The 144,179-nt window shown below is 44.8% G+C and overlaps 2 protein-coding genes and 2 long non-coding RNA genes across 17 annotated transcripts in view; 2 read left to right on the forward strand and 2 right to left on the reverse strand.

Moving 5' to 3' along the window:
- Positions 1-18,224: 18,224 nt before the first annotated feature.
- frem1b (Fras1 related extracellular matrix 1b) lies at positions 18,225-62,960 on the reverse strand. Of its 8 annotated transcripts, none has more exons than XM_040040293.1 (37): positions 62,853-62,960; positions 54,081-54,202; positions 50,868-51,212; positions 50,696-50,790; positions 49,785-50,044; positions 49,284-49,480; positions 48,594-48,917; positions 47,808-47,916; positions 47,588-47,719; positions 42,561-42,905; positions 41,981-42,123; positions 41,690-41,886; positions 41,506-41,596; positions 41,213-41,380; positions 40,928-41,136; positions 39,507-39,600; positions 38,574-38,826; positions 38,162-38,356; positions 34,800-34,988; positions 34,530-34,726; positions 34,061-34,268; positions 31,652-31,796; positions 29,251-29,392; positions 28,538-28,742; positions 27,822-28,086; positions 24,329-24,749; positions 22,297-22,498; positions 22,029-22,173; positions 21,785-21,914; positions 21,423-21,495; positions 21,176-21,325; positions 20,615-20,943; positions 20,333-20,386; positions 20,074-20,235; positions 19,879-19,997; positions 19,342-19,427; positions 18,225-18,536 (listed from the first exon to the last, which is right to left on the reverse strand). In XM_040040293.1, exons 3-37 carry the CDS (start codon positions 51,084-51,086, stop codon positions 18,328-18,330), a joined length of 6,462 nt encoding a protein of 2,153 aa, XP_039896227.1. In that variant the 5' UTR covers positions 51,087-51,212; positions 54,081-54,202; positions 62,853-62,960; the 3' UTR covers positions 18,225-18,327. The 8 variants fall into 8 exon arrangements, with proteins under 8 accessions (XP_039896227.1, XP_039896226.1, XP_039896228.1 ...); XM_040040292.1 differs by lacking the exon at positions 62,853-62,960 and adding an exon at positions 56,978-57,273; XM_040040294.1 differs by lacking the exon at positions 62,853-62,960 and adding an exon at positions 53,732-53,966 and having other exon boundaries at positions 54,081-54,640.
- LOC120738811 lies at positions 61,968-72,206 on the forward strand. Of its 2 annotated transcripts, none has more exons than XR_005697059.1 (2): positions 61,968-62,373; positions 71,297-72,206. It is a non-coding gene; the product is annotated as an uncharacterized LOC120738811 (long non-coding RNA). The 2 variants fall into 2 exon arrangements; XR_005697058.1 differs by lacking the exon at positions 61,968-62,373 and adding an exon at positions 62,803-62,931.
- A 34,961-nt stretch (positions 72,207-107,167) lies between these two features.
- On the reverse strand, positions 107,168-113,117 carry LOC120738936. Its single transcript, XR_005697082.1, has 2 exons — positions 113,000-113,117; positions 107,168-112,109 (listed from the first exon to the last, which is right to left on the reverse strand). It is a non-coding gene; the product is annotated as an uncharacterized LOC120738936 (long non-coding RNA).
- A 566-nt stretch (positions 113,118-113,683) lies between these two features.
- The window catches only part of nfia (nuclear factor I/A), a 148,710-nt gene continuing 118,214 nt past the window's right edge, over positions 113,684-144,179 (forward strand). For all 6 annotated transcript variants that reach the window (XM_040040515.1, XM_040040516.1, XM_040040517.1 and 3 more), the window contains exon 1: positions 113,684-113,804. In XM_040040515.1, coding sequence (XP_039896449.1) covers positions 113,709-113,804 — 96 coding nt within the window. In that variant the 5' untranslated portion in view covers positions 113,684-113,708. The remainder of the gene's footprint in view (positions 113,805-144,179) is intronic.

Here is a 144,179-nt window from a genome sequence, read left to right on the forward strand (position 1 = left end):
TCTTTTGAGAAAACCTGAAAACGGGTCTCACAGACCCGAACACCATACAAGGGTTAAGAAAACTGTGCTGCAGGCGTATGAACTTGTCCTTGAAGCATATCGGCAGAAATTTAGGAATCTTAATAAAACTGCTAACCAGACTTTTGTTGAGTTTGCGCGAGAAAAGAATGTGTTGTTTGAGAAATGGTGTTGTTCATGTAAAGTTAAAACCGTGGAAGAGTTAAACTCTTATTTTGCTGGAGGAGTTTAAAAAGTGTTTGCCAGGAACGCATCGTGACTTATTTAAAGGAACAAAAGGTGTCGTCTCTCACTAACGCGGCACTCCTGGCTGACGAGTTTGTTTTAACGCACAAAAGTGTGTTCTGTGCACAGAATTCGTTTCAGGAAAATTTCTCTGAACGAAAAAAGTCACCACGAGCAGTGCGTAAAAATGTATCAGCGTTCATTGCTAGATCAAACGGTCGAGAATGTTTTTATTGTCACGACTCAGGACATTTGATTGCTGCGTGTCCAGTATTAAAAAGAAAAGAAGCGAGGGGCACTAAATTCCCCGCAGGCGTGGGTTTGATTAAAACCGCTTGCTCGCCAAAGGTGCACGCGGAGGCTGAACAAAACCCGAAAACTGACATTGATCCGCAGTTGTGTCATGCGGCTTTGTTTCGTTGACGGGTGAAGAAAATGATAAAGTGCCAGTCACGATTCTTAGAGATACGGGTGCGTACCACTCATTCTTACTAGAATCTGTGCTGCCTTTGTCTGAAAAAACATCCTGTGGTTCCGACATAGTAGTGTGGGGAATAAAAATGAGTGTCACCAAAGCCCCTCTGCATATGGGTGCATTCGCCGTTAGTGTCGGGCTACGTTAAAGTCGCCGTGCGCCAGCGATTACCAATCGAAGGAGTTTCCTTCATTCTTGGTAATGATCTAGCTGGTGGGCATGTTTTTCCCCCGCCAGAAGTTGTTGATGTTCCTGCCCTTGCTGCTGACTCAGGCTCCACTGCTTCAGAGGTGTTTCCTGCGTGCGCAATTACTCGTGCTCAGGCTCGTAAAATGGGTGACATTGTGGATTTGTCGGGGTCGTTTATGGCTACGCTTGATGAAGACGACTCTTTCGTGTCACCCATTGATTCTGTAAAAATCTCCACATGTGACGTCCCTGAAATGATTCCTGAGGACATTAATCAGAGCTTGAATATGACCAGAGAAATGTTGATCAAAGCACAGCAGGGTGATCCTTCACTGGTGCCTTGTTTTTCCTCTGTTGTGGACAGAGAGGGATCTAAAGCTCCAGTGAAATATTTCATTTGTTCTAATTTGCTATGACCTCAGAGTAGGGCTGTGAGATGTGACCAAAATCACATATCCCAATATAAGCATCTATAGCCCCGATAACGATAGAAATCACAAAAATGTAACATTTTCTGTAAATTCTGTGAATCTCGGGCAGCTCGACTCAGCTGGGCATCGTGTACCTGGAGTTGAGTGTTTTAACCGATGCATGAAACGATACATAAGTTGTAACGGCCGCCGTTTTCTTCGTGAGTATTTATTCAACGGCGTGCTGCGGGGAAAGGCCTGTTCTAACGTTTGAGTCTAAGGTTTATTTTTAGCACCTGGCGGCTCTTTTTTGCTTCTCATCTATGGGCTCAAATTGTGGTCATAAATATTTTGCTATTTATTTGTGGGGCGGTCGTGGTTCAAGAGTTGGGAGTTCGCCTTGTAAGCGGAAGGTTGCCGCTTCGAGTTTCACATGCACTTTTTGGCTAAGTCCACACACAAATCTTTTTTACACATACAAATCTTTTTTACAAGTACAACATATTTATGACCACAATTTGAGCCCATACTCATCCGTAAACACTCTTTCACGTCATTCAGTTTATTTTGAAAAGTCAGCAGCAACAGGATCTTGAGCTTTATTTTGAAAAGGAAATAAACAAGCGTACACGATGGTTTTACCGTCCTTGTTGCTAACGACAACACATAAAAACAGTCGCTGCTGTGACATCACACTCCAGAGCTGACGTCGGTGTCACGTGATACATTTTCAGCTTTGATCTGGTCCTACCAGCTCATAAATAGGGGCGGAGGCAAGGCAAGTTTATTTGTATCGCACAATTCGACACCGATGGTTTGCTTTGCAGAGACGTTAGAAACAAAAGTTATTACAGACACTAGCAACGGGATCAGAGAACAGCACAGAAAAAAACTCAAATGGATTCCTTTAAAGGAGACAGTCCACAGGAAACCAGGCCCATAGAAATATCTGAAGAGGAGATGCAGACACTTCTCTTCAGATCCGTCTTTATGACCCGTACACGGGCAGAGAGACAAGAAATGGATGAAAAAAACTTTATCGTTCAGTTTGTTGTAAAGCTTTCAAACACCATTACAACAAAAACGAAATTAGTCATAAAACCCATCGACATGTTTTCACTCATCAAAACAGTCACAGAAAAAACTGCAGGAAAATTACCTGCAAAACTGCCAACATCTACAAACAGGGTGGTTAAGTCTGTTTTCCGTGGACTGCAGAAGATGTACAACTCCAAGGACTTGCTACGATTTTTCATTGTATTTCGTCAGTCAACATTTGAAGAAAATGTCTCAACAATTTTAATATCAGAGCTCAATAAGGTAAAGGAGAAAAGGATAAAGGGTTCTGTTGTTTGGGAAAATCAGACCAGTCCTGCTGAAACGTCTGAAGAACAGATCCCCAGTCCAGGGCAAAGGACACAAGAAACTAAAGAAAGAAACTTTATAATTCAGTTTCTTGTTAGGCTGAACAACATGGTCGCCCTAAAGACAGGCACAACAACAAAGCAGGTCAACATTTTTGCCATTATAGAAAACGTCATTGAAATGGCTGTGGGTAAACTACCCGCACAACTTCCAAAATCTTTAGGCAAACTTGTTAGAGCCGTTTATAAGAGTCTAAAGAAGACATATAAGTCTAAACTGATGGTACAGACTGCCATGGAATTCAGGCAGTTAAACTTTGAAGATAATGTAGCAAGAATGTTGATATCTGAAGTGAACAGGATGAAGGAGAAGAGGATTAAGATTTTTGTTGTTAAGGAGAAGAATAACAACAATTCATCTGAACAATCCTCTTCAAAGACCACTAGGAACTGTTGTTCTTTTGGGAAATTTTTGAAAACATTGTTTCCCTACAAAATCATAGTCGAAATCAGGCTATGATTTCGACTATGATATATACAATTCACAAGATTTCAACAATTTTAAAATCCTACAGTGTTGGTTCTGTCTCGCATCAGCCCCATCCAAACAGGTCGCGGCAGATGGCTGACCCTCTCTGAGCCTGGTTCTGCTGGAGGTTTCTTCCTGTTGAAAGGGAGTTTTTCCTCCCCACTGTTGCCAAGTGCTTGCTCGTGGGGGATTGTTTGGGTTGGAGCTTTAATTTTGTAAGGTTTTTACCTTACAATTTAAAACACCTCGATTAAGAACCTCTCACTGTTGTTGAAATTGTTTGGCCCTTTCTGTGAGGGCACTGCATGTTCTCAATCTCATTGGGAAATGCTAAATTTTGCACATGAATGCAGATTTATTCTAAATTGCAAAATGCATTTGCTAAAAATAAACAAACTAAACTAATGATGCATGGCTATGGTGTATTTTTATGAATCTCGTACTCAGGTAATAAATACTTTTGTCTTATTACTGAGCAATAATAAAGTTTAAAAAAAACCCTCATGTCTTTTAATGAACCGCTTGTGTTTTAGTTTAGTTATAGTTATAGGTAGTGGCCGAAAGAGTTTTGGTCCCTCTTACTCCAATGTAAGCTTGTGGAAAAAGCCCAAGAAGTGTGTTCAAGCCTGTCTATTGAGCAGAGTTTAGATTATGAAACTCTTAACCCTTGTGTGGTGTTCATATTTTTGTTACTCAGCCAGTGTTCATGGGTCTGGTGGACCCGCTAGAGTTTTGGCTTTCCAAATGAACACTATCAAACAATTTTATGTTAAATTACTCAACAGATGTTTACTTCATCCCAATTACAAGCCATATGAACAGCAAACATGGTTAATTTTTTCCCTTTACCTTTGTTAGATCACATTTATGAATTAATGTGCTTCTCGTTTTTTGTTTTTGTTTTTATAAAATGTTATAAAAAAATTAATCAGTTATAATCAAGTGGAGTGAGTGGAAAGACACAACACATTTACACATGAAGCAATATGTTTCACAACTAAATGGGATCAGCTGCTCATCAATGGTGACATTAGGCCCAGGGTTGTAAGACAGGGGGAGGTGGTGCACACACTTATCCCACACTGTCCTGATGGCAGCTAGCTTGTCTCTCTGCCGTCGAGCTGGTCTGTCGTCTCGGTTATCAAAACGGATAATCCTGGAAATTTTGTGGAAGTTTTCCAGACACACTGATGCACGGAAAGGTTCTTGCCGGTTTCTGCATCCCACAGGGATTCTGTCGATTCCCCTTTGGACCTGAAAACTCCTGCAAGGATAAAAACCCCAAAGTAGGCCTTTGGGGTTCTTAGATAAATTTGGTCCATCTCCTTCCACCTCTCTCCAAAAACACACCTTCCTTCTAGATTACTGCAATCCAGAATAACTTTCTGGATGGAATCTGGGATGAAAAGCTCAAATGAAGACTTGATGTCCTGCACATGAGTAACTGTCAGCCGTGTTGGCCCTGGCTTATCACAGTAACAGCTCTGCAGGGTGGCTCATTTCTTGGGCAAGAAGACCATTCAATTTCACCAGTTATTGACATCCATATTTCTTCACTTGCTGTCTGGTGGGCTTGTTCTGGTCCTAGAGCTGGCTGCAGATGGGGTACTCATCTTCGTTTTGTTACTAAATGGTGCTCAACCTCATCCTCTTCTTCAAAGTCACTGTCAGACTCTGAATTTTCAGAAATGTGAAATATTCTGAAACCTCTTTGTCAACATCATCATCCGAAGCCCCTCTCTCTTCCAAAATCAATTGGATGGCCCTCGCAGCAGATAATCTTTTGCCATCTTGATCAGTTGTGATAAAGAACCACACTGACAAAGTCTTATTTATAGTATTATGCCCCTAATTTGCAGGTGGGACAGGGTATGAGAAAATAAAATTTGGATCCCTCAAGAAAGAGGGTAAAATGTGCAGGAATGTAAGAGCAGATGGTGTTGATAGTTGAATTTTCAACAATGTTGCAACTTTGTGCAGGAGGGGAAGAAAACACTATCAGCAGCACCAGAAAGGAGGAGGACAGAGTGTGGGAACACAGGACCTACACTTTCAACACTTTTATTAGACCTGGGTCCAGTGGACCCGAACACCTTGTATGTAATGTAAATGCGTGGGGGGAGGTACAGTATGAGGTCATTGAAAATTAGTTCGGATTTATGTTCTTCACAGAAAATAAGCCAAAGCCAATGAATTTCAGTTTGAAAAAATAATTAATTGTTTAATTTTTCTTTTGAGAAAACCTGAAAACGGGTCTCACAGACCCGAACACCATACAAGGGTTAAGAAAACTGTGCTGCAGGCGTATGAACTTGTCCTTGAAGCATATCGGCAGAAATTTAGGAATCTTAATAAAACTGCTAACCAGACTTTTGTTGAGTTTGCGCGAGAAAAGAATGTGTTGTTTGAGAAATGGTGTTGTTCATGTAAAGTTAAAACCGTGGAAGAGTTAAACTCTTATTTTGCTGGAGGAGTTTAAAAAGTGTTTGCCGGAACGCATCGTGACTTATTTAAAGGAACAAAAGGTGTCGTCTCTCACTAACGCGGCACTCCTGGCTGACGAGTTTGTTTTAACGCACAAAAGTGTGTTCTGTGCACAGAATTCGTTTCAGGAAAATTTCTCTGAACGAAAAAAGTCACCACGAGCAGTGCGTAAAAATGTATCAGCGTTCATTGCTAGATCAAACGGTCGAGAATGTTTTTATTGTCACGACTCAGGACATTTGATTGCTGCGTGTCCAGTATTAAAAAGAAAAGAAGCGAGGGGCACTAAATTCCCCGCAGGCGTGGGTTTGATTAAAACCGCTTGCTCGCCAAAGGTGCACGCGGAGGCTGAACAAAACCCGAAAACTGACATTGATCCGCAGTTGTGTCATGCGGCTTTGTTTCGTTGACGGGTGAAGAAAATGATAAAGTGCCAGTCACGATTCTTAGAGATACGGGTGCGTACCACTCATTCTTACTAGAATCTGTGCTGCCTTTGTCTGAAAAAACATCCTGTGGTTCCGACATAGTAGTGTGGGGAATAAAAATGAGTGTCACCAAAGCCCCTCTGCATATGGGTGCATTCGCCGTTAGTGTCGGGCTACGTTAAAGTCGCCGTGCGCCAGCGATTACCAATCGAAGGAGTTTCCTTCATTCTTGGTAATGATCTAGCTGGTGGGCATGTTTTTCCCCCGCCAGAAGTTGTTGATGTTCCTGCCCTTGCTGCTGACTCAGGCTCCACTGCTTCAGAGGTGTTTCCTGCGTGCGCAATTACTCGTGCTCAGGCTCGTAAAATGGGTGAGATTGTGGATTTGTCGGGGTCGTTTATGGCTACGCTTGATGAAGACGACTCTTTCGTGTCACCCATTGATTCTGTAAAAATCTCCACATGTGACGTCCCTGAAATGATTCCTGAGGACATTAATCAGAGCTTGAATATGACCAGAGAAATGTTGATCAAAGCACAGCAGGGTGATCCTTCACTGGTGCCTTGTTTTTCCTCTGTTGTGGACAGAGAGGGATATAAAGCTCCAGTGAAATATTTCATTTGTTCTAATTTGCTATGACCTCAGAGTAGGGCTGTGCGATGTGACCAAAATCACATATCCCAATATAAGCATCTATAGCCCCGATAACGATAGAAATCACAAAAATGTAACATTTTCTGTAAATTCTGTGAATCTCGGGCAGCTCGACTCAGCTGGGCATCGTGTACCTGGAGTTGAGTGTTTTAACCGATGCATGAAACGATACATAAGTTGTAACGGCCGCCGTTTTCTTCGTGAGTATTTATTCAACGGCGTGCTGCGGGGAAAGGCCTGTTCTAACGTTTGAGTCTAAGGTTTATTTTTAGCACCTGGCGGCTCTTTTTTGCTTCTCATCTATGGGCTCAAATTGTGGTCATAAATATTTTGCTATTTATTTGTGGGGCGGTCGTGGTTCAAGAGTTGGGAGTTCGCCTTGTAATCGGAAGGTTGCCGCTTCGAGTTTCACATGTTTCGAGTTTCACGAGTTTCACATCATCACCATCAACGGCGCTGCTGTGGAGAGAGTGAGCAGCTTCCGGTTTCCTTGGAGTACATCTGGCTGAGGATGTTACGTGGTCAGTACACACAAACAAAACAGTGGAAGGCGCAGCAGCGCCTCTTCTTTCTCAGGAGACTGAAAAGATTCGGCATGAGCCCCCGCATCCTCAGGACCTTCTATCACTGTGCCATTGAGAGCATCCTCACTGGATGCATCACCACCTGGTATGGCAACAGCACCGCCTACAACTGCAAAGCTCTCCAGCGAGTAGTGCGGTGCTCTGAACGGATAATTGGAGGTGAGCTTCCCTCCCTCCAAGACATCTACAGGAAGCGCTGCCTGAGGAAAGCGGAGAGGATCATCAAGGACTCCAGTCACCCCAGCCATAAACTGTTCAGACTACTTCTATCAGGAAGGAGGTTCTGCAGCATCCGGTCCCGTACCAGCAGACTGAGAGACAGCTTTTTCCATCAGGCCATCAGACTGCTGAACACGTCATAGACACCTCAGCTTCACTACTGGAACTTCAACATTATGCACTCCACACTGTATATAAATGCCACTTGTTTTGCACATATTCAACTCTGTATATTTTATATATTTTATTATTATTATTATTATTATTTATTTATTTATTTTTTTTACTATTTAATTTGTAAAAATGTGTATACACACACACACACACACACACACACACACACACACACACACACACACACACGTAGGAAAATATTTAGTATACACATCCAGAAATGCATACACTATTATATGGCATCTTTTGGCTAAGTCCACACACAAATCTTTTTTACACATACAAATCTTTTTTACAAGTTACAACATATTTATGACCACAATTTGAGCCCATACTCATCCGTAAACACTCTTTCACGTCATTCAGTTTATTTTGAAAAGTCAGCAGCAACAGGATCTTGAGCTTTATTTTGAAAAGGAAATAAACAAGCGTACACGATGGTTTTTACCGTCCTTGTTGCTAACGACAACACATAAAAACAGTCGCTGCTGTGACATCACACTCCAGAGCTGACGTCGGTGTCACGTGATACATTTTCAGCTTTGATCTGGTCCTACCAGCTCATAAATAGGGGCGGAGGCAAGGCAAGTTTATTTGTATCGCACAATTCGACACCGATGGTTTGCTTTGCAGAGACGTTAGAAACAAAAGTTATTACAGACACTAGCAACGGGATCAGAGAACAGCACAGAAAAAAACTCAAATGGATTCCTTTAAAGGAGACAGTCCACAGGAAACCAGGCCCATAGAAATATCTGAAGAGGAGATGCAGACACTTCTCTTCAGATCCGTCTTTATGACCCGTACACGGGCAGAGAGACGAGAAATGGATGAAAAAAACTTTATCGTTCAGTTTGTTGTAAAGCTTTCAAACACCATTACAACAAAAACGAAATTAGTCATAAAACCCATCGACATGTTTTCACTCATCAAAACAGTCACAGAAAAAACTGCAGGAAAATTACCTGCAGAACTGCCAACATCTACAAACAGGGTGGTTAAGTCTGTTTTCCGTGGACTGCAGAAGATGTACAACTCCAAGGACTTGCTACGATTTTTCATTGTATTTCGTCAGTCAACATTTGAAGAAAATGTCTCAACAATTTTAATATCAGAGCTCAATAAGGTAAAGGAGAAAAGGATAAAGGGTTCTGTTGTTTGGGAAAATCAGACCAGTCCTGCTGAAACGTCTGAAGAACAGATCCCCAGTCCAGGGCAAAGGACACAAGAAACTAAAGAAAGAAACTTTATAATTCAGTTTCTTGTTAGGCTGAACAACATGGTCGCCCTAAAGACAGGCACAACAACAAAGCAGGTCAACATTTTTGCCATTATAGAAAACGTCATTGAAATGGCTGTGGGTAAACTACCCGCACAACTTCCAAAATCTTTAGGCAAACTTGTTAGAGCCGTTTATAAGAGTCTAAAGAAGACATATAAGTCTAAACTGATGGTACAGACTGCCATGGAATTCAGGCAGTTAAACTTTGAAGATAATGTAGCAAGAATGTTGATATCTGAAGTGAACAGGATGAAGGAGAAGAGGATTAAGATTTTTGTTGTTAAGGAGAAGAATAACAACAATTCATCTGAACAATCCTCTTCAAAGACCACTAGGAACTGTTGTTCTTTTGGGAAATTTTTGAAAACATTGTTTCCCTACAAAATCATAGTCGAAATCAGGCTATGATTTCGACTATGATATATACAATTCACAAGATTTCAACAATTTTAAAATCCTACAGTGTTGGTTCTGTCTCGCATCAGCCCCATCCAAACAGGTCGCGGCAGATGGCTGACCCTCTCTGAGCCTGGTTCTGCTGGAGGTTTCTTCCTGTTGAAAGGGAGTTTTTCCTCCCCACTGTTGCCAAGTGCTTGCTCGTGGGGGATTGTTTGGGTTGGAGCTTTAATTTTGTAAGGTTTTTACCTTACAATTTAAAACACCTCGATTCAGAACCTCTCACTGTTGTTGAAATTGTTTGGCCCTTTCTGTGAGGGCACTGCATGTTCTCAATCTCATTGGGAAATGCTAAATTTTGCACATGAATGCAGATTTATTCTAAATTGCAAAATGCATTTGCTAAAAATAAACAAACTAAACTAATGATGCATGGCTATGGTGTATTTTTATGAATCTCGTACTCAGGTAATAAATACTTTTGTCTTATTACTGAGCAATAATAAAGTTTAAAAAAAACCCTCATGTCTTTTAATGAACCGCTTGTGTTTTAGTTTAGTTATAGTTATAGGTAGTGGCCGAAAGAGTTTTGGTCCCTCTTACTCCAATGTAAGCTTGTGGAAAAAGCCCAAGAAGTGTGTTCAAGCCTGTCTATTGAGCAGAGTTTAGATTATGAAACTCTTAACCCTTGTGTGGTGTTCATATTTTTGTTACTCAGCCAGTGTTCATGGGTCTGGTGGACCCGCTAGAGTTTTGGCTTTCCAAATGAACACTATCAAACAATTTTATGTTAAATTACTCAACAGATGTTTACTTCATCCCAATTACAAGCCATATGAACAGCAAACATGGTTAATTTTTTCCCTTTACCTTTGTTAGATCACATTTATGAATTAATGTGCTTCTCGTTTTTTGTTTTTGTTTTTATAAAATGTTATAAAAAAATTAATCAGTTATAATCAAGTGGAGTGAGTGGAAAGACACAACACATTTACACATGAAGCAATATGTTTCACAACTAAATGGGATCAGCTGCTCATCAATGGTGACATTAGGCCCAGGGTTGTAAGACAGGGGGAGGTGGTGCACACACTTATCCCACACTGTCCTGATGGCAGCTAGCTTGTCTCTCTGCCGTCGAGCTGGTCTGTCGTCTCGGTTATCAAAACGGATAATCCTGGAAATTTTGTGGAAGTTTTCCAGACACACTGATGCACGGAAAGGTTCTTGCCGGTTTCTGCATCCCACAGGGATTCTGTCGATTCCCCTTTGGACCTGAAAACTCCTGCAAGGATAAAAACCCCAAAGTAGGCCTTTGGGGTTCTTAGATAAATTTGGTCCATCTCCTTCCACCTCTCTCCAAAAACACACCTTCCTTCTAGATTACTGCAATCCAGAATAACTTTCTGGATGGAATCTGGGATGAAAAGCTCAAATGAAGACTTGATGTCCTGCACATGAGTAACTGTCAGCCGTGTTGGCCCTGGCTTATCACAGTAACAGCTCTGCAGGGTGGCTCATTTCTTGGGCAAGAAGACCATTCAATTTCACCAGTTATTGACATCCATATTTCTTCACTTGCTGTCTGGTGGGCTTGTTCTGGTCCTAGAGCTGGCTGCAGATGGGGTACTCATCTTCGTTTTGTTACTAAATGGTGCTCAACCTCATCCTCTTCTTCAAAGTCACTGTCAGACTCTGAATTTTCAGAAATGTGAAATATTCTGAAACCTCTTTGTCAACATCATCATCCGAAGCCCCTCTCTCTTCCAAAATCAATTGGATGGCCCTCGCAGCAGATAATCTTTTGCCATCTTGATCAGTTGTGATAAAGAACCACACTGACAAAGTCTTATTTATAGTATTATGCCCCTAATTTGCAGGTGGGACAGGGTATGAGAAAATAAAATTTGGATCCCTCAAGAAAGAGGGTAAAATGTGCAGGAATGTAAGAGCAGATGGTGTTGATAGTTGAATTTTCAACAATGTTGCAACTTTGTGCAGGAGGGGAAGAAAACACTATCAGCAGCACCAGAAAGGAGGAGGACAGAGTGTGGGAACACAGGACCTACACTTTCAACACTTTTATTAGACCTGGGTCCAGTGGACCCGAACACCTTGTATGTAATGTAAATGCGTGGGGGGAGGTACAGTATGAGGTCATTGAAAATTAGTTCGGATTTATGTTCTTCACAGAAAATAAGCCAAAGCCAATGAATTTCAGTTTGAAAAAATAATTAATTGTTTAATTTTTCTTTTGAGAAAACCTGAAAACGGGTCTCACAGACCCGAACACCATACAAGGGTTAAGAAAACTGTGCTGCAGGCGTATGAACTTGTCCTTGAAGCATATCGGCAGAAATTTAGGAATCTTAATAAAACTGCTAACCAGACTTTTGTTGAGTTTGCGCGAGAAAAGAATGTGTTGTTTGAGAAATGGTGTTGTTCATGTAAAGTTAAAACCGTGGAAGAGTTAAACTCTTATTTTGCTGGAGGAGTTTAAAAAGTGTTTGCCGGAACGCATCGTGACTTATTTAAAGGAACAAAAGGTGTCGTCTCTCACTAACGCGGCACTCCTGGCTGACGAGTTTGTTTTAACGCACAAAAGTGTGTTCTGTGCACAGAATTCGTTTCAGGAAAATTTCTCTGAACGAAAAAAGTCACCACGAGCAGTGCGTAAAAATGTATCAGCGTTCATTGCTAGATCAAACGGTCGAGAATGTTTTTATTGTCACGACTCAGGACATTTGATTGCTGCGTGTCCAGTATTAAAAAGAAAAGAAGCGAGGGGCACTAAATTCCCCGCAGGCGTGGGTTTGATTAAAACCGCTTGCTCGCCAAAGGTGCACGCGGAGGCTGAACAAAACCCGAAAACTGACATTGATCCGCAGTTGTGTCATGCGGCTTTGTTTCGTTGACGGGTGAAGAAAATGATAAAGTGCCAGTCACGATTCTTAGAGATACGGGTGCGTACCACTCATTCTTACTAGAATCTGTGCTGCCTTTGTCTGAAAAAACATCCTGTGGTTCCGACATAGTAGTGTGGGGAATAAAAATGAGTGTCACCAAAGCCCCTCTGCATATGGGTGCATTCGCCGTTAGTGTCGGGCTACGTTAAAGTCGCCGTGCGCCAGCGATTACCAATCGAAGGAGTTTCCTTCATTCTTGGTAATGATCTAGCTGGTGGGCATGTTTTTCCCCCGCCAGAAGTTGTTGATGTTCCTGCCCTTGCTGCTGACTCAGGCTCCACTGCTTCAGAGGTGTTTCCTGCGTGCGCAATTACTCGTGCTCAGGCTCGTAAAATGGGTGAGATTGTGGATTTGTCGGGGTCGTTTATGGCTACGCTTGATGAAGACGACTCTTTCGTGTCACCCATTGATTCTGTAAAAATCTCCACATGTGACGTCCCTGAAATGATTCCTGAGGACATTAATCAGAGCTTGAATATGACCAGAGAAATGTTGATCAAAGCACAGCAGGGTGATCCTTCACTGGTGCCTTGTTTTTCCTCTGTTGTGGACAGAGAGGGATCTAAAGCTCCAGTGAAATATTTCATTTGTTCTAATTTGCTATGACCTCAGAGTAGGGCTGTGCGATGTGACCAAAATCACATATCCCAATATAAGCATCTATAGCCCCGATAACGATAGAAATCACAAAAATGTAACATTTTCTGTAAATTCTGTGAATCTCGGGCAGCTCGACTCAGCTGGGCATCGTGTACCTGGAGTTGAGTGTTTTAACCGATGCATGAAACGATACATAAGTTGTAACGGCCGCCGTTTTCTTCGTGAGTATTTATTCAACGGCGTGCTGCGGGGAAAGGCCTGTTCTAACGTTTGAGTCTAAGGTTTATTTTTTAGCACCTGGCGGCTCTTTTTTGCTTCTCATCTATGGGCTCAAATTGTGGTCATAAATATTTTGCTATTTATTTGTGGGGCGGTTGTGGTTCAAGAGTTGGGAGTTCGCCTTGTAATCGGAAGGTTGCCGCTTTGAGTTTCACATGTACTTTTTGGCTAAGTCCACACACAAATCTTTTTTACACATACAAATCTTTTTTACAAGTACAACATATTTATGACCACAATTTGAGCCCATACTCATCCGTAAACACTCTTTCACGTCATTCAGTTTATTTTGAAAAGTCTCAACAGGATCTTGAGCTTTATTGTGAAAGGGAAATAAACAAGCGTACACGATGGTTTTACCGTCCTTGTTGCTAACGACAACACATAAAAACAGTCGCTGCTGTGACATCACACTCCAGAGCTGACGTCGGTGTCACGTGATACATTTTCAGCTTTGATCTGGTCCTACCAGCTCATAAATAGGGGCGGAGGCAAGGCAAGTTTATTTGTATCGCACAATTCGACACCGATGGTTTGCTTTGCAGAGACGTTAGAAACAAAAGTTATTACAGACACTAGCAACGGGATCAGAGAACAGCACAGAAAAAAACTCAAATGGATTCCTTTAAAGGAGACAGTCCACAGGAAACCAGGCCCATAGAAATATCTGAAGAGGAGATGCAGACACTTCTCTTCAGATCCGTCTTTATGACCCGTACACGGGCAGAGAGACGAGAAATGGATGAAAAAAACTTTATCGTTCAGTTTGTTGTAAAGCTTTCAAACACCATTACAACAAAAACGAAATTAGTCATAAAACCCATCGACATGTTTTCACTCATCAAAACAGTCACAGAAAAAACTGCAGGAAAATTACCTGCAGAACTGCCAACATCTACAAACAGGGTGGTTAAGTCTGTTTTCCGTGGACTGCAGAAGATGTACAACTCCAAGGACTTGCTACGATTTTTCATTGTATTTCGTCAGTCAACATTTGAAGAAAATGTCTCAACAATTTTAATATCAGAGCTCAATAAGGTAAAGGAGAAAAGGATAAAGGGTTCTGTTGTTTGGGAAAATCAGACCAGTCCTGCTGAAACGTCTGAAGAACAGATCCCCAGTCCAGGGCAAAGGACACAAGAAACTAAAGAAAGAAACTTTATAATTCAGTTTCTTGTTAGGCTGAACAACATGGTCGCCCTAAAGACAGGCACAACAACAAATCAGGTCAACATTTTTGCCATTATAGAAAACGTCATTGAAATGGCTGTGGGTAAACTACCCGCACAACTTCCAAAATCTTTAGGCAAACTTGTTAGAGCCGTTTATAAGAGTCTAAAGAAGACATATAAGTCTAAACTGATGGTACAGACTGCCATGGAATTCAGGCAGTTAAACTTTGAAGATAATGTAGCAAGAATGTTGATATCTGAAGTGAACAGGATGAAGGAGAAGAGGATTAAGATTTTTGTTGTTAAGGAGAAGAATAACAACAATTCATCTGAACAATCCTCTTCAAAGACCACTAGGAACTGTTGTTCTTTTGGGAAATTTTTGAAAACATTGTTTCCCTACAAAATCATAGTCGAAATCAGGCTATGATTTCGACTATGATATATACAATTCACAAGATTTCAACAATTTTAAAATCCTACAGTGTTGGTTCTGTCTCGCATCAGCCCCATCCAAACAGGTCGCGGCAGATGGCTGACCCTCTCTGAGCCTGGTTCTGCTGGAGGTTTCTTCCTGTTGAAAGGGAGTTTTTCCTCCCCACTGTTGCCAAGTGCTTGCTCGTGGGGGATTGTTTGGGTTGGAGCTTTAATTTTGTAAGGTTTTTACCTTACAATTTAAAACACCTCGATTCAGAACCTCTCACTGTTGTTGAAATTGTTTGGCCCTTTCTGTGAGGGCACTGCATGTTCTCAATCTCATTGGGAAATGCTAAATTTTGCACATGAATGCAGATTTATTCTAAATTGCAAAATGCATTTGCTAAAAATAAACAAACTAAACTAATGATGCATGGCTATGGTGTATTTTTATGAATCTCGTACTCAGGTAATAAATACTTTTGTCTTATTACTGAGCAATAATAAAGTTAAAAAAAAAAACCTCATGTCTTTTAATGAACCGCTTGTGTTTTAGTTTAGTTATAGTTATACTTAGCTACATTAACTAACTATAGTTAATGTAGCTACCCTAACCCTTTAGTTGTAGTTAGCTAATGTAGCTTGAACTGAAACCTCCATGCTTCATAAGTCTGGTTAAAATAAACTAGTGCTTGATGATGTCACTGTTTGCTTCATGATGGATTGCAGCTCTGTTTTGATTTCAAAAACGTATTTTATTAAATGCAGGGGGGGGGGACTGCTGCAACTATACTAAATAAGGTTACATTAAATACACTTTAAATAGGGATGTTGGTGGCACTGAAGTATAAATAGGAATACGGTTTGTAAATAAGGTGTAATGTCCATGAGTGCTGGCAGTGCAGTTATCCTCCAATCAGGGTAGAGCACAGCAAGAATTTGCTGAAATTATTTTCTCAGCAAGTAATTTTTGTAACTTTCTATGTTAATATTAGTAAATATGGTAAAAATCAAGAGTAACATGTGGAAATCACAAATATCAAAACTAATTTTGTTCAGAGAGGAACTGTAATACTGCACGAGTGCGTCCGTACACCACCAACCCGTTGATGTGTCTAATCATTCCTCCCCACTCTGCGACACGACCGCCGGGGATCAAACTGCAATTTTGTTCTGGGATATGTGAAGCTAGAGACACCATCAACCAGGGACGAGAGCAGGAGACACTGAGGCAGGCACGGAGGACGGTACGAAACGTGAACCCAAGCGCAGAGACAGACACGGAGAGCAGCACTCAAGGTTAACAAGTCTTTATTCCCACGTACCGGAAGAATCTCTGGATGGAAATCTGAGCAGGACTGAGATCTAAATTAATAATAAGTCAAAGTAGCAACATACAACCTTCAGAAATTTTCACTGCTCTAAATTTAACTGCCATCAAGTATCTGTTATTTCTGTGATTTGATTGACAAGGCCGCATGTTAGAATATAGAATACACACTGAAAAACCACCAGTTTGCCGAGACGATTCAGAATTCTGACCGCTTTACTTTTAATTAGTATTTAAATTCCTTAAGTTATCATGTTTTTAGTCTGCACTAAAAGAAATTCAGAGTGAAAATTAGTTTTGAGAGTTTCTTGAATTTTGTAAAAATGATTAAAAATCCAAAACTGAAATATTTCTTTTTTAAAACTATTCAAGTAACCATTGAAGGTTTATTAGAATGTTTGCTTTAAGGAAGGGTGTAGAATGTCCTGAGTCCGATTGGTCCTCATTCCCAATACAAATTCCAGCAACTATATCCTGAAATTGTGTTTGTACACCTTGTCAGAGAGCTGGTCAATATTTAGCCGTGTCTTGATAACAATTTCTGTGGAAACGTGGGTTTATTATCTAAAGGTGAGGTAAAACATTATTCCAGTGCAAGGTATTTGTATCAGTGCGGATTAAATGTGATTTCAAATTCAGAAATTAATTTCCAAAAAACATTAAATATGGTGTAACAGAAAAGTGTAATTTGTGCAGAGAACAGAAAAGCTAACGTAAAACCGAATCTCTCCAAGCACCTGCAAAGAAGGTGCTCAGGATCTCTTGTTCCAATAAACAAGTGAAGCAGAGCAAGCTCAAACATGCACGAGGAAGGCAATGATTGCTCTTTAGAATATAACCATATCGTGGTGATAAATATATGGATGCCGAAAAGAAGGTGCGGAAAGCTGCATCTGGTCAGATGGAAAAACACACAAATGTGGAAGAGTTGGACGGATTTGTACAAAATCAAATGGCTGCTAATCAACGGATGCAAGGTTATCGATGGTTACACCCTTCATGCAGTAAAGAAGATGCTAGTTGTTTCACATATAAGAGCTGATCACTTTGTTTCAGCTACTTATCTAAACAAGACATTTTGTAGACAGTACAGCAAATGTGGCAGTCTGTCTTGAAACAACAACGGTAATATCCACAATTCAACTTTGATCTCAATTTTTTTTTCTTAATGTGGCTCTAATACGTCATCATGATACTCAGAAAGTGATTTAAATACTGGCCTCCCTTATTACCACCATTATTCACTTTTCCCTTAGCGCTGGAGTTGTTACTTCATTATTGAAAACTGCATCCGTTATTCCAATTCTTAATAATTTCCCATAATTTCAATAACTTTCTACAGATATCTAACCTCCCTTTAATTTCTAAAATTATTGAGAATGTTGTCGCCTCTTAGCTTCACACACGTCAATAACAATAATCTCTATGAACAATTCTAGTCTGGTTTTCGCCCACTTCACAGCACAGAAAATATTAAAAACAACCAATCACCTCCTGATGGCAGGTCACTCCAGTGTCCTCACCATCCTCAACCCTTCTCTGATTGCAGCCTTTGATTTACCACACTATCCTTCTGAAAAGACTTTGGCATTAGTCATATCCTCCTAGCCTGGTTCACCTCATATCTCTCAGATTGCACTCATTTCATTCAACTTAAATTTCACTTTTTAGGTTCATTTTCTGTTTCTGCTGGTGTGCCACAGGGTTCAGTATTAGGGCCTTTTCTATTAATTTTTTACATGCTTCCACTTGGTTACATACTCAGAAATTTAATATTAAGTTTCACTGTCATGCTGATGACACTCAGCTGTATATTTCTTCCTTCTAGCCGCTCTGCACCGCGGCACTGGAATTCCCTTCCTCCTGATATCAGGAAAACTGGCTCTCTCTTCTCATTCAAGTCAAAACTCATCTGTTCAAACTGGCTAACTCTCTTTAAACATCGATTCCAATCAATGACACCGTTTATACTGTAATACAAACCTATCTGAAAATGTGAGGAAAGAAGTCACCAAACTGCTGACTCATATTTGTGTTTGTGCAGCAGCTTTATTAAGACAAAGTATGAAACTAATGTACAGAGCAGCATCACCTCATCACGTTAAATATGAAGGCCACTGGCTATGAATGTCTCAGTGAGTTTGAGCTGGCGATGAACAGATGAATGAGTGCTGAGTTTCTGCAGAGCAGCTCGTGGAGATCCAGCTTCTCGGGTTTTGAACCAGCACGCAGTTGGAGTCGTTCTCGGGCTCACCGGGGCTCACCGGCGCCCCCCTCAGTCTGGAGGAAGACAGCGAGCGACTGTCAGCCCACGATGAGCGTCCTGGACCTCCAGACAGACCTGAGGAGCAGACAGAGGAGCCGTCAGTCTGGAAGCAAAGCCTGACACGCACCAGGCCTCAGGATACAACATTTCATCCACTGGAGCTCCAAATCAGAGTCACTGAAACAAAAACCTTTCATCATCATCAGAATCAGCCCGAAAACTCATGAATAAAGAAAATCTGCTCAGGTTTGCGAGCTTAAAAGTTTCCAAAGAGTTCAAAGAATCAAAAGATGGCAGATTCAAGAGTGATCCAGAGGGCCACACCGACACCACAAAGCTTCCTTTGTGTTCAGGTGTGTGAGAACAAACTCAGCACCTGTGTGACAATGATCCTGCAGTTTACCTGCAGCACAGCCTCCTGCCAGGTAACAATGACAGCTTGATCGCTCTGAGAACAGAGTTTAAAAAAAGACAATGGCTTTGCTTTCTTTGCCACATATTCAAAGTGATGCCCCAAACTCTAAATTTCTGAAAACAGAACTTTGCTCGTTTATTCCTCCTACGTCAGCATCACCTTTGATTCTCTCTGAGCCTGCAGGTCCAGTGAGGTGTTACTAAGAGCCCAAAGTGAACATCTGTGAGGGACCAGATTCAGCCTGCGTACAGTTTCACATATCTGTGCTACATCCTAAAAACACAGTGAAATAAAATCTGTTTCCCAGTCAAACTGCAGAGGCCTGCTGGGGTTTGTTCAGACTTTCAGTTCTTTAAATGTGGATAAAAGTCAACATGACCCAAAAGCCAAGAAACATCAGGAAACAGCTAAATTAACTATTAATTAACTTGATTGACTGGTTATCATTATTGAGGAAACACCCACCGATCCAAAATGGCTTCTTCCCTGCAAACCTCCACAGCCAGCTCACATCTCTCCTGGAGTGCACGTCGGTCAGGCTGCTGTTAAACCTGCCAGAGGAGAGGAGAGCAAAGGTCACATCAGAGAGCAGGTTCTTCACTGATTAATATTTCCGTCCTGCTCATACGTGCAGCACAGAGGTGCATGACCTCAGGCTGGCTCAGCATCGTTGCCTTAATTAAATGAAGCACAGTTTTCAAATGCTCATGAAGTTAAAATAAAAATCAAACAGTCACTGCGATGGTTCAAAATCTTTTTCTTGCTTTGCAGCTGCAGGCTGTTCGCCACGCACAGCTGGAAGAAACTCTGTGAGGACCTCCTTTAAACCGTCAGATGTGTTACAGCGAGACTCATGGTCATGTTTTAAACATGTCATGGACATCAGTGATGATTCTGACTTGTGTCACATCTCAGCTGAGTGACCAAATCTGAAACCAAAGATCAATCAGCAAACCAGAAACAGAACGGAAACAGAGTCAGAGGAGAAAGCGGCTTCTTTACAGCAGCGAGCAGGTTCTGTCGGCGCTGGCCCAGCTCGCCACGGACGGGCTGAGGATGTAACATCGTCTCCTGTGGTGCGTCCAGCCATCAGGACATGAGCTGCTCACAGACTTCCCCACCTGAACACACACAGATAGCCAGAGGTCAAAGGTTACTCCAGTGTGTGTGTGTGTATGCAGGTGTGTGTGTGTGTACCTTGTGCTGGCGGAGCTCGGGCTGGTGTTTCTGAGCTTGATGAGCCATCTGAGGAGAATCTCCAACTTGGAGTTCCTGCAGGGGGCGACCGTGAGCTGACCAGCTCCACTCGACATCGCCCGGTTGCAGCTCCTCCAGCCGGAGAGGAGTCAGACTGTGGAACTGGAGGAAGAAGGAGGGGAGGAGGAGGAGGAGGAGGAAGAGACATTAACACAGTGAGCTTCAGTCGGTCATTGGATAAACTGGCTGAGTGTCTTACCGTCCAAACCTTCTCCTGCTCGTCCTCAGGCCTCCTCTGTGCAGATAGACGGACCTGAACAACAACACAAAGTTCAGAATTTACAGAAAGACACACTCACACAAACACACACAGACGAGAAAATGGATCACAAATCTGTGAACAGATATTGTTTGAGAGCGCAGGCGGTGCCCGTCTGAGCCCAACTTCCTGTTCGCTGATTTGTTACGATCGTGTGACAATCGTTCACTCTGACTGTTTAAAGTTTAAAGAACTCAGATTCATGTTCTGTCTGTGTCTCACCGTGCTCCCAGTGTTCCCAGTACTGCTTCCAGTGTGCTGCTGAATGTTTAGGTGGCTGCTGTGGGGGGTGTAGCCATTGCTGTGGGGCTCTGGGTCTCGTGGCTCCACCTCTTTGTAGTCCAGGTGATGTCGATTCGGGACGTCTCCTCGGGGCGGGTGAGGCTGGTTCTCCCACAGCAGCTCCGTCTCTATATTGATGACCGGAACCTCCTCTTCCTCCTCTTGCTGCAGAGGATCAGGGAGCTGAGGAGGGAGAGGGGGAGGAGTAGGAGGAGGAGGAAGGGGGCGCTGATCATCTTCTACCCACAGGTCGTCTGGGTCACAGCTTCCTGAGACACAGAAGCAATCCTTTAACGTTCAGTCGAATCTAAGACTGACCAGCGGCTTAAAGTCCTAACTGTGATGGTGTGAGGATGGTTTGATGGAGCAGCAGTTTTCATTTTAAATCGACTGGAATCATTTTTAAATCCCACTCACAGACAATTTATTGTATTTATTTCTCAGTTTGTAGAGTTAAACTCATTCATTCATTGGACTCATTGATCAGACCGATCATGTCACCTCGGCGGGGGTCGATGATCTCCACGGTGGCCGAGCTCCTTGGTCCCAGGACGGCGTTCTGGGGGTTTCTCAGTGTGACCGTGAAGCTCTCATGGTTTTCTTCCAGGCCGTCGTCAATCAGGTAAATGTTCCAGGTTTTCACCTTCACACCTGAAGCACAACAAAAAACAGCTGTTAGACCAGGACTGCACGCTGCGCCACAACAGGTCACATGATGAGGCGGTGAAAGCCCAAGCGGCGGGCAGACCTGGATCGAACTGGATGAGACTCGCAGTGCTGTGAGTGAAATCTCTGCCAGCTTTGGCTGATCCTTCGTCCACCTGAAGAAGAAGACGTCAGGATTTTAGTCCAAAACAAACCGAGCTACAGCTTCCTGCTTGTTACACGTCGGCTTCACTCTATTCTCAGCTGCTTTTAATCTAACTCAGAGTTCGTAAAAGCTGGAGTCTTTCGCAGGTTTACCACAGCGGCTTGAAAACTGAGAAACGCTCAGGAAGACATCTGAGAGTCTGCGACTGCGCTCAGACTTAAAACAGAATCTGAGCAGACAAAGCGGTTAGGAACTTCCAGTTTTATATATTATAAACCAGGAGGCGGGCGAGGCGTGACCTGGATGGCGACGTAGGCAGGGTCAGCGCTCCTCCCGCTGCGCTGCACGCGGATCTGAAGTATCCCGGCCGTCTCACAGGTTCTGTAGCAGGTCGCCGACAGCTCCACTCGAGACCAGGACAGCTCCAGCCTGTAGGAAAAAGAAGAGGCTGTTAGAGTCAGACAGCACCCCCACCTGACCGAAGGTTTCATTTATGTTCACAGAGTAACCACGAGCAGACAGACAGGATGTGATGTAACGTACGTCTGAGGCAACGCGCTGTTTCCTGCCGGATCTCTGAGGACAAACAGGAAGCTGTCAGACGTCACTTCCACGTCAGCGGGGAGGACGAACATCACGGCTCGCCGATCCACGTCACGCTGCGTGAAACGACCTTTGATGTACGACCCTGATGGAGCGAGAGAAGGAAGAGGAAGAGAAGGAAGGCTTTTAATCTGACTGCACAGTAGGAGAAGCACGTGAGCCCTGCACAGGTGAGCCTGTGTAAGCAACCATCAGTTTCCTCGCACACCTGTGGCGGCGTTCTCCAGGTATCCTAAGAGTGGAGGTCTGCTGATGGAGAACTCGAGCTCCTCTGTGGGGCTGTCAGGGTCTGAGGCCTGCAGCTCTCTGCTGGTGATGAAGATTCCGTAACGGCCGCCGCCCAGATCCACCACGGTGCTGGGACTCCCCCTGGTGGTCAGAGTGGGAGGCGTCCGGTCGACCCAATCCACCTGAACACAGCAGGAAGTTAAATCAGTAACACAGAAACAGCGAGCACTTCAGGGGGACGAAGATCAGAGGAAACTGAGCAGCAGGAATCGAAAAGAAACCAAACGAGTCAAACACACGCAAAAAACTTTTTTATTATCTTTAGGGAAACACTTCGTTTGTGCATCCGTCATCAACTCATCATCTCACTTCAGGACCTGAATGAACAGTTTAACAAACAGTGTTTTCTGGAACGTGTCTTCAGACGAAGTTCAGAGGAGAGGATGAGGATGATTTGTCGGTCATGCAGAGATAACAGTCGGGCTTCAGTCAGGCTTACGGCTTCCCAAGAAAGCGTCGCTCTGTCAGCACTTTACAGAAACTCAAATCTGTGGAAGCGACAGATTCAAAGGTGATGGAGGAAGTGACATCAGAAACAGCAGCATGTGACATCACGTGTTGGCGGAGCTTCAGGTCATCCTTTGTCATCCTGATTTAAGATCTGAGCAGAGGCGGTCGGTGGAAGGAGCTTTTACGCTGCTGTTGTCATCAAACTGAGCACAAATCATCTCCCCCTCGTTCTCTCAGTGGCCCCTTTTCCTGAAAAGGCCTGCTGCACTTCATCTCAGGATTTTTATCTTCTGGATATTTCAGAGAACTTTGTGAAGCAGCAGAAACTGATCAGTGTGTGTTATTTTACCCGTCTCTCTCTCTCTCTGCCTGCAGTTCAGTTGCCTGACCACCAGGTGTCACCGATGTCCTATGTATGAGTCTGTTCATGGATGATTCTGCTGACACTGATGAAGCTTATGCCATCCTCTGACTTCAGCTCTTTTTTGGTGTGTGTAATTCATTTTCAGAGCAGGAACAGAACATCTGAATAAGACAAGGTCCTTTAATATCTCAGTGATCTGCAGCTTTTTCGGTTTCTAATATTTTAAAGAACAGAGGAAGGAGCCCAGTTTCATTCATCCGGGTCGCATCTGTTATGTCCAAACACAAACAGACATAAAATCTACGTCATCATCAGGTCAGAGATTTGTGCTGCAGGCATGAGCAGCTCCTCCGTGAGGGGATCCTCTGCTGCTTTTCATGGATGCTCCCTGCTCTAATGGCTTCTCTCACACACACACACACACACACACACACACACACACACACACACACACACACACACACACACACACACACACACACACACACACACACACACTTTTCACTGATATCCTTCTCACACACAAACTATTCGATGTTTGGTCTAATCACAGGTGGCCTCCAGAGTCTCAGAGGCTCGAGGCGATGGTGTTAGCCACCTGGCTAACCTGTGGGGAGGAATCCAACTCTGGGTCAAAATCAGGCTTTTAGTGGAAACCTGGAACTGGTTCCAGATCAGGACCAGCACCTCCTGTGTTTGGTCCATTTTCACTGCTGGAAGTTGCTGGTTTGAAGCCGTGTGCAGAGGTCCAGATCGTTGTTTGTTGGGCTCCGTCTGACCTGCTTTAGTTATTATTAAAATTTCGCGTTTCTGCTGTGAGATGAATAGAGTAATTCTACCTGTGGATTGAGCCACACTGACCTCTGACCCTGCAGTCAGTGTTTGGTTCTGCTGGAGTTTTCTGCCTGATTAAATTGAGTTTTTCCTTCCCACTGTCCCCCCGTCACAGGGGTCACGTGGTTGTTGAGGTTTACTTTGTATTATTGTAGAATCTTTACCTTATCAAAAAACCGCCTTGAGGTGACTGTTGATGTGATTTTTGGTTATATAAGTAAAATTGAACTGAAATGTTCAGACTTCCTGTGTTGTGTTACTTCCCGTTACTTCCTCTGAGTTGTGTTGTGCGTTCGTGGCTCACCTGTATGTCAAACACAGCAGGCTCCTCCCTCAGCTGCCCAAACTCCAGGTGGCCCCTGTTGTGTCCGTCGCTCGGCATAAAGTAGAACCCGTCGATCTTCGCAGGGCTGCTCGGGTCGTGTTGGTAAGTCAGGTGGAGGTCGTCCACGTCCATCTGGGAGAACCGGGGCGGCGAGGGTAGCGGCGTGCCTCTCAGCAGCAGCTTCCCGTGCTGCGGCAGCTGCGTGATGACGTATCCCAGGTTGGCGGTGGTAGTGTCGGGGTCGGTGAGCTGCAGCTGGTCCGAAGTAATGGTCACTGTGGAGCCATCCTGCAGCCGGAGGCCAACGTTGCGGCTGAGGGTGGGCGGGATGCGGTCACCATGCTCGATGGTGAAGTGGAGGGTGGAGCTGCGAGACGAGTCACCGTTTGTAACAACAAAACTGAGGAGAGAAGAGTGGAAGCAGTTATAAACTGATCTGATATTTAGCTTCAACTCAGTTCTGCAGCGCCTCCCGATGGGAGAACATGTTATACAGGGCATTGTCCTCAGGTTGAGGCAGTGTCCCTCCAAACCAGTGTGTGTCTGTGTGTATGTGTGTGTGTGTGTGTTTTGTCCTCTCTGCTCTGTGCCAACACAATCTGCCTCTCAGCCCTGCAGCTGACAAACTGCCCCAGGCCTACACACACACACACACAGTCCTGGTGTAACATCTGGCTGCAGTAGCGTCCACGTTTGCCCAGGGACGGCCGTGCTCTGGTTGTCGGTCGCTGTCGTGCCAACGTTGTTGTTATTTTTCTAATAATACACATTTATCATCTGCTGTCACCACACACACGCACACACACACACGTGTGCACCTGAGTCCTAACACACATCATCAGTTAAAAGGTAAATCCAGCCACAGCTCAAGCTCAGACTCTAAAAGAGGGTGTCAAACATGTGGCCCGGGGGCCAAATCCGGCCTTTCAGAGGGTCCTTTAAAAGCAGCCAGCGTTAATGTTGAAGAATAAAAGATTTTCACATCATTACTAGTTTTTGATTGAGGCTAAATATTTGTGTTGTTCCATGACAGAGACACACTAACTGTAGGAAACTGAGACACGATGTTCAAACTGGTTTTTCTTCATCTTCTGACTCGTCGGGCTGTTCGTGATCTTATCTTCATGACCTTATTTTGATGTTTTCCGAAGTTAAAAAGGGGACATTTCCTCCTCCTTGAATATATAACTGTAGTGGTCTGAACTACATGAGACTGAGTTTGTCTGTGCCTTCTAAAGCTGACAGGCTTACGCTGATGAAAGCTGTTTCACCCCGATTCTGATTCCAGATCTGATTCCGATACTAGGAACGTGATCAGAATTAAAGGAAATCCAGTGTAGTTGAAGCCTAAACTCTAACTGTAAACCTCGCAAGATAAGAAATACTTCCTCTCAAAAGTCTGGAAATTACTGCCCCCCAGCAGCCAATCAAAAAGAAAATACACAAAATGAAAATATCAATAAATTAAAGTCATTCGTATAGCTCTAACATGAATGCAGGTACTGAGGTGTGAGGTAGTAAAGAAAGTGTTCAATTATCAGTTATCCACATTCATGCACCACAGCTACAACCACTGGAGTCAGCTGATGGAGGAATCTAATCGGCGAAAGCAGTTATTAATTCCCGCAGCTTATCACAGGTTTTATTCCGTTCAATTGATGTTTGATGATAAATGATGACCTCACTCGCTATCGGTTCTACACAGCCACAACTTAAACAGACATAATCAGCTGGAGCTCCACAGGAAACACAGCACACTCTTACACTATGCAGATGACACCCAACTTTCTGTGTGAAGCCAGATAACACACACCAACTACTTAAACTGCAGGGATGTCTTAAAGACAAAGACCTGGATGACCTCTAATTTTCTGCTTCCAAATTCACATAAAACCGAGGTTATTGTACTCAAACCTAAAATCTTACAAATATGGTATCTAACCAGATACTTACTCCAGTAACACCAGACCAGCATGTCATTCAGTTAAACAAACTATATTAAACAAATATGTAGGACAAATGGAAGAACATTTGTGCAGGATCTCTAAAATTAGAAACACCCTGTCTCAGAGTGATGCAGAAGAACTAGTTCATGTATTTATTATTTCCAGGCTGGACTACTGTAAATCATTATAATTCAGCTGCTCTGGAAGCCGTCAGAGTGTGGCTCTCTCTCTCAGTCTTGGCTGTGATCTGATGGGTGTTCTGGAGCCAGATAGCCAGCCGGCTGGGGCAGCAGAGGTCTGGGTGACAAACCCGGGGTCTGCACACACCAGCATGCTCCCCTCCTCCTCCTCAAAACCCTAACCGCTGCCAAATTGGCTGGAAAAGCAGATAAACATACTGCAGCAGAGAAAGCCTCTCGTCTCCTGATGCTGAGCCTTTTTTCCTCTCGTCTCCGTGCCCAGTTTTCTTTTGTTGGCCAAATGTTGTGTGTGATAGTTTTGTGTGTGTGTGTGTGGTTTTTTTTTTTGGGGGGGGGGGGGGGGGGGGGGCAGAGAATTCCTCCTCTCACAGTATGCAGATTTTCACAGGATCCTCAGCCTTTTATTCATCATCACAAACATCCATTTTATTCTGTCATTGTAACTTGTATCTGGACACAAAGTGATTTAAGGACTAAAATATTCTTCTTGACAATTAGATTTCTTATTTAACAACAACAGGGTTTTAAAACTTCATAAGACCTTAACCACTCTGAAAGCATCACTTTTATTTTGAAAATTCACTGTGTTTAATAGTTGCCATCTGACATATGCAGGTTGGTCAGGTTCCTGTTGGTCCTCAATATCACTCAACCTCCTCTTCGTTCTGTTTTGGAAGCTTCTTCTAACCAGAACCTGCAGCAGGAGGACCGTTTGTGAGCAGAACCAGAGCTACCACCTGCAGAACTCAATTCAATTTTATTTATATAACGCCAAATCACAACAGCAGTCACCTCAAGGCACTTTATATTGTAAGGTAGACTCTACCCACCCTGCATTCAAAGACAAAAACCCAACAATCATATGACCCCCTATGAGCAAGCACTTTGACGACAGTGGGAAGGAAAAACTCCCTTTTAACAGGAAGAAACCTCCGGCAGAGCCAGGCTCAGGGAGGAGCGGCCATCTCAAGTTGAGATTCAGTGTTTCGACACAGTGACGGAGTTCCAGCAAGCATCTTAAATCTTTAATGCACGGTCAGAAAAGAACCTCCAGGAAGTGTCCTTAAATCAAGGAATTGGTCCGGAGAACACTAGCAGATGACCTCGGAGGGCAGGTGGGGTAAACTTAAATATACTAAAGAACACACCGTGTGTAACACACAAACACACAGCAACGGTTTGAAAGCTGACAGATTGCACTGTAACGGTTCTTGGAAAAAGAGCAGAGAGAAAACCCGGAGTGTTTGTTTTTTTAAAAATCAGGCTCCGCCTTCACCTGCACAGCGGCTGTCATTAAAAGAAGCTGCTCTGAGCTCCAACTCTCACCTGAAGGAGTCAGCCTCGGCATCATGGCTGTTGTCGTGGGTGTAGCAGACTCGGTGCGCGGCCACGTCCAGCTGGGTGAAGCTGAGTAGTGGGACTCCAGGCCGGTGGACGGCGTGGACGAGGCCGTGACGCGGCGGGTCAGACACCGTGTAGACCAGCTCCTCGGGCCGGCCAGTCGAGTCTGATGCCAGCAGGATGTCAGTGTTCAGGACGACACGCTGCCCCTCCCTCAGGTGCACCGGCCTGCTCAGCACCACGACGTCCCCTGGAGGCAGTCAGAGGAAGCGTTCAGGTGTCAGAGGGGACCGAGCGATTGCCTACATAATACATGTGACAGTCAGGGCCCAAGTTCAACTTTTCAACTAAAAAGCACCCAGAGGAGGTGAGGCGGCGCTCTCCACAGCTGCTCCACCTCCCCGCCATTAATTATTCAGCAGCCGAGGAGGTCGGCCATTTCTCACCTCTCTGTTCCTCCAGGATCACAGGGCGCCAAGCCAGAAGGGCCGCAGACCCAGGGCAGCGTGTTCATCCGACTGGTAAAACCGGCAGGAAGGGGGCGCGCTCAATAATGAATGAAACAGGGCCACACAGGGCCCTGTGTGTGTGTGTTTGAGTGAGTGTGTGTGTGAGTGCGAGAAAACATGAAATAAAATCATGACCTGGATAAAAGTGTTACTGCTGAATTCTCTGCATTAAAACTCTCTGTGACCTCTGACCTTTCTGCACCACGTGCACAGAGATGAAGAAGCTCTGAGCCGGAGACTCGTTGTCCAGGTCGCTGAGGGTGAAGCGGAAGCTGTCGTGACCTTTAAAGCCGGCTGCGTTGGTGGCAGCGGTGTGTTGGTACCACAGTCGGTTCATCTCCACGTCGCCCTGTGTGAAGTTCTGACCCGCCGTCAGCTCGTTCCACCCCGACGTCGTCTGCGGGCGAGACGCTCGGATCAGGAAGAGACGCGGCAGGAAGACGAGTCACCTTCAACGTCTCACACCAGCCTCAGGTCACAATTTAATCAGGAGGATTTAACACCTGCACAAACACACACCTGACTTCCTGTTTCTGCCACTTCCCCTCCCATCCTTCATTCCTCTCGTTCCTTTCTCTTTCCGCTCTTATTCCCTTACTTTATTCTACCATTTGTTGTCTTCATCCTCCCTTCACTCCTCCTTTCCTTCATTTTCTCCTTTTCTAATTATTTTCCTCCTCTTGATTCCATCCTTAGTCTTTCAATCCTTCCTTCCTTCCTCTACTCCTCTCATCCTCCCTTGTTCCTTTCTTTTTCCTTCCCTTTCCTCCTTTAATTCTTCCTTCTTTTCTTCCCCCCTCCTCTTTAAACTTTTAACCTGGAAACAACTCAAACTGAAATCTTTGCTTATTATAGAAGTAAAACTCAGTAAACACACACACGCATGCACAAACACACACACACACCTTCAGCTGCAGTTTTCCAAACCGCGGAGCAACATTAAGGAAGTAGTACACCTGTTCTGGGGGCGTGTCCAGGTCCTCAGCCTCCAGAACCACACTGGAGATCACCCTGAGCTCACCTGAGTCCACCTGCAGTCCAGCATTCCTGAAACACCACAGAAGAAAATTTCTCATTACGTTTGTGGTCAAGCACATTTTTCTGTTCTCAGCATGCTCATAACTTCCATCCTGCATGGAGTTCAACTCAAACATCTGTTTAACTTAAAGTTAAACAGATGTTTGAGTGCCCCCTCCTGGCAGATCTGTGTTCAGAGTGAGACAAAAGTTCACTTAAACTTGTTTCCTGTGCAACAAAACTGCAGACAGAGAGGAGGTAATGACCCTGACCCTCTAAGAGCATCTGTATGTCACAACACCAAGAGCGAACCAACATCTCTGAGGTGAAGCGCAGAGGTGGAGAACAGAAAATATTGGTCTGCTTCAGCTTCATCTTTTAGCTGCACTCTGGATGACTTTAATAAAAAATATTTCTGACTTTAAACACATCTTGCTTTATTTTTATCATCAAACACGTTTCGCCCTACAGGACTCGAAGAAAACACGAACAGAAGCCGTTTGATGTGAGTCACGAGCAGGAGGGTGAAGGTTTGTGTGAGCAGGCTTTTCCTGTGGGATGGTGGAGATGTTGGTGGTGCTGGTGGTGGGGTCTTTTTTGTTTTTTTTGAGGTGGGGCGGTGTTGAACATCAGGAACCATCTGGCTGCTTCTTCACTCGGAAGTAAAATCCACGCAGGAGCGAAGCTGCCACGTCCATCCTGCAGGAAACGGGAAAACAAGGCGGCCGGCATCTGCCAAGTCTCTGTGTTATTTCTGCCTCGGCGGCCTTTACAGCACCAGCTCAGCCTCCGCCAGCTACCTCCACCCCCACCAACACAGCTGATCTGGGGACGGCGCAGGGGAGGGGGTGAGGGACAGTGGGTGGGAGCCCAGTCAAGGATGCAAATTCACAATCAGTGGAATGAAAACACTAAGGATGGGGGAGGAGGGGGGTCACAGGTCACATGCACCTACCACCCCCTCCCCAAATGCTCTGGATTACACAGCAGCTGCAGACAGATGTTAAACCGGACGTCTGCTGACAGTTCAGGACTTAAACGAATATCCGAACACCCAAACAACACAAAAAATTCTAAACAGCTCAAAAGGTGACGCGATCGGAGCCGGAGAGATTTCTGAATTTCAACTTTTAGGGTCCAACGCTCAGACTGCAGAGGAACAACAGAGGTACAGGTGTGAGGTGGAAACACCTGGACTGAGCATCACACATAAACTTTTATTTTTAGAGTTTTAAGAATTTACTGCACTTGTTTCTGTAGCAGTTTGTGACAGTTAAACTGATTTTTGCTGCTCTGTTGTCACACTGTGCAGGTAATTCCCCCTCCCTGTGCAGCAGTGCCGCCTGCTGTGCGGAGGCAGAAGTTTCTTTCCATAAAGCTCAAATTAATCCAAATTATAGTAGGGTCCATGTGACGAGAGGAACTAAACCCAAAACATTTCACCTCCTTCACAGCTTCTCTTTACTTCCTCCCTGAAAACCTTTAAAGAGTTTTAAATCTCCTCACATACAAGGTCTTAAATAATCAGGTCTTATCTTAATGACTTTATAGCACCATATTACCCCATTAGAGCACTGACGCCTTACTTCTTGTATTTAAGTATTTAAAAGTAGAATGAGAGGCAGGGCCTTCAGTTTTCAAGCCCCTCTTCTATGGAACCAGCTTCCAGTTTGGATTCGGGAGACAGACACTAGCTCTACTTTTAAGATCAGGCTTCAAACTTTCCTCTTTGCTAAAGCGTATAGTTAGGGTTGGATCAGGTGAAGCCGAATCCTCCCATAGTTATGCTGCAACAGGTGTAGGGTGCTGGGGGATTCCCATGATCCACTGAGTGTTCCTGTGTGTTAACACACCTCTGCTGCATGTAATTAACTTTTGTCTTCTACTTGCTGACATCCGTGTTTGGTCTCAGATGAAGGAAGGCAGTCTTAGATATTTCTGTGTGACACCATGTTTCTGAGGTTTTTAGGGACAAGAACATTAACTTCATAACAACGAGAATAAATGTGTGTGACAAACTGAAAACGAATGACAGCAATGACAGCAGCAAATGACACAAAACCATCAAGAAGAAAAACATTTTGCAGCAGCTGCATTTTTAATTCCTGCAGCAAAGTCACAGGAAATGTAAAACATGTTCAGCCTCCTTTCACCTGATTTTAATTTCAGACCCACAGGAAGCCAGATCCACATCAGGGTGAGCAAACACCACTCTGTCTGTGTGTGTGTGTGTGTGTGTGTGTGTGTGTGTGTGTGTGTGTGTGTGTGTGTGTGTGTGTGTGTGTGTACTTGAGCAGTCGTGGTTTCTCGTCGTTGACCAGCAGCACGGTGACCTGAACTGTTCCCTCGACTGCATGGACACCATCTGTCAGCCGCAGAGCCACGGCGTCCTTCAGGGTTTCTGTGTCATCGTGCATGTAGACGATCCTCATGCCTGCAGGAGGAAAACAAAAAATATGGAGCAGTGTGTTTCTGTGAGCATGTATTCATATCTTTGTGGGGTTAAAAAATTGGATGTTCCCACTGTCGCCAAAGTGTTTGCTCATAGGGGGTTCTCTGTATCTATTATTGTACGATCTACTGTACAATATAAAGCGCCTTTAGGCAACTGTTGTTGTGTTTTGGTGCAATATAAATAAGAATTTAATTGATGTTAACTATACTTATGGGGACTAACATCCTGGTCCCAACAAGTTTGAAGGCATTTTTTAGACTCAAAATGTGGGGGTTTTTTTTGGTTTTTTTAATTGACATTTAGGAATCAATGTACAATACCATCAACTTCAGCAATTTGTTACTACATGTATTTCAAAATGTGGTTTTAGTGACAGGGTTACAGTTGGGTTATGATTAGGTTTAGGGTTAGGCATTCATTTTGATGGTTAGGGTAAGGGCTAGGCCAGTAGCTCCCCAACTTTTTTTGGTAGGCCCCCCTTTGTTTTACAAGAAAATCTTTGCGACCCCCCCTCCCCGGCACAAACACATCCTCCAACCACACACACATATTTTTTTTCAAACTCCATTGCAGTTTATTTCACACCTCGAACCTTTTGTAAACAATTAAACAAATAAAAATTAACTGCAATAAATTACAGGTAGCAATAAAATGAACTACTAACTCTTACACTACGTCCACATGTACACGAGTATTTTTGAAAATGCATCTTTTCCTATGCATTTGGGCCTTTCGTCCAAACGTAAACAGTGTTTTGGATCACTGAAAACTGAGATTTTGAAAAACTCCTGCCAGTGTGGAGTTTTCAAAGTCTGTTCTTGCATTTACCTGTGGACGAGGAAAACGGAGATTTAGTCACGCAACGTCAAAGGTGTGTGCCTTTTTTGGCATCACGCTGTGCGCCACGTGATGTTTACGTGAGATGCATTTCTACAATGGCGGATAGAGACAAAATACTGTTGCTGTTAATCTGACTATCTGCAGTTTTTACATAAACACACGCGGTTACTGCCCCTCCATTTAGAAAGACAAAGGCGTCAGAGTGAACTTCGGACGTGGCTTCTACGTTCACCACAGACGCTTTTACAACCCAAATCCCGACGCCAACATTGTCGTCAGTTTTGAATACATTTAATTTTTTTAAAATTAAATTTATGTATGCTGTATGCATTTGTCCGTTCCTAAGTTGTGAGTCTACATCAGGCATATTTAACAGCGCTGTGACTTATGATTTTGAATCACTCAGGCTGATTTTCAGTTTATTTATTGAATAAACTCTGGCCAAGGGAGCCAGTGAGACAAAATCCAAAATACTGTCTTTAGTTATTAACATTTGAAACGATGAAGGCGTTTGAAAAGTAACACAAAATTAGCTGCCTTTCCAGAAAAACACAAAAACTTTTCAGTACTTTACTCCCAGGCGTCTAGACTTCTGATTGGCCAACATTTCTTCACAGTTAGGATTTGGCACATTCTTGACAGCGTTTAACTTCATTTCTTTTGTTTACATGTGGACGGAGATATTTTTTTCAAAACTGCACATGTGGGCGGGATTTTTATTTTTTTTTAACGAAAATGGAAAATCTCAGTTTTCAAAAATACCCGTGTAGCCTTAAATAACAAAAACAAACCATCTTTATGGTGTGATTATTTTACGTGGTTGTTTTTTGTTTTTACTGTGTAAGAATATTCAACACTGCTGTCAATACAAAAAATTACTCTGTGCAAAATGGGTCTAAAAACATAAACAACTGTGGGATACTGTTTGTCTGTGATTTGGGGCCAAGGTATTCCTGCATGCACTCCCCGTGTATGCATGGGTTCTCTCTGGGTACTCCAACTTCATCCCACAGTCCAAACACATGCAGTTAGTGGGGATAGGTAAACTCTAAAGTGCCCATAGGTGTGAATGGTTGTCTGTCTCTATGTGTTAGTGATATGTCCATTGCATACCCTGTCTCTCGCTCTAAGACAGCTGGGATGGACTCCAGCCCCTTCGCGACCCTGATTTAGATAAGCAGAAGCAAATGGATGGACCAAAAACATTTTATTTTTTAGATGGTTGGGAACACGGCCCTGCTGCTGACCCTCTCCGAATATGAAAGAAAAAGTGATTATTGCTCTTGTTCAAAGTCATCCTGGTTCAAAGTGTTTGAATGATGATCATCTGTATAAAACACACCAATAATCTAGAATGTATTCACATTTTACTTTCACACTTCCTGTTTGAGTGACTGCCTCACCTTGTCGGAGCTCCTGCAGAGTGAAAGAGGTGACAGAGAGGCTCCTGTGCAGGAGGTCAGCTCCCGCCTCCGTGCCGTGGATGCTGTTAATCAGGCTGCCGTGAGCCGGCGGCTGCACCACGGCGAAGGTGAGCAGCTCAGGTGGGGCGTCCAAGTCAAAACCATCCAGTATGGATGGAATTAGCTCCCTCATCCCGCCCTCTTTTACCTGCAGAGAACAGGAGGAGTGCGCCCCCGTGAGGCTGTTGGGATCATCGCAGATTCAGTTTCAGTCAGAGAAATCGTTTTACTTTGACTCTCGTGTGAATTTTGTTTAGTCTTTATTGTTATTTTCTCTTGTTTGATGTCACAATTACAGCTTTGTCACCTCAATCGGGGGGAGGTGACAATGTTTTTAATAACCAGTCAGCTGTCTTCAAGTCATAGCTGATTGATGACCGATTACTGATCAGGCCTCAGGTGTACGTACGGTGAAGTTGGCGAGCAGCAGCGATGGTGTTTCGTCATTGGTTGGTTTGATAATGATGTAGAAGGAGACGGGGGCGGAGCGATGCAGCCCGTCGCTCACACTGATGGACAGCTGGTCGACAGTTGGCTCCACCCCTTTGTGCTCCGATTGCACGTAGTTGATGAAGCCAGAGGTCAGGTGTGTGAGAGTGAAGGATTCTGGGAAAAGACAAACATTAGAGTGAGATCTGAGTCGGCTCCCCGAGGTTCTGCCCGTGCACCGCACACTGACCGACTCGCACTCCCGCGTTGCTCTTTTCGGAGCCGGGGATCGGCTGCGTGTTCTCCAGGAAGCCGTGAAGGGGAGGAGTCTCCAGGTGAAAGACGAGCTGCTCAGGGGGACTGTCTGGGTCTGACGCTCCGAGGACCCCCCCGCACAGACAGATAGAAGAGCCTTCATCCACCACCAGCATGGACTCGCCTGCGCCAGGACACAGCAACACCTTCATTCTTCATTTATCAACTATGCTGCTCGCCACACTGACTGAGCGCCTGATGGTGGATTTCAACTCCACTGCTTCCACACATGCACGCCACGCACTAAGCACAGCGTCCACCGAGATGTCCACTCGAAGCACACGGGAGCACTGGCTTATTTTCTGCCATGATGTTGAAGCCCACCTGAGCCACTAGCACAACTCTGGGCTGGACATGTTGTACACAATAGGTACAGGTGTAGATGTTGAGCTGCCAGCTCCTCATGTGTTAGCAGACGGTTCATGCAAGCGAATCTGTCCATTCTTTAACTCCCACCTCATCACACTTTACCCCAAACTGAGATCTCTCACAGCTGGAAACTACACCTGTTTAGTTTCTAACTAAAGTTCAGGCATCGTTTAATAATCCTGTTTTTTTTTATTGAGTGAAACTCAAACAGGACCAGGAGCAGAATTCCCTCCACCTGCAGCCTCCACCCCCCGTTTCCTGCAGACAGGAGCGGGTCTAAGCCTGCTGTGTTCAGTTGGAGTATGAACACTGTGGGCGGATGTGAGTGGATGGGTGTGAGCATTAATGAGGGACAGTCCTGGATCTGGCTGATAAACCAGCGTCGTCCTAAAACAGGAACACGTGGATGTGAGGCTCGCTCCACTAAGGCTCTTATTCTGCGTCTTTATTCACTGCTAATTAATTAGACCAAGAACCCCCCCCCACCCAAACACCAGCACCACCACACGCGCATGCACACACACACATGCACCACCCCACCCTCGGCCCTGAACTGTGCGCCGGTGCCGAATGAGCAGGGAGACCCGCCGGCAGGATTACGAGTCGTCCCGCCGTCGGCAGCGCTAAGCTGATCTGGCTGCTGAGCTGCGGCTAACACGTCTCCTATTGTGAGCACGAAATGGAGGTTCTGTCTTTTGTTTAGTTAAGACGCTCATTGTCCGCTGTCCACACACACACACACAGTGAGATAATCTCTCAGCCGTGTGTGTGTTTTCATGTAATACCACCAGACAATTAGCAGATTTCATTTAAAACACATCAGTGCCAACCTCGTTAGCCGGCTGACAACACACACACACACACACACACACACACACACACACACACACACACACACACACACACACACACACACACACACACACACACCAAGTATCAGGCCAGTTTAAACAAAGACCTCAGCAAGTGTAAACTCAGCGCTCTGTCTCCAGAATAAACTCTATGCTGAGTTTAACTTTAAATCTTTAAAGTTAGAGATCATTCTGATTTCGGTTTCCTGAAGCTCGACAGGATCAGAGCACCAACCTACAGTTACGTTAAAACTCGGCCAACCCCCAAACTGCTCCATCTTCTCATCTGCTGCCTCGATGGTTAAACCCTGGTTCATGAAACCGTAATCCTGGGGTTCCCAACACAAGGTCCGAGGGCCAGAATCATCCCGGCAAAGACTGAAATGCGGCCCACAGGATCTCATTAAAAAATGGGAAGGAGGGCATAAACTTTTTAATGTATTTTCATAAGTTTCACAAGTTTTTCCTTTTGGGTAGGGTTGGGGTAGTCATGGGTTAGGTTAAGACCTTGCCCATGACTACTCACACTACACCAGGGGTGGGCAACTCCAGGCCTGAAGGGCCGGTGTCCTGCAGGTTTTAGATCTCACCCTGGGTCAACACATCTGAATCACATGATTAGTTTGCTACCAAGCCTCTGGAGAACTTCAAGACATGTTGAGGACATAATTTAGCCATTTGAATCAGCTGTGTTGGTTCAAGGACACATCTAAAAGCTGCAGGACACCGGCCCTCAACGCCTGGAGTTGCCCACCCCTGCACTACATCAAGGTAATGAAGTAATAAATAGACAGTTACATGAAAGAAAAGTCCCCGTTTTTAACCACCTACTGTAGAATTTTCTGGTTTTATAGTGAGTAGTTAATGCATTGTTAAACTTCATTAGACTGACTGGAAGGAGAGTTTCTTCGGTCTGACCCACAGTGTTTGACATCCCTGCTGTAATCAAGCCAGCAGCAGGCTGACAATGCAGCTCACAGCAAAGTGTTATTTGTGAGCTCAGAGAACGGCTCATTTTTACTAAAATGGTTCTGATTTATTGCCCTGAAATAAAGCATCGTGTTCACATTTCACTCCTGATTAGCATCATTTCTGGGGAATTATGCGCCATTTGTAAAGGAACCACCGACTAACAACACAGACCTGCTGTTTCTCATCTCCCATCATCTCCACCTGTGACAGGTGAGTCACTGAGTGCAGCTACCTCACAGTTTAAACGTCTGTGACCGAAAATCAACCCAAAGAACATCTTCAGGATTAAAACAGAGAAAATGGAGACAATGCACAGATGATGTCTCTACTGTGGAGGAGATTATCCCACACACACACACACACACACACACACACACACACACACACACACACACACACACACACACACACACACACACACACACACACACTCGCTCTCTCTCCTGGGATGGATGATCATTCTCACTGCTCACAGCCAAAAACAGGGATTGAAGAGCTCCATGGTTATCAATGGAGACCAGTGACCACTGGGACACACACTGGGAAGACTGGGAGACGGTGTATGTGTGTGTGAGAGATGTTAGCCCCCCCTTGCCCCTCCCATTACAGAGTGTGTGTTGGACTGATAGGTAACGGTGTGTTGTTGGTTAGAGAGGATTAAGCACACACATGCGCACACGCACACACGGAGCCTTTCAGTGGGAATGAAAGCACACACTTCCCTACAGTTCACAGATGTAAACGCAAACATAACATTGAAAGGACATTGTGTGAACGCCGTGTGTCAGCTTCACTAAAATCTGGCCAATCCTGAAGGAGATCAGTGAGCGAACATCAGCACAGTTTTTTAATGGTTTTTGTTATTTTTGACATTTCTTTATTTCTGCAGTTTAAATAACCATAAACCTGTGTCCTGTTTGCAATAAAGTAGTTTGATGACAGTTTGAGTTTTTTTTGTGGCTCTGGTGCTGTTACAGAGGAAAGTTAAGGGCTTCTCTCTGATTGGTTCACTCACACAGATCCAACAGGTGCGTCCACGTGACATCGTGAATGAGGCTGTTGTGTAAACTGTACACGTGGTTTTTGTGAATTTGATGAATCTTACCCAGAGTGACGGCAGGGACTTTATCGTTGACAGGAAGAACTGTGATGTTCAGATCGTAAACAGGAAGTGTACCATGGAGAGGAACAGGAGGGGGCGGGGCTTCCCCGTGGCAGCAGCTGTCCGGCCCTCTGGCCTCACTGTCGGAGATGATGAGGGTGACCGTGTCGAACACCGGCTCAGGTCCGATCTCCCCGCCTTAAACAGAACAGCATGTCCACAACAAACGTTTCTAAAGAACTGCTTTCGTTTCATTTTATTTCATTTATGAATGCACCACGGGTTAGTTTCTGCTTTCAAACCTACTTCATAACCCATTCAAACTTTTTCCAGAGTTCAGCCAAGGCTGGTTCCCTTCCTGCGGAAGGAACACACATTTTTCCTACGTGCCGTGAACGCAGCCTGGCCTGCTCACCTGTGTGGGCATAGTAGATGTGACCCTGCAGGACGTCCTGCTGGGAGAACTTGTCCACAGTCACGCCGGCTCGCTGCAGCTCTCCCCTGCTCGGTCTCCGGGCGAGCATGTAGGTCAGCGCGGAGTCGTCGCTGTCCCGGTCGGTGGCCGACAGGTAGTCCACCGTCACCTGGACACGCCCCCCTTCCTCGCAGCTCAGCCCCCCTTGCAGACGGGCGCCCAGCTGAGGAGGCTCGTCGTTCATCGGCAGCACCTGAGGACGGGAGGGTGGGTTACATTTCGTTTTTATTAACCAGCTAAAAGTCCCGGCTGTGTTTGGTCTTTTTTACACACACACACACACACACACACACACACACACACACACACACACACACACACACACACACACAGTCATCGCTCTGGTTTCTCTCCGCGTTTGAACTACAACCAGTGAAAACTCCTCACAGTTCACTGAAATAGGAAACTCTAGAAAGTAAACATTCACCAACATCAATGTCAGTCACATCTGCTGACCCCTCCCACTCTGCTTTCTCCTCCTCTGCATTGCCCCCTGGTTTTGTGTGGGCAGGACTCAATGTTTACAGGTGTTAAGCAACACCTGTAAGTACTGAGCTGATTGCTATAAAAGGTGGTCATGCCCTAACACGCTGACCTCTTCTGATTTAGGTTGCTGTGTGTCACCTTGCTTTTATCCATAAACTGTCCACTGAGACAGACTGTCGCTGGTTAAACACTCGGGTGTCTCTTTGTCTCCCTGTCTTAATCTGTGATTTTTTAACTGAAGTTATCCCGTTTCGATTTCTGCTAGTGTCTAAGCATCCCGCCCACAGTAGCACCTGAACTTTTATAATCAGCTTCTTCTTCACTTGTTACATGTCAGTAGAAACCTTTGAGTGCTCAGCAGGTGACACCTTTATTCAGTAGATTCACCTGAACGTGCAGGACGACGTCCACCGAGTTCAGACCGTCCGACACCTTGAGACCAACGACATCCTCAGTGGTCTCAGAGTCATCGTGGATGTACCTGAAACACAGAGACGCCGTCACGCTGACCTGTGACCAGCTCCTCAGTCAAACATCGGTGACATCAGCAGCTTCTACAAACACTGATGATGTTTAGAGCCCAGATTTTCTGCTTTTTAAATGGAGACTACTGAACCTCTTGTGAACTTTCCAAAAGCGGTAAGCCAGGGGTAAAGGTCAAGCACAATACTGAGTCTAATTTAATCTGAATAATTACACAAAGTAAAACTCAATAAAAAGCTTGAATCTTAATAAATACAATAAAAACAAACATTAATGTCATAAAATAAAATAAACTGGCACAAAATAATTGCTGAATAAAAATGTTATTAAAAGTACAAAAGAAAACGATGAGTCGACGAGTCAAAGTCACGTGTTGACAGAGTCTGCCTTTAATCATCGCATTAACAAAGAAATTCTTAATATATAAAACATGAAGCCTGATGTGGGTTTCAGCTAAAACAAGAACCTGGCCTCCGAGTATAAATATAGTAAAATAGAAAGATTACAGCTGCTAATTACAGAAATACTCATAGTCACCTAAGGACAACTGAAAAAAATGTTGGATGCCTTAAACATTCAAAGAAAGAAGAAACTTTCTGATTTTCGTGAACTTTAAGAACACAAACTGCTGGTTGGTGAGTGACCCGGGGTCCCTGAACACCACACGGTTACAGCCACCGGCTGGTTGGATTTTACGTGACTGGCGCTCTTTGCAGGGCGAGGTTTCAGAAGAACACGACAACAGCAAAAACAGCAGCATCACTCACAGGAACAAACTGCAGCGTTTCTATCTGACGTGTGTGCTGGAACAAGAAATCATACATCACCTACAAATGAATGTGAGACGAGCAAAAGCAACAAAACAGTTTTGCAAAACAGGAACAATAATTGGTTTATCTAAACGTTCAGTGGACGTTTAAAACAGAGGTGCAGGTGAAACTCTTTAAAGGTGACCTACCTGCACACTCTGAGCTCGTTATTAGAAACATGTTTAATGTGAACGCCCACCACTGGAACAGGAGGTACATGACAGGAAGTGAGGAGTAGAAAAGCTGGCAGTAAATCCGCTCCGTGCTTTCTGCTCTAAGAAACCAAGACTGACTGCAAACAGTCGACCACAGCGCGGTGAGCAGCTTCATGATCACCTGAAAACTTCGGAACCTCTGAAACTGAATCCTCTGAAATCAGAAAAACCCTCCGGCGTTATATCACCGGTGAAAACACACCCATCTGCTGAAGCAGCGGATAAAACCAGAGAGCTCTCAGAGTGATCGCTGAGCTCAGATCACCACGGCACGTCCAGAACCACCTGACCCGGGTCTCACCTGATGCCCAGCCCTCTCAGTTCCTGCAGGGTAAACCCGCCTCCCTGCTGCAGCGCTCGGCCCCGCAGCTCCAGCCGGCCGTGACGAGCCGTGCTCCGAATCTCCACCCTCAGCGCCTCCTCTCGACTGTCCCGGTCCCGGACCAAGAGGTGCTCCTCCGTCACGAAGGCCGCGCCGCCCTCCTCCACCCGCAGCAGGTTGGTGAAAGCCTGAGGAGCACAGAGAGATTCAGCATGACATCCACAGCACGGTCAAACCAGAGGCTCCGCCCGTTTGACCTCTGACCTCTGGCGCCTGGTCATCGACAGGGGTAACCGTGATGTTGAAGATGAGGCCGGAGACGGTGTCGCCGTGGTGATCGCTGACTGAGAAGATGAACTGGACGAAGAGCGACTCGGGCCCAATGTCCTCGACCGGCGGCATGAAGGCCACCTTCATGTGGTTCACAGCATGCTAGGAGAAAACAAGAAATTTACATCTTAACCTGCAAAAGCACAACCCATGCCAACCTCGCCAGCCACGCCACCCCCCAGCAGCGACTCCTTCATATGTATTAGAACCAAGCAGGTGCTGCACACCTGAGTGAAGGACTTCAGCACGGGCGCTGTGTGGTCCTTCTTCATGGCGTTGGTGCTGTCGGTGTAGAACAGACGTCCTGCATCCATCAGGCTGAAAATGAATACAAACACGATAGTTAGTTTCTCAGTCACAGGGTCTGCTCTTCCTCCTCTGTCAGAGCTAAGCTGGCAGCCGGGTCCTTACCCAGGATGTAGCGGGCTGAAGCAGGGCTGTGTAATGACATAAGTGAGGTCAGCATCTGGGTGCTCTCGGTCTGTGAAGTGAAGGTGAGCCTGGGTGATGTAAACCACCTCCGTCTCCTTCACTGTCAGCGAGCGGACGCTGCCGGGAAATTCGACTGGCACCTGGTCCTCCACCGGGAACACGTGCACCACCACCGTCTGCACACAGGGAGGAAGAGGAAGGAAGAGGTGAGAGGAAGAGGAGGTCTCAAAGCGAAATTCAGACTTGTCATTCAGACCAGAGCCGACTCACGTATGTCTGCGACAGGTTGGGCGGCCGGTGGCTGTCAGACAGCGTGAAGTCGAAGGCGTCCTCAAACTGCTCATCTCCCGAGTGCTGGTAGAAGATCTGACCCTGGATCAGGTCCCTCTGCAGGAAGCTGGCCACCGGTGACCCTGCAGGGAGAGCACAGAAGAGCTCAGAGACCAGCAGTGCAGGAACATGATGGTTTACAGCAGAGAGCTGCAGGACTGAGCCCTCTCACCCAGAAATCAGCATTTTCACCCCCTTGTAGATTATTTCTGAATGTGTTTGTGGTTCAGTGAGTAAAGCTGAGCGTCCCCCAGGAGCTCAGTGGTGTGACCCCTAGTCATGTGACTGTGGTGAACATTTACCTTTACCCTTCAAAACCATTAAATTCAACACAAATCGAGTATCACAAACATTTATTTACCACAGAGGTGATTCTGGTCATTGAGGTCAGTATCAGCTGATAATCAGCTGACCTATCAGAGTGAGTTTGGATTGGCTGATTCTTCTGGGTGGGAGAGTCCCAGCGTTAGACACGCCCACATTGCCTCTCTAATTATTACGTCTAAATACTCGCCCTCACCTGTCTCATGGGCGGATGTCCTCCTGACCAGGTGCCCGGCCCGGGGGGCGGAGACTATCTGATAAAGGATGTAGTCGTCGCTGGAGTCGAGGTCGGAGGCCAGCAGCATGAACTCCTCGAGCCGCACGGCCCCACCCTCCTGCACCTCCACCGCCACGTTGTTGATGAGGAAGGGCGGAGAGTCGTCCTTCGGGAGGATGTTGATGGGGAACTTGTGGCGGACGCTGTGACGACCGTCGCTGATGCGGAAGACGACGTGGTCGCGGGTGGAGTCGCTGTCGGAGTGGTGGTAGACGACTGTGCCCTCCTTCAGGTCCCGCACGCGGAACATAAACGCCTTCCCGCCTGGAAAAACAACGCAAAAGTCACATGACTCAAAGAGAAAGATCTTTAATTCTTTTCCACTAAACAACAGTGAGTCCTCACTGTTCCCACAGCGTCAGACGTCCGTTTTCTAAAATAAAAAAGCCTCAAATCCTCACCTCTGAGAAGCCTGACAGATCAAAACACCTTCGATTTCAGCCAGCAGGTTCAGAGCGATGACAAGATTTCAGACATTAGAGACTGAAAGGTCGGCGGCCTCCTTCCAGCCACTCAAAGCATCTGACTGGCAGCTAAAAGGATGTTTTTACCTGATCATAAATGATCTGTGATCCTCTCAAACTGGACCTTCAGTCTCGCTGAGGAATAACTTCAGTCAGTAATTTTATTCTTCACGCTCACTGCAGACTCTTGTCTGTCTGACTGGGGTCGAGTTCAGATCTTATATTTAATGAGACAAAAACTAATTTCTACATTTAAACAAAACTGACTGTGATGACGACTGTGTTAATCAGCTGGGGGCAGATTCACGACGACATCAGTCAAAAGAAAGACAGAAAATCATCTGCTGAAGTCTTCACCTCAGCGACAGCACAAACGCACCGAGGTCACTCGCTCTCTGTGCCTCTTCACGAACTACTGGCAGGATTTTTTTTAATGCTGAAAGAAGTTTTTGCAATACTGTTTGGACTGAATAAAGATGAAAGCACTCCCTCTTTAACCTGAGTTATAATTCAGAAAACTAAAACAGAACGATGCTGTAGACTCTGTTTTAAACACTGCACATATTTCTGACCCTTCACCATTTATTGTTACATTGCTATTATTTATTGTCTTCACAAGCGTCGTCTTTTGAAAGAGTAAACAGCCTCCATAAAGACTGATTATTGATTTTTTTTTTTTTGATGGGATCTTCCCGCTGCAGCCAGGTTTCACAATAAATGTTCATGCTGACTTATAAACTGAAACAGATTGAATGTTTCCACAGAGTGACGCATCAGGAGGGCATCGTGTCGTACTCGGGATGAACGTGTGGCGAGCGTCTGCTTCTGTCACAGAGCGGCGGGATGCTGTTTGTCTCTCGTCGAGCCGAACATGAAAAACTTCGGTGTCCTACATTAATGAAACGGCGGCCGGGTCCATCTGCCAGCTCTCTGCCGCTGGCTGGCCCTCCTCGCGCTCTACAACATGCTGATGGCCCAGCGTCACGTGACCGTGGCCTACCGGAGGACACGTGTTGTCGGTGGCCGGTTTCCAGCCAAAGCTTCGCACTTTGATTCAATTACCGTCTCCAACACGTGCGCTGCTTTCCTCCCATTGTCACTTGGAAATAACAAGTTTGTGTTGGCGCCTGGAGGCACAGCGAGGCGCTGGCTCGGTCTGCGCTGCGAAAACCGGTGGGCTACAACATGGCGTCCTTCCCGGCGGCTGCCCGGCTGCCAGGACGGGGGCTTCCTGTCTCCTTGCGAGTGCCAGAGAGACAGAAGGGCAAGGTCAGCAGACAGATTGAGAGACGAGCGGTCGCAAGCCCGAACCTCATTAGCAACTTTACCGAGGGGAACCGGCTCGCGGTCCAAGTGATGGAAACAACTTGGTAATTGGGCCCAAAGGTGGCGTTGGGCAGCCGGCCCACAAAGGGAGAAACGCCACGCCTGTGTATATGTGTGTGTGAGAGTGTGTGTTTGTTAGGGACAGGCAGCCATCCATTTGGCTGAAGGCGTTGGAGCGAGCCCGTCCCCACGCTGCAGCCGCCGCCCTCCAGTCGCAGCACCGAGGGTCAGCGGCGTCCTCAGAGACGCAGCTCCACCGCAGCTTCCTGCACGGACGCGGCGCCAAACTTCAGCCCAAACCGACGGGATGAAATGATGCAGGAGCAGGTGCTGCAGGAGGAGGAGGAAGCTGCCTGGTGGGACCAAAGTTTCAACAAGCATCCAACTTATTTTGCTGCGTGTTAGAGACGTTCTTCCCTCTGCAGGTTTCTGCACTTTGATAGAGGATGCAGACATGTCGACGAAGCAAGCACGAGTTCTCGCTGTTGTGAAGTTTGCAGTTTGAAGCCTGACAGAGGCACAGTGAGCAGGTTTAACCCCTGCTCTTTTTCCAGCCTGCTGTGAAATCATCAGCCTGACCTCACTAGCTTTTCTGTGTGACCCCGATCTGTAAATCTGAGGAAACTGCTGCCCGATCTGAGTGTGAACACGTGGTAGGATCATTTTGTGCATCAGCTTACACAACACGAGTTTTTGTCCCAAACACAGTGAAAGCTCCTCTGCTGAAAATTAAACAACCAATAAAAACAAAAACACACATCTCGATCAATAAAGTAAAAAGTAGGACAAAACCAAAATCTTAAAAAGGTACAAACTTAGAGGAGCTGAAGAATAAATAAAAAAATATATAAAAGTGGTTAATCATTTAAAATCTTCTCTCCTGTTCTTTTTGCGGCAGTGACGATCAGATTCATTTCTGATTAAATGTGTTTATGTTAGTAATAATTCATTTATTGGAATTCATAAATTCATTATTTTTGTTTCCATGGTTTCATTTATTTCTGTGAACTTTGACAGCTGGGGCAAAAATGATGATGTAATTATACCAAATTATTTTTGCCTCCACCTTTTTTAATTCCTGTTTATGGATGTAAGTCAGTGGATACGGCAGCACGCTGATGAAAAATCATGTTCAGGAAATAAAAATGAAACTTTTTCAGGGACATGGAAAAAAAAAAAAGAGCAGAAATGTTGTGACTTAATTTGAAAAGGTGGCGTGATGGCGCGATGTCACAGCAGCTCAGGTGAGGACTGCAGCTTGAATCACTGATTAAACCTCACAAACGAGCGGAGGATGAGGCGAGCACAAAAGCAGCCATGAAAGGTTAACTCCCGCCCGCCTGAAGCCCTCGGGGCGCCCGCCACCTCCTCCCCCTCCGAGCTGGTAGCATGAAAACCTGTTTGGGGACAGTGCATCTGCTCCCTGTGCACGCCGCCATGAAATGGCAGAAGTCGCTCCAATCTGCTCCGTCCCGATGCCGTTCAGACAAAGAGGCGACCTCGCCGAGCGGCGGGCTGGAAGGGACGGAAGTGGACGGAGAGGCGGGCAGCGGCGGCCCCTGGCGAAGTGGCCCTGGCCCCATTTTACACCTGATTAGGAAACACATGCAGGACCGTGAGACATATGCTTCCCCTGCCACACGGCGGTCCCTGATGGACGCGCAGCACATGGAGCTAAAAGGGCGGAAAAGGCCAGACGCCGGTTTGCAGAAGTCCCAGGCGACCGAGCAGCATACCAGCGAGGGAGTCGAGGACGGAGGGACAAGGCAAGGCGGCGTTGCCGAGGGGCTTCCCGAAACCCGTTGACGACATCTTCTATACTTTCTGTCTGTTCTGTGTTTATCGTTGGTCTTGATGATGATTTCTAACAGACGTAACATAAATACTCATGGATCATAATTTATATATAACAAGATTTAAACTCAAAATAGAGAAGATAAAAAGTAAATTAAGCGCAAATAAATAAATCATTAATTTTAAAATGGAACATAAATCCTTGAAACTTGATTAGTTTTTTAACACACTTTTTATTTGATGTAAATAAATAAAAATATATAATTTTAATAAAAATTATCATAATATATATATATAATTAAAATTTTAAGGTGTTTAAAAAAATATTTTGTCACAGCCAGAGGTGGGTAGTAACTACTAATTATATTTATTCAGTTACATTTACTTGAGTGACTTTTTGGTTACTGTACTTTTTACTTTTGCTTGAGTAAAACTATTATTATAAAGTATCACTACTCTTACTTTTAATCGACTCAGTGTGAGTAACTTCAGTGAATGAATAACAAGCACGTTTTAACCAAAAATGCATGAGACACAGACACAAACTTGCAGTTTATGTCAAAGTGATTCTTGTTTACACAAAAGGTTTGTTGTTCTAATGTTATTCTGCCTGTTGTGCCATTTAGAGATGAAGTAAAGTAACACCATATATTGTCACTGGAAGTACTTTACCCTTTTCTTACACACACACACACACACACACACACACACACACACACACACACACACACACACACACGTTTTATATTGAAATAATATTAATTTGGAAAAGTGCTTAGATGTATTATTTTGTAATCATGTTATTTATATTTATTTATTTTTGTTTCAAATACCAAATTTTGGACTAAACTTTATACTTCTGTCTGTCTGATTATCTCATTTTCAAACATAAATCGGATGTTATGATCACGTACTCAGTACTCAAATAGGCTATATACTTTTTTACTCTTGAGTAATTTCTTGGACGGCTACTTTTACTTGAGTAAAACTATGTTGAGGGAGTGCTACTATTACTTGAGTACCATTTTTGGCTACTCAAGGATTAAAAACTAACATTAAAACGATTTTTAATATTTTAATAAACGTAGCACCCGACCATGTTTTCTTTCATCTGCTCAGATCTGATTGGTCAAAAGAACTCAGACTACACAGAAAGCAGAAGCTTCAGGTACAAAAGTCTCACCTATAGATTCTATTTCGTGATACATCAAAGTTTTGGTAGCAACTAAAACTGAAAAACTTGATTAGTCTGAAAGAAAAGAAAGAAAACTGAGGAGAAGATTTTTCTTCACTTTGACTGTTTGATGTTCGATAGAGCATTTACCACCTTAAACCCAACCCCGCCGACCTTTGACCCCTCACCTCTGACACTGAGCCGCCCGTGCACGGGTCCGTCCACGGCCACCAGGTAAACGGCGTCAATGTTGTCGCTGTCGACTATCTGCAGCTGCTCCCAGGTGATTGGTCGGGACTGACCCTCCAACAGGTCTAGACCTGAGATGGCACACGTGTTCACATGTTACCTCAACGAGTAAAACGCCGTGAGACATTTTTCACGCCACAGAGATGGACGCGAACGTACCCACGTTCCAGGAGACTCTCGGAGCATTCGTTTCCGATGTCCTGATGGAGACGTGGACCACGATGGGTGGGCTGGTCAGATAGGAGCAGTCTATCACCTGAAACTCCACCTAAGCATATAAAAAGGGAACGCAATGACAGGAAATTACATTATTAAGCGTGTAAAACGAGCGTGTGAAACTTCACAGAGTGCATTCTGGGTACACTTTCAGGGCTCATATCAGCCTGTGGGACAGGTGAGAGAAAAAGAAAGGTCTTCTTTTCACCTACATTTGACACCAGGATCATCTTCTAGTTGCGATTCCTTCTGGGTCAAAATAATTTTGTAATATATATTTCTTTAGCCGTTCCAGCCCAAGCAGGCCAGCAGTGACTTTGACCCTGTGTGATTGTATCTCACTCGCTCTCCTGCTGCTGTTTTTTGTACAGCTGACTTGAAGGTGAAGCGTCTCCTAAACCTCCATGTCTCCTTTTTTTGACATAGACATTTTTGAAGGGAACAGAAAACGAACACTCAGATCTGGAGCCCCGGCTCAGACCCTCTGAAACATCGGTGTGGGGTGGGTTAGCTATGGTTAGCTTTGGTGTGCTGTTATGCTGTAGAAGTTGAAGCAGCATTAGCAGCTACAACATTAGGTTTGATTCCTAGAATAAAAGCTCAGATATTGGCCACACTGCCCTGAAAAAAAGCTGTTTTCTCCAAAATTCCCAATGTTGGTGCTTCTAACAGTCCAACTTTTCTACAGAAACTGGAAGAACCTTTGGAGCCCTGTCGCGTCTTCAGTACCTCATAGTTCCTGCGGCGCCCCCGGCTGCTGTTGGATGGCTGGTAGGCCACTTTCATCTCGTGAAGGTCCAGCCATGTGAAGGACCGGATGGGCTTGGTGTGGTCGTCCAGGTGTGTGATGTAGCCCTCGGCGGGTGGGACGGTCACGTTGAAGACCAGCTTCTCCTGCGGAGTCTCGTGGTCCTTGGCGTCCAGCGTGGCAGTGGTGAGCGGGGTGAGGATGAACTGGTCCACCTCCAGGATGAAAGAGGCCATGAAGGTAGCCTGCGGGGGCTGGTTCTGCATGGCCCCGTGGATCAAAACCGGCAGCCACACGGCCTGTGACTGTGGGAGGAGGAGGACAGGTAAAGTTTAACACACCACGCAGAGATCAACACATGGCGCCACAACTTCTGCTGTTACACTCGTGAGAGGTGTTATGCCACCGCTCACGTGCTAACGATGAGACAGAAATGCTTTAAAGGAACACTGGAGGCTTCGAAACCCCGCACAACCTCCGCCTGCACATCCGTCCTCATCGCCGAGCTGAGAAGGCGGGATGTCACCTTCTCACTGCCAACATCTCACCTGCAAACAGCAGAATCTGCACTTTACAAACTTTCTTCCTTTAAAGCAAGTCTGAGCCTCATTTCTGCTCTCTTTGTTTCCACGCTGCTGTCTTAGCTGTGAGCTCATCGGTCTTTCCTGTACCTCCAGCAGTGCTCTGCTCGCCTGCTCTCTCAGCTCCACCCTGACGGGGACGTAGTCGATCTCCGGGGACGGCGGGCTGAGGTGCTGGTACTTGAGGCCAGAGCTCAGGAATTCATGGCAGCTGGTTTTGAGGAAGCGGACCTCGGTAGTGTCGTGAAGACACGGACTGTTTCCTGGGCAGAGCGTCGCCTGTCGACCTATCAGAGAGGAGAGCCGAGGGTTTTAGACCAGTCGATGAGTGGAAAACACCAGACGCACACAAACAGATAAACCACAAGCAGCCTGCATTTCAGTTTATATTTATATTAATGTGTATTTTATATTTAAGCATTTCTCTCAGTTATCTTTAAGTTTTGATATTTTTTATAGTTTTTGCTTTATTTGTGCTCAACATTGTAAATAAAGTTTAATTTATTCAACTTAAAAGGTTAAATTACATTTTATAAACTGTGATGACACAATGAAACAAAGCAAATTAAAAACATCTTATGAGTTTGGTACCCTTCCTCTGCGTGGAGTCTTCCTCCCTCACCAGCCGACCCGCAGCGGGGACGCTGGTGTCTGCGGTCAACAGCCTGACGGTGCAGACAAGGTCAGGCGCGGCCCTGATATTCAGCACCGAGCCGTTGATGGCGTTGGATAAACCGTAGAACTGGGGAACGACCAGCGGAGCGCTGCCGAGTGCCACCACGCCCGCACCCGAGTCCACCACCCGGACCCTCAGGATCACCGTCTCTACCTGCGTGTCCGAGGACGTGAACCTCCACACAGACACCACATGTCATGTTAAACAGAGCTCCACACTGGCCCACGAGGTCATCACATGTACATCCAAGTTTGAATTAATGTTTAAGCCACGTCTGTAAACATACCCTAAATCTAACCTGCAGAAATTGTTTTTCTCATTATTGTAAAATCAATGGCAACCTTCAGGAAGCCTGCTGAGGGGCAGCGAGTGTTGAGGGGGGTCGGGGCCGTTTTCCTTGGGCTCAGAGGGGTTGTTGTTACTGTTTGCAGGATCAGCTAACAGACCATGTCTGTGCCTCCAGGACTGGACTAGCACCTGAAATCTTATCTGCTGTGTGTCCCAGATGGGCCTCAAACTTTCTACCTAGGAGCGTCCAGGAATGTCCGATCACAGGTTGAAACTCCCTCCCTTCAGTGTTTCTACTCTGACCTCCTCACCTCAGCCCTCAGAGGAGTCATGTCTGCTGCTTGGATCCTCCATCTCATTCTTTCGGTCATCACCAACCAATCCTGCTCCACCGTCCTCTCACTGAACAAGCCCCTAACACCCTGACCCCCCCCCCAGCACTGCAGCCATTTCCAGCTGACCCTCATGGGTCAGAGTACCTCAGGTTAAAAGACATGTTAGAAGACATGTTGCAGACCTGTGGATGCTGCTGACTGACCTGTAGACTCTGAGCATCACCACGTCCTCGTCCAGCAGAGGGCTGCCGTCGTGGACATACTTCACCTCGTCCTCCAGGAAGCTGCAGTCAAACACCTGCAGAGTGCACAGAGCAGAGCGCCTGTAACTCCTCTGAGCGGCTGCCATACGGCACCAACCTGTTCCACCCTCACCTGTGGGCTCAGCCTCCCGACCCTCTGAGTCACGGGCTCGTTCATCACCACCTCCACCTTACAGTCGGCGCTCGGGTCCACGCTGATCTGAAGCTCCGCCCTCGTGATGAAAACCGAGCGCCCTCTGCTGACCTCCACGGCAGAGTTCACCACAACCAGAGTCCGAGGGCAAACGCCCGTCACCGCGAGCAGCAGCAGGGACACGAGCACGGCAGCCATGCTGTGGGCGGGGTCACCGGTTTCAGTAGTTCAGGTGAAGCAACGCTGAGGGAGAATAAATCTGTCCGAGGTTTCAGAGGTTCCCGCTCAGTCTGCCCACATCGTCCTCAACTCCTCGTCTTTGGGCTGAAGGAGGAAAACAGGAAAACCTCATATTGTATTTCAGCGTCACTTGACTGATTTCACACACACACACACACACACGAGACGTCAAAATAAATATATATATGAAATCCGAATGGAAACAAACTGAATAATATCAGAATTATTGTCTGACGTCAAACAGACAGAAGATTCAACACTGTGGTGTTTGAATGTCTGCAGCTTCCTCCCACAGTCCAAACACATGCAGTCAGTGGGGTTAGGTGATTCTAAACTGCCCAAATGTGCTCCAAATGTGAGTGTGACGAGTTGTCTCTCGGTGTTAACCCTGCAACAGGCTGATGACCTGTCCAGGTGTACCCCGCCTCTCGCCCTACGGTAGCTTGGATAAGCTCCAGCCCCCCCACAACCCTGATAAGGACAAGAGGAAGAGGATGGACAAAGATGTTATTCTATTTTATAGGCTTTTATACACTTACTGCAGTTTAACTGTTCAAAAAGCTCATGTTAAATTTACTGTATTAGTCATTTGTACACACTCTTTTCCAGACCCTAAAAACAAAATAATGGATGATGGAACAGAGTGAATCATATTTTAGAACTGGTTGACTAATGCTAACATTGGACCATTTACAGAGGAAATCATATGAACCATATCCAATAAGAGAGCACGGAGCCAGACACTGTGCAGGAGCACTGCCTGATACTGTAATGGGCTCATTTACAGTTTACACTGTAAACTCCGTCAGTCTTAAATAACTGCAGCTGTCATGCAAATGAGCTGTCAAAGTGTCTTCATCTGACACAACATGCCACAGAAGCACCGACAACATGTCAGCCGACCCTGAGCTTATTTCAGGCAGGTATAAATACAGGTGTGCATTTACATTTTGGTTTGCCCTTCAGTGTGCTGTGGGTGTGCTTTGAACACCACCTGTCTATGAAACCGAAGACTCCAGCCTCTCCTGCAGGAAATACTGCACACAAAGAAGCAGGGAGCTGCTGCAGAACAACAGAGTCTTTCTTCTTTTGTGGTTTTCTTTGTGTGTCCTCCACAGGTCAGTTTTCTGCATGAAAACGGCTCAACACAGATCAAACTAAAGCAGATTTAATAATGTCTGACTCCAACAGAGACAGATGTAATCCTGACTCTGACCTCTTCCAACACAAACACTGAACCCAGCAGACCAGAATACTTACAGCAGATACTCCAGAGAAGCTCCAACCCTCCTCCACTGTTCCCTCTGAATCCCTGCAACTGCCCCTCTGCCACATGAAAAGTCCTCTAAATCCTTCAGACAAAAACAAAAAAACACTCCCAGCATGCAGCTGGCCAGCCCAGCTTCTTCCCCCACTGCCCCACACTCCCAGCCGGAAACTGCTTCACCCTCCATTTCACTCCCAACCAAAACTGTCTGCAGGAAACGACAGGTTAATCTGCATGACCCCGCAGAGGTGCTGGACGGGCCGGGGGAGGGGGAGAAGGAAGGAGGAGGTGATGGGGTGTTTTCAGGATCAAAGCAGAGAGCTGGCGTGCCGCTTCCCATCCAGCCAGATGAGCGTGGGTTCATTAGTTTGAGGTTGGAAGGAAACAGAAGCTACAACGAACTGCAGTCCCTGTGACGTCCAGCAGATCAGCAGTGAGTCAGTCCCCATAGACTCCCATGTAATACATTAGAGCAGAAACAAACACGTTTAACAGCCTGTTTTTATAAGTTACCTGTTTAAATTGTACTAAGGCTTAAATTAGGATTATTAGAGGCGTGGCCTCTTTGACTGACAGGTGGATGTGGACACAGGTGGCTGTACCTGCGAGCTGTCTGCTAGGCTTCACCTGAGCTGGACCTCTGGGCCGTGTTTGTTCTGTTTGAGCCTTTTAGAGCATTTTTAATGTCAATGAGATTTTTTAACTGGATATAGGATAAAGGATGTATAAAAGTCACTGCCAAAAACTGATTGCAGCTTCTACCTTGTGACAGGAATGTGGTTCAAGATGACTGGATATCATTCACGAGGGATCCATTTGACATGTTTCATATAATATAGACCAACAAGTTATTTATGACAGTTCAAACAAATTTAAATAACGCTAATCACTTTTTGGCACGACACCGGTCAGCAGTCTACGCACGGCTCATTGGTACTTGACCCAATTGACCCAAATCACGCTGCAGCAGATGGACGGATGGATCCTCTCAGACGCTGTCTGGCTGACGTTCGAACAGTTCAACCCTCATCCTCCATCTTGTCTGAGCTGACGTGTTTAGATTTGCCCGAATCCCATTCTCAGAGACACCTGGACGTTAAACTGTACTGGACGGGGTGTATCTCTCTTACTTTAGTTAACAGTTGCTTATTTGGAATGTTAAGCCTGTATAAATTAAAAATTACTGGTCAAAATCATGTTTAATCGCAGTCCTGGTGATTTTCATCAACACCTCTTTGGTGGGCACCAGAATTTTAGAAAAAAACCCAAACGCTTGATAGACGGCACCATTCACAGAAATCAGTAATGACTAAAAAGTAGACGTACAGAGACTTACATGTTTTGTAAGGATGCCGGGTTTTACATAGAAGGACACAAAGGTACTGTCACTTCCTGCCACCAGCTCAGCTTCGCCAACAAAACGTGTCATCACTTATAGGCATTAAAGAGCTGAACTAAGTCGCGCTTCAGGTGAATGTCTGTCTGCATCGCTGCTTCCTGCTGCACCAACACAGCTGACAAAGTTTCATCCTGAGCCTGCAAAGCCCAATGACTCGCTGTGTGAGGTTTTTCTTTTTTTAAAGGAGGAGGAGGAGGAAGCCAAAAGGAGAAAAGGGTGAGAGAATAACGAAGGAAAATCCTTTAATCTGCACGAGCCGGTTGGAGATGAGGGAGCTGGCACCTACCTGCAGCTGCAGGAGCTCCATACTTGTCTTCTTCACCTTCTGCACACGCTCACAGGAATGCTGTGACACAAACAACACAAACATCCACCGCGCGCCGTCAGTCACCCTGACACATCTGGCATCTGAGGGGAACAGAGGGGGAAAACTGAGATAAGGAAAACAAGGCGAGCACAGACGTTCTACAGCCAGAGAGAGAGAGCAGACAGGAAGTGTGCTGAGAAGTTTCCAGGACTTTTAGTTTTACTGCCCCCGTCTGTTTACCCCCTCTGTGTGCCTGACTCAGCTCCACCTTCTGCTCTCAGTCCTGAACCACATCAGAGCCCTGAGTCCCAAACACGCCTCTGATCCTCATCAGGAATACCAAACATTTCACTCACAGATCTGAGTCCACAGACTGAACTGTATCTGTTATCTGTACGTTTTAAACGTTAAATTGAACCTTCTGGCAGGACGAGTGAAACCAGGGGGAAACGAGCAGCAAAGCTCCACAAAGTTCAGACAATAAACTCCCAAAAGCAGCGAGAAGGTTTCTGGTTTCTCCAACAAACCCATGAAGACTGAAGATGATTTCAAATATATGAGGCCAACTTTCTTCTGTTTGGCTGCCCATTAAAAGACCACCAGCAGATCCAGCTGTGAATCATCGCTGACAGCGTGTTTAATCAGAGGAACCCTGCTAACAGCTCTTTCTCCATCACAGCTGCAGCTCAGCTAAGCACAAACACTGGAAGTGAAGGGAAACCGTTAGCATAAAGACAGAAAGGCATATTTCGAGAACTCGTGTTTGCGTCTTTTTAAAACTAAGCTGGTACAAACGAACTTTGTCACAGAGCCGCTGATGGCGTCATAGCTCTGTTATCCTCGTTAACTCCCAGGTTACCCTGATCCCTGCTCTCTGATGGCTTCTGCAGCTGCCAGAGGAGAAAATCTGCCTTAATGGAAGAACCAGCAGCAGAAGATCAGCTGACTCAGCAGAAACAGTTTCACTCAGGCGGTAAACTCTTACCGTGCAGCTGCTCACAGCCAGCAGTGCTGCCTGTAACATTCAGTCTGAGCTCAGCTGAGAGTCTCCTTCCATTCCAGCATTACTGAACCCAAAGCAACAAACCGGAGGCAAGAGTCAAACACCATCACAGTGTGTGTCTGTGTCGTGTGTGTTTCTGAGTCTTTATCTGTGTGTTTTTCTACATGAACAAATCTGATTAAACGCGTCTCTGCCACACAGAAGCTTTCCTGCAGGTTTTCAGGTTTCATTATGACTTCGCTGTCTCTGGCTCCTCCCACCACAGCTGCATTAAACAAACGCTGAGTATTCCGGCCTTCCATCTTTACCACCATAACAAGTCCATTCGTCTGACATACTCTCAAACTGTCCTCGGTCTCTGTTGTGCAGATGTGATTGGTTCCTACATTTCCCTGTTCAGCAGCTGATTGGGTGTTTGGTGGCAGCGAATGAGAACATGTCTCGCCATTTTTGCCGTTACCAGATTACAGGTTTCTGTTCGGGATTCTCTGAGTGTCTCAGCCTCCCTGATAACATCTCTGCTGCAGAAAAAGTCTTTTTCATCAGCTAATTAACATTTTGATGATTTTGGAAATCTTCTAAACTCCATGCAGCGATCAGCATCTTTCCTGGGACACTGACTCAGGGAGGAGTTCAGCATGTTCTTGTTCATAAGGAATATCATGTCAGCTCAGGTTTAGTTTAAAATGTAAGAAATTTAACATGAAGGGAAAAGGCCCGACGGGTTTGATGAAGCCGTCGGACTGAACGTACAAACTGTTTGGAAACTGAGGAGCTGTGAAGAAGAATCATGAAATGGTTCACGGGGTCAGAAGGAGCGTTGACAAGGTCGTGTCCTCCCTATTCCTGTTCGGGTCTCCGTCTGAAGCTCGTCCCAACAGCATTTAAACACCTGTTGGGAAGCAGCAGCGGCTCGGCTGGAGGAGGGAAACCGTCCCAGAGGGAGGAAACAGACCTGCTGCGGGTTTTTTACTTTAGTGGGATGAGCTGATGACGCTGTCACAGCTGATTGGACGAGGTCAGAGAGTCGAGGTCAGTCTTCATCAGGCACGAACGTGTGGGGCGGCAGTGAGTTCGGCCTCTGATTGGTTGGAACAGAGGTGAGTCATGCAGAGTCCAAAAAGCTGACAAGAGTCAAATCAAGTGGCTTTACTGTCATTCCAACCATGTGCAGTGGTACAGTACACGGTGAAGCGAGACAGCGTTCCTTCAAGACCATGGTGCTACATATAAACAGTAGGGGTGCAACGATACACAAAATTCACGGTTCGGTTCGATACTTTGGTGTCACGGTTCGATATTTTTTTGATACAACAAAATGTTCATGCCTTTTCAATTTGTCATTAAAATTATAAATATATATTTTAACTCAAAAGTACAGTTTTTAAATGTAATGTTGCTGAAATAAAAAAAAAAAATAAATCTATCTGATCGAGAAATCACTCATCTTTGGAAAAGAGAGTTTATTACAGAGAAATGGCTCTTTCCAAAATAAAAGCTATACTATTAAGCTTCTTCTGGGCTATATTCTCAGCAGCATCTTAAACATATCAGGTCCCCATAAGGAGAATCATGTGCTTGTTGTTTTTGTCTGCTTCCACTTGTCTTTGCACTAGGATGATGTCAGTGTAAATGTGCAGTGATATTCGTCGTGTTCCCACTAGTGCTGTCAGCGTTAATCTCGTTAAAATGACATTAATGCCATAACGCAGCAAATCTCCGTTAACGAGTTACCGCGGATCGCCCCGTGCGTGGGAATGGACGGTGTCAACACGTTAACAAGCTAACTGCGCTAACGCACTAGTTCCCACCAATTGATGCATTGCGTGGCACATCCGACATACTGTTTTACTTTTGTCCATGACACGCTTACCATCAGGGTCACGCTTCACATGGAAACCAAGATAGTTCTTCTTCTTTGTATTTAACGTTCGGTTGGCAACCAACGTAAAGGAGCATTTCCGCCTCCTACTGTTCCGGAGTATGGGTCAGACAGTGAGTTCACAAGCTGTATCAAAAAAAAAAAACCCTACACTCTTTCATAAACACCTATAGCCTTCAGAAACCCCACCAGTTCCCTCAACCAAGATAATTCCAAACGCCAGATCTGAATGAGGGTGGGGGAGGTTCAATTTCGAGCTTAGCTTCTGTCTTGCTAGCTTGCGCTGCGCTCAGTGGATCTGCACTCGACAGTGCAGCCTAGCCTAGGCGGAGTAGTCGAACGCAGATACACTGAGCGCTCAACACAGACAGCATCATCAGAAGAAAAGTTGATAAAATAAATTTAAAAAATTGTATTGTTCGATACATATGCGTACCGAACTGAAAGCACTGTATCGAACGGTTCAATATCAATACAAGTATTGTTGCACCCCTAATAAACAGACAATCAATACAGGACTACATAAAGTGCAAGTGTGCAAAAATTGCAACAAAACAAAGACAGAACAGAACGATACAGGCAGAACAGTGCAATAGAAATGTGCAACAATGACAGTGGGTTGTGCAAAAAGTAACGTGATGTATGAATCTGTGTGTGTGTGTGTGTGTGTGTGTGTGTGTGTGTGTGTGTGTGTGTGTGAGTGAGAGAGAGAGAGAGAGAGAGAGATTGTGCATATAAGTGCTTGGTAGGTCTGTTTAAAAAAATGGATCCAGTGATCAGAAGCTAATGTAAATGTGGAACTAAACAGGAAATGGAAGTAAATGCAAAAAAATCAAATACACTTGATTAAATAATACATGTAAATGCAGAACTTAATAAAAACCAACCATCCAATAAAACTGCAAAAATGTATGTATAAAAACTGTGGAAAGGTTCAGATTAGGCTGTTTCTGACTCTCGGGTAGTTATGGCCAACATGTTTGGACCCCCGTACCTGAGTGAGGCGCTGTTGTGCATTTTTCCAGAGTTCAGAATAGAAACGTGATTTCTTAATGCATTTCTTTTTCATGCTTTGTGTAGAGTTTAAACCTGAAGAGCAATCTCTCTGAAACCGTCAGCCCCCCCGTCCCCCAGGCCGTGCACACGTCCTTGCCGTGGCCTCAGAAAGTGGCGGTGAAGTTGAAGCGTGTCTGTCACATGGGTTTATGTTCATTCAGAGGCTTCGCTGCCAGAAACGCACTGACTTCCAGTCCGCTGTCCGGCGCTCTCTGATCACTTTTGACTGCTACCCTTTTGCGTGGTGACTTCAGAGGCTACCACGGCATTTGGCCCCGTGCCCGCCCCCCCTTGGCCCCAGGGCCCCTGTCAGCCTGACGCCGTGACTCCTCCACCGCCTGAGATTAATTTCCCTTCCTCGCTGACCCATAATTAAGCAGGCCGTGTCGCTGAGCAGCAAAGAAGAAGAATTTTCTCTCTGACTTTGCAGGCCTTTAACTTTTCTGCTGCAGCTTCATTGTGGCGCTGAAGAAGCACCGCTCCAAATCTGAAGCTGCGGATGTGGAAACGGGGCTGAGCTGCTGGCTCCTCCTACAGCTCCGGTGGCCCAGAAAGTGATTCTGAGTTCAGTGAAGATCAGGTAAGAGCTGTGGTTCCTGCTGAGCCTCTTACAAAGAGAGAGATGAAAGCCGCTCGGGTCTGCAGCGTGCTGGCAGGAGAGCGACGGACCGCTGCCAGTTTCATGGCTGCCGTTCAGCTCGATGGCATCAACCCACAGAAAGCCGCCGCTCTGGAGAGACGAGGGGCTCTGTAATAGCAGACTCAGAGCTTCCATCGTGACTGAGCGTGCTCTGTCTGTCAGAGGAAACTCTACTCCACTCATCATCATCATCGGGACGCAGAGAAAGAGAAGGCTCCACTTCCTGTTCTTCCACTTCCTGTCAGTCTAAAGCAGCCGAAATCCCAAGCAGACATAAAGAAGCACATTCTGAGATGAACACTGCCCTTTGTGGAGTGTCCTTTGACCTTTACAACCAGTGTTTGTCTGCACAGAGTTAAGTCCTTTCAACTCTTTCTCCCGTACCTGTGAATACAGCTGATCCTGCAGCCAGAGTCCACAGCTGCAGGCCAGGCCACACTTCTCATGGCCGAAGAATTCATGATAACATGGATCTGTACAATTTATCTGCAGGAAGAGCAGGTTCGATCCCTGGCTGCTCCAGTCTGCATGCAAGCTGCTCTCTGAGTGTGAATGTTAGATAGAAAGCACTTTGGCACAGAAAAAAAAGTGTTTGTGTGAATGAGGCATGTTGTATATAAAGCCCTGTGAGTGCTGAGGAGAAAGGAGGACCTGTCCATTTAAAGAATCATTTTAACATGTGTGAAAATTTGCTTTTTTTGGCAAAAAGAATAGAATAGAATAGAATAGAATAGAATAGAATAGAATAGAATAGAATAGAATTCAACTTTATTGTCATTGCACATGCACAGGTACAGGGCAACGAAATGCAGTTTGCATCCATCCAGAAGTGCTTTAGTGATATAGATATATTACAATATATATTAGCAATAATATAGATATGTGAGTATATTACAGAAATGGGTCTATTATGGTATGTTATAATGTACACGGTATGAAGTATGTTGTGAATATTCTATAACTATAAGTATGTACAGGCTGTAGTGAGTACAAGCTATGTACAGGCTATGAACAGGATATAAATATGAAAAACTATACAGAATATGAAATAAATAACTTTACAGAATCTGAGATATACAGCTATACAGAAATGGGAACTATGCAAGTTGTAAACAGTTGTAGGATTAAAGATTATCGAATGTACAGAATGATTATTTACACAGAGCTATACAGTAGTGCAGTTAAGATAAGTGAGGGTGTAGGTAGTTTCTACAGACGAATAACTCTGCACAGAGCAGAGGAGAGTCTCTGGAACCAGAATTGACCAATTTTATCACATTTTTATATTCATATTTAAGCCATTACTAATATATTATCTTTAAATATCACAGCTATATAACTGCGCACAGTATTGGATCCATCTTTACCTTACGGTCAATGTCACAGGAACCATCAGACAGTCCAAACACACCACTGGGACAGTGTTTCAGTACTGAAGAAGTACATGAACATTTAAGAATGAGTGACTGAGTCACATGATAAATTAGCAAATGAATCTCAGGCTCTAAAAAAAGCTCCAAATCTGTACTGAGTCAAAGTGTCTGAGCAGGTGCTAAGGTCAACCCCGACTCACTTCACATAAATATTCAGGTGAGATACAAACTGTTTTCACACAGTTTACCAAATACACCACCGTCCCCTCCTAAGCCCCTGAATGTTCTGATGTGGACCCAGGAGCTTTTGGAAAGATTCTTTCCTGTCCTGAGAAAAAAAGGACATTTGGGGTCAAAACAAAATTACAAATAACTGAAAGAAAAAACTACTGGGAGACATCTGGATGGTCTCCAGCTGTTTGGCTCATTCCGCTCCAGTTTAACACTCAGCTTCACATCCTGAAAGTTCTGGTTCAGGCCGACCCATCTTACTGTGTGTGTGTGTGTGTGTGTGTGTGTGTGTGTGTGTGTGTATATGTCTCTTCTCTCCGGCCATTAGACCCATTAAGGGCTATACTGGTAACCAGTGGATAGTCACACTGGGAAGCTGTCAGCTCTTATACATCACAATCATTGACTGACTGACACCCTCCTCCTCCTCAGGAGAAGAAAGGAGTGATCTCACACACACACACACACACACACACACACACACACACACACACACACACACACACACACACACACACACAGAGGCCTGCAGGTCAGCCTGCAGTATCAGGTGAAGGCATATTTAAGGAGGAATCAGACAACTGGATGAGATGAGATGATGAAGAGGAGAGGGGAGAAGGTGGTGGGGATGGTCTGTGGGGGGATATCGCCTCCTGAGGAAGATGGGGATGGGGAGCGGAGGGATCGACCTTCCCTGGCAGTGATGAGGAGGGAGGAGCTCAAGTTCAGATTATGCAAATGAGGCGTTGTTTTGATGCAAAACAAGCCGGACTGGCTGCTAATGTTTCTCCAGTCGTGAAAGGGCGAGACTCCCTGGGAGAAATACCAGAAGAGAGAGGGTGGGGGGGAGTGTGGAGGAACAGGGGAGTCTGGGTAATAAGCGGCGCTGGGCGGGCAGCTCCCCCGGCGTTATACATTATCATATTTCCACGTAATTAGTTGGTTTTTCCACATGAAATGAGGAAGCAGTTCGACGGTGCATTCACTGCCGCGAGGACAGCCGGCTTCCTCTTCTTCTCCTCCTCCTCTGTTACCAAGAGATGACCTTTGACCTTTACTCTCTCATCAACTACCCTATTCCCCCCCCCCCCCCCCCCACACACACACACTTCACTGGTCAGTAAACAATAATTGAGCTACAGGACCTGATTAATATATGAATCGAGGCATGTAGAGGCAAACAGGGAGTTAATTGGAACCTTCTGGAACCTTTCATAGTCTGATTTCAATATCAGAAAACACACAGCAGGATAACTGGGACATACAAACAAAAAACACACACACAATTGTAAAGTGAATCAAAGCAGCAGAATCATCTAATTTCCAGCAGGAGAAATCTGCACCTGAAATAATCAAACAGCCACCTTGCTTTAGCATCCTTCCCTCCACGTGCCTAATATAGATAAATTCTGGTTGTGCTTCAATCTGAAAGGTCTAGGGGCAGCTTTCGCACATCTGCCGGACAGCGACATAATTTCCTGATTTAACAGTCAAGTAGTGATGTGCGATACCACTGATTTCCTTTCCGATCCGATACCAAGTAAAATTCAGGGTGGTATCGACGATACTGATCCGATACTGATACTTTGTACAAAAACGTGATAAACTAAAAATGATAAACTACAAATTTACCCCAAAATACTAAAATATCAATATTTTAATATAAGAATCGATTCTAGAACATAAATTACTGGTATCGGAAGAATTCGATATTTCAATATCGATCCGCACACCACTACAGTCAAGCCAGCGTCTATTGTGTGTAGCTCATTGTGTCAAAATTCATTGTTATTCATGCATTTATTTCAACACGTCTGGATAATTGTAGCTCATTGTTCACTTGTCTTAAAGCTGCCCTGAAGCATCTGCAGGTTGTTGAGAACGTTGCTGTGAGTCTTATATTTGCTCTAGTGTCACATCGCTGATAATTCAGCTGCACTGAAGTCGTTCACGTTACCACGTGGTCCCTGTGATATACCACGTGGACATCACAGAGACCGCGTGCACGCTGAGAAACTCCGTGATGTTCAAAGACGCTACAGAAATACAGCCTGACCCCATCTCTGACTGAGGTTGTCACACAGCAGGTGAGTTAGCTCGATGGTAATGTACCACAACCTCAACTTTATTGACAATGGCAGCATGAACACATGACATTAACTTTAGTTGCCTGAAAGCCAAAACTCTAGATGTTGTGGCCCAGTTTAACCCACATTTATACCTGACTGACATCTCACCTGGATACCAAACGGCTTTGAACAAACAGCTGACGATTAAGCCTGTTTAACCCTTGGAAGGTCCTGGAGCCATTTTAATAAAAATAAAATATAAAATAATAATAATAATAATAATAATAATAATAATAATAATAATAATAATAAATAATTAAAAAATAAAAAACGTGTAATTCTGAGATTAAAACTGAAATGCTGCTCATACATTTTAATTCAATAGCATATTTAAACTTTGGAGTTTTCCACTGACACTCATCGTTTTTTTAATAAATGTAAAGGTGATGAATGTTCTGCTGTGAGGCTGCACCTGTGGCGAGTCAGGTTAGACATACCTGTTAAATCATCTTCACAGCACGAAGCCTCCATCAGCTCAGGTTGGGTGCCACGTGCTCCAGCAGGTATGCTAGCCAGGTACGCTTCTCTTCATGATGGTGCATTCAAGGAAACTCCGACATGTTAGAGTTAGTGATGTGCGGATCGATACTGAAATATCGATTCCTTCTATGCCAATCATTTATAATATCGATATTTTGGTAATTTAAGGTAAATTTGTAGTTTATCATTAACAGGAACACAGTGGAAAGAAACTATAATATTCGGATTATCTGCATTCAAAGGAACTACATCCTCTTCCGCCTTTCATAGTCATGTGCGAAATACAGCTGTGTAAATGTGTCGCAGCCCCTTGGCGTGCACACTCGCAACAATGGCCGAGCATAATTGTGCGGCCGTATTTTATCTCCACAAACAGCTGAGATGTGGTTTGCGATACATGTGGCAAAAAAAGTGAGGTGTTGTGGCCATACTTGCCAACCTTGAGACCTCAGAATTAGGTAGACATTCAAAAGGGCTGTTGGGGAAGGGGGGGGTGATAAATACATTTTACAGTGTTGATTTATCGGATAAAATACAGCGGGGGTGTCCAAATTCAGAGGCTGCTTCCACCTGAGGACCCGGCCTTCGCGGTCTAAAGAAAGCCGGGCTGTATGTCACGAGCTCCCTCGGTGGAGTGAAACTCTGCCGTCTGCTCCTTGCTATCAAAAATATAAACGGGCGCTGACTTAAACTCTCGACCGTCTCACACTTTGTTTAATTAGTTTTCCCCAGAGGAACCCTCCCGAGGGATTAATAAAGTTAAATTTAATTTAATCTAATCTAATAACTTTAATCTCAGCCAAACCGATTTACTCACGAACAAATAAAACACTGAAAAAGCCAAACAATAACATTTTTAAGTTATCAAAGTGACTTGTATCTCATGTTTAACCCGACTAGTGAAAGACTGCGGGGGTTTGAAAACGATGTGTCGGTCGGCTCGGATATTTGAAGTTTACACAGCTACATTCTCACCTGAAAATATGTTAAAAGTTTTTTTGCGACCCACAAAGAGAAATAAGAGTAATATTAAAATTAAGTAGCTGCCGTCATTGTTGGAAACTGGAATTGGCTGGGCTGCGCTATGAATTCTGCGATATGGTTTTTCAATTTTGTTGTCCAGGTGGAAATTCGGGAGAAATTCGGGAGAATGGTGGCTCCGGGAGATTTTCGGGAGGGGCACTGAAATTCGGTGTTCTCCCAGAAAAATCAGGAGGGTTGGCATGTATGATTGTGGCCACATCACTAACCTTGTCAAACACCCCAAAGTAAATCATATCACAGAATATAACGAGCTTATGTTGAGGCGAACTGAAGAGGAGGACAGGGACAGGTGCTGCTAGGGCGAGACAGACGTCTCTCACGGAGTCCTTTAGTGCTGCAGGCAGGCAAGGTGTTCAAATAACGCACAACATCAGTGTTTTAATTTCTATATGATGAACCCTGCATTATTAAGTGATAAGAACAAGTAATCTGATGCCCTGTAATCATTACGACGCTATAATTTGAGATACAATAAATAAAATACGTTTTTGTACAAACTATCGGTATCGGATCAGTATCGTCGATACCACCCTGAATATTACTTTGTATCGGATCGGAAAGGAAATCAGTGGTATCGCACATCACTAGTTAGAGTTGAGTATGGAGCAGGTGCTAATCACATGATCGCCACTAACTCGGAAACATCTACTTTCAATTTCAAAATAAGAGAGCACTCTTCCTGCTTAAAACAACCAAGCTTGTGTTAAGTAAATAAGTCGGAGAAAGTTTTTCTGAAGCCGAAGAAGCTTCTCAGAATATTTTTCACCTTAAAACTTTATCAGCTAATATTAAATAAATCCACTTCATCGTGTTTGTCGGCCAGGCTGATGTCACCCAGAGCGCTCAGACCTCTGATCAGCTGATTATTAAAGATTTCCTTCAGTACCCTTCAGTCCAAACTGAGGAGGATAACCAGGATAATTTCAGCCTGTTCTTCTCCGCAAGAGTTTCTCTTCCCCCCCCCCCCAAAATTCCTCTTCAGCTCAAACTCCTCTAAACTCTTCTGACGTGACATCTCCGTGCTCTACATCCATCCCTGGGGGTTCTGCAGTATGTGTGCTCAGGATGGATGGATGGATGGATGGACCGGAGGCGGGGTGGAGCAGCAGCAGTGGGCTGGGATGGCGTGTGGCCCACAGAGTGTGCTCAGTGAAGCAGGAGGCAAGCAGTAGCTTCAGATTAGGCCACCAAGGCTGGAGAGGAGCTGGCTGCGGTCCGGACTTCATGCATCATCAGCCTGTGTGTGTGTGTGTGTGTGTCTTTTCTATGTTTGGCGCTCGGCTGTCATCCACCATGTTTTTCTTCTTTAAACTGGACGCCATGTTTGTCCATTTGGCTGGATCTGACTGAACGACCTCAGTGTGTGTGTGTGTGTGTGTGCGTGTGTGTGTGCGGGTGTGTGCGTGTGTGTGTGTGTGTGTGTGTGTGTGTGTGTGAGCTATTCTCTGAAGAACCAGGAGGATAAAAGGTGGCTCGTACCTGTTGGTGCATTTCTGTAGGAGCCGATGCAGCATGTGTAGGATTAATTTCTTATTTTTAAAATTCAGATATTAAAAAAAATCATTTATAGTTTTGGACGTTAAATTGTGAAAGAAGATCAGATGCTTTAGTCCACAATCTCTCTCTGCTGCTGTATCCTGAAATCATTTAACCGAGCAGATCAGAGATGAAGCAGTTCACATGTTAAAAATAATTTTTTGACGAAAATTGTATAAAATCCTCAAACCTCAAGAGGTTAGACTTCTTTTGATGTTCTCAGTGGTGCTGTTTTGTTGGCCTCCTTTATTGAAAAGTATGTTGTCACAGTGATGGACATATAACTTAACCTCATAATAGAGTTTCCTCATCGATTAAATACAAACGTTCCCAAATAAACGTGTTCTTTGTCAGTTTCTTTGAATTTCACGTTTCTGGTTGATTTATTGTACATTTAAGTACATTTCAGGTTCGCCTGGTGTTACAGACTTTGGTCATAAGGTGGCAGCATCTTTGTTTCACGTTGGCTTTGCATTTGTTTCTGACTGAGCTGGAGGAGCATGGAGGACAGAAATGTTGCACTGCTATGAAGTCGTTGGCCAATATGTTCATAACCTGTTCAGATATCCTTGTGTGAAGACTTTTAGGAAGTCATGAGGTCATATTTTAAGAGAAGCCGTTGGTGTCAATGGCCGCCATTTACTCGAGACCGCCGTGTCCTCACATGTGTAGCACGACTCTGAGCCTGCTGACTGCTGAGTTTTTCTGTTTTTTTTTAATTCCATCCATTTTCTACCGCTTACCCAGGTTCAGGTCACAGAGGCACCAGTCTGAGCAGAGAAGCCCAGACTTTCACCTTTTCCCGTTTCTCTGAGGGAACACAGAGTTGTTCCAAAGCCAACCGAGAGATGTAATCTCTCCAGTGAGTCCTGGGTTTACCCCGGGCCCTCCTCCTAGTAAGACATGCCCTAAACACCTCAACTGTCTCCTTTTGATGTGGAGGAGCAGCAGCTCTACTTCGAGTCCTTCTTGAATGACCCAGCTTCTTACCCTATATCTCCCTCCTCCTTATAAGGAAGAGCTCAGCCACCCTTCAAAGGAACCTGTCCCACAGACTCAAGGTCAAGTGTCTTTTGTCTCATCCTTAGCCTGAAGAAGCTACATGGATCTGTCTTCCTATGGGCTTATCCCACACAGGAGGGACCATAGGCAGAGGTCCTGGCACTACACGCTTATCTTTTGTTTAGTGTAGGTTTTATCACATTTTCATGAACTGTTGGTTCCCGAATATTTTTGATGTGCCAGATGAGTGAATCATAACAATCATGGAACATGTTAGGTCCCACGTTTTAGATGTTCCTTTCAAATCGGTGTCATTAAATGTGTCATGTGCCAGTTCAAAGAGGTAGAGTTACTTGTGAGACATCAAATCAAATCAAATCAAATCAAATCACTTTTATTGTCACATCACATGTGCAGGCACACTGGCACAGCACATGCGAGTGAAATTCTTGTGTGCGAGCCCCACAAGCAACAGAGATGTGCCAAACACAACAACACAAACGAGCAAAATACAAGAATGGCCGACCTGCAACTAATAAATATATGTACAATATATAATAGTGTATGCATTTCTGGATGTGTATACTAAATATTTTCGTGTGTGTGTGTGTGTGTGTGTGTGTGTGTGTGTGTGTGTGTGTGTGTGTATACACATTTTTACAAATTAAATAGTAAAAAAAAAAAAAACAACAATAATAATAATAATAATAATAATAAAATATATGAAATATACAGAGTTGAATATGTGCAAAACAAGTGGCATTTATATACAGTGTGGAGTGCATAATGTTAAAGTTCCAGTAGTGAAGCTGAGGTGTCTATGACGTGTTCAGCAGTCTGATGGCCTGGTGGAAGAAGCTGTCTCTCAGTCTGCTGGTACGGGACCGGATGCTGCAGAACCTCCTTCCTGATGGAAGCAGTCTGAACAGTTTATGGCTGGGGTGACTGGAGTCCTTGATGATCCTCTCCGCTTTCCTCAGGCAGCGCTTCCTGTAGATGTCTTGGAGGGAGGGAAGCTCACCTCCAATTATCCGTTCAGAGCACCGCACTACTCGCTGGAGAGCTTTGCAGTTGTAGGCGGTGCTGTTGCCATACCAGGTGGTGATGCATCCAGTGAGGATGCTCTCAATGGCACAGTGATAGAAGGTCCTGAGGATGCGGGGGCTCATGCCGAATCTTTTCAGTCTCCTGAGAAAGAAGAGGCGCTGCTGCGCCTTCTTCACTGTTTTGTTTGTGTGTACTGACCACGTAAGATCCTCAGCCAGATGTACTCCAAGGAACCGGAAGCTGCTCACTCTCTCCACAGCAGCGCCGTTGATGGTGATGGGGGTGTGTACTTCTCTGCACCTCCGGAAGTCCACTATCAACTCCTTTGTCTTTGCGACGTTGAGGGTGAGATGGTTGTCTTGACACCAGTGGGTCAGGGCGCTGACCTCCTCCCTGTAAGCCGTCTCATCACCGTTGGTGATAAGACCCACCACTGTAGTGTCGTCCGCAAACTTCACAATGATGTTGGAGCTGTTAGTGGCTGTGCAGTCGTAGGTGTAGAGTGAGTACAGGAGAGGGCTCAGTACACACCCCTGTGGAGCACCAGTGTTCAGTGTGATGGGGGATGAGGTGATGCTGCCCAGTCTGACCACCTGGCGTCTGTCAGACAGGAAGCTAAGGATCCAGCTGCAGAGGGAGCTGCTCAGTCCTAGATCCTGCAGTTTCCTGTCCAGCTTCGAGGGAACGATGGTATTGAATGCTGAGCTGTAATCTACAAACAGCATCCTCACATACGTGTCTCTCTTCTCCAGGTGTGACAGGGCAGTGTGTAGTGTCAGGGCTATGGCATCATCAGTGGACCTGTTGTGGCGGTATGCAAACTGTAGAGGATCCAGTGAGTCGGGTAGTGCAGAGCAGATGAAGTCCCTGACCAGCTTCTCAAGCATTTGCTTACGATGGGGGTCAGGGCTACAGGTCGCCAGTCGTTCAATGAGGAGATGGTGGAGGATTTGGGTACAGGGACGATGGTGGCCATTTTGAAGCAGGCTGGGACTACAGACAGAGAGAGGGAAAGGTTGAAGATGTGCGTGAACACTCCAGCCAGCTGAGCCGCGCATGACCTGAGGACGCGGCCGGGAATCCCGTCCGGACCAGTAGCTTTGCGTGCGTTCACCTTCCTGAAGCACTTCCGCACATCCTCCTCAGACACAGTGTACGCACTGACGTCATCCGCGGTGCGCACACTGTCCGGTCTCATGGTGTTCGCTGCGTCGAATCTAGCGTAGAATACGTTTAGATCCTCACACAGAGAGGCCGTGGTCTGCGGTGTGCTGGTTTTCCCTCTAAAGTCTGTGATCGTGTTTAGTCCCTGCCACATACTCCGAGGGTTGTCAAACTGTTGCTCCACCCTGTCCCTGTACTCACATTTGATTCACAAATCAGTCAGTTGGCTCAAATCATTCTTTTGGGCTGTTGTGAAGCCTTTGCCAAAACATAAATGTGTGCATCATCAGCAAACAAGCATCAGTAACATTGAACACATAATATCATTATGTCAGGTTTATGTCAGAGTTTTGGATGAGCATTTACAGTCATGTGAAAAAGTGAATGACAGTCTGGGGCTGTTTTGCTGCCTTAGGACCTGTGTTAGATGGAACCATGAATTCTGCCGTCTACCAAAAAATCCTGAAGGAGAATGTCCGGCCATCTGTTCGTGACCTCAAGCTGCAGCAGGACAACGATCCAAAACACCAGTGTCCCAGTCAAAGTCCTGACCTCAATCCGATTGAGATGCTGTGGCATGACCTTAAAAATGTGGTTCCTGTTCAAAAACACTCCAATGCAGCTGAATTACAACAATTTTGCAAAGATGAGGGGCAAAATTCCTCCTCAGGACTGTAAAAGTCTCACTGCCAGTTATCAGAAACACCCGATTGCATTTGTTAAGGATGGCCCAATCAGCTTTTAGGATTAGGGGGAAAACACTTTTTTTCTCACCACTCATGTAATTTTTTCTAATCTTACTGACCACTTAAAGTGCTTTAGAGTCCTTTTTAACTTTCTTTTTCTTATTTAATTTATTTGATGTCTTATCACATTTAATTGTTAAAATTGTGTAAAGTCAGATAACATTATATGCTCCGCAGTGTCACGCATAGCCACTCTGAGGAGCAGGCTTTAAGGTTGCCATTCCTCGGCAGGAGCATGAAAGTAAGTGCCTCAAAGGTCAAATCTCAGTGGTACTTTTGCTACTTATTGTAGTTGTTTTGCTTTAGTATCATTTTAGGTTTCTATAAAGCTAAAATTCTAAAGTGTATTAGCTTTGTTACTCTCAGTGCATTTTCTGTTTTAATCTAATCTGGACTTCAGTGGATGACCTTATCTGAAAGACTGGGTGGAGTAAAAACGCAGGAAATCAGATTGAAATTGTGTTTCTCCCCATGTTCATGTCTCCATTTTATGCATAATCAAGCAGCACAGATGAGCTCTTCTTAAGGCAAACATGTGGTCATTATGAAAATAAATCTCAGTGTTCACGTGTGAGAAGATGGAGATGATGGAGCTGGAGAAGCTTCACAGTTTCCTGTGTGAGGAACACTTGTTGCCGCAGATATGAGAAGAAAAGATCTCAGATTCAGCCAGAGTGCAGAGAGGAGGGGGAGGGGATGAAGGCGGTGTGGAGGAGGATGCTAGCTGGCTGGTGGAGGAGTGGACGGGGCAGCATGGCGGCGCTCCAGTCGGCTGGCCGGAGCCCAGTTGGTGCTTAATCACAGCGAGTGGTCAGCCTCCACTTTTCACAGCCAGCTGACATCAGGCCTGTGTGTGTCTGTATGTGTGTTCGCAGGGGTTGCCCCAACACCCCCCCCCCTCCTCCCCCCACATCCTCAACCCCTCACCTCCCATCCAGCATGTAGGTGTGTAATCTGCAGCCAGGAGGAGGATTAAACACGGCTGCTGTACATCACTCTGTGTGTGTGTGTGTAGGTTGGGGGGGTGAGTGTGACCTGCCAACACCATGAGTACATGCAGACGGTGGCGGAGAGCCCAGCCAAGGCCGGAGCTGAGCTGCCAACCGAGCTGGGTGACCCGTCCGTCCACCGCTTCTCCCCCGACACAGCCGAGCAGCGTGCCAACATAGTGTGTGTGTGTGTCTGTGTGAGTCTGTGAGAGTGTGTGTGTGTGTGTAGCAGATTTCGGGTGTGAAAACGTCACATGATGAAAGTTTGGCTGCACGGCATCACATTTGCATCCCCGCTGAGTCCGTGCTGTGAAATGAGCGTTGAGGCTCCACGCGGGCACAGCGGGCCAAGACGAACAGGAGCACAAAACAAACGCCCCCAACAAGCAGGGGGGAGAGGATTCAGACGTCCAGGTGTTCAATCAAACAAAACATCTTTACAGCGCCGTGTTACATCAATGGCTTCTGAATCCAAAAGAGCTGACAAACACAGACTCGGTGCCGACTATCGTGACCTCAAAGGAAAAATAATAAAAAATTACAGTGCTCTTGTCTTCCTCTTCTTCGTCGGTCAGGCTGGTCCCTTTGGAGGTTACTGAGGGCAGAACTGCACAGTTCAGAAGTACCACATTCACACAGCTTTTGTTCCTTCCCTCCTCATCTTCTGTCTTCTTTTCATTTTGGGGTTGATGTCTGACTGAGTGCTGACCCACATGTTTGTACTTGAGCATCATTGTCAGTGCAGGAGAATATTTCATATTTATAATATCTGTATTTTTCCATGAGGTATAATGTTACTGTATAATAATAACGATGCTGTGAATCAGTGATTTAAAGATGATGATGGATGAATGTGAGTTTTCTTTTCTTCAGGCTGACCAGCAGCAGCAGGAGGAGGAGGAGGTTAAAAAAGGAGAGATTACAGGAGGAAAAAACTTTGATGCGTACATATGCAAATGAGGCTGGAAATGTCAAATTAGCATAGATTTGGGTCGGCCTCCCTCGCAGCTACGGGCAGCCGGGACGCCTGACAGCTCGGCCCACGTCCAGACGGCCTGCTTTACATATTAGAGAGACCTCCCATCACCGCGGGTTACCACCAGCATCCCGTCGCCTAGGAGACTGATGAAGACTGACAGGGCAGACGGCCTGAGTGATAGACTGACGGCTGAGAAAGAGAGAAAGAGAAAGAGGGGGGATTAGCTGTGGGCCTCGCTCGTCCACAGAATGTAAACAGGCTCAATTATGTAAATGTGTCGTTAATTTAATCAATTACTGCCGGAGTGTTCAGGACGACCCTGAGCCGAGCGCCTCAGTGGACCCTACGCTACAGACACAGCGCTGAGAAAATCTTCATCGTCACATCTTCACGGCATCCTTTACTCTGAGTGTTTGTGTTCTGTAATTAAATTCTGTTTCAGGTTGATTTCTGTGCAAGCCTCTACAGGTTAAGCAGGTAAGACAGCTGCCTGCTCAGGTATGTGTGAACCCTGCAGCTTTAAGGACACAGCTCCCCCTGCTGGGGGACACTCAGATGGCAGCGAGGACAAGATCCAGGTCCTGCACCTTGGTGTGGATCCTCCAGCCAGATGTTTGAGCTTCATTTCAAACCTTAAAAACCAACAAATATAAAGAAAGACATCCTGAAAAACGCCCGACATTTTAAAATCTGCTGCATGCGAAGATACGTAATAAGGAATAACAGATGAGAGTCATCGTGAACAAATAAATCTTTTAGTGTGTCTGATCTGATTTCTATTTCTGTGTCTATTGTTGTTCTTTTTCCTTTCTCTGACTTTATGAAATTGTTCTCGGTTCACATGTTTAATCTTTTGTCTCCGGCGGGTGTCAGGGCTGCTGTATGAATAAAGTTTAATTGATTCTTGTTGTCATGTGTGCTCGCTGAGTCGTTCTTGTTTTGTAATCCTGCTTAAATGAGACGGTTCATCTTACAGGAAGTGACAAAGACAAACATGGCTCACTCACACTGTGTGTTAGCGCGCCGCCCACACGCTCATTTGGAAGTTAAATTTGAAAGCCGTGCAGGCCTCTGAGTGTTTACACTCCGATTTATCACAGCGATTATTAACCAGCACTTGATCCTGGTTTCATCCTCTCTGTTCATGTAGGTCAGCGAGGAGCCCGAGGCGCTCTGATCGGACCCTGCAGAGGGAAACGCACACACACATTTTCTATGATTTTTCAAAGGGTGTAGCACCACTTAAATTTGATGTATTCTATTTGAAATTGCAGTGTAATTATATCTGCCTACAAAATAAAACACAGCTACACTAGAATAAGAGTTAATAGGTTTTTACAGGAAACAAAGAAATAATTGTAATTTTAAGTCATTTCAAGTAGTAATTTTGTAGTAAAGGACTGTTCTCCAATACCCGCTTACACAAAAAACAAATACCATCAAATTATGCAATACTTAAAGTGACTCATGTTCTCCCTAAAATGACTTCTACATTATTTAAAATGTCTTTGTTTTCTTTAAAAACCTGACTTGTTAACTCTTATTCTCGTGTACCTACCTGCATATAATTATATAAATATAATTACATTGTGATTTAAAATAAAAGTCCTTAGTCATAGGCAGTATTGCACATTGTTACATTTTTCTCTGGCAATAAAATTCAGTCGAAACTTCAGATTCAAATCAGCAGGTGAAATGAGCAGCAGTAACATGAACAGAGCATTTTTACATTTTACAGTACTTTTGTGCAGTAAAGTTGCCTCTGGTTTAGTTACTGTGTGCTCTGTCAAATGAAACCATCAGAAACAGCTTTGTGGGATTTTCCTCTGCTGATAGAGGACAACAAGAAAGTGTAGTTTGAAGATGGTTCCTGGTGTGTTTGTGTGCTTGCACGCATGTTTGTGCGTGTATGTGTGCGCGCGTGTGTGTGTATGTTCCTCCATCTCAGCAGCAGATCAATTAAAAATGGTGGATGAATAAATGAAAGGTGTTTGAGGCTATTTAAGCTGAGTTTGTCCATTCAGCTGACAACAGAAACCAGACTTTCTGGCAACATCTGGACACACACACCTCCCTCCCTCCCCACCCACCCACCCACACACACTCGCCTCCCTCATGTATGTATAATAGATGTGCTGGCTCTGTGCCGTGTGGGACCGCTGGGCTCTGCTCGCTTCACTGCGACACTGCAGGTTTTGAAAACATTTAAAGCTGAAACACACCTGACGAGTGCAGCACCTGAACACGAACACTGCGTAAAATCATTAAAACCTGATAATCACACAAAGAAAACATATGTGTGCGCGCGTGTGTGTGTGTGCTCATTCTGAATTTATTGCAGCTTCCTGCATGATGTAGGACATCAGCTGCTCCTTTGTTGGTTTCATGAAGCTCCACATGTTCAGTGAGTGATGGTCTGGACTGTATTCAGCTCATCTTGACTCTTTACCTGTGAAACCATACATCTGGAGTACGAACTCAGTGCTGTTCATTCATCGTCTGCTTGACTGTTGCTCCTTCACAAGTGTCCCAGTTAGCCCTGCCATGTGCACTGATGCCCCCCTCATGTACAATCAGGTCTGTTTTAAACTTTGTGCTGAGGGTGCCCCTCCTCTTTCGTCCAGAGAACAGAGCATCCATGACACAAAATCTCACACTGTGATTGGTCCAACAACAGGGCAGCAATTATGATCTTGGGCCCAAAGGAGGAAAAATAGGATAATGATCACATGAAACATGGAGTGTGGAAACAGGACATTAGCAGCACTCGCTCTCCGATCGTTTGGATGAGTGAGATTTATTTTTATGACTCAAAGAATCTGAACTTTTCTCCACTTTCCACTGTGAGCGAAGGTCAGCCTGCCAGCACATGACGCCACGCCAAACTGAACCACGGCACATGGATGGGGACTGTTTTCTTTTTATGTAGAAAAACACATTAATGACATCTCAGTGTATTCCACTGTTTTTTCTAATCCCTCTGATTTAGGTTTGTATTAAACTAAACTCACTAAAACACATGCAAGAAGGGCTGAAAGCAGAAGAGCTGCAGCGCTGCATCGTAATGGACAATCAAACTGTTTGGTGTCCACATACTTTTGACCAGGTGATGACAGCGTGATTAAGAGGACCTCTCCTCCTGTGGTCTGTTTCAGGTCCAGAGTTATTACCGACCAATCAGCAACTGTAAACACAAGTCACATGGACTGACGGGAAACTCATTCATTCACTCACAGTTGCAGTGACCCTCCGCTCCTCGCCATGACATCATGACTGAGACAGAGCCAGCGTTCATGAACCACACACTTAGACTCAGTGATTCTGGTGCCTCAAACATATCGCGTACACACATGCACACATATGCACACATGCGCGCACACACACACACACACATACACAGGCACACAAACACACACACATACACACGCACACACACACACAAATGCTCACACACGCACATAAACTCACACACACACACACGTACACAGACACACACCTACACACACACACATATATGCACACCCACATGCGCACATGCACAAATACACACACACGCACACAAACACACACACACGTAGACACACACACTGGTGAAAAGCAGCTGCAATGTTGTAACTGTTTGGCGTCCTGATGCTGCCGTGATAACAGACTACAGAAGAACTCAGAGACGTCATCGATCTTCCACCTGAAGGTCTCTTCCTCTTCCTCCACCATCACTCACACACAGTGAACAGTATCAGCACACACATAGTAGAAAACTTCACAGCAGTCTTCAGCAGTTCCTATCAGCTCACCTTTATCTGATTGGCTAACATCTGGAAGCCTGCTGAGGGGCACCTCCTGTTTTTTGTGAGCTGCTCTGGTCCTGATGACCGGGTTCAGAAATTTTGATTTGAGAGATAATGAGATAATGAGAAGGACATTGAGCTATCTTTAATGCTCTGTAGCCCATAATGGCCACGGTGGGGTGACATGTTTCTGCTACTTTTTATGTATAAAAATGTTTTGTGCACATTATTTATTTCAACATATTTTAATAATATCAACACTTAGCAAGAATAAACAAGAATGAACAAACAGATATTTGTCAAATGATTATTTGGCAATATTTTTTTGATTCTGAACACAGGTGATGTGTTTCTACTCCCTAACCTCAAACGTGTTTATCTAGTAAGTGTGAAGCGTCCACCTTCATTTACTCAGGAGGCTGCAAAACTGAGACTGATAAGAGTCAGTGAGTGAGAGAAATTCACTTCTGTCTCACAGCCACACTGAGGTGAGTGAGCATTGCTCTTGTTGCCGCTGTTAGACTCTTTTAACTGCTGTTACCCAGGGTTGCTGAAACTATCTTTGGAGAACTGAATTTAATAACTGGATCTAACAATTTTGGACCTTCAGTGAATAAACTTTGATTCACATTTGAGGATGTAATCACAATGACACTGGAGGCTAACATCAGCTAGCATAATGTTAGCTTGTAATCAGCTGCTGTTGTTGTTTAGCTGGCTCATTGTCAGCTGTCCAGAGAGGGTCACATGTGTAAACTGCTAACAGTAAGGAACTGTGACTGTATCAGGAATAAATGAGTGTGACTGTGCACATTTTCCTATGTTAGAGCCTGACTTCAGTTCAGGAGATGAGGCCTGAGGTGAGGAGTAGACTGAAGTGGAGATGAGGGAGGAGAGAGGGCAGTGGTGAAGGCGAAGAAGAGGAGGAGGAGAAATAGATGACATAGAATGTAGAAATGTAGAAATCCTACATGGTTACATATAGTTTAAAAAGCAAAATGTTGTTAAATGAAAACCAATATATAACTGAGACTTTACAGCAGTTCATGTATTGTATTTATTTACTGCTTTTAGATGTTAGCATGCTAATAAACCGTTGTTGGGGTATCGAAGGCTCATCTTCTGAGGCTTCTCATTATTTAATCCTGACTTTAGCCAATCTTTGCTAGTCTCGCTAGTCAAAAGGCAAACAGAAAATACTCATTCTAGCTGAAAAACAAAATCAGTGTTTTTCCATAAATATCAGTTGGTCTTTGTGGAAAGTAAATGGAGAGGGTAGGGGTACCAGTGATGATGGATCAGGGGGTTTATGGAGCAGGACCGAGAATGTGGACAAACACCATCATGTCCAAATGAAGGCAAGATTTTAGGCTCCACGTGAACCTGTGAAATGTGGATGGACAGTTTGTAATGAACAAATTTCCCTTGTGTGGGACTAACAAAGGTTATCTTATCTTATCTTATCTTATCTCATCTTATCTTTACTAGAAACCACTGTGGAAACGTTCAGTTTCATCGCTCTTCACAGCCTGTGTGCTGTGGATCAAAACGATCATGCATTAAGGTGAGTTTCAGTGATTTCGAAAGAAAAATGGAGACCCAGCTTCCAGGTTCTTAATGTTTTTGTTTGGAGTTCTCCATCTGGCTCTCATTAATAACCGCCTGATTGTGTAATGTGTACAAGGAGCTCTGAGAATGCATTTCCAGCCATGCTTTTCGTGGTCGAACTGATGGGATTTATTATCAGAAAAGCCCTTTCTGAGGTTTTTTTCTTGGCAATAAGTTGATTGAAGCTTGTTGGTGGTGAAAATTTAAGGAGGAAGCAGAAGATCTCCTGCAGCATGTGATCAGAACATATTCAGCTCATTTAAAACAAATATCTGCAGATGTGGGAGCACGGAATGATCCATGTTCTTCCCGAAGAAACCAAGAATATGTTCAAGAGGATGCTCAACACCTCACATTTATCTGAAATCAAATCACAGTGATCAGAACAGAGGTTCTAAGAGCTTAGCTCCTGGTCGGCCTTTACTGTCTGCTTAAGTTTTGTAGTTCGCTGCATGAAAATGAAGAAATAAATGAATGCTTTTAATCTGAAAGTCAGAGTTTCTTTCAGCTGAAGCCATTAGCTGTGTCTCGGCGATGTTTACAGGAGAAGATATGAAGCATTAAACTGAGGAGCTCTGGGTGCTTTTGGCTTTGTGCATCCTTGATGCTGATTGATGAATCTTTCATCGTGTCCTGAATCTGAAGCTTCACGCAGACCGAGGAAAAAGTCCAGGAGGAAGCTCGCAGCTGCCAACCAGGCTGCTCAAACGCAGCTTTGTTGTTTTTCTGTCATCCACCAATGAAAAGCAGCGGGAGAAGGTGGTGGTGTGTGTGTGGATGCTCCTAACAGGCCCTCCACCCGCACCGGCCTCCTTTTATTCAGGCTGGAGGTCGGCCATCTTCCCAGCGCCACCCACTGACCTCGAGCTGCTGGAGGACGTCAGCGGCCACTGGGAGCTGTCTGCAGTCAAAAGACTCTGTTATCTGCGTTTCTCGCGGTGAAGAACACACACATCACATTGTTCCTGTGCGAGCTGAGGGTGTGTGAAGAGCGCGACACCACAGTTGAGAGAGCGACCTGCCACCTCCAGCAGGCTGATTATAAAGAGCTGGAGACGCTCAGATGATAAAGTCGCAGCAGCAGATCATCTGTCACCTACGCTCCTGAAGGTTTAAACATCTCTGTGCATGCACGAGTTTATCTCCATCTCACTGATGGAGAGCAGATCACAGGAAGGAGCATACATGTCTTTGGTTTTCAAATCTCCAGGTGTTAAAAATGTATCACTTTTCAAAGTAAAAGCCTGCAATTACTCTAAGGAGCTTGGAAAGAAAGCAAGTGGACTTTGAGTTTCTTGAAGACATTTCACCTTCAGCTTATTTAAAATAAACATCTGCAGATGAAACTTAAAGAAGTCCACTCGCTTTCTTTCCAAGCTCTTTAGACTACCATGAGCTGGATGACTGAGAACCTACACAGACCTACAATAACTCATTGGATTGGATATTACCAAAATCACTTTGCTGTGACATTTTCAAAGTAAAATCTGGTCTTCAGTTTTACAGAATTAACAGGATACACAGGAATATCTCCAAAATAAAAGCCCACGTTGTCTAAAGAACTCACTGTACCTTAGAAAAATGGTAAAACCTAATATAAAAATGTAAATAGAAGCTTTTGAGCAACCTGAATGGGTCAGAGAGTCACACCCATCCCCCACATTCAGAGCTCTGTAGTGTGGAGGCAGCTGAGCTGGTCCTTGAACACACATCCTGAATCTGAAGTGAAAATACATTCACACCGTTCCACTCCCCCCGGCTCTTCTCTGCCATGTTTGCCAGCTCTTTCTGCAAACACAGGGAGTTTTCACCTTTTTATCTTACACATAATTGGATGGCAAGGTGCCCCGCGCCACCCGCTCACCGTTTGCTTATCTTGGCTGGTCTGCCTCATCAGCCTGACTGTAAGCCCCAAGAGTCCCGAGAACAACCAGACTGTGGTGAGGTTTCAGATCTGACACTTTGGTGATGACGAAGAAAAGCAGCAAAGAAACAAACAAATGCAGAGACATCGCGACCACAAGGTCATGTTTTAAAGGACCACGTTTTAAACCACACAGGACAAACTCAAACTCACTCAACCCCAGTAAGTCCTGCTCCAAGGTTGGTGTTTCAAATATTGAACTCAGTGAGTGTGCAGTGTCCCTGCAGGCAGTCAAACAGTCCAAGGATTGACCTCCTACATCTGCAGGATTACTGCTACTATTTCCTTTTCCTACATCTTTTTCCTTGAAATAGGGAGTATGAAAGTATGAAAAGTATTAAAAAGAGATCTGGAAGTCTCGAGGCAACACTTCCGGAAGCCAAACAACTACAACATCAGTCAGATTTTAGGTATGGGCACCTTCATGCATTGGCGTCTGATGCACACCAAGTCATTTTGTTCTGGGCTGCAACGAGTCCCAGTATCACTGAAACCTAAATAAAAGTTTATGATGTTTTCCTCTTTGTGGAGACAGAAGATTTAATCTGCTTGTGTCCTTATAGACATGTGTCACACATCTTTGATGTTTTTTTGTTTTTTTGTTTGTTATCCAGGTAAACAAACTGATCTGGACGATAAAAACTTGTCCAACTACAGTCCAACTACAGAGACACATGCCTCTGTAGTTGGATTCATTGACTTTTAATGCCACAAACACAGAAATCTGATTCCTCAGCCTTTACAGCCCACAGCTCCCAGTCTGTTTCTGCTGATGGTCAGCAGGAAATAAAGAGCAGGTCTGAGAGCGATAGACCCTCTCACTGAAAAACACATCACATGACTGAAATAATAAAATTATGAAACACAACCTTTATAAACACAACCTAAATAACACAACCTAAATAACCAACACGGTTTATCTCTTCATCATCATTGTCATCACCATACGTACGACACAGCTTCCCCCTCCTCCTCCTTTTTAAATCAATTCTGCTCTCACTGCCATCAGCGAGTCGCCTCTACAGGGCAAGGAGCTCGCCTGCCAGCAGAAGCTCCCCCCACCCCCAGCCGGCCAGGCCTGATTTAGTTTTGGCTCCGGCTTTGTTTGGGACGGCGATCCAACATGTTTCTCGCCCATCAATGGAAACATTTGGAAGCGTGACCAAAGGCACGGTCCTGGTCCAAGTCCCTCCCAGCAGGGGGCCCCGGAGGCCCCTCAGGAGCCTGCGCCGCCTCTCTGCGACTGTGAGAACACAAACCACACAGGACGAAGCTGACATTAGAAAAATAAGACATACGGCTCGTCACAATAAAGAGAGCAGACCGAAACCCGATTTCACCAAATAATAAAGAGACAAACAGCAGTGTGTGTGTGTGTGAGAATAACAGAAGGCGTCAATATGTCTGCAATGACACTGTTTGTCTTTGATTTTTAATTTTCTAATTTTTGTGTGTGTGTGTTTATGTGCATGTGTGTGTGTGTGTGTGTGTGTGTGTGTCTGGTTACATGCACTCAGACTTGACTTCAGGTGTTTTTGGCTGTCATATGCTGTTAAAAGAAATTCTTCTTCTCCTTTCAGAAATCAGTTGGAGCATGCTAACACTGGTTAGCACAGACTTCCTGCTTTGGTCATTTCACAGGTTACAGAGTGAGATGTTAGCTTTGAAGCTGCAGCAGGTTATCTGTCTGTGAAAGACAGGACACATCTAAATCAGTAGAGCTTCAGCTTGCAGCATCTTGGCTAGCTCACCTTAGCAAGACCGTGTTAGCGGTTTTTTTGTTTTGTTTTTTTTTACCTGGTAGCCTAAGCTAATAAGCTAACACTGTCCAAAGAATCTTTTTAATAACTGTAGGAAAATAACGAACCAGCTGCAGCCGAGTTGAGGAACCTTGAGGAACTTTCTTCATCTTCAGTTGGAGATCTTCTTTGCTTCAATGCTTTTTGGCAGCAGTGATGAAATCATGATCACTGAGGCAGTTGTTGTCAAAGGAGCCTTACATAAATCTTTTTATTAGCCAGCGTTCATCTCATGTTTTCAAGCTTCTGCTTCACCACAGTGACCAGAACCCAACAAAGTAAATATGAAACAATGTTTGTGGGACAGCGTTGATCAAAAAATGTCGTAGTAAGTAAACACACACAAACTTGGCTGATTACTCTTCTAAGTTTGTATACAACTGAGAAATGTGTCTTAGTGTCATGTTGCAGTGGTACTGTATGGACTAGATGGCATTTCGAGTATATATAATACACATTTCTCTACATAAATATTAATATAAACACACTATAGGAATAAATACTGATTGCGTCCATATTTTAAAATAAATTCCCCCATCCTTCCTTCCCCGCAGGTAAAGAGTTTGGGTGTCATACTTGACAGTACTCTCTCATTTCAGTCTCACATTAATTACATAACCCGGTCTGCATACTTTCACTTACGTAACATTAATCAACTTCGTTCCTTCCTTACTCCCCATGCTGCTGCCATCCTTGTCCATAATCTTATTACTTCCCGGATCGATTATTGCAACTCCCTCCTATTTGTTCTCCCCAATAAGTCCCTCCATAAACTTCAACTCCTTCAGTATTCTGTAGCTCGGGTCATAACTCGTGACCATGTCACCCCAATTCTTCAACAGCTTCACTGGTTTCCCATAGAAGCCAGGATAAACTTTAAAATCTTAGTTCTCAGGTTTAAGTGTATTAATAACCTTGCCCCTCCTTATCTCTGTGATCTGCTTCATATCACCGTAGCTTCCCGCTCTCTAAGATCTTCATCTGCCACTCACCTTGTTGTTCCTTCTGCTCGCCTTACCACTACGGGGCACAGAGCTTTCAGTCGCTCTGCTCCTCGGCTCTGGAGCTCACTTCCTTCAGCCTTAAGGAATATAGATTCCCTTCCCTTATTTAAGTCACAACTCAAAGCCTACTTGTTTAAACTGGTTTACTCGCAAATGTTATTTGAACTAAAATAACAATTCCCTCCACCAGCGTCACCCACTTACTTACATTTCATGGTATTTGTGGCAGTTTTCCTCCCTCTCTGCAGGAACTTGCAGACCCTGTGATGTTGTGATTTCAGGTTTTCATCTCATACTCATCAGTCAAGAACTGAATGTGCAGCCTCTCGTGGTTTCAGACTTTTAAATGCTTGAGCCCATCAAAACGTGGAAATTGTGTTTTGATCTAGCTTTGCCTCTAGACAAGATGCTGTGCACTTCCACAGAAAGAAAAACACCTCCGCCCTGTGCTCTTCCTCCTCATCCCTCTTCTTCTTCACATCCATCTGCTATGCTTTGGTAATGCTGATGCTTACAAAATCAGAAGAGGTTTCTAAGAAGGCTGACTATATCTGCTGTTACACAGAGAAAATATTCCACAACGAGTCGGTTTTCCATCTGCTGGGATGGATTTCTGATTATAACTCCAAGCAGAGGAATTTCCACTGCAGCTGAAATATCATTTAAAGTGAAGATTTACTGACAAACTCTTTGGCTTGAAGCTCTTTCACAAGCTACAGCTCATTTACAGGGCTGCAAACATGGGCTGCAGAGCAGTTCTGCTTTCTGTTATAAATTCTGTTATATTCTGTTATTCTGATATAGAAATTAAAATAAATATTTACATAAATGCATTTTAAAAACTGAGCAGTAATGTGTCTGCAGAAGTCATTCAGAAAAATCCACATAGAAACAATTTTCTTTGGACTGAGCCCCAGTCGTATCCTTGTGCAGAGACACGTGCACTACCTGTGAATGAAATGCTCCCCGGCAGAGCGTCAGTGTTAGGTAGCTGCATGCTTCTTTTAATCTGGAAGATGAAGAAAGAGGTTTTATTGCTGTGCAACACGCAGCGACCACCATCATTTTAAAGAGGAAGGGTACATCTGTATGACTCAAAAATCCACGCCGGGTGACTCACATCTGCATAAAAAAGCTCTGCAAACCAAACCAAACATCTGTACATGTGACTCTGAGGTGAAGTGAACCTTTAGCAAACAATGCTGACTCCGGCACGAGTTTCCCCTCATCGTGTGGTAACCCTGCAGCTCATGAAGATGAGATGAGAGTGGATCAGTGGTAACACGAGGAGGAGGAGGAGGAGGAGGAGGGCCAGCTCACAGCTCTAATAGAGCTGACTGCACTCATTAATTATCTCATTTAAACACTTATTGCCTAGCAGCTGTCTTCTTACAGCAGCAACAGGGGGGAGGAACAAAGAGTCAGCCACTCTGGCTCTCACCTGATCTCCTCAAACTGGGAAACCCATTGCAGCAGGAAGCCCATTAAAACTCAGTCTGCACAGAAATATGACAGATAAGTTGCCGGTGCTCTGATTACTAGGTTTACTAGGTAATTTTAGGTTGCTCAATCAGAATGCCCACACTTCAGATGGCTCCAGGCCTAGCTGACTGGACTCTTCTTTTGGTTGGTTCAGTGCAGACGAGTTGTTCTTCATCACTGCTGAAGCCCACATCCTCCCATGAAGAGAACTCCTCACTTTATAACTGATGTAGTGGAGATTTCAGTCTTCTATTGCCAAGTCTCATCCTAAGTGGCCGTTTCCTGCTGTGGTACAGGTTTGGTCAGAGTCAGAGAAACTTAATTAATCCCAGAGGGAAATTCAGTTGTCATAGCAGCAAATATACAACAAAAAACAAGTACTCATATAAAATGAGTGTAGAAACAGAGTCATGATAGATAAATATTGGGAAAAATAGATAAAGATAGAGATATACATATAAATATAAAGGACAAGTATGTTTGCAAATATATGTTGTGGTGTACAAAAGTGATGGTGCACTGAGGTGTGATTAATTCTGTTCCACATGTGTGGACCTGACCCAAGTATATAAATTAAAGAGTCTGATAGCAGCGGGAAGGAACGACCTCCTGTAACGTTCCCTCAGACAGTGAGGAACCTGTTGCTGAAACTGCTCTTCAGATTGTCCAGTGTGTTATGGAGGGGGTGGGAGTCATTGTCCATGATTACCAGCAGTCTTGCCAGCATTCTGTCACCGATCACCTCCTCCAGGGTGGCGAGCTTCATGCCAACAACAGACTCGGCCTTCCTGATAAGTTTGTTAGTCTGTTTGCGTCCTTTGCTTTGATGCCTGCACCAAAGCACGCCATAGCAAAGAAGATGGTGCAACAACAGACTGATAAAACATATAGAGCAGCCTGCTGCATACATTGAAGGATATGAGCCTTCGTAGAAAGTAAACCTGGCTCAGACCCTTTTTTGTAGGCAGCGTCCGTGTTGGCAGACCATTCCAGCTTGTCATCGAGTTGAACTCCGAGATACTTGTAGGATATGACTATTTCGACATGGTCAGCTAAAATCAGTAACACTGTAAATCACTTTGTTGACCTATCCATCCACCCTGGCCTCCTCCCTGTAGTTGTCATGTTTAGTCCCGTGGCAGGCAGGAGTACGACCTAAATGCAGGACTCTAAACGAATCAGTGAACTCAGGGAGGCAGCTTTAATGCAGTATCAAAAATTCAAATAATACAAAAAAGGAAAATAGAAACAAATAAACCAGAAGCACAGAGAAACACACATCAATTTCTTTTGGGGGGGGGGGGCAAGGACTACAGGACAACACACAACAACTGGCACAGAAAACACAGGGCTTAAAAACAGAGGGATAACAGGGGGAATGAGACACAGAAGGGAACACAGGTGGGAGTAATCACATACACAAGACATGAAGCAAGACTGAACACACTAAACACTAGACTAGACTATCAAAATAAAACAGGAAACATGAGACACAAGACTGAGACGCAGACTTGACACTGAGACCAGGAGACATGACTGACTAGACAGAGGGAACATAGTCTGGACACAGGAGATGCACGAACTTAGAGACAAGGACGACTAGACATGAAACATGGAATCCAGGGGAGGTGTAGTAACAAAACCTAAATCCTAGAAACTACAGAAAATAACTATGAAACAAGAAATACAAAGACTATGAAATGAACAACACTAAATCAAAGAACCCTGGGTCCCTGGACCCAGCACTGTGACAGCAGGCTCCTTAGCTTTTAACTTCCTGTTAAAAGGGAATTTTTTCTTCCCACAGTCACCAAAGTGCTTGCACATAGGGGGTCATATGATTGTTGGGGTCTTGTCTGTATGTATTATTGTAGCTGTAGTTGAATTATTTGTTTTTGTATGATATTTTTTATTGTAATTTGGATAAGAGTTTGTTTAATGGAAGACTTTCTGACGTTCAGGACAGGTGTGGGTTTATGCTATTCCCACAGTTGTGTTTTCTCTCACTTGCGCAGTTCTGAACCCAGAATGGATGACATGTCGTCAGCTGTTTCAAATCTCAGGAGCATGTTCACTGAGGAGTCAGACATGAAGAAAAGTGCTACTCTGTGGTCTTCACTCAGTATTTCAGCCTTTGAGGTGAGCTCCTTCCTTGGGGATCGGGTCCTGTGAAACAAACTGAAGTGTTTAGGAGAGGACAAACTCTGGCTAATGACGCTAATTAAAGGCACTTATTAATGAGTGCGACACAGCTGAGAGTCCCCGGTGATATTAACTGCTATTAATCTGTGCTAATCAGTTCTGTCGCCCGGCAGGAGGACACCCCCTCCCTGCTCCTCCTCTGAGCGGGCCCCTCTGTCACAGCGGTTAGCGTGGCGTGCTAATCACGGCGGGCCTCCATATTGTAGTCCCCAGTGAGCAGGTGGTGCGAGTCACAGGCGATGACTGATGAATCTGCACGGGCGCTGCAGGCGGGACCTCAGCGAGCCATGCTGCCTTTAACCGCTCAAATATGTCCGATTTACATCCGCTTTCACATTTCAGAGCGAGTCTGACCTGGAGCAGCGGAGGACTCTGAAACAAGCTCCCGTGGCTGCGCTCCAGATTCGATTTAAATATTTTAGAGCAGCCTGCAGCCGGGACCCTCTTCACATTAACGCTCGACATATTTTGTGTTTCCTCTCAGCCGTGCAATGTGGCACAGGGACACCGCCCCTCTACGGCTTTAATGTCATCACTTTAACTCGAACTGCTCGTCGGAATCACGGCGACAAAGAATATCCACTCAGATTATGGAAATCAGTTTTTAACAATGGAATAATTCATGAAACGGAATTTAAACACAAAGCTACACAGAAAGATGAACTGTGGGGAAAGAACTCCATTCGTTTAGAAAGGACAGAGAACTTCAGCAAAGACTGACAATTACAAACTTCGTGTGCGCTCACAGTCCCAACTCTGCCTTAAACCAACAGTTAACATGGTCGAACCAGTGGCTTAAAATGTGGTCACCATACGACGGCACAAACTGTGAAGATCCAGCGACACAAAGCAAGACACATGAGTGAATTACTGCAGCGCAAAAATACATGCTTTGTATAGGTGACATATGGCTGCTGACTGATTTGCTCACTAAGAAAAGACGGCCCGTCAGCATCCATGCACAGAGTGTCATTTCACCACAGCCTGATTCTTAAATAACAGTTTCTATCTCTCGGCGTTGCCTCTGTGTTCCCGGCATCATCGTGTTTAAAGAAGTGGTACTCTCTTAGCTCGGTCGATTGGTTCCTTTTGTTCTCATCAATAGAAGAACATCAATCCAGATGACCTTCACCAGGCATGCCGAGCCTCTGGTGAACATCTCCAACATCCACACAGCAAAAATGAGTCTGCTGGGTTATTGTGTGGATCTGGATCAGAGTTTCATTTCAGTGCTCTAGTGGCTAAAAAAAAAGCTCCTAAAATCAGATGCTGAGGATAAAACAGTGCAAATTCTTTGAGTACCAATAAACTGTTTGGTGAGGTTGTTTGAATTAAGTTGAACACCAAGTATTCACAAAGCTTTCCTCCTGCTCCATCCTCCTATGATTTCTGGGTAAAGTTTGGACTGAACCATTCTAGAAACAACCTCTTCCCCTCTTTTTTCTTCACGTCAGGAAACTGTGCACACACACAGGAGTGTTTGTAACCTTCAGTGGTGTTTCAGAGTTCAGTGAAGGCGGATGTGGGCCTGGATAATGATGTGAGATTGAACAAAAGCAGCGAAAAGGCCCGTGCAGGACAGCTCGAGTCCAAACACAAACATTTTTAAGATGATTTCATGTTTCTCTTTGAAACCGAGCAGCTGATGTTCAGTGAAGCACTGCGAGTGTCTCCTCGCTGTTTCCTTTCTTAAAACTTAATCTGAGATTTTAAACGGAAGCCCCAGGCTGAGCTCCGAACGGAGTCATGTGACCGCACAGCCTCACTTTACCTTCAGACAGATCGGGGTGGTCCTGGCTCTGAGGATCTGCTACATGATCAGATTTCAGTACTCCAGGCAGAGGAGGAGGGGCAGATGATGATGAAGAACTCCTGACCCAAGGGCGGGGGCCCTCTGCAAGAATGGAGCGAAGCATCCCGGGCCGAAAAAAAAGCTTTGTTTTCAGTCCGCTGACCGCCAGCCCCGCCTCACTCCTCCTTAATGCCTGTGTGCAGAGGAGAGGAGCTCAGGAGCAGCAGGAGAGGAGTGATAACAAGGAGGAAGTGCTCTAAGCCTCAGAGAAGCTTGGATGGGGCCCCGGGATGCCGTCCTCCTCTGGGTGTTTGGGTGTGAAAAGCTGTTTTGTTGGAGGTGCGCTGTGTCGGGGTCCACGGGGGGAGGCCGCTCACTTTGTTAATCTGCGCCCGGCAGGAAAGGCTGACGGACGCGGTGCCAAGAAGGAGCCAGCAGGCCGCAGACTGCGAACCTTCACAGGCTTGTCACGGGGTGCTCCGCCCACACTTCAGAGTCCTTCCTTTAAGAAGACAGGACTCTGAAGTCCCCCCCCACCCCCACCCCCCGCTGCCAGCTCTCTTTAATCAAACACATCTGCAAAGGAAGCACAAAGAAAGACATGAGCTGACGGAGGCAGCACACCTGCCAGGATATGAGCTGTGTTAAAAACACACCCGGAGAGTAGGTGGCACCATGCAGCTGTCACGCCTACTTATCTGACACTTAAAGAGAAGAAAAAGCCCTGAAAACAGTGAATCAGGGAGCAGGAAGTATCAGGTCATCGTGGTGTCGGTCTCTTTACTCCCCAGAACCAATGAGCAGCGAGCTGATGGACATCGTGATGTGCACGGCAGAAAACAATCAATGCATCACCAATGATGAGGTTAGATGATCCATGTCTTTCCAAACCCTGAAAAACAAAACCTTCATGATTCAGTGTCAGGTTCTCGATCACAGCGGTCCGAGCTTCTTGGCCCGATCTTTGCAGACAGTCCTTACACCATCCACACCATCATGCTCATTTCTGACATCATTCCAATTTTTCCTTGTAAATGTTTAATTTTATAGCCAGTGACTTTTTCCTTTTAAATTTTTGTTGTAATAAATTTTTGAGTTTTTCAAACATTTACAACTTAAATGTTATTGTGTTTTTAGTTTTTGCACCTCCAGGCCACCCTACCTGATCCATACAGGGACGACACATATGGGGAAATAAAGCAGGAGGATGCTTTACTCTTCCACAGCTGGAGTCAGGACCACAGGTGGGGTAAAGATGGAAGCAGTTACCGTTTTCTTTTAAATCCGAGTTTCTCAAACAGAAAGTTTTTTTTTCTTGGAATAACCGCCCTTCATTGGCCCTGATACGTCTTCACAGGAAACAGATCTGTGTGACGGGATTCAAATCCAGAGCTGATGCAGAACAATGCACTCCTGATCTGATTTTTTCTTTTTACTTTAAAGCGTGGATTACGTTGCCTCTGCTGCAGCTGAAACCTCTCTGTGTAAAAGCATTCCTACACTTGGTGGAGCAGGTGAAGGACACCTGAAGGTCGGAGTTATTTGCAGAGTTGGGTGCCACACACATCTGCATCGCCTCTCATTAAAAACACCACAGAGGGACTGGAAGAGTGTCAGAGCTGCGCGCCAGGCCCTGGAGGAGGCGGCGAGGCTCGAATCACAGCGGCAGAAGCTTCACGTTGGAGCCTCCAGTCGGACATCTGCTGGGGGGGTTGGTCAACATATGTTCCCACAAAGACGACAATCTGATCTCCCTCCAATTAAAAAAAAACCTTGAGAATAACACGAAACGCAGCGAGCTCAGTCAATGTTGCAGAGGTGGTGAAGGATGAGGCTGAGGAAGAGGAGGAGCTGCGGCTTCTCGTCTGGACTTGTTCATGTTCTCCAGAGGGGCACCCAGGTTACTGCTACAGTTCCAGTTTACAGAAGTCCCCTAAACGCATCACACACAGATGCTCTAGAAAGACTAATCTGAATGACGACAGAGAGTGACCAGCGACACTGAACTGAAACCAGCTGAGGCCATGGAGGCCGCCCCACCAGAGACCACAGCTCGAGTCCCACTCAGGACAGATTTTTGGTCCGTTATTTTAAATGCATTAATAATGATTGTCATTATAAACCATGCAGTCAAGGTTAGAGAAAGATCTCTTACAACCTGCACAGGTGACTTCATGTTTTATACAGTCTGTGGTCAGGACAGCGTTAGCTTAGCTTTTTTTTTTTATTATTGTTTTAAGAATTTAAAAGCTATGCTTGATGAAAACCTGAAGATTCTCGATGGTCTCACGCTTGGCAGGAGCTGGTTAAATATCCAGCCTCCTGGTTTCTACTCTCAGAAACTCTCGCTGCAGATAAAAACCCTCTCTCTGTCTTTGATCGTCCCCGCTGCCGTTAAACTGGTTAGCGTGGCGATGTGATGCCCAGTGGCAGCAGCCCGGGCTCGCTGGGCTCCACTGTGGGCCGATCACATTAATTATGCTAAGCAGTAGTCAGAGGCGGGGGGGGGGGCAGCAGCATTGTTCTGCAGGAGATAAACTCATGGCTGATGGCATTCACAGATCACAGCCTCCAGTCGGCCGTGGTGACCGCACGAGGCGGGCAGGTCGAATTTAAAATGGAGGCCGGAGGGAGGGAGCATTAGCATGAACCTTTGCAGGGGAGACGCAGTGTTGTGGCACCTTCCAGCTTGTTCCATGAAAAACATCACCGTGGTTAAACATGCAGCGGCGGCTGGAGGTGAGAGGCTGAGTGAGGAGGCGGAAGGGAGGAAGAAACATGGCGGGAAACAGATTCAATAAATGAGCTGAAAAGAAGGCAGGAACACAAAACCCCCCCAAAAAGAATGGAAGACATGTAAAATATGAGAAATGCTTAGTTATACACAAGAGACAAACAATAGTCAAGTCAAGTCAACTTTATTTATACAGCACATTTAAAGGACACCAAGTGTCGGTCAAAGTGCTAAACAGAGGGATAATATAATCAAATAAAAGAATTAAAGTAGATAAGATGAAAAACATTATAAAAAACATCGTAAGACATCCATATATGTTTGTAAAAATATATATGTACATGCAAAATGCACATACATATACAAAAGTGTACACATTCACACACAAGCACACATACGTGAACATAAAATACGTGTATACGTATACATATACATACATCATCCAATGAGATAAAAGACCAGAATAGCCAAAACAGAATAACAGTGGTGTCAAAGAGATCCGAAAGCCCTGGAAAATAGGTAGGTCTTCAAATTTGATTTGAAGCTTTCCAAGGAGGAAGAGGATTTTATAAAAGAGGGAAGACTGTTCCAGAGTCTCGGGGCGGCAATGGAAAAAAGCCCTGTCAACTCTGGATTTTAACTGGGAGCATGGAACCAGTAAAAGAATCTGACTGAAAGAACGCAGAGTTCGAGTGGGTAGGTGCAGGCTAAAGAGATCTGAAATATAACCTGGGGCCAGACCATGGAGAGCTTTAAAAACAAATAATAAAACCTTGAAATCAATTCTATATTAAACTGGCAGCCAATGTAAAGATGCAAGCATTGGAGTAATACTCTCTCTCTTTCAGGTATCCGTCAGAAGCCTTTTGGCTGCATTTTGAACAAGTTGCAGGCGGGACAGGCTTGATTGACAAACGACTAAATAGAGAGAGTTACAGTAGTCAAGATGTGATATGAAGGGATGGATAACGGTTTCCAGATCTTTAGATGACAGGATATTTTTTAGTTTAGAAATGCTCCTGAGCTGGAAAAAACTGCCACGAGATACTGAATTTATTTGTTTGTCCAGCTTGAGGGTAGAATCGAAAATGAAACCATGATTTTTTACATGGGGGTGTACTTTAGCTGATAGTCGGCCCAAGTTGTTTCTTATGAGACTAACAGGGTCTTGCTTACCAAAAATTCTAATGTCGGTTTTGTCGTGGTTTAATTTGAGAAAGTTCAGAGACATCCGATAATGTATGTCGCTAAGACAATCTGAAACTTTCTGCAGCGTACTATCAACACCTGTTTTTAAAGCGAGGTAGAACTGTGTGTCATCTGCATAAGAGTGATAAGAAATCTGGTGTTTCTGAAAAATAGAGCCTATTGGGAGCATGTATATGGAGAATAAAATAGGGCCCTGAATAGAGCCCTGAGGTATTCCACAAACAAGCTTAATAGGATTGTGTGGGCAACAGAGTCAAATGCTGCACTCTGGTCTAGGAGAATTAAAACTGTACTTTTTCCAGAGTCAGCAGCTAAAAGCTGAACACCTTCAGTAGAGCAGACTTTGTGCTGTGGAAGGCTCTGAAACCAGACTGATATTTATCCAGAATATTTATCCTGAATACTATACTTTACCACAAATAAAACAAGATAGTTGCCGTAGGCTAACGTTAGTTTTTAAAAAAGGACTTACTTCCAGATGTTTCTTTAGGTTGAAGTCTTTTGATGCAGCTTGGTTGCTGGCAAAGAATGTTTGCATCGCACGGTCAGATTTCGCCCATCCTTTTCTTCTTTATTCGCTAGCTGGGCCCATGTCCTCATTTAGGTTTGACAGCGTTTTAGTAGGTAAAAGTGAATGCTTTGACATGAATTGAGCTGCGGTTTGGGAAAGGCCTCGAATGAACAGCTTGCAGAACTAGGGGGAACCTATATAGATGACAACCAGAAGGAGCGTGTTTGGAGGGGTGGTTCCGCTCCTGAAATTCCGATACATAATCTAAAAAATATGAAATGGTGTTGGAATTTCAAAGTAAGAAATGCACTCCTGCCCATGCACTGCTGACCCTGTTATGCTGGCTCTGGCTCCACTGTGTAACTGACGCCACCAACATTAACAGGACACTCACATTAGAGCCTCTTATTGTGTGTTTTGTTTGGGTTTCTGGCATTGCATTTAATTACCAACATTAGAGAGGGGATAGCTTAACATATGAAACAGGAAAAGACGGCTGTGTAATCCATCTATTTCAACAAAATTCTATTCTAATTATCACCTATTTAAGCGGTAACTGTAACAGAATACACATACTCATATTTTGTATTTTAAATACATAACACGTGTATTCCTTTACTCCCCAACACTGGTGACGGCGATGGATGCCGACGTGTTAAAGTGCTCACACTCTGAATTTAGAGGAAGAGGAAACTAACCTTCACTCTCCACATTGTCCTCCCGCCCCTGTCATTTTTCTTCCAGCCTTATTCCGGCTGGCACAGCCTCCAGCCTCATGTTGGGAGCTCCTGTAGCGACCATTTTCAATTAATGTCTCCATTCATCAGCAGGCAGCGGCCTAATTCTCGAGCCGGCGACCTCATTCTCGTACAGATTTTATTTTTATGGATGAGTCTTTAGACAGCAGAGTTCACTCTGTGTGGGTTTTAAACTGAGGGCCTTTAGCGGCTGTAAATCTGACGTTTATCCATCGTTTTATTAAAAACGATGACCTCTGATGCACAATTCACAGTGTGAGTTCAGCTGTAGATTTAACAGTGTCATACACTGAAAGCAGCACTCCATTTAAGCATAAACACACTCAACCAAACAAGAATATATATTTATTAGAAAGTCTGTTCATTAATTTTCTTCCGCTATTTTAACTCAGGGTTGTCATAGGAAGAGGGGCGGAGTACACCTGGACAGGTCGCTTGTCTGTTGTAGGTCTGACACAGTGACACAAACAGTCATGCTTAGTTTGACACCAATTTTGAGAAGTGTCTGGCTGCAGCCACTGGGGAGCGCCACATTAACCAGAAACACGTGACCTCCACAGTATCCAGAAACACGTGACCTCTGCAGTAGGTAGAACCACATCCAATATATTGCAATACGGGATACAACACAAAAACAGAGGCCGTTTCTCAATTCTCAAGTACGCAAGTCCGGATTCTTAAGCACACACGGAAGTCCGGACTTCCCAAAAATGCGAGAATGCAGTACGATCGTTCTAGAATTGGAACAGCAGGATACTTGATGACATCACCGAGTTTTTACTGCCATCCTCTCTTAATTTAACTGTGATTAATATTTACAACGGAAATTACACATGATGTTGTAGGTTTTCTTTTTCTTTCTTTCTTTCTTTAAAAAAAAAAAAAAAAGATAATTTAAAAAAGTATGTTAAGCACTCTGGAAAAATTCGCTTTTATGTATGATCTGTTCCATAATGTCACTAGATGTATGAAAACACAAGCTTAATCTCAATAACAAACAGGTGAGATGTTAGAACGCTTTTATTTCTTTTTATTTTAGTAGACTGACACTTACAATAGACAGCTGGGGTTTGGAAGAGAATTGAACAAATATTTAAAATATAATCGGATCATTTTGGAGCAGCCTACAGGATCTCCATGCATTACTGCTGTTTTTACATGCTGTTTTTGCTCCTGGTGAAACTGTTTCCTCTTGAATTTAAATATTTTTAATGTTATATTTAATTCAGAGTCAGCTGTTTAAGTAAGAACAGAACATTTTACATCAGTGGGTATGACGGGTGAAATTCAAAATATACTGACAGCTCTCCAAGTAAGACTTCAGTATTAAATAAAACAGTCCAGTTATAAAGCTCAACTTTAATCTCAGCCAAACCGATTTGTTCAGGAACAAATACAAAACTGAAAAAAGCCAAACAATAACATTTTTAAGTTATCTAAGTGACTTATATATCATGTTTAACCTGAGTAGCGAAAGATTCAATTCAATTCAATTTTATTTATAGAGCGCCAAATTACAACGACAGTCGCCTCAAGGCGCGTTATATTGTAAGGTAGACCCTAAAATAATACATACAGAGAAAAACCCAACAATCATATGACCCCCTATGAGCAAGCACTTTGGCGACAGTGAGAAGGAAAAACTCCCTTTTAACAGGAAGAAACCTCCGGCAGAACCAGGCTCAGGGAGGGGCGGCCATCTGCCACGAACGGTTGGGGTGAGGGAAGTAAAACAGGATAAAGACATGCAGTGGAAGAGAGACAGAGATTAATAACAAGTATGATTCAATGCAGAGAGGTCTATTAACACATAGTGAGTGAAAAAAGTGACTGAAAAAGTCTGGGTTTGAAAACCGGTGCCGGGAGTTTGCTGTTCTCGCCCGGTATAGTGATCCTTGACCTCCGGTCAGCTATTGAGCTGACGGGTAACAGACGTCTCCGAAAACGTCAGAGCACTTTGGCAAATATGTGATGTCTTGACAAATTTAAAGTTTACACAGCTACATTCTCACCTGAAAATATCTTAAAAGTTTATTTTGTGACCCAGAAAGAGTAGTATTTCTAAATTTTTATATGTACTGTGTGCACACGTGCATGCATATTAAGACACGGCTCGTGCAACGTAACCGTGTTCAAATTTGAACTCCAATGTTTCCGGTTACTGTGGAGCTCCACAGTGGCTGCAGCAACATTCTTGCCTGAAAATATCTTAAAAGTGTATTTTGTGACCCTAAACGAGTAATATTTCAAAGTGTTTATATGTACTGTGTACATACAAGAACGCATATTGAGGCATGGCTCGTGCAATGTAACTGTTTGCAAATTTAAAGTCACATGTTTCTGGTTACTGTGGATCTCTACTGTGTCTGCAACCAGGTGCTCTTGCCAATTTTGAGTCACCATGAGAATTAATCTAAATGAATTAAAGTTCTTACCAAGCATGAAAGTGCAAACTGTCAGTAATGTTATTGAAATTTATATTGGTGCCTCCACTTAACAATCATTCCAGTGAATCAGGCCATCGACAAACAGCTGAAGTGAAATATAAACACAAATACACAACCCTCATTAACCGAAATAAGAGACTTTAGTCAAAAGAATTTGATTGTTCAAAGGCTTTGAACAAAGTTTCAGAATAAACAAAATAAATGTACGAAATAGTCCCAGTAGAAAATTTCCCTGCACACTTCCAATTGTCAGAAGGCGTCCGCAAGGCCAACACGAGCGAAAGTACCTAAGAGCAGGCTCAGTAAACTCAGCAATCAGGTTAAATTTGTTTATCAGTGAGATGTAGAACTATTTACAGACACCAAACACACCACAACCCAATTTGACTACTACTACTACTATTTACAGCACTCAAGAACATTCTGTGTGTCAGTGGAGTGGCGTGGAACGGACACAGGGAAACTTCTCAGGGAGACAATGAGATGTGAGAGGGGCATGGGAAATGGGTTGTCCACAGCAGGAGCATAGAGTCTCTAGAGCAAAGGGAGAACAGGGTTTGTGAGGCGGACCGAGGCGGAGAATCAGAGGAGTGGTTTTGCGGGGCGGTTCTCCAGTCGTGGGTCCGACTGAGCGATTAAGGGTCCAGGATTATGCGGCCTGTGAGTCCAAATCCCGAAGCAGGCAGCAGAGGCGAAGGAAATCCAAATCTTCACGCCGCAGTTTCTGCAAGTGAAGAGATTTCCCAGCTGGAAGCTGCCAACCATTTGGCAGAGTAAGTGGTGTGGCAAAACTGCAAATGTTAAGGTTCAAAAATTGAGGAGAGTACAAACAACCATGGTCCAGAAGAGCTTGGTCAAACACAAGTAGAAACGAGTAAGGCAAAAACATTGACCCGACAGAAACACTGAGGTATGCGGCCTGTTACCACCATTAGCAACTGACCGACTGGCAAAGGAGAGATGAGGATGCCGGGTTTAAATGCAGCTTCCTGATTGCAGCTGATGAGTCACAGGTCCACCTCAGGTGGACCCAGGAAAAACACTGCCAGCCCCTAAGACACATGCACCACTCACTCACTCGTGACACCAATACTCCCAATGACTAAGGAAAAAGTTCTCACACCGTTGTACTGCAGTCAGAGTCCTTTAATATTAAGTGAAGGGTTGCAGCCCTGTGTGCATGTTTGTGTGCATTTTGGTCCGAAACTATGAGACCCTCTCACGTGCACGTGCAGCAGTTTTACTCACGACCTCCTGACAGTCAGCTGTCACAGCCTGGTAGTGAATTAGTGATGGAAACCTGGAGGAACCATCGAAGAGAAGGACGAGAGGGTGCAGCGACAGAAATCCCCACAGGAGAAAGCGAACATCTGGGTCCGTCTGTGCTCCATCAGGAGGAGGTTAGCCTCCTGCTGCTGTAGCTTAGTGAGCGTGCACAAATGTTTCTAGGTGCGTTTACTTAATGAAGCTTTTAAACCCGTGTCAAGTTCACTGAGCTTTTCCTGACTTACAACAATGAAACACATTACCATGGTAACTGACACAGCTACAGGTGGTACACGTGCTAACATTGCTATCCGCTATTAGCATGTTTAACACTGTGCCTGAGACAGTGCAAAAAAAAACCCTCAGATGCGTTTACCTCCACATATCTACAAACTCATTAAACCAAACTCTGCAGTTGCCATGGTAACAGTCACGCATTCACTGCTCTTCACAGGTGTCATCTGCGTGGTTGCGGTCTTTCAGCTTTCGCTCCGCATCTCGCACAGCCGCTCTCTACAAGGTCAGCTTCACATCCCACACCGACAACTCCCTGATTGGTCTGAAGTTCACCAAGAACCAATACTGACAGTGTGCAGCTCAGCAGGGTAGGTATGAAACAAAGCTGTATTCAGTTTTATTAACATATAGAAAATCCTTTTTACAGCTAGTGTTTTAAAACAAATGATTAACTTTAAAACACTTCTAAATGAACTTTTAGGTATTTAAGCACAAGTCACTTATGTGCTGGGCTCCATGTGTTTAAAGTGTTTAAAGCTTCATGAATCTAACGCCTAACCGGTGACCTGAAACAAAAATTGACACCAAAGCTTTAGAAACATGGATTTGTTTTATATTTTTTATTTATTTTTTAATTTAAAATAATAACTGGGGTGCCAGTTTAGCTCAGCGGCATGAGCAGGCGACCACATGCTACTAGGCAGAGAACGGCTGGCCCAGTTTCGACTCTGACCCGTGGCCCTTTGCCGCATGTCTTACCCTCTTGCTTCCCGTTCTTTCCCATCACTCTTCACTGTCCTTCGTAGTAAAGGCCAAAACTAAAATATTTAAAAAAACTAATAGTATTAACAGGAGAACATGACGAGGTCCAGCAGTGACCTTGTCAGGTAGACAGATAGTGTCTGAGCTCAAGGAACACCAGAGTCACGTGTCTGTAGTGAGACGATTGTTCGATTGTTTCCGTGACGACAGGATTAGGAGCTGCAGGCATAATCCCACGTTCATTAGTCTGTGTTTTCTTTCTGTAGCATGATATAACGAGCTGACGATAGTGTTCATCAATACAGCTCAGCTTGATTCAAATACAACATTTCATCTCTTTAGAGGCTCAATCTTTCTGCGCTGCTTTCCTGATCCTCTTTATTATAACATGGCCACTCATGGAGTGCACATCTGTTCCAGCTGTGGTCAACTTTCAGTTTATATGACCTGTGCAGTGCAAGTGTGGCAGCAATGATCATCTGAGTAACTTCAAATTTCTAAGATTCAGTGTTTTGTTTCTGGATGTGACGAATCAGAGTGGATCTCAAACTGCATGTTCATGTGTGCACCTTTGTAGCCCCACCCTAAATCCTGCACTGCTTTCTGACTCAAAACTCATCAGGAAAGTGATCAGTGAGATCAGAATAGGTGAGCAGGAAGATCATTTCCTCACAGACTTCTTTTTACAATCAGAAGAGTCTCCCCCTGTTGGACATTAGAATGGATGCAGGTTTAATCCTCTTCAGCTCTAGCTTCACTTTGCAAACCTTTAAGATACGGCATCTTTATTTACAGTCTATGCTTGCTAAATACATCAAAAGGTGACAGCTTGGTCTTCAGAGGGGGAAGGTGAGGAAAAAGAGGTATAACATGCAGGAAAAGGTGCAGCCACATGCAAATCTGCCAGTTGGTTGTTGTTTTGGGGTTTTCTTCAGTGGTATTTTTCTGAGTTCAACCAGTTAGGACCAAGCCCAGTCTCACCCAGTTTCTGGCTCTCTTCCTCCGCTCACCTCCAACCAGTCATGGCAGACAGCCGCCCCTCCATGAACCTGCCTCTCCTACATAGTTTTTCCTTCCCACTGTCGCTGCGTGCTTATGTAAATAACACTGAACTGAACTGAATTTCACATGGCAGCTCCAAAAACCTCTCCTGGAATCCATATCGCTACATGTCCGAGTTAAGCTGGAGGTCACAGGTGAAGTATTCTGTGTAACAGGATCAGCTGTCAGACAGAGGCAAAAATAAGTGGAGAATAAATCAAGCGTTTGGTGGTTTTGTGTCGGTGCTGTCCTGCAGATTCAAAAATTAGACACTAATGGCGTGTGAAATGGCGCTTGAGATATAAATCTGTCGAAATACACAAGAAATAAACTCCCAGATAGCCCAGGCCTGGATGCTGAAGGCAGATGAAAAACTCTGAGTTTTTCTTTAAGCGAAACCAAGAAGAGCAGACAGCTTATTTTACACAAATGCCCGCTGAAGATTTCCTATCACGACAAGCAGACGATCATATATCAAAGAAGATTCGGCTGTATTGTCGTCGGGATGGACGGGCTAATTCAGGCGATGGAGTGTTAGTCGCCCGCTTCAACCAAATCAGCAGATGAAAGCGTCCTGGCCCGGGCCGGCTGCTGAAGCAGGAGGAGAGTTTCAAAGGTAGAAGGAATAAAAGTGAGCTTTCAGGCCGTCCACTCAGGGGAGAGCAGCTACTCTGTGAACTTCAGTTCCAGCGTCTAATCTGCAGTCACAACAAAAGAGGCATTATACTGAGAAGAGGAAATCTTAGATCCAGCTTTCACCCAAACCCCCCAACACACACACACGCGCGCACACACACACATCCCAAAAACAGCATTTTAAACCAGCGGCCTCCTCGTTACAGCAGATAGGTCTTCCGCTGTTGATACAGTAAAGCAGACATTCCTGTGCAGATTCCTCTCCTCAGATAACCGGGAAAGGTTTGCTCAGAAGTTTCTGCAGAACGGCAGCTCAGTGATGTACAAAGCCGAGGTTAAAGAAACCGTTTCCTCCCACAAAATTCACTGAAATGTTTTTAGCCTGGAGCCAGAGCACCAATCGGATCATTTAAGATCTGATCTTACAACAAAGATTTGAGATGCTCGATGTCCATACGGTCAGTTTTATGTTATTTAAGGACAGGATCCTGTTCTTTTTTTTAGTTTAACCAATCAGGATCAGTCAATAGGATGCGCTTTTTCTCCACAAATAACCTTAGTGATGTCTTACAGGTTTTGTCTCTGTAGTCAGAGCTCACAGAGACAAAACCTGTTCGTGAAAGTCGAAATCAGCCTGCTAACAATCGTCACTGCGGACGTGTCATTAAACTACAGATAACCTTGTCATTAATGCCGATTACATCATACACATTAACTGAAGCCTACGCTAGCTAGCTGTACATGTTTAACGCAGTGTGGCGAGTAGCTCTATTACATTTTGTTATTTGTACCAGGATGATGTGCTGGGATGAAACCAGGAGTCTTTGCATGCTAAGCTGAGTCTGCTGCGCCTGCTGGGTCAGACAGGTTCTAAGAGAAGTGATCGGCATCTGCTGCATTAATGAAAGGATTTGACCCTGCAGCATGAAAGATCTGTGCTTTGTTAGCAGAGTAGAGCGAGCATGTTTATTTGCTGTAGAGGTTTTCCTGAAGCTGGAGGTTGCAGACATTTGATTCTGTAGTTCATATGTGACGTGAATCTTTGAGTTTTGAATCTACTGATTCTTCATGCACACGGGAAACTTCTCTGATGGTTCAGTCCACTTCAGGTAGCCTGCATGGTGCTGTTCTTCAGTCTTAATGATGAAGGCTGTGTTTCTGTTAGCACAGACTGAAATCGTCACATCATTTTGGCTGCACGTGTTCCTAAACTGGCCCAGTTTACCGCTAAGACTCTGAACATCTCGCTGTGTTGGGCCAGGCTGTGGAGAAGTGTTTGTTGTGTTGCTCTGGCTGGAGAAACCCTGCAGCGCTGCCAGGACAAGAGCTGCTGCCAGCCGCTGCCTCGCAGCCCAAGAGGGGAAGAACCTCAAAAAGCCAAATCCGAATTGAGCGATGGCCAGTTTAACTGATGTCTCATGCTCTCTGTGTGAAAAGCAGTGTCAGTCTGCATGAGTGTGATCATATTTTAGTTAGCACTGAAATAAAGATGCAAACCTTTAACATGCTGGCTTTTAGAATTATTTCATGTTCAATCTAAAAATGTGAGAAAGTTAAAGAGAGCTCTGACTTGAACCAGGGTTAGTGGTCTAAAAAGGCTGCCAGAATATGAAGACACTAACCTGCAATTATAGCAGATCGAAAACGATGCGACCAGCAGCACTGACCATCAAGAACCAAAGCATACCACAAAAAATGATTAGAGAGAAAAGCAGTTAAATTCACTTCTTATTAACCCGTCATCTATAAGTCAAAGAGGTTTGGTTAGGCTCCAGTCCCAGTGGCTGGAAATGTGCTTCAGGTAGCAGGAACTTTATTATTGAACGGACATGAAACCTCTGAGCTGGCTTGGTTTCAGTTTTATTCTTTATTTGATCTTCTGCTTTAGACCAGATTTGGTTAAATACTGGAATGAAGCCTGTGCTGCTGCATCTCCTCAATATGTGAAACATGTCCTCATAAACATAATTTATACAGCACCAAATCACAACATCAGTTTCCTCAAGGTGCATTATATTGTAAGGTAGACCCTTCAATAATACATACAGAGAAAAACCCAACAATCATATGACCCCCTATGAGCAAGCACTTTGGCGACAGTGGGAAGGAAAAACTCCTTTTTAATAGAAAGAAACCTCCGGCAGAACCAGGCTCAGGGAGGGGCGGCCATCTGCCGCGACTGGTTGGAGTAGGGGAAGTAAGATGGGATAAAAAACATGCAGTGGAAGACAGCCAGAGAGGAACCACCGACTGTGCTGCTATCTCAAGAAAAGCGTGTTCTGTGGAGCAGACATCAGTCTGAAATGGTGAAACTGAAAAATATTAGATTTATTTCATTCAGTTTTATTTATATACAGAGATGGGCAGTAACTGTAATCTGATTACTTTTTTCAGGTAACGAGTAAAGTAAGGGATTACTATTGCAAAAACGGTAATTAGATTACCGTTACTTTCCCGTAGGAACGCTGCGTTACTGCGTTACTAAAACCGTGAGTTTTTTGCGAGAATGTCTCATGACAGTGACGTAAGCGAGTGCAACGTTTGTGACAACAGCTGTGTGCAGATCAACAATGGATCATATATCGAGTGCGGGAGAGAGTATGAGCGTGCAGCATTTAAAGCGTGGAAGTACTGACCTTATTTTGAATTTGATTCCATAAAAAGTGACAAAAACATTAGTGTCCGTTGTGCGTGGAAAAAAACTTATTTTTACAGCGAAAAAAAACCCCTAAACTTCCGAGCAAGCCCAGAGTGCGCTACCACGTAACGGGAAACTCACAGAGAAACTCGTGGATTCTTCCACTGACCGCCTACGCCACTCCTGCTTTACAGGTGAAAATAGAGCAACAGGACTGCTGAATCTTTGACTTTATTTATTTTCTGCTGTGTTTTACTTGCATCTATTTGAAAGACTGAGTGTAAACACACAAAAAAAATATTTTATGTGCTGGAATGTGCAGAAAATAAGTTTAAATGTTAAACAAATTTCTTCCAGTCAGAGAATGTTGCATATAATTAAATTTTTGCTTGATGCATAAAGTTAAAGGGTTAAAACTAGTAAAACAAGTTTTAAAAAGGGACTTTTCCATTTGATTACATTTTGTATGATGGATTATGCAGAAAAAGTAGAATTGGTCTGAAAGATCTATTGCTTTATCACCTACTCAGGTTGTAAATCGTGTTTTTAAAAAATAACTAAGTAACTAAGTAATTAATTACTTTTGAAAATAAGTAATCAGTAAAGTAACGGGAGTACTTTTTTGTGGACGTAATCGGTAATTAGTTAATGATTACTTTTTTCAAGTAACTTGACCAACACTGTTTATATAGCACCAAATCACAACAACTGTCACCTCCAGGTGCTTTATATTGTAACGTAAAGACCCTACAATAATACAGAGAAACCCAACAATCATATTGAGCATGCGCTCAGTGACGGTGGGAAGGAAAAACTCCCTTTTCACAGGAAGAAATCTGTGGCAGCAGGCTCAGATTAGTATATTGATGAATGATTTTAATTGCACTGAGATGTCTGCCTCTTTAGACAGCAGCCAGCTCCCCCTGAGCAGCATGTCGGCTGCACACATGCATCACCCTGATGCACAGCAGCTACCAGTTGCCTTCCACGAATACGATGTTATAATATTAATAAAATTATGTGTGATAAGAATATAGTTTTTTTTCTGTTAGTGCTCATATTCTCAGCAGCAGCTCTTTTCCTGTCTTATTTTTCTGACCGTAAACTCAAGGCCTTGTGTCTGAAACATGCCGTAGGTGTGCAGTGGTGTTTGGGGCCGAGGTGGAGGAGCGAGGTCTGCGGGGCTTGTTGGGGGTGGGAGGATCCTGGCTGTCAGAGGACATGAGGATGATGAGTTTGGCTGACACTCACCGCCACTCTCTCTGATCGGCTGTGATGTGCCAAGATGGACATCAGCACAGCCGGGGATGCTCTGGCTACCGGCCCCGCCTGTCTGCTCGCATGCCAACACAAACTGCACAATGTCTTGTTTTAGGGGAGGAAGCGTGGCTCTTTTGGCATCCCACGCCGCCTCGCGTCATTTGGCTGCTGCTCTGCTGTCTTCAGGGCCTCTGTGGAGGGAGGTGCACGGCCTCTGTGTGTTTTTGTCAGGAAAAAATCACTCCAAAACTTTCATGTTGGGTGCCAACGTGACCGTCAGGCCTCACCCAGCAGAATTGATGAGTGCCTTCTGATAATCCATTAAGACACAGCGAAAGGTCGCAGGGTATAAATAGCCTTCAAGGACGCGGCGTGGCGCCATCTGAAGAGGACATGCAGAAATCTCCTCATCAATCTGCACGTGAAGCTGTTTGTTTCTGAGCAGCTTTGTCAGGCAGCCCGTGACATTTACACAGACCGGGGGTGGACAAAATAGCAGCAACACCTGAGAACAGGATGTAACTTCTCCCCGTGACCTGTTTATCCTGCAGCTCATCAACTCAACATGACGGCCTCAAAGCGGAAAGCCCACGCAGCCACAGCAGCAGTTGAAAACTGGACTCTGGTCGTGACACACTTTCTTTCTGCTGCAGCAAACGTAAAGTCCGTTTACATTCCCAGCTAGTTTACTTTGGTGTCATTTTAAGACTTTTTCATCTCTCACTGAGAAATCTACCAACTTTTTTCAACAGCAGGTGGGTGGGGCTTCTGTGCTCAAAATGACCACATTACCGCTATCCTGTTATGACATCATGCAGCTCCAACAGTAGGAAAAAACTGATTAACTTGAGTTTTAGGAGCAGCCTGAGGTTTACTGCACATGCACTGGCCTCGTTATTAGAAACTGTGGATGCATTTAATGTGAACATCAATCACTGGAACAGCAGAAGAAGCAGAACAGATCTCCCTTGAATGTAAAAATAGGTTAAAGTCTTACATAGTTTCATATGGGATGCAAAGGGGGGTTCAGAGGTTCCCATAACAACACATCACACAAGTGAATGTGGAAATAAAGCCTGCTGCATTCAGCTCAGACATACTGTGCACATAACAGGTCTGCCATTCCTCTGTAACTGAAGCTTTGTCATTACATGCACAACGATCCTGTTTGTCTCCGCTGGGAGAGCATGTCATCAGGCGGCGCTCAGGTGACCCATGAGCTGATAACGGGCAGAAAAGAACAACCTGCAAACACGGTGAGCAGGACGAGCGCCCAGCCTCACAACCACGTCCAAGCTCGCCGCCGAGCGCTTTGACCAAACGTCTTGGCTCTGAGTGATGGAGAGGCAGATGGTGCTCATGGCTAACACATGCACACACACACACACTCGGGCTGAAGAGCAGCAGCTGTTGTACAGTGGAGGTGGCAGCTCTGCTGTGTGGAGGCTTTCCAGCAGAATACATTAACCTGCATCCGTGTTCACTCAGAAACAGGAACTAAAACATTTGTTTTGATGCACGTTTTACTACAAGAACGGATTTTATTTATTTTTGGGAACCATCTACATCACTCAAATCACTTCACACCTTCTCTTTGTTATTAAAGGAATTTTATTTTGACAAACATGCTTATTGTGTTATTATTTAGTATAATTTATTTAATTAGAAGAATATCTATTAACACTGTCAGACTGTCGGCACATCAGTGTGAAAGTGAAGAAAATGTAATTAAAGAAATAAAGTCGTGACACGACCCCGCCCCCCACAAATGAAAATAAATGATGGCAGATGTGAAAGATGGCTGTAGCTTCGTACCTTACCAGCTGGGTGGAGATGTGGTTGCACCGCCTGTTTTGTGAGAAATGTCTCCACATTGTTGTTTGAATCTCTGACTGAGGAGTGATACGCTGCAGCATTTCATTATTATTACTGAGATGTAAAGTATGAAATCTAGACCCATCACAACAACTGTTGTGTTCACAAACCATGTACTGGACCGGCTTGCTTCAGGATGCAGTGCAACCGTGAATAGAAATGGTGTAAGACTGTGCTGATGTTCAGTGTCTGTCTGTCTAAGGTGGTTCTCAGCAGCTCTGCAGCTCTGGCATCAACAGTCTTCTTGGGAACAAACCAACAAGCAGAGAACAAAACAACACCCCTCACAAACGTACTCATTCAATTTCAATTCAGTTCAACTTTATTTAAATAGCAACAAATCACAACACAGTCACCTCAGCGCGTTTTATATTGTAAGATAAGGACCCTTTTATGATAGAGAGATTACCCCAACAATCAGACGACCCCCTATGAGCGAGCACTTGGTGACAGCGGGAAGGAAAAACTCACCGTTTACTGGAAGAAACCTCCAGCTCAGGGAAAGGCAGCCATCTGCTCTCCAGACAGCTTCACATTCTTTACTGTTGGCTTCAGAAACCGTCAGCCACCATCATCCGTGTTTACATTATCTTCGTAAGGACAGGAGCCCCGTGAGGTGTAACAGAGGCCACGTGACCAGGAGGTATCACAGTTGTCCTCCAGAGTAAGAACAACTTTCTCCCTGCAGCGCAGAGCTAAACTCTCCGACATGTTTCTCTGGGTTTGCTGACTGTAATGTTTAAGGATTGCTGAAGTACCTCAAACTTGCAGTCTGTTCACACATCTTTGTTTTCCTCATCCTGAGAGGTGATCTAAATATTCGTGTCTCGGAACAGCTGGAAAACTGACAGGTGTGCTGTACAGCGTTTGGATGGCTGTTTGTGCTCTGCGGCGGCAAAATAACAACAGTAATGCTGTTTGACACGGACGCAGATTCATGAAGCAAACTCGTGTGGAAGAAGTTACAAAAAGAATCAGACAAGAAAAAACGAGCTCGGACGAATGAAACCATGCGGACAGGTGACGGTTACATCGAGGCGATGGCGGTGTAAGGGTAGCGCGCTGACGTTTGGGTATCCTGCGAGTAAACGTGAGAGCGGCGACGCTCTTCGTGTGGAGGCCGACGGGAAGTAGCACGTCAGGTAGTTTGTGTGCGAGTGCTTCAGCGTCTGTTTCTCTGCTGCGGAACAATGAAGTCATTATTGTGCTCATTTGTTTCTCGTGCTCCGTAAACCAGATGCAGCATGTTTCTAATCGTCAGAGCACGCGTCCATCGGGTCCTCGTTACTGCCTCCGCGGTGACTTCAGGACAAGTCCGTACATTAGAACAATCAGCTCAAAAAATATTTAGATTTACATGATGGCCACTAAATTACTTCCAAGTATTCCTCCAAATTATTTGGACAAGACAGATTTTTTAAAACTGTTCAGTCGCACCAGTGAGTTTTCTTCTTGTTTTTACAGGATTTATCCACAGTTTGGTTCCAGATGTCATGTTGTTTCAGGAGTTATTGTGTGTGATGTTTGGTGTAGTGACTTAAATCCTTTCATACTGGAGAGATTTTATTCTTTATTTCTTTTTCTGTGATCTGCTGTAGTTCTGTGGTTAAATGCTTCTTGCTTTCCGGGTCCTGTTAGTTTATCCTCTATTTGTTTCAGCCTTATTCCAGATTTCACCATCACCTCCAGTTTTATCTCTCTGGCAGTGGTTTCTGCTTTGTAGGAGGTAAAAGAGCAACAGACCAAACTGTGCCAGCACCCCTCCCAGTGTAATGCATTCAGTATTTCAGAACCATCCCAGCAGTTTATACTCACAATCCTAAAAAAATTCACACTGTGATTATTTGCTTTGATTTATTTTATGGGAACTGAAGAGAACCGACTTTTCAACATGTGACAGAAAACATTTTCCAGGTCTCGATCTGGTTGTCTAATTACAGATTAACACATATGTTCATAGCATCTGTCTGTCATTGGAAATGTTCTGGAAAATGACTTCCTGAAGGAGTGGAAGGCCTGGTTCAATTCAATTCAATTCAATTTTATTTATATAGCGCCAAATCACAACAAAAGTCGCCTCAAGGCGCTTCATAGATACAGAGAAAAACCCAACAATCATATGACCCCCTATGAGCAAGCACTTTGGCGACAGTGGGAAGGAAAAACTCCCTTTTAACAGGAAGAAACCTCCGGCAGAACCAGGCTCAGGGGGGGGGCGGCCATCTGCTGCGACCGGTTGGGGTGAGAGAAGGAAGACAGGATAAAGACATGCTGTGGAAGAGAGACAGAGGTTAATAACAGATATGATTCAATGCTGGTTAATAACAATTAGTCACGAGCAACAGATTGATGAGGAATTCTTCCAGCTTTGTGTCCACAGTTTACTTTTTCCATTATGATGACCAGATTCTGCAGAAATGCTTTTACAACAATCAGACAACCCCCGTGAGCAAGCAGTTGGCGACAGTGGGAAGGAAAAACTCTTTTAACAGGAAGAAACCTCCGGCAGAACCAGGCTCAGGAAGTGACGGGAATCTGCCGAGACCTGTCGAGGATGAAGGGAAAGAAATTGAAATGATGAAACTGAGGGAAATGATGTGAAAGTGAAGAATGCAGTTGTAATTGCTGGTCATATTCAAAAATGCCCCAGATCAAAATGAATAGTTTCATACGATTATTATGTGACCAGATGAAAACAATATGTTTAATTATTGTTATTTGTTTAATATGGTCATATTCCCGTTGCAACTCACTGTTTTGATATTTGATCTTCAGATCAAGCTAGATTTTTCTGATTTTTCGCAGGCAAATAAACAGATCTGACACAGTTTCCACTTTAGAGTCCACACCTCAGCTTTCAGTACTTTTAAGGAGCCTGCTACCCAAGCCTCAGATATATGAGACCAGCACACTTCTGGACCTGTGGAGGATCTCCTGCCGATTTCCGTCAGGATCAGAAAATCATAAATGTTTTTCTGTGAGCAGCAGCATTGACCTTTATTGGATGCGAACCCTGAGAGAAACACAGGTTAAATACCACTAGTGAGCTCATTCACTTTCAGCTGGTGCTGATTCGGCAGCGGCCCGGAGACAGTAATCAGTTCCTGTTGTGGATTCCATGGCCATGTGGTTCTTTTACCCTTGGTGGTGTGCTGAATGTGCGCGCTGACAGCAGCGGGAATAAAGGAGGATGTGTGGTGTTTGTTTCTGCATGTGGTTTTCCCTCTGCAGCCTCAGCCACCTGGAACACAAAGGCATCTGACAGCAATCAGGACAAGGGGGAAAGGCATGAAAACAAACACTGTTGTTTGGAGCTCAGGCTTCCTGGCTTTTGTCAAACGCTTCGTTTGAATGGTCCTCTAATGTTCTGCAAGTGCTGCACGGCCAAACAGCGAAGATTAGGCGCGAGAATACACGAGAGATAGGGAGCAGGAAGAAGACAAAGGGTCATTTAATATGGCTGATGTGGCGAGCGCTGCGGGGACAGCTGGCGAGCTACTCAGGGAAATGTCCCTGATAGCGTGTCCTCATATGGACGCTTTGGCTTCGGTGAGCTTCAGCGGCCGGGTGGACGGACAGACGGGTGGGTGGCAGGGTGCTCCTGCTGCGACGCCCGGGGGCGCCACTGTGCTGCGCAGAGAGGGGGGGCAATGGGAAAAACAGCTGCTGACAATCAGGTCTTTTTGTCTCTGTGGTTCGGGGGAGGAAGGAAGTGAAACACATATATTTGGGTAACTTATTGGATTTAGTGGAAAAATTGGAGAAATGTGTTCTCGGCTTGTCGTGCTGACAGTTTGTGGTGGACACGAAAGCTTGTTGTTCATGCTTTGGGTTTTGCAGCATTTTCACTTGTTTCTGTGTATTTTTGTACTGTGCTTTTTCACAGAGGCCAGAAAAATATTGAAAAATGAGACGTGTGCCCCGTGAAACGCAATACCTGTGCTTTCTTAACGTGTTAACTGTGGAAATATAATAAAATTAACGTAAAAGAATATGTTCCATATAAATATAAATGTGCTTTATATTCAGTTACACCTCATTGTCTGAATTCCTTAATAATATGTGGGAACAAATATATTTTTAAGTAAGTGTTTATTTGATTAATATCAGCGTGTCCGCAGTGTGATTTTAAAAAGGTTTTCATTTTTGCTCCCAAATGATTACTTTTTAATATAATTGCAGAAAAAGTCACGTTTTCGGTAGATGAACACAGATCCATCTAATCTCTGCCCTGCAAGAATAAATGATTCCACTGAGTGATGATGATGGTGAACGTGATGCGTTTTTCACCGTCAGTTTTGTGTTTATTCTGAGAGAATAAATTATTGCCCTGCGGCAGGTGAGTAGAACTCTCAGCAGAATCAGGTGGAATAAGGACAAATGTGCCAACTTTCCTCTGCAGGTGAGCACAGGAGGTCCAAGAAACACAACAGCGCCTTCTGCTGGGAGCTGAGGTAAAGCCCGGCAGCTGCTTCAGAGTGTGCAGGTACTGCAAAGCGTGAAGGTCCCACTAATCTGACACACGAAAGGGCCACACAGAAGAAAACTTCACACTTTTATTGACATCCAGTCAGGTCTTCACACACAACATCATCACTTCCTGGTTAAACCCAGCTCCCCGCGGTGAGGAGGTATTAATATTCAGATAGTCTCACAGTTTGGAGCCTGCTGCACTGACAGATGTTTATTTTTTAGACCCACAGACACACGTGTGAATGCAGACCAGACATCATTTCTGAATTAAAATCCGAACTTCATCACAAAGTAAAACGTAAACAGTTTTTCATAATTTTTGAAAATACATAATTTACAACAAAAGTCGCTTTTTTAACGTTTATATTTAATATAGATTTTGTTTTTGTGGGGGGGGGGGGGGGGGTGATTGTTTCAATCAATTTCAGTATTATACATATGCATGTAGCACCATTCATATTCATAACAATAATAACATTAGGCACTTATAGTTTAATTTTTTTAAAATCAACCACTAACATTTAAAATAGACTTGCATAATTTTATTCAATAACAAAAATAAGATTGCTCAGATTTAATGTGTAGTTCCGTAAAGGTACAACAGCATATTATTGCTATAAATACTAGAAAACAACCCACCCAGAAAACGTTTATTTCCAAATAACGGATACGTAATGTCATCATTCCTGTGACATCAGCTACTACATATATAAATATGTAAATCATTGTAAAGATTTAAGTGTTTAAGAATTATTTCCAAAGCATAGATAAATATCCTGAGCAGTTCATATAGTAAATTTCCTCTGGGTTGATGAACACTTCTACGAGGAGTTAGAGACACGTGTATGCTACGATGGTGACGGTATATTTGGTTTAAGCAGCTCACAGGTGCAAACGTAATGTGACCAGTATTAATATCAGTTAAAATTGGTATATTCAGTTTTATATTAGTATTGATCAACATTTTATTTTACCAGCTAAAGTTTTTTCAATTCGCTTTTATTGTTGAAGAAAAAGTTTAATTTAGTTTATATTCAGTTTTTCTTTTTGTGCAGGTTTTTATTCAGCTGTTAATTTTACATATTGAACATGTGAAATTGCCATGTGTGCAGTTTTTCTTAAATAAATCGTAGAGTTTAGCTTGAATGTGAATGTTAGCTAACTGTTTAAATGATGCTAAAAAAACGAACGATTAGGCTAATATAGTTTAAGCTAAATTTACATTAACACATTAATACATTTATGATTTGTTTCAGTATGTGTAAGTAATTATGATTAACTTATCCAAATTTTAAAGGTGAACTTGTGGTAAATTATTCCACCGCTGAATAATTTAATAGTTGTTTTTTTTTAATGGCGGTTTTTCGTGACTTTGAAATGTGAAAGGACGTCTCTAATGGACTCAGCGGTAAGAGACCAAGAAAAAAGAAGCTTTGAAACGTGTGGTGAAAATGTTTCACTCTGTCCACGATGTTTTCATTAAGCCGCGCGAGTTGGCCAAAACGAAACACAGAGGAGCTGAAAATGTCTCCAAGCGTTGAACCCATTTCTGGTTCAAACTGGAACTTTGAGGTAAAAGGCCTCCTCCTCATACCTGGAGTGGACTTCAGGGACAGTTTGGTGAGTATTTCACAGCCTGCTGTGAGACTTTTCACTTATTTTACATCAGCAGCTAAAACAGGTTTAATTTACAGGAGAAAAGTGTAACTGTACCTTTAATCATGAAGTCCAGGTGGATTAGAGCTGAGATGGGTCCGTTTGGGTAGCAGACAGCGTACTTAAAATTAAAACTGACATCCCAGCTATCATGGAGAAGCACCAACTGGATAGGTCACCATTATAATCAACATTAACAATTTTAAGGGATACTGCAGAAATACAGTGAGCATAAATGTATTTGTCACAACAGTTATAAATGTAGGGTCTCTGCTGCTACAGGAATTGGCCCTAAAAGCCAGTATTTAAAAGTGGTTTACATTTCCTGGTTCCTGACGTCTCGGTTAAGAGCTTCTGGCTTTCAAAAATAAAAATCATCAGGAAAAACAAGGGAAGTGTTTCAAGGTCCTTGTCCGTGTTAGTCAGGTTATTCTATTAATGGTAAACGGCCTCAGGTATTTTCCTATCCCGGCAGGCCTCGCCTCGTCCAGCTCTCTCCACAAATTTAGGATACGAATCGGCGAATCAGACGCAAACAGAAGGCAGTGCTGCCAACTGTTCACTTTCATGTGAATGACTAGCAGTTTTGTGTCGGTTTTCTTAGAATAAACTGGAAAATAACTAATCGACCGAAGCAACGTGTAACCGCGACCTACACCGCCGCGTGGATGCCGGTTGAGGAAGAAACCACGACTGTTGGTGCTGGCACTACTCAGGTCAGTCACACTCCAGACCAACCTGACAGTGTGTGTGTGTGTTTGCAGCGTTAGACACAGGTCTGCAGATTTCGACGATATGATTTGATTAAAAGGAGCCTGACTAACAAGTTCATGCAGCCCCTTGAATGCACAGGAAGTATTTCTGACCGATTATTAATACATCTGACAGGAAAATTCCTGATAAAACCTGACAGGCGGCTGAGTTGTTGGGAACTGAAAATTGTGAAAGCTGTGCTAGTTTGCAGAAAGTTTCTGAGTGAAAAAAACACGCAAGCTTCATAAAGTCTGAATTCAGAGATCATCCTCAGCGCACATGTGGAGGGAAGCGGAGCGATGCTAACGCCGGGGCTGGCCTACGAAAACAGTTCCGCTCGGCATCTGTCGAACGCTCGTGGCTGGAGTCACAAAGTTTGTCAGCAGGGAAGACGGAGCTGGTTCCTTGTGTTCCCGGTGAACGACGTGTCCTAGATGATCCCAAACAGCACCACAGACGATAACTGCACCTGAGCATGCTCCATAAGCCCGACTTGATTCAACCTTTCACTCCAGGGCTCTCCAAATTTATTCTAATTTCTTTCCAAACTTTCCAGAGACCCCCTCCTCCTGGCCTGGCGTAGCTTAACACCCCCCCCCCCCCCCCCCCAACGTATCTCCGGCCGAATCGCATTCCTCCGTTTGGCCGCCACAATGGGTGAACTGTTTGATGGCGGCTCTGCCCTGGTTCAGGTATTCCCCGTCTGATTAGGAACCTGAGCTTCACAGACCCCCCCACCCCTCCACACACACCTCCTGCTCAGACCCCCCCACGCACACACACAGAGCGAGGCTCTCTTAGGCTGAAGGGCTGAAGCACATGTGATGGGACGACACCGCCGCTCTGTCCATCCTGAGAGGAAATAAAAACAGAGACGTGTACAGAGACGATTATAGAGTTTAATTACCTGCATTTCCACAAAAAGAGAAACATAAAATAATAAAGGCAATATTCATACACACAGTGAGTACACAACAGAAATATATGCCACCTGACCATTATCACTTGCTTTTATTATTAAAAAGGAATAATTAAAGACCTGCATCATTTTCTAATTAATTCCTTCCTATTCTGTGTCATTATACATATATATAATAAAAGTTATTATGTATGATGAGGACAAATATTTATCAATGCTTCCTATTGATTTAGCTTAATAATTTTTCTCTTTCTATAAATGTGAAATAATTACAAACAGGAAATGCTTTGGCATTAAAATATCCACAGCCAGGAAATATAAAATACATATTTCTTTTTTTTATAAATATACAGTGCTATAAAAATAATTTAATTCTACTCTTTGAGTTTACGTATGGTGTAAAGCATGGCTGTGACATCAACTGTCCTGTCAGATTGTTGTTCAGATTTGTTTTACGCTCACACTAAAATAAATAAGAATAAATTTGGCTTAGATTGAAATAAAAAATAAATCATAATTTAAAGTGATTTCTGTCTCATCTGAAAATATATGAAATATGAAAGCAGCTCCTTTATTAATGGCTGTAACCTCCTAAACAAAAATATGAAAGTTTAATTAAAGACTAAAGCTACATCTGTCGGAAAGTTTTATCTTTACATCAATAATAAACATAAAAACCAGTTAAGCTAATTTTAGTCTCAAGTTTAAGTTTAAACCCTCTTTGTCTGTTCATTTTTAGGCTTGGAGTGAGGCTGAGCCTCAGCTTGAGCCTCCTGCTGTCTCCTTCCTACAGGTGAGGTGCATGATGGTGGAGCAAACTTACTGATTGAGCTCGGGATGATGAAGCTTCGGCCGGGAGAAGTGCGCTCTGTCCAGGGTCCACTCGCGCACGGCCCCTCGGTCTGGAGGTATTTATGCCAAAACACACGAGGCTCGGCTGCAGGAGGAGGAGGTGGAGGAAGAGGAGGTGGAGGGCTCACAGAGGATGAAAACAAAACAAAGCATGATAAGCAGTTCCATGTGCACCCTCCCTCCCTGCCTCCCCCTTACCTGCCTTTAAAGTGACCACGAAGAAGAAGTTTGCAGAGTTCAGCTCGCCTCCTCTTCCTCTGCTCCTGATGATGATGAAGAAGCCCTAATTAAACCGGAGGAGGAAGAAAGGGAGAAGCGACCCGAGGCGCGCGACGATGCGTAAACAGGCTCGTCATTCCTGCGCTCGAACGCGCGAGCGTGAGTGAGTGTGTGTTGTGTGTGTATAGAGTGTGTGCGTATGTATATGCAGTGAGTGTGTGTGTCTGTTTGTGCAGTGAGTTTGTGTGTGTGTGTGTGTGTGTGTGTGTGTGTGTAGGGGGTGTGTTTTCCTCGCAGCAGATGACTGCCGCTCACCTTGCCACGGGGTCTGCAGGAGATTGGTTCATTGTCAGGGCGCTTTTTTTCCCATGATTCCATGTGCTGCGGCTACATGTTGCCCAACATGCCAGAGCAAATGTTTTCTCCGTGAGGTGTCTCATGTCCGGTGAGCGCGCTCTCAGATGAGGCTCGCGGACAGCGTGATGGCGGGGAAAAGCTCGGAAGGATCCATCAAATGGCAGCTGTGCTACGACATCTCAGCCAGGACGTGGTGGATGGTGAGTTGGCACGAGCTGCTCTCCTCCTTCTTCTCTTTCTCTTTTCCTCCCGCCAAACACCCCCGCTCCCCTCTGCTCCTCTCTCTGCTCCTCTCTGCTCCTCCCGCGGTGTCGGAGCTTCTCTCCACTCAGAAGCGCAAACTTGTCAAAGCGCGCATAAAGTGGCTCCGCGTCCGTGTCCGCGCGCTCCTGCCGGTACTTACGGAGCGGACACTCCCGCCTCACCCCTCCCTCACCGTGATGTCCCGGGACGAGCTGGGCTCCGGCCCCGGTCGGCTGCTCCGTGATGACGCGTAAGGGTCGGCGGACCCGCCGTGGTCCCACGGAGCTTCAGAAGCTCCGGGGCCGGAGGCACCTGCAGCTCCCGCTCCTCCAGCGTGAGCGCGGAGACACAACGGCGGCTTCATGCTGCCGAACAGCTCCGAGAACTCTGCATTCCTCCGGTCACACTGTGCCGTCCGCTGCCGCCGCCAGTTCCCGGTCCAAGGAGAGAGATTTTAGGTGAAGAGTTTCTATTAAAATAATCTTTTGAATTTAGTTTGAAGCAGGAAAAATAAAAAAATAATTTATTTCCCGTTTCAATGAAGTGAATGTATTAAAATAAATCTATGGCACGCGCTGAGCACAAGATAGAAACGTCTGTTTGTCCTTAAACGTTTCTTATTAAAGGAAAAGTTTCCTGTCGTTTTACTTGATTTAAATAATTTTATGTAAATCAAGGAGGTTAAATGAAACACATTTGTACTTTATTTATAACATTTATTTAAAAATACATTTGGAATATAAATGTAAAATCCTGATTGGACTCTACTTTTACTTTTTATTTCTTTATTAAAAGGATTTTAAACCTCACAATTAAATGTAAATATAAAAAACTGAAAATAAATTAAAATAAGGCCAATGCTGGAAGTTCACAGTGATTTTAGGCAATAATTATGCACAAAAATTACGTTTTTTGGGGTGTAAAACCTGAAATATTTTCCTTTTTCCCCTAAATGATTTAAATGAATGGCACAGATATTTTCTGGGTTTTTTCTACTGGACTTTGGCAGTAAATTCAAATTAATAATGATTTGAATTTTTCGCCCTGCGTGAAAAATGTGACAGTTCGTGGGGAGATAACAGACACGTTTACAGTGACTGCATTAAAAACTCAGCAGTTGAGAGTTTTCTAATGAGGTATCACCGCAGCAGCGTCCTAAATGATCATAGCGGGTAATTAGTGGGACTTAAATCTGTGAAGCAGCAGGAAAGGTTAAACTGGCTGAAAGCACAAAGAGGATTATCTGCTCCCATTTTCAGAAAGCAGCTGTGATTATTCCAGATGATTTCAGGCCAGCGCACCAGTTTTCCTTTAGTGCTTTAATGGATTTTAGTTTTTAATCTCATTTAAATATTTTTTATAATCTGCTGTTTGGTGATTTAATATCGTTAATGAGTCTTTCAGATTCAGGATATTTTGTTTTTAAAGCTGTAAAAATGTTCTGAATTCCTGCTTCCTCTTGTGGAGTCGGGTTTTTTGTGAGCCTTTCTTCGGCCTTCTTCGTCTTCGCTGCACGTTACAGTTAAACGCTGGAGAAGTGAAGCTGAATTGTTGCCAGTTTGTATTTATTGCTGTGCGGCATCTGCAGCAGTGAACACGTCGCCTTCATTAATAGTCACATTTACAGTGAGAGTAGGATGAAGGCGGAGAGCACGAGCAAAAAGATAGAGAAAAATAATATCAGGGAGTTTTTCTCAGAAGAGACAGAAGATGTATTTAAATTATAAACTCAAAACCATGCAGGACAAACGGGCTGCGCTTCAATTTGAACTACAGCAGAAGAAGAAGAACATCTGACTTTCATACACAATAAAGACGAGAGAGTTTGTGTGTGTGTGTTCTCTGCAGGGGTTAACAGCACTACAAGCGACGTTTAGCATCACAAATAAATAAGCAACTCTGTTTTCAGGATGTTGTTGTGTATGTTTATAAACATGTTTGTAAACATGGTGCATGTGGAACATGTGGAACGTTATTATTATTATTAGAGTTTCTGCAGATGCTTTAAAAACTGTGAAATTCACGAATTTGAAAATTATTTTTAAATGTGTTAGAAAGCTGAGGAGGAGGCAGGTGTAAACACCACTAACACTGAGCTCCTAGAATATTCCCATCTCTTCAGATTGTTCGCTCTCGCTCATAGTGCCAATAAATGAATCTTCAAAGACACAAATGAAAATATTTAGTTCCTTTTTCAAAAGCTGCTTTATGCTCATCTTAAAAGCAGAACGTTGAAGTGAGAGCACTGGTGGCGATTCAGCCGCAGGCGGTTTATGATTTGAAGTGCCTGATCAGAGCACATGCTGGATGTTGGAGGCTCAGGAGGAACAGTAGCTGTGTGCTGCAGACGGAGCGCAGTACGGCCTCACGTCTGCACCTCCATCAGTTTCAGCTTCAGTGACTGAGAAAGCACAAAATCCAAGTGATCTGAGTGTGTAACCCTCAGGAACTCTACACACACACACACACAGACACTCACTCACGCACACACACACAGACACACTCACAGAAACACAGACACTCGCAGACACACACATACACACAGATACACCCACACACACACTCACAAACAAACAAACACACACACATTGATGGTGGCGTCGGGGCAGTTTGTTGCCTTCAGTTGTGAGGCAGCTCTTTGAACCTGTGTGTGTAAAGTGTGTGATTGGTCGGTGGGATGGTGGTTCAGTGGATCGCATGTGTCTCACTGTCTGCTGCCCTTTGCACTTGTTTACTTCGACTCTGCAAGCTGATTGGTCCGGGCTCTGAGACCCGTTTGATGGTTTCAGGAAGGTGTGATCAGTCTCAGTGTCGCCGCCGTGCGTCCGACACCGAGGTTCAGCTCGTGTTTGTCTCTGAGACGCCTGCAGCAGAGCGAGCTCGTTGATCGTTTATTAGAAAATCTTTATCATTAATGACGAAACCGTAAAACGTTAGAAAACCATTACGATGTCCTGTCAGCTGAACCTTTCTCGATAAGGTTCAGCTGACCTTATCGAGAATCTGAGTGAAATATTTAAATATAAATCATCACTGTTGGCGTGTGCGAGCGCGAGTCTTTACACATTCAAAGAAAATTTGAATTCTCTGCATATGAAAAGAGTTCAATCACAATGTGCTTCCCGTCTGAAAGCGTCGGAGAAGTGTTTACTGTCACAGAGAAAAACTGGAGGATTTCAGGCCCGTGTATGAGTTTGACGTGTCAGAGACCTGTGAGCTGAGCCTGATGGGTCACTGTGTAATATGCAGATTCATCCTTCAGGGTGCTGAGTCTGTGAATATGTAGAAATGATGTTTTTGGACAGGGACACAAGTAAATTAATAACAGCCAGTTGTGTGTATTACTTTTCATCCAGCTCCATGCACTGCCTCCAAACACGCTGAACATCCTCATGACTGTCAGTATTAGTAACAGCTGATAATAATTCATTTAATGGCCACTCCAACGTGGGAACAATGATTGGTGTTGGCATTAATATTTTCTGTTAGTCAGTAGTTAGAGTGTAAACTGTGCCGCGGCTCTATAAATCAACAAAACGTGATTTATTGATACTATTCTCTGAGTTTGATGAAATGATGACGAGTTTACTGAGAAAAACTTTTAAAACCTTTCAGCAGAGAATTTCTCAAATGAAAAAAAAAAGATCAACCAGGTAAAAAAGATTCGGGTCAGCTGTTCGGTCATTTTGAAGAGTCTGGTTTATGGTGTGTTTGTGCTTATGTTACTTTGTCCACCCAGTGAGGGTGCGTTCAGGTTCGGAGAGGCGTTTTAAATCGCAGCGACGAACCTGTTTATGAACACCGCAGCGTGAACCGAGCAGGTCTGCATGGACGTGATGATGATGATGATGATGTCACAACTTCCTCCTACACAATAAAAGAAGCTGAATATGGAACAGAGTAAATTATTGATCATTAAGGATTCATTAATAACTACAGCTGATTGATGATTTGATTGGTTCTGACAAATTTATTTCTACAGTCCAAACATCACAAATCATAGATGAGCTGTAGGGGGCGGGGCTTACAGCATGACGCTGAGGGAGACGGACAGGAAGTACCGGCTGTGTGCGTAGAAGAGCAACACAGTGGATATGTGGTGATGTAGGCGTGTAAAGAATCAGAAGGAGTTGCTTCCAGGTGTATTGAGAGAAGGCGGGGCTTTCTGACATCCATGAGCAGCTCTGACTGTGTTCTTACAGCACGGTGAAGATGACATGGCGTCTTCGTGTGGCTGTTATTATTAACCTGAGCACCTGAACGCCACTCAGGACGCACTCTGTTGTCGTCTTTAAAAAGCTGAATAATTGTTAAAGCTAATTAATATCAACCACAGTAATCAAGCTATTGTGTAAGAATTAATGAGCAGTAGGAAGGTGTGTGTGTGTGTGTTCCAGGTGAACATGCTGGCTGTTTGATGGCTCTGATTACTGACCCGTGTCCGTTAGCGGTTGGCAGTGTGTTCGGGGTCAGAGGTTGAGTGAGGCGATGCTCGGCTCTGTGAAGCGGTGACTTGGAGCGGGCCGGTGGCGCCTCAGCGCTGTGTTTGTGGTCCGTGTGAGGTCGCGTTCATTAGCCAGAGTCTGAGAGGAGGTCCGGGCCTCAGCGATGAGCTCAGCGAGCAGAAACGCAGTGCAGGAAGCAGCCGAGCATAGACAGCACGCCAAAACTTTAGACGGTCCTGAAACCAGGGCTCTCTGACTGTAGCTGCGGACCGAGCAGGAGGGTGAAGGTCTTCCTGAGCTGGGCCCAGTAACGTGCACTGAGACCACTGTGGGTTTGATCTACAAATGAACACTGATCACTTTAAAATAAGCAGAAGGCTTTAACTTGTTAGTTTTGTGGTTGCTCAGTATGTGAGCGACGAACAACGAGTATGCTTCTTGTTTTCAGTGTAAAAATCAGCTTCACGGTTTTTTAAATCTACAGATGTGCATGACTTGATTCAGTAATCCACCACCCTGCTGTTATTTACATTTAACAGAAAATCTCTTTTTTCTTTTCTTCTGCAGAGTCATTGTAAAAAGAACCCAAACCAACATTTTATAGTAGATGGTGAAATTGTCTGTCTTTTATTTATTTATTTATTTCTTACCTACTTTGGTGTAGTATGTCCATGGAGGAGCAGGAAAATCTGTAAAACCACAGTTAAAAGTCACAATTTATGCCCTCTTTTCCAACATGGTCCAGAAGGCCGGATTGGAGCCCTCTGGCCTTATGTTTGACACCCCTGGTCTAGAGATACAGGACTGTATCAGCTGGGAGCTGTGGACCAATCTAAATCCAGGTTTTTGCCACTTGCTGCTCCTAAATGGCATTCAGTGGCCCGATCATGATGATTGTTGACCTTTGACCCAGAGGGCTCTCGTTATTTAACGTGCCTTTTCTCTTTGGAGCTCGGTGTCTTAGTAAAATCAGACTGATGAGAGGATGAGTTTTTGGTGTTCAGTATGTTGAGAAAGAACCTGGAGAGTACCACCTTTACCTGCGCCAGTGACATTTTGTGATTGGCCGGACTCCCTGAGGTGGAGCTTGCACTCAGTTTGGACTTGGATTTAGGATTTTTTGGGTAGACAGCAGATGATTTGGTGTCTGAAAAAAAGAGACTCTGCTCCACGCTTGGAGGTAATTTTCAGGCTGGGAGGACTGCTCTTTAACTTTTCTTCCTCCGTGAAAACTCGAATCAGTGTGTGTAGGAAAGGTGCGCTGATGGATTTAGGTGGTTTCCCAAACAGACGGCAGCTTAAAGAGCGCGGACTGTTCCTTTAAAAGCGCAGTGACCTTGTGCTTGATCAGCTGATGGAAATGACTCATTTTTTCACACTAATTTTACCTTTTCAGCACAGAGTTCACGCAGAGATGGCCCGGCAGGGTCACGTGGTCTGAGTGTGTGTGTGTGTGTGGTTGTGTGTGTGTGTGTGCGTGTGTGTGTGAGAGAGTATGTGTGTGTTACACAGCGAGTGTCATATTGAGCAGAAGATGTTTCCAATTTGGAGGCGGCCATGAGCAGGCAGAGATGATTAGAGGGGAGGAAATTGGAGGATTAGGATTGTCTGCTTGAACTTCCTGAACGTGGCGTGCTCGCTCGCCCACGCCTCTCTCTCCCTCTCTCTCTCTGTGCATTCGTCCTGGCCCTCTCTCGCCCTCCCCGTGGTTGTCCCGTGGTGTGGAAAGTGTGAGGACACGTCGAGTCCTCGAGCTCCCGGCGAGTCTCAGGCTGTCGAACGTGACTCACTCCTCTGCTCGCCTTTCACCTCTCCTTTCCTCTCCCCCATCATTCCTTCTTTCCTTCCCTTCTGTCCTTCCTTCCTCTCTGTTTTCTTACCTTGCATTTTTCATCACATCCTAATTTCTTCCTTTTTCTTTTTGGTTTGCTTCTGTTTTATTTCTCACACTCCATCGTTTCTGTCTTTGTTCACTTTTTTCTTTCCCTCCCTTCTTTAGAGCTTCCCTTCCTCTTTTTTTTTTCCTCAAGTATTTATCATCTTTTCTTTCTTTGCTCTTTATTCCCTTTTTCTGTTCTCTTTCTCGTGTTCTTGTATCTTCAGATTTCCTTTTGCTTTATTCCTTTATTCTCACTGTGTTTCCTTCACTCTTTGTTTCTCGGTTTAATTTTCTTTATTTGTAATGATCTTCATTTCCTAATGTTAATGTCTCTGTTGTTTCCTGCGCTGCGTCTCTTTCTGAAACACGATGAAGTGAAGCCGTTGCTGTTCTGTCCGTTGTATTCGTTCTCAGACTCTGTGGAGTTTGAGTTTATCTGTGAGCTGTGATTCCAGTGCCTCTCTGCAGCTTCTCCTCCTGCTCTGTGTCCAGGGAGAGGTCGGCGGCGGCTCGGGGCTCTAATATCCGCTCTTGTTTTACTCGTCTTAGTGAGGAAAGCTGAGCCCGGGGCGGCCTTAAAGGAACATGCTGCATTTCTGTTGCTCACAGAAGGAAAACTGCTGACCAGATCTGCGCCGCGTGAGCAGAAGTATTTGGATGGTGAGACATGCAGCCTTATGTCAGCGTTAAGATGAGTCTGATATCGTCCTCTCACCTTCGGCTCTGAAACGTCTGACCGCTCCTTAAACTGGTGTCTGAACTTTGACCTGAGCGGGCAGCGAGCAGGTGACTCCTGAGCAGCAAGGATCTGTTTGGCGGGTTTTTCCTGCTGCTAGTTTCTGGCAGGGTCCTCGATGGAGCTCTGAGAACAGACGTACCGGCCTGGAGTCGGTCCAGAGCCAGAGAGCCGCTGACTCCAGATCAGATTAGGTGCACAGAAGGTGGAGATGAAAGACTAAATGAGTTTTCATTTTATTTTCAAAGAAACTCTTAAAACGTGACTCAGACTGATGACTTTTAATTAGAAAAATCAAATGAATCTGATTCAGTTCCATGATGTAAAATGTCTGAATCGGATCATCATGTAATTATCTCCACTCTCAACTGATGAGTGTTTGTTCAAAACTACTTTCTGTGGTGGTTTAATCCACATTTAGCTCTGAACTGTTGAATGTTGTCGTCCTGCTCTTTGCTGTGATCGTCTGATTGCACTGAATCAAGCTCAAAGATTAACTTTACTTTGTACATGTTCTCATTTCATTTTAGTTTCAGCTACGGGCCGCACTCCAACGGCTCCGTGGGTGTGGGAAGAGATTTGAGCTGTATTAATCATTTAAAAACCCGATTCTTTGATTTTAAAGGGATGCAGCTGCTCAGGTTTACCGATGTATACTGAGCAAACGGCGAGCTGGATTCAGGTCATTTATTAAAAAGAAGTGCGTCCACCACGCCATGCTGAAACCACACATCTTTTCCTCAGTCAGATTTCGACTTTTCCCAGATTCCTGAATAATTGCTGCTGAAATAAAGGACAAGAAACTGTCACCGAGCTGGCAGCTGAAAACACAGGTGTGTGAGCCCGGAAGCTTTGTACTTCATGTGCGACCAAACCTTTGCTAAAAGAAGGAGCACATACCTGAGCACACCTGCCCCCTCTGACAGGAATGACCGCAGTCACGTTTTCTTTAAACATCTCAGATTTGACGTCACCTTTTTCCTCCTTGTGTGTCTTTTTCGTTGCACGGCTCTTCCTCTTCTTCTTCTCCTTGCTCTTTTCCATTCCCAGCTCTTTGCCTCTCTTCTTCCTCCTCTCCTTCCTCTTCCTCAGCCCCTCTTTGTCCTCCTCCTCTGCCTCCTGCTCCCTGTCTGTTCCTCCCTGGAGAAACATGGCTACCAGCCAAGACAGCTGCTTCTTCTTGGGCTTGTTTTTGTATGAGTGCTGGACGTCCTGCTGGGAGGAGAGACAATGGGACAGTTGTTGATGATGATGATGATGATGATGATGGCGATGTGAGCTCGTTTACACCCTGAATACTTCATACCTTTACCTGCTGGTATGATATTCAACTCTCAAACAAGTTTCTGGTATATGTTTTTCACCATTAAAAACCACAAAGAAATGTGAAAAAGAGAGAAAAAATACTATTTTATTTATATTATTTTTATACTCAGACAGAAAATGTGTTAAAACAGCACAAATCTGTGAGACTGAAGAGCTTTAAACCCACCTTCCTTCCCTCACCCAGGAGGGGGCGACTCCTCCGGTGGTTTAAAGACGTCTCTGAGGAAATGAGCCTCGTGCTGATAAGTTTCTGGTCTCAGTCGCTGCTTTCAGGTCTGACTGAAGGTCATTTTGTAAACTCTGCTCCTATTAGAGTCTGAGGGGACGCTGACAAGCTCCGCCCCTTACTGGTCACATGTGGTTTCAGAATAACAAAGTTTGTATTACTCAGCGCAGCTTCATTTGCGTCTTTTCTTACATAAAATTATTTTGTTAGTTAGAGTTTTCTGGAGTCTTTATTATCATGTCTCATCATGTGATTTATTATCATGTCTCATCATGTGATTAGGAACACACGTGTGTGCGTGTCAACATAAACATGAGTGATTATATGAACAGTGCATGTTGTGATTTATTAAAATAGCGAGGTTTTCCGAGGTTTTCATTTAAAGAAGAAGGAATAGTGTGAATAGCCAACTTATTGTTATTATTATTATTGTTATTAAACATAAAAACTCATTTTAGCTAGCATGGTTTTAGTCACTGTTTTCTTTTGTTGTATTTTTCACTGCATTCATCTCCATAAAAGTTGCTCTCTGAATGAAGTGTGACCTCACGAATGTCGTTTGTGTGTGTGTGTGTATGTGTGTGTGTTGTCTATCTGGAGGTCAGGTGCGTGCACAGAAGAGCTGCACGGCGGATGAATGCAGCGCCGGCTTCCCCTCTGTCTCTGAACCGAAAGATCTCGGCTGAACAAAGCGAGCTTTGTCTGTGTGCTGGGAGCCGCGGCTCTCTGCCAGCTTGGGCTCGGTATCAAAACGCTGCTGCTCTCCACATAAGCCGCTCTCTCGCTGTAATCACTTCAGTAACTGATATTTTTGGCCTCTCGGGGAAACGAGTCAGGACACTGCCATATCGCCTTTAACAGAGTCTGAACTCCTTCTCTCTACGCTCTGGGTTTGGTCTCCACCACGGAGCATTTGTCAGCTCAGACTGCAGACAGCTTCTGAGCGTCCCAGGTTATTGTGATGTCACTGCAATAGCGGATATGAACGTAGCTTCAGGTTTTTGTGTTGTTAGTGAAGGTGTTTTACTTCTTAGCGGGGTACATCACCATGGTGCGCACAAAACCACCACCCACTGATCAACCAGAGCTCTGATTGGTCAGTGGAACGTCGTCCCAACTCATGCAGATACAGACAGTGTGAAGTGTTTGAATACCTTCTTTCTTTTTTCCAGTTGACTTGCCGGAGGCCTTTCCCGCTTTCCTGTCCTGCCTTCACTGTATTTGTCAAATAAAGTTGAAAAAGGCCAAAAAAAAACCAAACACTCCAACTTTTATCTCTTTATTCATTAGAATGGCAGGAATTTGTGGTGAACACCTGTACAGTCATCGGGGCTGTGGGGGCCCACTGCAGGCTTTCTGCTGGGATCTGGCCATGGTTATGGCTCTTGTCCTCTCTGGGTGATGGTTTTCAGTAACTCGGCGTGTGTACCTTTTTCGACCCTGTCTTATTGAGGCTCTGTGCGCTCAGAAAGGGCCAATCAGAGCTAAGCTGTGAGTCCAGTAGCAGAGTGTTAAAGCCTCAGTTTCATCTGTGTGTATGTGTTTCGTCCACAGAGTGTGGCTGCTTTGTGTGTCTGTGTTTTCACTCTTTTGTGATTGCAACAGGAAAAATTGGAAACAGAATCCAGAAACACCATCTGCTGTGTGTGTGTGTGTGTGTGTGTGTGTGTGTGTGTGTGTGTGTGTGTGTGTGTGTGTGTGTGTGTGTTGGTCTGCAGCCACTCTGCGTTCGGCTGCCAGCAGAGGTGTCAGTCTTCAGGCTGTTTGCCGTTTGCTCGATTGGCAGAAATGGATTTTTGCCATTTTTTCTCGGTAAATATCACCTGTTCTGTCACGCAGCCGTCAACACTCCGGCCTGGAAGCATTCACACGCTTTGGCTGTTTTTGCTCTGCTAGTGTTTCCCTCCTGTGCGTCTGTTTATTTCTCAGACTTTGCTTCTGTGTGAAGAAAATTAAAAATCTGGAGCTGATCCAGGTCCCGGCTGTTTGTTGTTCCTGCAGAAAAAGGATCGGAGGAGGTTTTTATTCCTTTTTAAAAGAATAATTCTTGTTAATTTCAGTCTGCTGCGTTCTTGTGACTCAGCTTCAGATTTCAGGGGGAAGCCAACAACAGCGAGCATTAGCAGAGATCTCTGACGGAGCTGGCCCTGCTGCTCTGGCTTCCTACTAGTGTGCTGTGTGTCGTCATCATATAGAAAGTACCATTTAACCCCACATTTGACCTCTGACCTCTCCTTCTAGGTTTGCTATCTCTAAGTGCTTCGAGTCTGTTTGTGCTCACGTTAATGAAGAACTGAGCTAACAAAACCAAAATAAGAGCTCTGCAAAAGGATGAAAGCTGAAACTCAGAGAAGCATCAGTGTGGAAAACAAAAGAGCGATGGATGAAATCCTCTGCCTCACCTGAGCGGGTGGAGGGGTCTGAGCTTCTACTGTAAAAAGAAAAGTTGGGCAGAGACACAGCAGTGTGTGTGTTCACAGTAATCATGACGTGACTGAATATTATCGGCTTCGTCCTAGTTAATTATGTCCTATCAAAGCTTGCAGCAGCTGCAGCATGCCACCAAATGTCCTTTAATCACATATGCCCCCCCGCCTGGCCCCCTCAGCAGCCGGGTCGTAACGCTGTGGTGAGAAAGTTTAACCTGTTAATGCTTTAATAGCAATCCAATTGGTGAAACAATTAAACAAATGAAACAACGCCTGCAGGAAATAACATCAGAGTGCCACTTAGCCCATGATGGTGAGCGGCAGGGGATTAGTGGAAACTGCCAGATGTTTGCATGACATCAGACGGCCGATGAGCCCTCGTGCTGCTGTCGGTGGTACAGACAGGAAGTGAGATGTTTCTGACGTGATTCACAGCTTTGATTCGAGGAAGAAGAGTCATAATTGGTTCCATAGGTGGGACCGCTGTAGTAGCTTTGACTAGTAAGCATGGCGGTGACAGCGTTTCCCACCAGTCAGCTGTCATGAAAACATCCTTGTTTCTATTTTTTTTCTGAACACAAGTCCTCTGAAGAGAAGGCGCGCTGAAGCTAAGCAGGAAGTTAAGGGTTGTGGTGCAAGGGTGTTACTGACACAGGATGACATGGCGGCGGTGAAGATCATGATCCTCTGGGACGGCAAAGAGGCTTGGCCAACAAATTCCAGTCACCATCTCTGGTGCTCCCTATGAAACAGGAAGTTCAGAAAAAGGAGGAGCTGTGTCTGCACTCTGGGGTCATGTGATCCGTGTTGTCCTGACTTGAGTCACGCCCGCGGTTCCTTTCATGAATAAAAAGACTTGACTGTGATTTGCGAGGACAGGTGGGTGATTTTAGGCGTCCCCGCGGGGCCGTACGCTTTAGACGTACAGCATCCAAATTTCACGATCTGACTTTCACCCCTCTGGAAACGTAACTACATGTCAGGTCGACCACATATGAAACACCGGGACACGTGATCCGGTGACATTTAACACGTGACGTACCGGCACGAGCACGATGCGGCAATGCAGCCACCTGACATCATCGATTCTGCAAACACTCTCCGCAGCCTGAATCTGGCCTGAGGAGGGTTTGTCAGCCGCTTCCTCCAAGGACTCGTTCACCACCGCCAAATGATCACCTCTTTATCAGAGTGCACGCACACACACACGCACACACACCTCCCTCACCTAATTAAGTTGATTCAGTGGTGCCTGTGTGTGTGTAGGAGCCCATTATTTACACCTGTCCGCTTGGCTGACCCTGCCCAGCCTGTCGCCGTGTTTTGCCAACGACTCCAACAGGGGGAGCCTCGACCTCGCACCCCCCTCACCGTCCCACCCCGCCCCTGGGGGACCCATGAAGGAACAGCTGGTGGGGGCATCGTGGGAGACCTCGTCTCTGCTCTCACACATGAAACACCCACTAACAGGGGAGGATGTCCTCTCCATTTCTTTTAGTCTGAGGGTGCTCAACGGGGGGTCTGTGGATCTCCAGGAGTGCTTTGGGATGGGTGGGGGTCAGAGTATTTATAAACTTTCTGCAGAGTCTTAAATCTGCTGCACACTCTCAAGGCTTAAAGAAAAGAGTAAAGCTGTTGGCATGTTGGTTAAAACTGCTTGACGCTCTATGCAACTCAGCCATGCACAAATGCATCATCACAGGTCATTAAGGAGAACACAGATCTGAGCATATGGAGCATCACAGCTCTTTAAATGGAAGGAGAACCCAGGAAGACGAGCAAAGTTTAAAAATGTTGGCTTCAGTCTGAGCGTTAAACTAAAACTGAAGTCAGAATTAGTTTTCTCTCGACACTGAGGATGTGTTTAAGGGCGTTCTGATGTCATGTTCAGAGAACCCACACAGCAGATAGATTCGGGACTAATCTGGGCTTTTCTTGGCTCAGGTATGTGTTCTGAGGGTCAGCTGAAAATCGAATGTACCTGAGAGCCGCCTGGGTCAGGTGGACCTGTGGCGGCGTTGAGTCAACGAGGGAAAGTGTGGAGGTGTGATGGGGTGGTGCAGCCAGGTGGAGGTGCGATGGAGAGCTTTGATTGGATAAAACAGTCTGAGGTGGTGGTTCGCCTCTCCTCACCTCTCTCCTCTTGTAGCTGCACATGCAGATTAAAGGAGGTGAAAGTTAAAAACACCACAGCGGAGTTTTCTCTCCTCCTTCATCCTCCCCCTCCCCCTCCTCCTCCTCCGGCGCAGCAGGAGGCCCTCCCCCAGCCTCCTCCTCCCCCTCCTCTGCCAGCCGGGCAGCGTGGAGGGCAGCGGGGGCGCAGAGAAGCCTGGTGCTGCCTGATGGCGGTCAGGACAGGCCGTGCCGTCTACAGATGTGATGCCAGCTTTTGCCGGGGGTCACCTTGGAGAGGCCGATGGCAGCACGTCCACCCCCACCAACCCCCCCATCACTACAGCTGGCTCCCTGCTTAATCCGCCACAGGGGGGGCAAGCGGGAGGCCACGCGGCCCTCTGCATGTTCTGCACATACAGACGCCGGGTGGGGGGGGGCGGGGCTGAACCAGGCAAAAACTGAACTGTGAGCTGGAGGACAGACTGAAGTTTGAGCGAGCTGCAGGTCAGAGCCCAGAACATCCTTCTGAAGCTCCGCTGCGAGCTCGCCATTGTAACCAAGACACTATTGTGTGATTGGCAGACATCAGGGCGGTGGAAGAAAAAGGCCACACGATGCATTCAGGTACAGCTCATAGCCGTGGTTATAAACTGTGCGTTAAATCACTTTCAGAGGTTTTCATGGTGGTTTTACTCTTCCAGCTGCAGCACGGTGCCCTCAGAGAGCAACCACGCCACCAAGAAACATGAGCGAAAATCAATTTTATATTAAGTCTCCGAAGTTTCAGGAACATTTCCAAACAATAAAACCTGAACTGGAACTCAACGAGCTGAAAACAGAAACTCAAAATTAAATAAAAATGAAACTATTGATGAAATTATTATGATGGAATATTAATAATCATAATAAGAGATAATATGTATTTCGTTTGCTATAGTTATATAATATAATAACTGGCTTGTGTTTTTAAGACTGTATTTTTGGCTGTTTAGGCAAATACAGAACAATGAAGTGATTTTCACTCAGCAGGAAAACGGTGAGGATTAAATCTGTAGTTCTTATTGATGCCTCGATACAGGAAAAACCTCTTCCCTGTCAGATCTTGGAGGGATCTTTAGAAATTGTCACGCTGTTTTCCAGAGCCCTGATTGGTCAGTAGGCAGTAGTTTTGTCTGTGTATTTTCACGTGTTTTTTGGCAGGGTGCTGCGTGTTCAAGCATCAGTTTTTCTCCAGCCTTGAACACATGCTGAGTTGATGAGCTCGGCACCACAGAGCTGCCCCGGTTTCCACCAAAAGGTCTTTGTGTGTCTCGGTGGGCCTTAAAATCCTGCGTGAGGTTTTTTTTGTTTCTGTTTCTGAGTCATGCTCAGAAAGGTCAGGGTGAGTCGGAAAGACAAAGAGAGTCTTTCAGAGCTCTCAGATCCTCCTGGCTCCATCGCCGGCTTTGGAGGCTCCAGTTTTTGGTGGTTCGGCACTCTTTCTGCTTCCTTTCTGAGCTCTTAAAGTCGTTTGGTTCCTTGCCGTGTTCTCCAGCCTCTCCGTCTTTGCGCTCAGCAGCAGCCGCGTTTATTCTGAACTAATCAAAGGAATTGATGCCAGCTGTGCGGCAGTCTGCCCGGCATGTGATCGGGACTGAGCTCTGTTGATTTCAATAATCTTTGTGAATGTTATTAAAATGTTGATGCTGATGGTTTAGAAGCAAGGTTTAACCCGGCATGCTGATCCCCGTGAGGTAGTAGAGTTCAGATATTTGCGTGCTGGGAACATCAGAGCCCTCGGAGCGCAGTGGAAGACTTTTTAACGGTGGTGAAACCGACAGCATCAGGCAGACTCTCCGTGTGGTCGGCAAAAGGTGAAGATCTTCTTTTCCAAACTGGATCCATGCTCTCCACTAATCAGCCGCACATCTGCATGTTCCTAATTTTTTCCATGTCCCGTCCCGATTCTCTGCGCTTGCCTAGCTCTAATGGGCTGGTTCTGGTTTCAGTGGGAAACGTCGGAGGGGCTTTACTCTGCCGAACCTGCAGACATTAACAGATCAGCCAGAGGAGATTACATTCCTGCCTCGAACTGAGGGTTTCTGTGATAGACTGTGCAGATAAAGAGGTCATGATTAAATTATAAACTGCGTTCAGAGCCCATTTTCCAACTCTGGGACATCCTGTAGAAAGCGGGTTTAATGATGATTATCAGAATTATTATGGATTTATGAGCTAAGTCTCTCAGGTCTTCAACTGTTTATATAAATATATTTATGTTGTTCTTTTGAAAATCAGTCATGAAATATACTTTGTGCTGTTAGTTACAGCAGATATTATCAGTGGTAATGCAGGACGTGGTGGAATCGTCCTTTTAAAGCCTCCGTGTCTGCTGTATTTCCAGCGTGACTGCCTGCGCTGCAGTTCAGTGATCGAGCAGGTACAGCTGCAGGTGAGTGAGGCCTCGGACGGGACGGGCTGAAACCAGAGAGGGCCGAGGCGGCTCGGCGCTGATGGTCGACTGGGAGCATTAATGAAGCAGATTAGGTGTCCCGGTGGCCCTGCGGGCCTGCAGAGGCCAGGCAGGCTGCCACGCTGTCCACACACTGAACAGCAACAACAGCTCGCCGTCCACCACACCAGCACAGACCCAAGGGTCCTCAAACCCCGCCTCCACACTGATGGACTCAGAGTCATAGACGTGGCTGCTGTTGGGAGACGAAACAATGTTTAGAGCAAAATTCCATCAACACATTTATTTCTGACTGCTTCGTGATACCCGTGCAGCTGTAATGCTTCACCAACGAGCCCCTCAAACAGCCTCAAAGCTGTAACTACAAACCTTAACTAATTACTAACTATTGATACTAACTACTGATTAATCAGAGGCAGCTGCTGTACCGCTGATCACGACTTTAATCAGACGCCTTCCTCTCGAACGTGGGTGATTATGCATTTGTGAGCTGAAAATATTCTAACTCTGTGTCGCAGAAAGACTTCCAGCTGATAGAGGTGGAGAAACCCTATGACATCCTCTCGCTCTGAAAATAAGTGACTTTAACTTAGTTCCAGCTGTAGTCCTCTGATTGGCTGTTAGGAGGAGTTTATCAGTGGTTTGAGGAATGTCCAAAAACACCTGAGTTTGTGCGACTGAGGTGAGGTGAGCACGTCGTGATGTCAGTGTGATGTTACAGAAACACGGGCAGCAGAGACGTCAGCAGAGGGTTCGAGTAAAGTAGTGAAACAAACCACAGATGGAGCTCTGAGGTGGGTTTTGTTGGTTCTGTTGTGGTTCTGAAGGCAGAGTTGTTCTCAGGGCTGGCATTATGCTGGGATTAGTCGCTGAATCATCGATCGTTAGTAAGCAGATCACACGAGTCTGGCACGAGTGCATTGACCTGCTGTTGGCCCATATTAATATTATTCAGATTCCCTTTACTGACCCCTTCTGTCTGCTCATATTAGCTTTGCATGATTCACAGTTCAAAATAATTCCTCTTTGTCTGATACTGGACCTCAGTGCAGCCCCTCAGTTCAACCTTATGCTGAAACAAGCTGTTTTAGCTCCTCTCCCCTCGTTTAAGCAGCCATTCTTCTGAGCACAAGAATACCTCACATCCACCTTGTGAGGTGGGTGGAGCTTCCATTCCGTTTTTCATGACATCATCAGATCCGAGAGTAGATAGCTCATCATTAGAAAGTCTGATCATGTTTAATATGAACACGCAGCTCTCAAACAGCAGTCACACGGCAGGAATTGAGGAGAATATAGTTGGAAATGTGAAAACATGTCTCACAAACAGTAATAGGAAGTCAGCCTTTTTCCATGCACGGATTAAAACCACTCGTTATGTGTGGCTGATTTCAGCAGATTCAGGAGTTAAGATCCTCCACAGCGTTCTCCCTCCTCATCCTCCGCCTCCTGCTGCTCCTGCATGCCGGACTCATTTCAGCTCCCACACACTCTGAGCCCTGCAGTTTGTTTAGGACTCGAAGCCCGTCCTATAAAAGAGCCATTTCGGGGTGAATGGAGAGGTCTGTTCGAGGGGCCGGAGGACAATGAAATGGGATCAGTGAGCAGCGGATTTAATTAATCCGGGGAACGAGGAGAGAACAGGAGAGACCCAGCTGGAGATCACAAACCAGCTCTGCAGGCCCAGATCAAAATACTGCCACAGGAAGACTGCTCACCACTCTGACCTTTGACCTCTTTGCAGAATGAGCTTACAGACGTCTTAAATATACCGAAGTATTAATAATACTTGAAATAATTTCCCTGACTCTGATGGGGTTTTTTCTTTGCTAAAACCGGCTGTAAAAAATTAAAAAGTCTATTTGAATCATTTCAAAACTCCAAATTTTCTGATCCTAGTCAAAAATTATGATTTATATTAGCTGTGCACAGACCAGCAGACAAAGTGTCCGTTCACGTGTTACTGCTGCATCCAGTGAAAGCTGCTTGTTGTGTGATGAAGGGCGGGGCCAGCGTAAGGCTGCGAGTCACACAGAAGTACCGACATGCTCTCACACGCGAAGTGGGCGCTTTGTGACAGAGTTGACTGTCTCATTTGGATATTTGAAAATCGTGATGTTCGCAAGCTGACCCTGAAGTCGATTGTCCCAAACTCTCCACCTCCCGATTCCCAACTCCAACCATTCTGATAACTCTTGAACCCCCTCAGTCAACCTCCGGGATCAGTGTGTCAGTGCAGGTGAAATCATGACATCACGCTACAGTACATCTGACCTGGAGCTTGTAGAAAGACAAAATTCTACTCATCCACTCGTTCAGACATGACAGTGAGCATCCAGGCTTCTGTTTCCCCTTTAATCAAACTCAGCAGTAAGGAAAGGGAATCGCAAACAGTCCCTGGAGCCGGTGGGGGTGCTCTCTGTCATCGGGAACGTTTGGCAGAGACTTCACGTTAGCCGAGCTGTGTGAATGACAGATATATTGATTATCAGTCCATCGCCGTAGCGATCGGAGCCGTGCTGGATGATTATTATCTCATCTGGAAAAACACTCCTCCTCCTCCGGAGAGTCGTGCCCTCAGTGCGTCCTGTCAGGTGAGTGACAGGTGACGACGGCCGCTCAGGGACTCTCTCCAAACACACTCTCTGACCTTTGACCTCTGGCTCGGTGTCAGACTGACAGAGAGCCAGAGAGCGTTACCTCATCGGCAGCAGGGTTAACCCTAGGCGTGCCGCAGCTCTTCAGGAAACTCGGACGATGATGTTAGAAAGTTTTGAGCGTCTGTCTCTGAGCTGAGCTCCGTCGCCTGCAAGTGTTTGACCACAGCCTCCATTTATTCCTCCCTTTAATTATTACTTAAACTTAATTATTTCTTCTGTCTTTTGGTTAAACACATAATTATTCCTGGAATTCATAAAGGATCCAACATGTAAGCTTTAATGAGCCCGCAGTGGAGGTGCTGCTGGATTCACTGCACCCAGAAACACAACGGAGTTCATTCTGGAGTCATTAAAACTGATCAGGAATATTTAAGGACATAAAATGCATTTACAAAATATCATTGTTACCTGAGGTGGTGCACATCACTGTGACAAGTTCACATACTTTATTAGATGATGGGGATTTACCTTTGTCATGGTTCTGGGTTGTCTGACCCAGTGTTGGCATGTATTATTATGTATTATTATTTAATGTTCATTAGTTAGTCTTGAGTTTATCCTATATCTTGAATTCTCTAGGTTTCCCTGTTTAGTTCTTGTCTTTGTCGTCTCTGTCCCTCTCTGTGGGTTTGTGTCCTGTTTCCTTTCCTGTTCCCATGTTCCCCTCCTCGTGTTCATACCTTGTCTCCCATGTCTGTCATGTGTATCCATGTATATTTCCCCAGCTCTGTCGTGTCTCTCTCTCTCGCGCCCTCTCTCATGTCTTTCTCCTTCCTTCGGCGTTCCCCTCGTTGTCTCTTCCCGTTGTCCCCATCTCGTTTCCCTCAGTGTTCTCTCCTCCGAGCTCGCATGTCATGCTCTATGAATTAGTCTGCATCTTAGTGCTTCCTGTTTTACTTTGATAGTCTCATGTTCAGTTCTGCTTCCTCCGTCTCGTTAGCTAGATCACGTTCACCTTATTCGCTCTTGGATATAAAGTGTTCAGTTTGTTTTCAGTTTTGTGGGTGGGCATCTGTGTTTCCTGTACACACCAATAAGCCCTATTTTAAAAAAAAACCTCCTTTTTCTCCTTCCTTCAGATTATTTTTCTCATGAGTTATCATGCTTGAATTCAGCTTCCTGTTTCACTTTCCTGATAAAATTCATTTCCAGCTCTTCATTCCTGGAAAACCGCTGGGTGGGAGCGTTCGAGCTGGTTGGCGACTGTTTAGTGTCACACGTGTTAAAAACATGTTCACGTGTGATTTTTACCAGGAGAGCATCTTTCTTTCTCTGCCTCCAGACCTTTGTGAGACTTTTGTGTTTTCCTGGACCGTAAGCGCCTCCGGCCTGCCATCCCTCCTCCTCCTCCTCTTCACCTCCCCTCTCTGAAGTGGTGTCAGGTAGACGCTGTAAAAGCAGTGCAATGGATACCTCCTCACCTGCTCCTTCCCCGGGACCCCTGCTGACAGCAAGCTGTTGTTCTGCAGCTCCTCCCCCCTCCTCACCCTAAACACACCTGTCCACCTCCCACCTCCACTCTGCAAACCCGCCTCTGGCCTGGCGCTTCAATTATTGATGAGGCCTAAAGAAGAGTTCAAGCTCAGCTTTCTGTGACAGGACTTTTCAAACTATTCTCTTTGATCTGCTGAATACATTTTTTTTTTAGACTTTTGTCACAGAAACTTTTTCATTATTTTATTTAAGGACATCAAACCTCCTCAGAAACTATGTGAGGATTTTTTGCCTCTTATCAGCTGAGAAAAATAGAAACCATCAAACATTTTTTAATCATTTTACTCAACAAGGCTTCTGGTTTCTTTAGGATATATTTAATGAATCAGGAGGAACTGATTAAATAATTTCAGTTTTTTAAGTTTATTTGTTCTGACTTTGCCAACTTTTTTCTATTTGGCTTAAGTGTAAAGAACTGCATCGTCTGCATATAGCATCACGTGTCGGACGTATTTACAGTGCAGCGAATAATAACAGGCCTGTTCAGTCGTTCTGTTTCCTCTACAATGTAGGATCTTCCTGACTCGTCAGGTGATTAAGTCACTTTGGGTCTGCTTTAAATTCAGAGATCACTGTGATTGTACAGGTTGTTAATTATATTTCAGTTTACATTTATTGATACAGAAGAACTGGATGAAATAACCTGTACATCCAGGGAAAAACAGAACATCTCCATTCGCTAAAACCAGAGATGATTAGATAAAGAATCCTGTCTGACAGAGCAGATATCAGTGATTCAAATTGATGCATTTATCAACAAAGCACAGTTTTTTATAGGTAATTATTTTAAATTACAAAATATTTTTTAAAAAAAAAGCATTTGACTCTTTTATGAACTGTTGAAATCTGAAAAGTAATGTGCAGCTGATATATCACAAGTACTTTGGAGTAAAGAGTACATTTCTCTTTTTGCAGTAAAAACTACAACTATGAGTTCAGCCGGAGTTACAGTGAGAGGTTCTGAGATGAGTTCTTACTGAGGTCAACCTGCACTTCAATTCATGTGTTTAAGAAAGCAGCTGAAGCCAGAGAGCGGCACACATGCTCACAGTGGAGGAAGAGGAGGAGGAGGAGGAGGGGAGGAGGTCTCATGGTTTGCTATCTGTGCAGGACTGTAGCTAATAAAACTAAACTGGGCCTGAGGGGAAACGGCTGAACTTCCTGTAGCGGTGGTATTTATTTATTCGGAGGGTCCGTTTCAGGTCCCAGAGTCAGCCGTAAACAAAGAAAACTCTCGTCCTTCTCCTCCTCCTCCTCGTTCGGGATCGCCTGCTTGACTCTGATTTATTTATAATTCCCTGAAACCACTCTGCGCTGCAACCCGATCGCTGCGAGCTTGTGAAAACGTCGCTTTTCCTCGAGATTTGCTAAAAAGGAAGTTCTCCTTCCCTACACCGTTTAATTCCAGCCCTCGGCCACGCACGCAAATAAATACCTTTCTACTTTAAACATACACGGGATCATTAATTTGGCCCATCTGTTCCCCGCTCTGCAGCACAAACACATTTGGCTCATGTTGCATTGATAAGTGGGACGCCGTGAGGAACACGATGAAACAAACAGATCTGACGGTTTGAATCTTTTTCACGCTCTGAGCGGCAGACGGAGGAGGTGCTCTGGAGGGAGCGCACGCACCGACCAGCAGGTTACTCCTGGAAACGGGAGGTCAGAGGTCGAGCCTCATTTAACTTCACCCCAGAGTCAAACGGTCAGAAAACATGGTTGCGTGCAGAGCGAAGGATAACATCAGCTGTGATGTACTCACAGGAAATGATTTCAGTGGCTTTCTCGAGCTGCTCTCAGGACATCAACTTTAACAGTCATCGCATCAGGAAAGGTGACAGACTGAGAGCTGGACATGAATTTGACCACCGCCAGTTAAACAGTTACTGGACTCTGCTGATGTTACAGTTGTAGTGTATGATGTGACGTCAGCCATAACCACAGCATCAGGCTCCAGAAGCACTCAGGTATAGAAAACAGAGTTTGGGTCAAAGTGAAACGGTTTAAAAAAGCTCCGATTTCTTGGTCCCTCAGAGAAGTCGAGCTGAAAATAATGGGATGATTTGCGATCACGTGTGCAAAACAACAGAAATGATTTCTGATCCTGATCAGAAGTGTTTTTCCGTCGTGGATTAGCCACAACGTGTCGGCTGAAGTTTACGCGTCCACAGGAATGATCGTTAGTTTAGATAATGCTTCAAGTAACGTATCAGGATGGCTGCCGAGTAGGAGAGGGGAGCGTCTAACAGTTACTGAACGTGACTGCAGTTCACTGTTGATCACCATGACGTTTTTAGTGACGGTTCTGGATCTGTGAGGGCTTCTTTGTGATTCATACTTTATGTCAAATTTTTTCATCAGGATGTATTTTTGGGGTTTTGTGCCAGAAACCGAAAGGCCTGAATCTAACCCAGCAAGGACTAGCTGTATGAGGATGCTCCATCTTAAATCAGGTCAGGTCTCCTTAGTAAGAGGATGCTGCTGTAGCCTGGTCCATGGTTGATATAAAGTCCATCAGACTGGGATGTAGAAACGGTGATGGGGGGGCGATGCTGGAGCTTTCTTGACCTTTTATGTTGGTTTACATCCTCTGAAGGGGGTGAGGTCAGTCGGAGAGGAGTCCTCCCTCCTCTGAGCATTTCACACCAGCTTTAATCCCTGAATCCCTGAATGAATGCGTTAATTTCAGTGTTATTACTGTTAACTGTCCTGTGAGAAATGGACGAGTCTCCACAGCAGAAACCTGAAACCTGAAAGAAGAAAAACAATGATGAAAAAGAGGGAAACGAACGACAGTTTGAGGCGGACGGCGTGATTAGCAGATCAGATCAGAGACGCTGCGCTGAGGCGGCACAGCTGTTGTTGGTGCGCGCCTCAGAAACAGCTGAGTGACACGTGAGGGCCGGCCCTCCAGAGGATACCAGACAGTTGTTGCTCATTGCTGGAACATCTGGACGGCCGACCGAGAATTTGTCTCGCTCGCCCCTCGGCGACGGACGAGCTGGCGGCATAATTGTAATATTTGGGGAAAAGTTTGGAGGGAACTTGATTTAACCCTGAAGAAGGGAGTTTGGAAAGTGGCTTCAGGGCTGGAGGGAAATATTCCCCCATCAGGAAGAGCTCAGATCAAACAGGAAATGACATCTGATTGGCCCTAAAGTTCTAAGAGATGAGAGAGGAGCTGGGATCAGCCTGGGAAAATATCTCATCTGCTCCAAGTTTAACACACCGGTAATGACCCAGCGCACAGAGGAGCGCACAGAGGAGCGCACAGAGGAGCGCAGCGTCTGCTCTCACTGACTGGATGGTGATTGGAGCTGTGGTAAAACGTCACGCTGTGGTTCTCGGTCTGCCACCTTCAAAAACCTGACGTTCGAATGCTGATGATTCACATGACAAACCGTCAGCAAGCTGACGAGCTGAGTGTGGTGGAGTCCAAGAATAAAAGCACAGAGGGGGACATGACCAGAATAATCCTCTAAAATCCAAACTAATAAACTAAAAATGAGAAGCTAACGAACCTTATGATGTTTGACGGCCGAGTCCATGCCAGCTGTGCGCAGAGAGCAGAGGTGTTAGCTCAAGTGTGAGTATGACTTGCTGTGATGCAGACGAGCCTGTCTGCCAAATACGATTGGTTGGAAAGATGTTTCTGATGTTCCAACAACATTTGGGGAGTTTTTGATCCCAGACGTTTGAACACGTGAGCAATTTTTCACGTAACCCTGCAGACTGAGTTTTATCTGAAAAGTGATGAGTGTCCTCTGGATGTTTTGATCACTGTGTGTTTATTTAAAGTTGTCTTCCATAGGCCGGGCCAGATGTTGGGGTGTTTCTGTCATGCATGCGACCGTAACTCAGTTTAAACATCTGTTTTAATTTAATGCAAGTTTCGTTTAACCAACAGAACACGAGCCACCTTTTACACAGCACAACACACCTGTTGTATAGGCCAGACCAAAGAGCCGACCCACAGGAAACGTTTGCTAAAGACGGCGTGGTAGTATGAAACTGTTCCCCACAGCGCTGTCCGGTGGACGTCACAGGTACTGCACTCGGTGATCTGCTTCCTGTTTGTCCAAACGGAGCATGTCGAGTGTTTGTCATTGTTCCCGTAAGTGTGCGATGGCAGCCTGCTGACCTCAGCACATGTTAGCGACAAAGCGGCGTTGTTGTTGTGTGTCTCAGCCTGAAGCAGACAAACAGACAGATTCCCGTCCAGCTGCTGTAGCCATGAGAGTGTGTGTGTGTGTGGGGGGGGTGCCCATCTCTCAGGCAGCTGTTTCGACCAGAGGCTCCATCATGAATATTCATGATACACCTATTCCCAGCAACCTGCAGCTGGACACACACACAGACACACACACACACACACTCTGAATGATGGTAACAATGGTTATAAGAGCTCACCTGAGCCTCCTCCATCTCGTTCGTACTTTGAGTTTACCTTTAAAGCTCCATTACTTCAGTCTGAGCGTGCTCGTCAGGGCGTCACATCAACCTGTTGAAATCCACACATTAATGTTTTACTCGGGTCAGTTTTCTGTTACCTGAAGAGTTTGAATTTTGTGGGTTTTTTTCCTGGGTTTGTCTGCCAGGCTACACACAGGCTGGTGCTCTACTCTTTGATTAGTCAAGATAACCCTTCGACCCACACTGCACCATCATGCTATTTCCATTTGTTGTTGTACACATTCTCCTGTGCTGTTGGAGATAGAAAAGCTGATAAATTGAGCTTTCAGGTTTATGATTTGAATTGGTTTCAGTCACTGGTTTGGTTTAATTCCCCAGTCTCCATGTTTAGATTTAAGAAAATACGACATTAACCACTGTAGGTTTTGCATGCACTTCTTCACTCAGCCACTAGAGGTCTCTGCAGACAATCCTGCTTTGTCAGCGCTTCTGTTTTTTATCTCAGTTATGCACACAAGCTTCCTTCAGTGGCCACCTCATCGTTTTTCACTGTGTTGGTGTGAAGTGATAAATATTAAAATTACAGTGTGTAATATTTTTCATCACTAGTCAGTAGATTACAGTCAACTGAGTTGTTTCTTTTAACCACTAATTTATAGGCATTATCTTAGCTAATGTAGCTGGTATAGGACAAACCTATAGATAGATCAAACACATTCAATTGAAACTGTATGCCATAACGGCCATGACCAGCCAGCATGTTTCTACAACTCTTTGTATTTTTTCCCTGTCAGTGGAAGGCTGTCAGTCCACTTTTTGCCTCAGCTGTCAATGGTGGGCGTAAAGCATCCACCTTTATTTACTCTGGAGGAGTCTGTAAAAAATGGAGTCAGAGAGCCAGAGAAGCTCTCTTCTGTGTGATTACAGCAACACTGAGGTGAGCTGTTGATTATATACAGAACTGTCTGTATATAACTGCTGCCTTTTTTCTTAGCTACTCTTAGCAGCTGTTAGCTCCTGTTATGTGGTGCTAGCGACTGTCAACTACTGTTTGCTGCTGTTAGCTACTGTTAGTGGGTGTTAGGGAGCCTATCTTCGAAGTGTATCTAACATTATTGGACACTTAGTGATTAAACTCTCATACGGTGTGTCAATGTATCAAACTGTATCAGAGGGGAAGTGTGATCTTTTTGGACACTTGAGCCTGACATTAGCTGCTTTAAGGTTAGCTTGTAACCTGTTGTTGTTTAACCGGCTCTTGTCAGCTGTCTGGAGATGGGAGGGTCACATGTCTCATCTGCTGACAATAAGTGAGTGTGACAGTATTGGGAATAAATGAACTTGTGCACGTTTTCCAGTGTTAGAGGCCTGACTTCAGGACATGACGCTTGAGGTGTGGACGAAGAGGACGAGGTTTTATTGTTTGATTGTGGTTTAGTTTCTTTTGTGAAAAGGACCCTGTCTCTGATTGTAAGACAGGTATGATGCTTCGCATCCTGAGTCTGAAGATGTAGACATGAATTTAAATGTTCCTCCACGGCAGGCGAACACCTATAACATCTCTTTTCCTCCACCTTTGGCTCCGTACTCTGTGGTCTTCTGCCATCGGCAGAAGGCAAATGTCCTTCATGACCTGTGTATTCAAACATGGTGGGGGAGGATGTATGTCCTATGTATTTTTTAATACAATAATTAGACATTTGTGAGAATGCGTCAGTTTGTTGAACACATTAATCTCTGCATATTTATGAGTACACAATCCTTTTTATTTATTAAATAACCTCTTAAAATGACTGACTGCACCTTTTGCCCAAACTGCCAGCAGCCAGTCAGTGTCGCCTCATTCATCGTGTCAAAGCACCAATGCAATGATGCTGAGGCCGGGGTGACGTATCGATGAAGCGCTACGATGCGACGCCTGTGTCTCCTTCTGTCACGAATAACGGTGGGAGGCAACAGGCGAGGGCGTCAGCTGGCAGCGTGTGTGGGATCGGTCACAGCCAATTAAAACTGTGGAATAAATTTGCAGATGATGCTCTCTACTGTGATGGCTGCGGTGTGAAATGCATGCTGGGAAGAACACATTTGAGTGTTAAAAGCTGTATCCATGAAAGTTTGATCCGTTCCTCGTTCGCTCCTCGCTGCGTTTCCTGTGACTTCCTGTCTCACTTCGAGAGCAGGTGTCGTCATCGGAGTTGTGAACGGGCAGGAAGCGCATCTGATGTCACATCTTCGTTGTTCATCCTGTAACAGTTGAACAGGCGGCGGATGCTGCGAGGCACTTTAAGGTGGAGAGAAGAGTCTCTGAGTAAAGGAGGGAGTTAAGGTGGTATGAGGAAATTTGTGGATCTCCAGTTTCTAATAGTGGAAATCCCCCTCGCCTCCTCTCTCCTCCCTCTCACGGATTTTTGTCTCCCCCTCTGGCCCCAGTCAACCCAGAGAGGTGGCCTGGAGGAAGCAGAGGAGTAGGAGGAGAAAGAGGAGGCGCTGGCTGAAGAGAGAAAGCAGCCATGTGCTTCTTATTAAGCGCTGCGGAAATAAGTTCTGACCTGCTCGCTCGGAGGGGGGCATAGAGGGGAGATGCAAGAGGTCAGAGAGAGGAGAGGTGAGGAGGTGAGGCGTGATGAGGAGACAATTACTGAGTTAAAAGTGGCACTGAGATGTGTTTAAGGTGGTCTGAAATCTGTGGGAGGTAGTTACGGTGATGTGAGACTAAAGGTTTTGTGTTCAGCAGCATTTTTATTAGGATTAACGTTGTCGGCAGGACTTAAGGAAGCATCTACTTCCTGTTTGGATTTCTGAGATTAGAAGATTACCTCCCGGTGGTCTGTGATGTCACTGTGTTGAAGGCGGTCTAGATCACCCCTGCACAGGTGTAGCGGACGGGCTAGCGTGGTACAGACTCTGGTCGGGTTAAAGTTTCCGACTCTGCATTGTTAACGAGCTGAAGATCGAACGTGACAAACACGCTTGGCCGGGCGCCCAGGTGTGAGCTCAGGTGCATGCATCATCCACAAACCTACATCATCTCCCTATGCTACACATATGGGAGGAGGGGTGGAGGTGGGAGGGGCCAGTGAGTGATGGCGTCCCTGCGTCCCACTTCCTCCCACAGCGTCCTTCATCATCCTCCCTCCCTGCTGTTGCCCCCCACGGTGGTCATCACTCTCCTCCACGCTGAGGTCACACACCTCTGAACCCACTCACACTCACACAGATTCACACACACACACACACACACACTCATTCACACACACAAACACTGGTCATGAAAGGAAGTCTCTCAGTAAATTTAGATAAAAACTGATTTGAGTGTTTGAGTTTGTGGTAAAAAGAGAAACTCTGAGGATGTGCAGAGACCCAATGAGCTGAAGGCTCGTATGGTCGTGATGTCGTGATGTCGTGATGCGTCTCCGTTACCCTGTAAGGCCTTTGCTGTCAGTGCTTTCAGTACTGACCCCGAGAGCCCACAGTCCTGTTTTACAGACGTGGTAGAGTTTGAGTCTTGGTTTGACCTCCTCATCACTCACTGCTGCTCTCCCGGCATTAAAGAAAACACACAAAAGCCAGGTGCTGCTCTTAGATTCCTGTAAATGATTGCTTCATGCAATTAAAATGACAGAAATATGAAATAAAAACTAAAAACACCAAGGGCAGTTAAAAATGCTCAGGACGTGAAAGAAACACAGTGGCATAAGAAAAGGCTGATAGTAGACTCGAGGAACAGGAAGTAGGAGCGAACTTCCTGTCAGGTCACATGTGAGTTTCTGCTGCAGAACTTTGAGCAGATCAAACATGTGATCGAGTTACGTCACACTCTGCTAACCTGCAGCTTCACGTGCTTCTTGCTGGATTTACACGTGATTGAGGAGGCAGCGTGGTGCGAGGAGGTGGTCACGGTCATGGTGTATTGTTGGAAGGAGGCGAGGTGGGCAGGAGTTACATCAGATGCTTCGTGTTCAGAGACAGAAATGACGGAGCATCTTTAACCTGAGCTCGTCTTCTGTGTTTGGAAATGAGATTTAAATGTGCTTCAGCTGCACCACATTTAAAGCTGAGGCGTGTGTGAAAGCGCCAGAAGAGCCGCCTTCTGCAGTTTGACCCTTCATCCTCTGACCTCCTCTCCTCTGTGTGTTCAGATCTTACTGTTGTAGTGCCCCTGAGCAGCCAGCAGAGGGCGCTGTTGCACTGTTGCACTTCCAGCTGTGATGTTTTTGGTCTTTCTCATTTTTTGGAATACAAAACTCTGTTTTTCTTCTTCTGCGATTTTCCTGTGAGTATCTGCAGTCAGCAGCTTCATGAGTTTCTCGCCAAGCCTGTGGAGAAGTTTGAACACACTGCTCGTATGAAACCCAACACACACAGACACACAGACACACTCACGTTTGTGCTAAATGAAGACATTAAAGGTGCGGGGGCCTCAGGAGGATTTTGGGGGAGCTTCGGCCACTGACAGCAGCACGTGTTATGGGAAGATAACCGGCGGTGACGGCGCACAAAGCCGGCATCGAGTCGAGCAGAACGGCCGCAGCTCTCTGCCACCTTGGCGCTGTCGCTCCACGTTAGTCACACCGCAGGAGACGGGGGCCCGGCCTCCCGACCACCGCCGAGGGCCACAAAAGGCTGAGCGCCACTCCTGTCTGCACGCCCCCGTCCCTGTCAGGAGAAAGAGTGAGACAGGGTGAGAGAACGGCCGCGGCGTTCAATTAAAAATGTATTAGAGTGGGAACGAGTGGCCTAAACCAGCCACTGAGGCGTGAAATGGGCGCGAGTCAAGACAAAGCTGGAAAAAAACATTAATACAAAAAAAGTGCAAAAGGAAAAATCTATTCAAAAATCAACATTAATTGAAGAGAAAAAAAGTTCAGTTTTAAAGTTTAAATAAAATCACGTCAGAGTCCTTCAGACTCTCGTATCTTACCTTTAACTTGTTCCCGTTTGGCTGTTGGACCCCTGTGATCTTCCTGAGCGCCCCTGATGGGGCCCTGAACCACAGTTTAAGTCACAAACAGACTCTGTTTTCTCTCATCGCACAAAAGCAGGTTTAAAAAATCAAAGAACGCACCACATCTAACCAGCTTCTGCTTTATAATCTCATCATTTTAATTAAAGCAGCGTGTGCATTGGCTCCCCCGGCACCTGTGTGTGTGTGTCTTTCCAGCTGTGTCTCCCGTGTTTATGTGAACAGCTGGCAGGTCTCTGTTGTTCTCACATTGTGTTTTGGGGCGTGGGAGGGGGCGTGTGTGTGTGTGTGTGTGTGTGTGTTCAGGTGAGTTCCCTCCATTAGAAACACAACAAGCTGATCAGGGGCACGTCTGCTGAACGCTGATCAATATGATTACTGATCAGTTTTTGTGCATTTTTAAAAATGGAAATCAACATTTTGTAATTTCATTCTTGAACATAAACAGATGATTTAAATTAAAACTTTATTTAAAACATGTTTTGTAATTCAAGCTACAAGAAAAAACACCTTCATCAGAGGATGAGATAAACGTCAGCACAGCGAGGGCTGCGTAAATGAGACTTGAATGGGCAGGCGACTGTCACATGAATACAAATGGTGTGAACTGATGCAGTAATCCACTGGATTATTAAAATCTGTAATCTGAATCCTTTTGATCTTTTCCAGATCAAGCAGTGAAAAATGAACGACTTCTCAATAAGATTCATTTATGGCTGAAATTTTCTCTTTAAACATTTGAAAACATTTTCAAATAAAAACACAATTTCACATGTTTAAAGTTCACTTTCACATAGTCATATTTTAGACTAGTAATCTAAATCTAATGCAGTAATCTGTAATATTTATGTGCCTGGTCTGGATTTAAGCTTTAAATCTGCCAAAATCAAACATGTGACTGAACGGATCAGTAAAACTTCATGTGCAATAGCAAGAAATCCCAATAAACTAAAAAATCAAATGTAATTTATAAAACTGATGTTTGGGCTTGAATTTGCTCCTAAAATTTGTTTTCTTTCTTTTGATTTTGATTATTAATATTTACAAATCTGTATTTCTGTTGTGAGCCTGGTATCGACCAACATAAGAAGAAAGATATACGCGTCAAAAGGTAAAAGTAAAAAGGAAATATAAATCAATGTGAACGTGAAAGAGAAATCAAATATATTTGAAACAGAAACAGGAGAAAAA

This window comes from Simochromis diagramma, unplaced genomic scaffold (genome assembly GCF_900408965.1).
Source record: "Simochromis diagramma unplaced genomic scaffold, fSimDia1.1 OVJJ01000026.1, whole genome shotgun sequence".
NCBI classification, from domain to species: Eukaryota; Metazoa; Chordata; class Actinopteri; order Cichliformes; family Cichlidae; genus Simochromis; species Simochromis diagramma.

Bases quoted from the DNA above. Each gene is read 5' to 3' on its own strand.
- frem1b (XM_040040293.1), bottom strand. From the start codon at position 51,086: ATGGCTGCCGTGCTCGTGTCCCTGCTGCTGCTCGCGGTGACGGGCGTT. The intron at 41,597-41,689 runs GTAAGGACCCGG...ATTCATTTTCAG, and splicing joins TTCAGCCCGCTACATCCTGG to CCTGATGGATGCAGGACGTC. The intron at 34,727-34,799 runs GTCAGTGTGCGG...GTCTTTTCCCAG, and splicing joins CAACGCGGGAGTGCGAGTCG to AATCCTTCACTCTCACACAC.